This window comes from Spinacia oleracea, chromosome 2 (assembly GCF_020520425.1).
Source record: "Spinacia oleracea cultivar Varoflay chromosome 2, BTI_SOV_V1, whole genome shotgun sequence".
NCBI classification, from domain to species: domain Eukaryota; kingdom Viridiplantae; phylum Streptophyta; class Magnoliopsida; order Caryophyllales; family Amaranthaceae; genus Spinacia; species Spinacia oleracea.
This window is the reverse complement of record NC_079488.1, coordinates 110,875,324-111,009,388: the sequence shown is the minus strand read 5'-3', so window position 1 is coordinate 111,009,388 and position 134,065 is coordinate 110,875,324. Positions and strand designations below refer to the sequence as shown.

Genomic DNA, 134,065 nt, shown 5'->3' with positions numbered 1-134,065 from the left:
CCTATTTTGACTTTTGATACTATTCCGTATTAACATACTGTTAATTGAGATCCCTAGTTCATGAAACATCATGTATGAGTGGCACGCGAACATTGATAAAGAATGAGAGAATTGTTTAGCGGACTTCGTCTGATCTGAATTGTAAAGTGAACTCTTTCTAGGCATGTTTTATACTTTCTATGTTCTTTAGTTGACCTGTTTTGACTTTTAATGCTATTCTGTATTAACACACTGTTAATTAAGATCTATGGTCCATGAAACATCACGTATGAGTGACCCCCCGAACATTGATAAATGATGAGAGAATTGTTTAGCGGACTTCATCTGATCTGAATTGTAAAGTGAACTATTTCTCCTCTTAATGGGCATGACCTAGGCCCGTATTTAACACATACTCTAGTTTAACTATCGTTGGAGATTTAATTAATCTTAGGAGAAAAGTACAGTTATGAAAAATCTTAATAGATGCGATTATTTGTATATTTTCAAAATATTAACTTTTTATAAGTTTGTTTATTGATATTTAAAGTTGTTAATGGTTGAAGTGATGCGTTGACAAACATGATAAACGAAACGGGTAAACTGGAAAAAAAAAATTGAGAAATGAATGGTTATGGATTAATCTCATTTTAATTTGCTAGTAACATGCATGTGGATTTGAAGTTTGCTTTTCTTAATTTAATTATAGTAATAGCTAGTATAGGTAATAGGTATGTAGACTCGTCAAAATTAAATGGATCCGAATCCGATCAATTCGATTCGATTCATGGGATATCGATCAATTATTTGTTTAATTTAGGCAAAATTAATTACACATTTATACTCATTAAAATGAAGTAAGACCCAATACATATTATACATGAACTTGGTTATTTAAAGACACTTGATTACTTGCATAGTTGGTAACAATGTCATTAACATAGGTCTTTAGTGAACTATTTCATGTTATTGGATGTGAAAGTGTATGTTACTAAAAGTCTTTAATGACCAAGTTCATGTAAATAGTTGCAGTTAGGCCATAGCTCGTATCAATAAATGAAATTTTGTCTCTTTTTCCTACACAAACATGAAATAGTTAAACACAAAAGCTTACAATAATAAATTAAAATAAAGTACTTCCTTCAAAAAATAAAATAAAATAATAATGTACCTAAAAAGTTGGCCTAATGTTCTTGAATTCAACTTTACTTGAATATAAATCTAAATACACCGATCTATTTTACATGTTAATTAGCGGTTTGCTAGTTTAGGCTATTCCATGCTTATATTCAACTATACATTATCAATATAATTCTCTCTCGATTTTTTTTGGATTAGATAAACCTTCATTCTGTTCGACTTATTTTATTTAAATTTTTATTATCTGAAGTTAATTGAACTTATCTGAGCTAAAAAACTTATTTTGTCTGAAATAAATTTATATGTGTGTAAAAATGTATGAAAAAACATATTTTTCCTGAACTTATCTCACTGAGTTATCTGAACTAGCTTATTTGAATTTTACTGAATTTATCTGAACTTAATTATACTTATTTGAACTTATTTTGTCTGAAATAAGTCAAAATAAATCGAACAAACATAGCCTAGGAGCATGTATACTATATGTCACGGGTTCTTATTTCCTCTCCTAATTTATAATTTTATATTGCAATTATGGTTTATTGACGCCAAAAAAATCTCAAATTTAGATCCTTCACACAAAATGCAACAAAGTGAAAATTTGAAACCGTGAGATATATTAGTAAGCCCAAATTCTTATATGAGACTGTTAGTTGATGGTGAGACCAGTCACACTTGCGAATTTAGGTATGTTACTTCTATAGTTTAGACATGTTACTTAATTTTTATAATTTTAGAGGAGGTACTTTTTTTAGTTTAGGTATGTTACTTCTATAGTTTATACATGTTACTTTTTTTTATACGGAGTAGTTTTAGGAGAGATACCTTTTTAGTTTAGGTATGTTACTTCTATAGTTTAGACATGTTACTTTTTTATATATATAATTTTTGACGAAGTACTTTTTTAAGTTTAGTTTGTTATTTCTATAGTTTAGACATGTTACTTTTTTTTTTTTACGGAATAGTTTTAGGGGAGGTACATTTTTAGTTTAGGTATGTTACTTCTATAGTTTAGACATGTTACTTTTTTTTTTTTTTTTTTTTATAATTTTAGAGGAGGTACTTTTTTAGTTTAGGTATGTTACTTCTATAGTTTAGATCTGTTACTTTTTTTTAAAAGTTTTAGGAGAGGTACGCTATTGGTTTCGCGCCGTCACACCATCAAGTTGATGGTGTGACTGGTCTCACAGGAGACGCGCTAATTAGTAAGAACGAACGGAGTAGGAAGAGACTCGTTATTAAGTGTCAAATTAATAATGAAAACAAAAATTTATCCCGAAAAATAGGGAAAACCTAATACGGAGTATGTTCTACTCCGTAGTATTTTTTTTTTTTTTTTTTGAGGAAATTCTACTCCGTAGTATTTTAAGTATACTTACTCCGTGTATTTTAAGTTTAACTGAAAAAATACACGTTGAACAAAATGTAAATTTGCATACTTCGTATTTTAGTATGTACTTTGTACAATATACTTCGTATTTAATATGTACAAAACGCCATGGATGTAGGCAGAGGCGGAATTAAGGGGGGCTGGCGGGGGCCATGGCCCCCCATGATATGTTCAAGTATTAAATATGCACTATAAAAACACATGTCTAGTATAGCTCAAGTGGTTATTTTCCTTATAAACTGGAGGTGCAAGGAGGTATAAGGCTCCTTCAATTTTATATTTAGTTTTCTTATTTTATTTTTATTTTTCAATGTTATAAAAATTATATGTCAAAATTTGGCCCCCCGATGTATAGTTTCTGGTTCTGCCACTGGATGTAGGGTTATACTTTGTACGTGTATTTAATTTTAGCTGAACCGACTTCCACCGAGCAATGACTTGACCTAGTGGAAATTGAAAAAGAATTCACATTCCAACCAAAAGATTTGGAGTTTAATCCCAATAGACACGCTTTGAGGGAGGTTGCCCTTACCATTCCCATTATTTTCAGAACTCGTAGCATAGGTTAACTCGTGTGATATCCGGACAGGTAAGACACTTCATTTTACATTTTTTTTTTTTTAAAAAAAAAATGAACCAACCTCCAACATTGGCCACTTGTCACAAAAGAAGATGATTCTCTCGTGACATTAGGAGTACTAATGTACTATACCATACCTGAACCACAAGTGAGATGAAAGATATAGCTACAATACAAACCCATCACTTCATAACTTCAAATCCATAGGCAAGTGGGATACGCGATCGTAACTGAGCTGGCTAACCTGTATTAGGTTTTTAAGATCCCTTTTATCCTATTAAAAAAAATTCCACACAATTTGAAGAAATCATCTTATGACTTGAAGTTCACATGATCGAGCCCTATCAGCTGCAAAATATTTAAAAATGGCTCAAATGTATATATGTGTACCTGAGCTGGCTAATATGTGATCTGGTCGGTCAGTTCCCGCGAAAATACACTCGGAAGACTATCTCCTTCGTCGAATAAATCACCGTACGTACACCCACTCAAAAATGCTCGATCATATTCTCTCCCTTTAAATGCCAAGTTTCATCAATGCCATCTACCTATATTTGAAAAACTTTTAGTTCTATCAAGCTAGGCCCAAAACTAGAAAATATAAACGTACAAAATTCCATCTAAAAATGTCTTCTTGAATACAATGAAGAATTACCGATTATTATTATTATTATTATTATTATTATTATTATTATTATTATTATTATTATTATTATTATTATTATTATTATTATTATGGGGTAAACACCAATACGTTACAAGCTAAGCTATAAAGATCAAGTAAACTACAAGAAGTTGGAGGGGAGCCGTTATTATTATTATTATTATTATTATTATTACTATTATTATTATTATTATGCATTAAGAAACCTCGGTTTTACAATGATCTTTATTAATTTTTTATGTTTTAATTTTATACGGAGTACATTAGTAAGAAAATATGGTTAAAGTTATCGTATATATAAATATTTAAATATAACAAAAGTCAAACCGCTGTAAATATGTTAAAACGGATATAGAATATTTTTCCTTATTACGTAGTGTAGTAGTACAATCTTTGGTTTTACACTATATAAAGTTGCAAGTATGTAGTACGGAGTATATTGTAAAATCTTTAGTTTAGTTCAATATGGTAAACTTGAGACACTTGCAAAAACCTAGCTTGACATATATGAAAACACAATAACAAATTAACAATTAGGTATTTCTCTTTTAGTATTTTTCTCAAAGAAGTGGAGATATACCATATGTACATAAAAATTTAATAAATAATTGCTTAAGTTATGTAAAACTCGTTCAATAGTACCGCTAGTTTTTCGTTTTATTTATTTGTTTGGATCGAAAGTCATATGACTTAGATTGAATCATGAACTAAAAAATAGTCTAACAACTTATACTAACGACAATCACGTTAGACAACAAACAACTAAAAACCATTCTTTATGATTTCTAGATTTTGTTTTTTATTTTCAAAAAAACAAAAAACTAGAAAATGATATTGATACGGCTGATACCAAACAAACCTATGAAAGTTGAGCATGGTACAAGTAAATCTTTTAAAAATTGAGATTATATTCTACAAATATTCAGATATACGAAGTACTATAAGTGAGAATATTTTTATTCAACTTTTCACAAAAAGAAAAAATGTCAATTTTTAAAGATTTTTATTTTATTTTGACGGGTAAGGTAAAATTTCATTAAAATAAAACCATACAACGTCTACAATTAAATATTTCTCTAATTAAACAAGAACAAGAACAAATCTAAAATAAAATAACCAAATTCTTGTTTCCAAATAACTAAATGAGCAAATACCGAAGAACGGATCCGAAATCATGGTATATGTGTAGTCATGAAATAACTTCGATGTCAAAAATCTTTTCGTTGTATGTAGGACCTTGTTACAAACTTTATAGTAATCTTGAAAACTGAATCTGCTTCATATCTCAGATTGATCTATAAAGTAGTCGTACAATCTATAAATCAATGAAGATATAATTAACTAATTAAGAGTATAAAAAAGATTCTTAATTTGAACAAAAAAAGAGCAAATCTTAAAGTTTGGTTCATGTTCATGCATCCTTGTTCCTCAATCTAGATTAATGCTTCCTAGATTTTCTACCGTACGTGTCATTCATTTCCATTTAATAAAAATGGGACATAATTTGATAATGGTTCTTTCTAGTAACCGAACACCCAAAATTAAAATACGGAGTATCTAAGTATGGAACCTTAAAATACGTTTAATGTATGGCTACATTTGATTTAGGCATGATGTACCTACAAGTGTAACAACACAATAGCCACGCAGTTTCTGTTCAGGGTCATTCCCTACTCATCATGTCACAAGACATTTGCGGGGAGTGTCCCAAACCGACAAAGAACACATGTGTATAATATAGATCTGATCAACAATATCCCGATCTGTCGGTCAGACTCGAAAAAGTACGGGTTTAGGCAACCTCAAATACACATTTTTAGACCAAGCTCGATTTTGACCTGAAAGCCCAAAAAAACCCATGTCTGTCCGAAAAATTGCACCAAATTTATTGGTTTGGGCATGAATTTTTGTGTTGAAGCCCAGTCTATCCGGTCCGAATTTTGATCACCTCTAGAATGTCCCACAATGACAAATGAAAAATTAATGAGGTTTTTTTGATCTACAATTTGTCTCATGTTTGAATCCACCCGCCTCATTTGTAATTTGTATTGACCTTGTGTGTCGATCATTTTATAAGGTTAATGAATTTTTAAGCTAGAACTCTCCTTGTAGACGTTGTGATCATTTGCATAGTTGTAAACTTGTGAAGTGTAATATCTCTCTTGATGATGAGTATTACCCAAACTCGTATTTAACAAGTGATGGTGTCTGCCTGTCTGGAGATGTGCATCGATCGATTCCCTTACTTATCTCTATTCCTAAGTATTTATCTTTTACATTATATACTAAAACAAACACCTGGAGTGACGACACATATCACTTCCTTTTTTTATCCTTTTTTATTTACCGTTTATGTATGAAAAAATATTTGTTTATATATTTATGGAAACAATATATGCCACTTAATAGTAGTTTTCTAAAAATGATTTTTTGGTAATATTTTATTCAAATTGTTGAATTAATAATGGAAAATATACATTTACTCAATATTTTAGTTAAATATTATTAAAAAAATTAGTTAAACAATTTTAAAATATTCGTGCATGTACGTGATCTAATCTAGTTTGGCCAATAAATATTGGACCAAGGAATCATGAGGGTTGAGGCCAGGGTCATCACTATTCTTTTACAACAGACAAAAATTAAATATTACCACGTAATTGTTAATTTATCATAAAATAAAGGTGATATAAATTTAATTGAACTTATATGATCAAATTATTTATTTTGATTTTTTTTTTTTTTTTTTTGACAAGATTTATTTTGATTTAAATGGAAGTAAAATGAGAAAAACAAAACCTAATTGAATATTCTAGATCAATTTTTTTGCCCCCCTAAATATTTGCCTCTCAAAAACAAAATAAGAGTTTAGTATTGAGTAACGAAATGTTAATAATACTAATCTATATAAATAGAAATATACTACTACTTGAATAAGTAAGTTCTATCATTCATGAACCTAATTGTGAAATTGATTGGGTTGCCAATATTGGTAAGATTGTAGATTTTTTTATGAACTATTTTTATACCATAGCATTTCTTTTACATTATATAGTACATTTTTTTTTTTTGGATGAGACAAATTAGATAGTGGGACAAATTAGATTTTGTTAAAAGTAAATTAGATCTTATATATTGTGTGCAAGAAAGATATGTAGAATTTTTCTAGGCAGCAAGGTACACTGGTACAAATTGTACATATATTTTGTTCAATTTTTTTTCCTATTAAAGGTAAATGATTAACTGATAAAAATAAAAATGAATGTGTAGGATAAAAATTTCCTCTTATGGTTTGGGTTTTTAAAAAGAAAATTAAAGTCTAGGGAAAATATTGAACAATGTCAAATTAATGGGTGGGAAATTGAGAATTAGTTCCATTCTAAAGTGACAAATAAAGAACGTGGTCCTCAAAATATGATTCTATTCATCAAACATTAACAGGCATGGATTAATTATTAGGAGGAATCTAGACCGCCCTCATTTTTTTGAATTTTTAGCTACCCATCCAATTATCACAACCTATCAATTTTTAAATAATTTAATTATAATTTTTTGCTTTAGAAAAAGGCAAGTAAAAATAAAACCAGGAAAATATACTTAGGGAAGTTTACTGGTGTATATCCGAATCGGATTGAAGATCAAAATTTTGATAATTCAAGATTCGGAAACAGGACCGATTATGCTTGCACTAGATCAATAAAACCGATCCATAACCTGGACTGGTTCTGTTTGGACCGATTGTAGACTTATTTCAATATTTTTTGATTCTTTTTCTACAAAATACTGTATAAACGATTTTTTTTTTTTTTTTTTTTATAGAAAACTACATTGTAATTGTTTAACTTTTTTTTTTTTGAAAGATACAATAAAATATCTCACAATATAGTAATATTTTCAACATAACAAAGGAGAAAATCAACTTTTTAAATAGCTTATGATCTTTATTTTTATTTTTTAAAGGAAAAATTGGTTCGATTCAAAACACGATTTGATCGGAGATCGGGCCGGTTGTTTCTGGTCTGGTTCAGCCCCGACCAATTTTTGATCATCCCTAAATATATGTATAAGTATATAATAAAAAAAAATCGTAACAACATATGTTACCGAAAAAGATACTCATCGATTAACTGTACATATTTAGACAATACTTGGTTATTGAGAGGTTTGGTCAGGGTTGGTGCGGGTCAAAAGCAAGTCGGGTCATGAAAAAGTCACTTTGAAGTGGGTCTATATATATTGGACGGATTGATGAGGGTTCCGTGTCAGTAGTGGGTGGATAATGAACGTCAATAAACGTACATTAAATAAAAAGAAAAGCTACAAAGAAGAGTACGAACAAGTGAATATGAAGCAATACATGTACTTTCATATCATAAGGAGTAATTGTTTTAATTTCTAATTTATTGGGTTATCGGTTAATTTTACCATATGTTGACTATCTCTAACAAAATCCCTTTTAACTTGACTATACGTCTATAACAACACAAAAAAAAACATTTCTCTATATATAGTTTCAATCCTATAAGTCATGTGAAACACTTTTTTTTTGTTGGGTTGATCTTAATGTGAAACACTACAAAATAAGTTAATGAAGAAAAGTATGAAAAGATACACGAGTACAATTTTGAACATTAACAACACATTTAATTATTATTGTAAATGTTTGTATAAGTTTCCATACATAATATAATCATACAAAAAATCTAGGGTTTGGAGTAATTTTTAAAAGACAAATTAATTTTAAAATTACTATATTTCTCTCATAATTCATTCGTACCAAAAAAATAAAAATAAAATAAAAATTACTCGTGGCTCAAACATGAATCCGAAAGCCTAATGTGTAGAGAGGTGATATTATTATGCACATGCCCAAAAACAAACAAATTAGTACTATGAAAGATGAATGAATGTTCTTACAATCTCACCAACCCAAAATATAAATTAAAATAATTATAACGCTTACGGTTTTAAGTTTTCCTAATATACGATCCTAGTATGAGCTACTAGTTTTTATTTTACAAGGGGCGCCCATTTCCTTTTTCTACTTAATTATTGTCTCATTATTTTCTTTTTCCAAATTCTATAATTTAATCCAAGTTATGTATAAATTATTAAATTTGTTTAATGTTCGTATAGGTACTGCTTGCCCAAAGTAGATGTGGGACGTGACTGTGTTAGACTTGTCAAAATAAGTTAATTTCGGGCCATTTCAGATCTGATTACGAGTTGAGAACATCATATGGTAGTAGGGTCAATATTACGTAATTATATATAATACTCCGCACTTCAAATTTATGAAAACTTTTGATGTCCAATACCGAGTAGCTTTAACTACTTCAAATTTAGTGTGAACGAGGTGACGCACGATTCACTATTCCTTTAGATTCAGAGTCTTGATAGTCGCTTTGTAAAAGAGAATGTTAAAAATAAGTTTTTTACATGTATTTTAGAAATCGGCATAGAATTATGTGTTAGAACTTTATTATATATGCGGTCATATTTTTTAAAAAGCTTTTACCGCCTTATATAGGTAATTTTATTAACAATAATAAAAATCGTGTGGCATGATAGATTCATTTTAAATTTTAATATAGAACTAAAAATTAAGTCTTGAGTAACCCATCAATTTTCATTGTTCGTACTTCATATTCAACACCACTATGTAAATTTGATTTCCCTCTCAAAAAAAATGTAAATTTTATTTAAACAAATTTAACTTGTAAATTAATCGAAGTACTGAAATTAAAGCGATGGTACTAATGTTTATATAAATTGAAAGAAGCACTCACCTTAAACTTTTAATAAAAACTTTTTCCAAAAAGAACTTGTAGTTTAAGGTAAATATTTCATTAGATTTTTTTATCAATGTGACATCTTGTAATTGATTTTCCAATTTTGATGTTAATTATTTGTTAATGTAATGATTTTATGATTAAATTCACTCTATTTTTAGTGTATTATTAAGTACTAGCTTATGAGCTTATGTACGGTTTGAGAACTTCCATTATTATTATTTTCTATTTTATTTGTGGAGGAAAAATATTCTTTCTGTTACTATTGCTTAACTCCTAAGTATCATCATATATCAAGAATTCAATTTGACTGCATTTTCCCTTCAATGTAATTGTATATTTTACTGTGGATCTACTCATAGGAGAAATAGTCTAATTTAGAACACACATCAAAGGCGCAATCTCATCTTAACACCATATATATTTCGTATATGATCGAGAGTAAGAAGATCAGTAACCTTTATCCATTGCATTAATTATCCTTATAAAATAAACACATATCTTTTCTTATATAAAGTATGAATTTAAGACACTTCCCCGTCAAAAATTAAAATTAATTATAAAAAATACTAAAATAGGAAACTCCTATACGAATGCTTCAATATTTATTTCAATAAATAGACTGAAACTTGGTATCAATGCATCAATAATGTCCCATACACATAAATAATGGTTCAAATTCAAGACTCTACAAAAAAAGGTCTTTGGCTTTCTCCCCTTTGGCCCCACAAGTATATAATTCTTATAACGAGACATTCATTTTAACAGTCGCTAAAATGTGCTTATTTTTTTCATTCGGGATTTCGAAAATTATTATTTTTTCAAAAGATTTACCGGGTACTCGTCAACAATTTCCTTTTGACAAAAAAACTTGCTCATCAACAATTAACCCCGGGTAGGGATGAAAGTTTGGTAGAAAAAAATCGAAAATCGAATCGAATCAAATCGTAAAGTCCGAAATCGAATAAATCAAATTTGGCTAAAAAGTATAAAAAGAGCCCGAAAATGGCTAAAGGTAGATATAATATAGGCCAGAAAATAGGCCCAAGTGAAAGGCCCATGAAAATTCGGTTTTATGGTTTGGATTGAATTGAAAATTAAAAATCCGGTTTGGTTTGGATTAAAATGTTATTTGGTTTGGATTCGGTTTCAAAAAATGAGAACCGAATTAGTTCGGTTTGGATTCGGTTTGGGCCTTAATCCAAACCGAAAACCGAACTTTCACCCCTAACCCCGGGTACTCTTGAAATTTGATATAGTACTGACATAGTTTTTATTATCGGCGGTGGACACTTTAGTTATACACCAAAAAAAAAAACATATTGTGTCCGTTTCAAAAAACATACTATATCGGCAGTGGACACTTTAGTTATGCATCAGTAGTATGTTTCATAATGTTCTTTAAATTGTGTTTTATTTTACTTTTGGACACAAAAAATTACTATCTTAGCCCTCTTGTTCTATGCCGTATAAATTTTCACTTACATTCTCTTACTTTATTCATTTTTTCTTACACCCATGGCCCCAAACCATATTTTTACACGTTTATCTTACAATATCCATATTTTATTATATTTATCTACCTTTTAACTCACTGTTACTTTTTTGTCCTAAAAATTATGCATATAGTAACGGTAAAGATCATTAAGAAACCAATGTAGTATTTCATATGTAGTACTGAGTAACTTTTACACATAGGTTGATCAAAGCATATTATAATACAAGATTCCACAAATGCTTTGTATGATCCCCTAGTAACCTACTCCTCAACAATGTCTATAAATACTTACTCTTACTAACACATTGAAACCATTCATAGTGTACACCAAAAAACTTTCAAATATACTTGAGAGCAATAATTCTTGAGATTTTTTTGGGCATTTGTTAGTTGAATTGAAGTTGCTAACTTTGTCCATAAAGTACAATCCATGAACATGGTACTACACTTCTCTATCTTGTAGTTTTCTTTCCTTTATAAGTAGCTAGCATCCTTAAAAATATACATGCTTTTAGATTTGGAATATGTAGTTTGTTATTTTATTTATTAACCCCATGATTACATATGTTAATCTATGAGAATCAATTCTAATTTCCCATATCCTAAATACTTAAGTACGTCATTAATAAAACATGCATTCACTCAAAAACTGAAGTTTAAAGTGCATTTCTCTTCTTTAATTTCTTTATCCAGACTGTTTCAACTTCGTTACAAACCGCCTTTTAATCCGTTTAAATGTTACTTTCAGTTTCTCAGGGTGTTCAAATACCGAACTCAGAACAATACCAACGTAAGTAAATTGTTTCCATTCATGTTTCTATATACTCCCAACAAGTACATCATTCATTCATTCATTCATTATTGTCACTCATTAGTGTTTCTTTTTTGTTCTCTTTGAATCTTGAAATTGCTCCCCTCTATTATTATACACTATCACTCTAATACTCCATTAATTAATTAGTAATTTTTTTCATTTATTAATTAAGGTTTTAAATTTTATGTTAAATGGTGGGGCCCCAATAAGAGAACATAGATTGTAGGGTCCATTAAAATGCACATTAAAAGAAAGACTTATGCCCTTGAAAGTTACTCTTATACAAAGAGAGAGCTGGAAAGGAAGTGGTAGTTTCGTCCGTTTCTGCTTCCAACAAGTTATAAATTGACTCCACTTCTCCTTCATTTTTATTTACTTGTGTTCTATCATCTCTTACAATTTCCCCTGTTTTCTCTCTCTTAACTCTCTGTTTTTTCTCTCTCTAAAAACAAAAAAAAACTCATTAATTTCTCCCCCTTACAATTTTTCTTGGTTGATTATTGTTGTTGTTAATATTCAACAGAAGAAGAAGCAAGAATCAGAAAAAATGACAAACCAAAATGTGGTAGTTTCCGATGCGAAATCCACCATGAAAGTGGCGGCGGTTGCCATGGCAGCCATGTCAAACACTTCAATCTTCTCCCCGGCGGTACCTAAACCACCGTCTTCTTCCGCCGGAAGATTTGTCCGGCGAAAAGCTCTAAAAAAGCTTGAAACTCAAGGTGGCCCACCAAAGATCAGTGCTTGGGTTGATTCCATGAGAGCTTCTTCTCCTGCTAAATCACCACCTTCTTCCCCTGATCACGACTCTTGGATGGTACATACAACACATATTATTCACTCAAAAAAAAAAAAAAAAAAAATATTCACTCCGTCTCATATTATTTGCTCAATTTGACCAATTTTTACCAGAACTTTTCGGTCAAAATGGGGCAAGTAAAATGAGACGAAAGGAATATATATAAACTTTTACAAAATTCAGTTGGTTAATTTAATTTTCTAAAATCATGTTTAATTAATAAACAGGTGACACACCCTTCTGCATTGGAAATGTTTGAAGAGATTGCCAAATCATCAAAAGGAAAGAAAATCGTTATGTTTCTTGATTACGATGGTACTCTTTCACCCATTGTTCAAGACCCTGATCGTGCTTTCATGTCCGATGAGGTTTGTACTTATCATTCTATCAATATCATACTTATTTCGTCTCATTGTACTTAAGAATATCTTTTCATATCACCGCTTTAAAAAAAAAAAAAAAAAATACTAAAAATGAAAAAAACATTTATTTTGTGTTTATCAGATGAGAGCTGCTGTGAAGTCGGTGGCAAGATACTTCCCTACTGCAATCGTTAGCGGGAGAGGCAAAGACAAGGTATAAATACTCTCTTCGTCTCATTTTACTTGTTTCACCGATCAGTTTTATAGTACATTACAAAATACAAACTACTAATTTCTATTTTTAGAAATTTGTCTAAAATTTGGTTATTGTTTGCTCTGTTTTTGTATCAAGGTTCATGATTTTGTAAAATTGAACGAGTTGTATTACGCTGGAAGCCATGGAATGGACATTGAAGGACCTTCAAATGGAAGTGACGATAAATCAATAGTTTGTCAACCTGCAAGTGAGTTTCTTCCAATCATCAATGAAGTTTACAAAAAATTGGTGTCGAAAACTCAGTTCATTGAAGGTGCTTATGTTGAGAGCAACAAATTCTGTTTATCTGTACATTTCCGCAACGTTGATGAAAAGGTACTTGTTTCTAAATTTTAGTTCGTGTTTGTCTCACTGGATTTTTTTATTTATTTGTTTTTTGTTACAGTTTACTAATATTTTTTTTTTTTTTTTTTGCAGAAATGGCCTGAGTTAGCTGAACAAGTGAAAGAGGTGCTTAGTGACTACCCTAAACTAAAAATGACTTATGGTAGAAAAGTATTAGAAATCAAGCCAACAATTAAATGGAACAAAGGCAAAGCACTTGAGTTTTTATTGGAGGCACTTGGTGAGTTTTCATTTAATTTACCTTAAAAACACTCTTTAATTAGTTAATTTTAATTCTTTTTTTAGTTATTTATTGGGAATTAATTGATTATTAACGTAACTTTCCTTATCGTAACACAGGTTTTTCGAACTCGAAAGATGTCTTACCAATTTACATTGGAGATGATAGAACAGATGAAGATGCATTTAAGGTATTAAGGAAGAAAAAACAGGGATTTGGCATCCTTGTTTCCAAGTTTCCTAAGGAAACTTCTGCTGCTTATACCCTACAAGACCCCTCTGAGGTAATAATAATAATAAATAATAATAAAATAATACTTCCTCTGTTTTTTTTTTACCTGGATTATCAAATTATGATTACCGTTTCACTAATTAATCTTTGATATTTCGATTATTTTTAGGTAATGTGCTTTCTACAACGGATGGTGGAATGGAAGCAAGCATCTCAACGGGGCTACTATAGGTCTTAATAGAACAAAGTACAATCAACTTCACACCCCGTAATATTTTTGTTAATGGGGTTGATTGTGTAATTAGTTTAAATTTTGTTCATGGATAACGGAATGGGAAAAAAATGGTAGGGTTATGTAATATTAGTACATAGGGGCAAAAAAAAGGGGTTTTTGAAAATCAAATTCTCCCCTCGGATTTTATGGTGCAGTAGCTTAATTAATATTAGATGGGTGTATCAATCGTGCTACCCAATGTAATTATTAATTTTCCATGGTGAAAATATTAGTGGAAAATGTAATTTTCGAATTTGGAATCTAAATCTACTTTTGTTTTTTAATTTATGAGTTAATGTATTATTCTTGGGGCATAAAGCAATCACAACATTGATTTACCGAATCCTTTGCATTCTATGTATGTTTATTATACAAGTTCAAAAGAAAAATAGAAAAACATTGAAGATTGTTGTTAGATGACAAATTCCAAGGAATATGCATGAGTATCCAAGAAGAAACCATTCTTCTTTGTAGATGGAGTTTACTACTTCGTATAATATTAGGATGTGGAGCACTTGGATTTTATATTCATAATCACTTAGATTTTATATTCATAATTTATTGATCTCATTTTTTTGACCTTATTTCCGAAGTAATAACTTATAGAGAAAAGTTTTACATTCAATACAGAGTATAATTAATCCGAAACGTACTCGTATTTATTGCGTAGTATATTTGTGTACGTATACAATGTGCATATACAATATTTACATAATTCTTGTATATTTTTGAAGCTTTTACTTCGTTACAAGTTACTAGATATCTTCTGTCGAAATAGTTACCAACTATGCTAGCTAGATCATTTATTTAGATCTATTATGCAACTTTATTTTTGTTGTATAAAAGTTTTCTAAATAATAGGGTGACAGTGTGACACACTTCTGAATCCGCACTTGTTTGTAGTATTGATACATAACTTACGTACTTATTTACTAGTACATGTTATTTTCATCCTTAATTGCTAAATTTTAACCCTTTGAACATCTTCATAACTTCATAAGTCCCAAATATACAGACACTATTGAAGAGTATATCTTTTTAATTAATGGTCCACCAAGGAATAAATCTTTCATAGTATATCATTGATTCTTTTGGTGGTTTCTCAAGATTATAAATAATTGAAAAGGTAAGAGGAAGATATTAGAGAGTGTTAATTATGTTCTTCTGTAGAAGAATTCATTAAAGGTTACCACTTGCACTTATTTGGTAGTCAATACCGTAAGGGTACCGTGTGCATTTCTTAGTACGCTTTATCCGCCATATTAGAAAAGTTTGGAATATCAAGTGAATTATTGAATTCCTTTTTTCTTTTATTTTTTTTAGAGCGTGTTTCTATCCGTCGTATATTATTGTCCTTTATGACTATTTTTCAAACTTCAGAAAAAAAAAAAAAAAAGATGATTTTATTTTCTACGGGGTATATTGTTTCTTTTTATGGATACAAAAATGAAAAATCTATTTCACTCTCGGATACACCCAAATAAAAGTAAAAAATTCCTTTAGTACAACTAACTTTAGATAAACTCGATTGTAAAATAGATGTTCTTAATTTATTTTTTTAATAGTAAAATCAATTCATTAGTAATATTCCGAAGTTATATACGTGCAATATTAATTTCCAATCTTCCTTCAACACTATTTATTTCCAAACTTCGATTAGAATATACAACTTTAAAAGCCATTTGTCATAAGTCAAAATCGATCAATATGCTAAAGTCCCTCCTCTGTTTTTTCTTCCATTGATTCTCCTACAACTTGGTTTATGAGGAACGCTGATGTAACTTCTTTTTTTATATTGTTTTCTAACAAGCTATAGGTAGCATCTATTATTCGTCTTATTTTCACTTATCCGAATTGTCTTAACTTATATTTTTCTAAATAAAGTAGATTGTCTTACTTTAATTGAAATTCATTTATCAAAACTTACTAAACTTATCAAAACTAATTTCAGTTGTAAATTGAAGTTAGGTAACTAATCTTTTTTCCTGAACTTAATTATCTTATCCGAACTAAATTTTTTTAAGAACTTTTACTTCTTAAGTTGAATCAAACGATTACTAAGTAGAAATAATTTGAACAAAATCGGGCCTAAAATAATCTCTATTCTATAATTCACTATTGAAGAGTTAGTTGTTCACATAAAATGTCAAAATTGCCCTCATACTTTAAATAATAATACAAGGTTAATCGAGTATGTAATTTAAAAGTAAGTCAATTGATAATGTTCTAAATAAAGCCAAAAGTTCAATAACAAAACTAGATTATATCCCATGCACGCACGAATATTATTAAATTGGTATTTGATCATATTTAACAAAAAAAAATTCTCCCCTTGAAGCTAAGGCATGATTAATAAATCTCGAACATACTCAGTTAATCATCTATTATGCTCATTTGATCAAAATATTGAGTAATTTAAGAGTATGAAATTTCCATCATACTACGTATTACACATTTTATATGGTCAATATGCTAATTTGATCAAAATATTGAGTAAATTTATTTTTCATTTTTGATATATGGATTTGACTAAAATATTCAATAAAAAATTATTACTATTATTATTATTATTATTATTATTGTCATATTTTGTAATCCAATTTTTTTCCATAAATAAACCGTTTTTAAAAAATGATAGAAGATAATTTTTTTTTTCCAACGATGTATTTTTGGAAAAAAGGTTTTTGCCGGAAAACAATTGCACCAGGGAAGATAATAGAGATCTTTGACCAAAAAATAAGATAAACAATTTACGTATACGCCAGTATCAATATACTCATTGCAATATGAAATAGGCTTGGGCAATTCAAAAAAAGGGGATGGTTAATTTCACTTATAATATAAGACTAAAAAAATTCTACAATTAAACTAGTTGACAATAATGGGAGTAACTTCTCAAATTTATTGTTCGCTTTTCTTTATTCAATGTTGGACAACTCACATGTACGTAACAATGAGTCCTGGTGATGTGAAGCAAAGGTACAATATCTAAAAAGGTAAAGTAAGAGTACCAATTACCAGAGACCATTGATCAAGTAAAAAATATGATCTACTTACACATGCAGGGATCAAGAGTTGTGTTGTTTAATTAAGATGAAATGCAAATTGCAGAATAATAGAAAAAAGAGAAAGAGTATCCTCTTTTATGTTTAGTTTAGATTTTATGCCATAATTAATTATTTTAATGCATAAAACATAAAAGATTATCCCCATAAAGCATCAGTATAATTGCATCCCACCTGAAACTCACACCAGGGAACTAAAATTAATCACTTCAATTTTACAAGTGTCACAGTGTCAGTCGGCCAACCATCACCCAAAAAAATAGTTTTTTAACAAAAAACTGTCAGTTTGGCTGCTTTACTTTTTTTTAATTTATAATTATTTCATTAATTACATAATTAGTACTTAAACTTAAGGTAATAAACAATAGTATAATCAGAGATTGGTGTGTTGTAAATCTGTTGTCCTTGCCCTTGAAACATTTTACAAGCAACCTTTATTTTTAAGGCGGGTACCACTAATTGGTAATCCAGATTCCAGGTCGACTACGGTTAAAGATGCGTTCTATTCACCTGATTTTCAGGCCTGATTTTATAGGGTAGGTGAGAGGTGCGACCGCATGGGCCCCAGGCGAAAAGGGGCCCAAAATAATAATATGTCCAGTAAATTAGTACTAGTAATAAACAATGCATTAAATACACATGTTATTTCCTTGGCTCATTGTTAGAAAGTAGATGTTACAGCTTTGATAGTACTAGTGTCCAACTCCCCTCATTAGTACTAGTATTGAACAAAGCAATTTATTTTTTAGCAACTAATTTTCTCATTTGTAATACTTTGTACAAATAGTGTCTCAATTATTTAAACCCTTAAAACAATGCTTATTTGATGGACTTTGGTTATTAAGTTTTAAACTACATATCAAATTTTAATGAAGACAAAATTAGCTGATACTTTTATATGTTCAAAATGAACCTTAATTTTTTTTTTAAATAAAAAAATCTCTTCATGCATATTAATTATCGTGTAATTAAGTAAATATTTATTTTATTAGAATATTTTAAGAGATCGACTAGAGCATGCTTTTGAAATGCTAGGATCCTGGAAAGGAGATATAATATTTTTTTATTGATTTGAATTCAACAATATAATGGATTTAACAAAAAAAATTATGATGTTATTTCAGTTAAAGACGTATCATTTCGGAGGGGGCCCTGCTCCCTTATTTCACCTAGGGCCCTCAAAATGTCAGGACCGGGGCTGCCGATTTTTATTCATTGTTTCTGAGCATGTATTATCTGAACTTATTTTAGTTATAAATTATTCTTGGACAACCTTAATTAATTTTCCTGAACTTATTTTATCTGAACACATTTTTTCTGAAATAAGGTGAATAGAATAGTGACTAAAATCTCTATTAGAGAAATGACAAATAACACATCAACATCATTGTAGTCAAAATTATTCACAAAGCAATGGTGATCTACTTTGGCAAGCCTCCAATTCTTTTACCTTGATGTAGTTTTTTGTTTTTGGCAATTTTTTACCTTGATGTACTTCATCTAACATACTACTCTGTAATCAAGGATATAGAATTATAGGATACACCGAATGTGCACGTAAAAGACGTATACGTGGGTGAAATTTGTACATTTGTACATTTGTACCGTATTTAAGACCCACACACTTACTTGTTGATAAGGTGACCTTTACCCAAAATGTAGGTGACTTTTAGTACTAGAACATAAATATGTAGTACGTTTCATACGATATACTAACTCGTCTTGTTCTACATTTTGTATAGGAGATAAATGATGAATAATTGATACGGAGTAATAAGAAGTAATGTTACCTAGACTGAAAAATTATGACAAAGGAGGAAATATGTCAACTTCAAATTCCAACTTTTGATAAGAAATGAGAAAACAAAGAAAAGAAAAACAAAACTTTTGTGAAACATGACTTAATTTAATGAGAAGCTCGATTTTTTCCTAAAAAAAAAAAAAACTTAAAACGATGATATTAGCTGGCGTCAATGTTTTATTTTTTTTGGTGTTAGTATCCGGGTTCACCCTTAAGGATAATCCGGATTCGGGGCGAGTTATGGGTTGATAGGTTTCAGTCCCCTTTCAATTGTTGTTGCGGGGGATCGAACAAGGGTCCTCCTAGCAAGTTCAGCCTAGACCTGATCAAAAGGAGGGCCGAACTGGTTTTGGGCCGAGCCTAGGGCATAAACACTACAAGAAATTGTACTATTAACGACGGGAAATCCCGTCGCGAAAGGCCAATAATCGTTGATTAACGACGGGATTTCCTGTCGCGAACCCGTCATAAAAGGGGGCCGTCGTAAATAGGAATCCCGTCGTAAATTCGTCGTAAAAGACATTTGCGACGGTTATTCCCGTCCTTGTAGGCTTTTGCGACGGGATTTTTGACCCGTCGTAAATAGGTTGTCGTTAAAGATACATATTCTTGTAGTGAAAATCTGCCCATTATGTCGGGTCGGGCCTAACTCCGGGCCGTTTTTTGTGCCCAAAACCCGCTATTTCGGCAAAAAATAGCGGATTTATTGGACCGGGCCAAATTTATAACTAAAATTGTTGTTTTACATTGCCCAAAGCTCACAAATTTTTAAAAAGTTCGGCTCGGGCCGGTCCCGAAAACCGGCCCCGGAAAATTCTGCCAAAAACCCGGTAATTTCTGGGTCGGGCCAGTGGACTGGACCAATATTGATTAGCTATGATTTAGCCCCAACCACCACCGAACCAACACGCAGCATGCGGACGACTTTGGAACCTTACCGATGAAATACGAAATTCCAAAACCGATGATGGATCGCAAATCCGAAAACAACCTACTCCGTATTATGCCACATGATAATGGACACTTGATAACCTATTATGCATTTATGCCACATGACAATGGACACTTGATAACCTATTATGTCAACAAAAAAACAAAACAAAAAAGACTTATTTTTTTTCCTATTTATCTCACATGATAATGGACAATTGATAACCTATTATGGCAATTATGGACAAAATACAATTGTATGAAAGCAAAAGAAGAAAACACCCTATCCTCGTATATCCATTTCAATTTTCAACTCTTCACACAAATCAATTATTGAAGTCCAACACTAGATAAAAACAAAAGTCCGAAGTATTGTGTAAAAAGTCCTAAAAATTAAAAACCAAAAATCGAAAAAAATCCAAAATTAACGTTAAACCGAAATAAATACATTTGTATTAACCAAACGAAACCGACCCAGAATTTTCCTTTTTAATTTTGTTTTTTGCACATACAATAAACAAGAAAAAAGTTTGCTCTAGGGTACATTAGTTGTTCCTTTAGTTTATTTTTCTAATTTCTAATCTTGGCTATATATTTCATCAGTTCTTTAACCATCATATCACATAATTTATCAGCCTCGAACTTTGCATTTAAACTCTAAACATTATAATAATACGGAGTATTAATCTTGATTTTCTGGTACTTGTTGCATCAGTTTCTTGGTAACAAAAGCATGCAAACTAAATCATTACCCGACTAACCGAATATACAGGTTATTCCGTTGACCGGTTAACCAAGGTTTTGTAGATGTTACGTTTAGGGTCAAAAAAATAAGCGGGAGTCAAAGTCAATGATTAGGGGAAATAAAAGAGTAATGGTCTTTTGCTTCTTTTTCCTATCATGTCTTTTCACCATTCTCCATGACTTGTATTACAAATCTAATAAAAACATCTATGTTATGTGTGGTAGTGTGAAATTTGGTTATTAAAAAACTTTCATTTTCTGGTCTAAAATGAAGCACGTACATGTTAACTGTCCATAAACAAGTCTAATTGTTGAGGTTTCAATGACACATATATCTGAAATGAATAAAATAGTCCAAGTAACATATAGATTAATCGTAGTAGCGGGAAATAAAATAGATTAACTCGAAACACGGGAAAGATTATTCACAAGACCAATTATATTGAGATAAAGGTTAATACTTTATGAAGAAGCAATTGATCCAAGAAATAGATGTTAATATACATTAGGAGCTCAAGGAGCTAGACAAGATTTAATAAGATTTTGAGTTGTTAGAAACAAAATGAACGTTTCGAGGCAATTGCTCCCAATGAAAAATTGCATACTCTTTGATTGGAGGCCTAGATTCAAGCGATCCCACCTCAAAGGTAGTTAATAATTTTACTTATTTTCATAGTTGGTTGTTAATAATTTTAATTGTTGTTTCCAAGTACTATAGTACGTAGTGGACATTACAATTAGTTTAATAATAACAAAAAAATATTAATATTTTTTTAATAGTTGGTTTAAATTTATTTAAATTGTGGTATCCAAGTCTAGATTAGATATTAGTGGATATTACAATTAGTTTAATTAATAAAATATCATTTAATTAACAAAATATTAAGAAAAAAGGTAGGTGGTGAAAGGGAAATCCACTAAGATATGGAGAGATGAATAGAAAAATTTAGAACAAAATTAAATTTTAAAAAAGGTAAAATAAATTAAAAAATGGGTTGAAAGAGGAGTTGGCTTCCACTAGAAAAGAGGAGAGAGTTTGATGTGAAGAAGACATATTAGTAATTAGTAATAGCAAATGGGGACACCAAACATAATGCTTCCAATGTCCAAGCTAGCCATGAAAATCTATGCCCCTTTTTAAATTTTTAGGCGTGTAAAGAAAGACCTCCACTTAGGCTTCTTCTCTCACTATCATTGGTGTCTTAAAACTCATAATTATACAATTTATGCTACTCTTTAGTCTTTACCCCCCCAATTATTGGACAATACACTACCCTTGTCCTACCCTAAACCATATTATTAAGTCTCTTGTTAAACCTAATTAACCAACTACCTTCATTTCGATTCTCGTATTAATCATACTCTCTTTCTTTTGAATCATTAAGTACTTGTGTCAGATTCTCAACTAAATTAAGATACATATGAACTATTCTAATATATAAGAGTAATGGATCTTGAATAGTTTGACTAAGGTGAGCAGTATGAGATTGACAAGTACTTTTTACTCGTATTTCAATTCTATTTCACATTTTAAAAACTTAGGTCAACAATTAGACACGAGTGTGACACCTTGACACTTCAGCTCAAACCTTGCAATTTTTTTTAATAAGATATACATGTCTGGCATCTGAGCATGCAACAACAACACATCCCCTTTTAGCCATGTACTCCGTAAGAATTAACCATACGTAACGAAATTGACCAGATGCTTGGACACATACCGAAGTACGTGTACCATATAGCTTCCCAGACACCCAGCCCCAAATAATTTGCAATGTAAAGTAAAGTCACCCTCAAGTACTTATTACTCCTATTTTAACTCAATTTCACATTGTAAAAACTGAGGTCAACCATCAGATACGGGTGTGACACCTTGACACTTCGGCCAAAACCTTGCAAAAAAGTTACTCCAATAAGATAGCCATGTCTGACATCTGAACATGCAACAACTGCATGCACAATCCCTTTTAGCCAAGTAAGAATTAACCATACATAACAAAATCGATCAGACGCTTGGACACGTACCGAAATACAAGTACCATATGACTTCCCAGGCCCCCCTTTAAATAATTTCCAATGTAAAGTCCCCTCAAAAAAAAAAAAAAAAACAAGACCTCCAATAAAGTGGGCAAGTATTAAATATTTGGACCTCCATTATTCTTCTGTATTCTGCATTCCATTCTGTATCTCTCTCCCTATAGAATGACAACAAACAGTTGAGATTTCAGAAAGAACTTCTGCATGTCCTGCCGACTAAGACTGCAACACAATCAAGATTCAAACACCCATCATCCAACCATCCATCCATAATAATGTGAACCCTTTTTTTTTATTTCAGATCATAAATAATACTCTAAAAAAGCATATTATATAAAATAAAAAAAAGCATAGGTTATACAGTTATATACTAGTACGTGTGTATTCATCCGCTATTGAAGGATGGTCCCCAAACCTGGGGATCTGAATGAATTGAACCAAGCTAAGGAAGAAAAGAAAGAAAGAAAAAAGAATACTTGCCTTTTTATTTTCTTTTTCTTTTTCTTTTTCTTTTTCATTTTTGTTTTTATCTTTTTATAAATCCATTGGCATCTTAATTAGAAGTGGTCCAGGATTAATTAAGATTTAAGATATGGATTTACTTAATCACAAAGGTAAATAAAGGCTAATTAAGCTATGATATATGCTACAGATCCAGCGGCCGAAATGTGTGCTCCACCACCAACCACCAACCACCAGTAGTCATGAATTCCCACATGTTATGCAGATGACCTCGCCGTGGGAAACAAACGGATAAGATGTCTCCTAATCGTACCACTTTCAATGGCTGCGATTAACCCTATCGCTCCTCATTAACTTATTGTCTAGCTACCAGAACCCTAGATATACCATAACTCTAACACTACTCGTTCAACTCACAAATTAGAAGGAGCATCTGGTTGTATGTAGTTCTATATATACACTTCTGGTTGTATGTAGTTATAATCACATTTTTACGGCTTAAAAGCACATTTTACCGATTTATAATTCTTTAAACGATTTAAAAGCACATTAACGATTCAATAGCACATATTTATATATCTTTTTGCTTTTCATCTTTAAAAATGTAGTTTAAAACTGTAAAAAGTGCTATTAATTTGTAAATATGTGCTTTTAAACTATAAAAAATTGTTTTATGACGAGTTAATGAAATAAAACAAAACGGTTACACCCAGGTGTACCTTCTACCAATTGTCTTTAACTAATAATTTCTTCAGCGTGTTCTACTTCCTTCGTTTCATAATGATGTTTTTTTTCCAGGTGCTTTTAATACTTGCTTCATTTGGGTTGAGCACAAAAATTAAGAATAATAAAAGCTAGTACAAAAGAAATGTGAAATGTGAGTAGACTAAAGTGAATATTTTTTGTGTGAATACACCAAAAAAACACAAAAAAAAAAAAAAAACATAAAAGGAAATGGTGCAATTAATATGCAACTTCCATAAGAGCACACACAACCTTGACATGTTGCTTGGGTCAAGTGATAATTGACAGGACAAAATGACTACAATGTTGACAGTGTGCAAGGTTCAAAATATTATTAACTTGACCCGGGTCGTATAAGTGACCCAAGGTCATGTTAATTAAAAAGGAATGTGGGGCCAAATAAAGCACAACTTACATGGAGCCTAGGCAATAGTTGCTACCTGTTTGCATACGGAGTATTATTTTAGGCTAATATTGGCTAAAATCATTTCCTACATACACTGCATATTTATTTATTTTGGCTCATGTTCTGCCACGCATGCATTGCATCTTATTTTTTTTAGAAAATTTTCATGATAAGTTTTTTACAATGCCACGTGTGTACAACTTTCAGGATAAGTTTTTAAAAATACCACGTATGTTAATTTAATTTCATATTTATTTGTTTGTTAAAATTAATAATTGTGTTTGAAGGTGAATTTAAAGTGGAGTATATGTAAAACTAAAAAAAATAGGTAAGAGAAATTAATTACCTTGAGTCAAGATTGTAGAAGATAAAAGATGGATTTAAGTAAGTGGTATGTCAAGTTAGTGGAAAATGAGGTGGAAGAAGGAGAAGGATGAGAGATAAGTTATTTTGCATTTGACCGAAGGTCAAGGATGCACATGATCTAAAGGAGAATGGTGCAAGTAAAAACAAAAGGAGGAGGATCATTTTCATCTCTAATTACACAATATTAAAGGCTCCGTTCTAGTCGACTTATTTTGTATGAACTTATATTATCTGAACTTATCTAAAATTTCTTAACTTAACTGAACTTATCTGAACTTATTTTTTCCTACGAAATACTTTTTAACTGAAATAATTTTTTTTGTGTGTGAAAATGTCTGGAAAAAAAACTTATATTATCTAAACTTATTTGAACTTAATTTATCTGAAATAAGTCAAAATAAGTCGAATAAAACAGAGCCTAAACTTTGAAATATCATTATGTAACGGGGAATATTACTTAAACATTTTACTAGTAGCTAGCAAACTGTAGAACACCAAATCCCGCTTATTTTAGTAGAATGAACAAATCAATGATTATCTTAAAGTTAAAGACATTTTAAGCTCCATTATTAATTATGTGGAGGGAAGCAATGATTCCAACTTTGAATCCGTATAAACAGGATTATAATTAATTTACTTTCATGATCAGTTAATAATTCTAGACCTTTCTTTACAAGTTTATTTAATTTAAGATTATAATGGCGTCTATAGTGATAAATTAGTGTTCCTAAACCAACGGTTTTAGTTTTCTTAATTTCATAATCAAGATTCTCAATAATGGTCACGTTTCGATCATCTACTAATTAAACTTTTCGAGCCATCGCTTTGTTTGTAATCATGTTTGGGGTTCTAGAACAAACACGAGTGACCAATGACCATACCAACAGATATTATGTACAAACTACACATAATAAGGAAAGTAGTTTAGATATTTTTCATATATGTTTTGGATTATATTGTGCTTCGAAAATAATGACATGTCTAGTGGATTTATTAAAGTATGCTTCATCTGTTTCTTAGTAGATATTTCACACATAGTATATATGTAACTTTTAATATATTTTGATTAAATTTTATAATATATGTATAAAAAAGTGATAGATAAATATTTTAAAACGTTAAATGGTTATTTATTATTATTATTATTATTATTATTATTATTATTATTAGTGATATTTGAAAAATAATACGAAGTATAGTTTTTATTCAAATAAAAATTTATCAATAGATAACTTTTACATATTAAAATGTAACGTTTAATCATTTTGAGTTAACTTTACTCCGGTATTCAATATTTATTGTACACCACTTGTAAATAAGAATTTGGGTTTGATTGGTACAAAAGCTTATATAAGATGATCTTATGTATGTCCGTATTAGAACAAATTCTTACCAATAGATATACTGTTTAATAAAATACTTACACAACATGATATGATCAAATAGTTATATTATACTAGTCCATGCATGTTTGTTAAAATCGAGATTTAAATCTTAGAATCTTACAATTCTACGATCCTAAAATAAGTGACCGATTCTAATCTACAATTTTACAATCTTACAATGCAATGATCTAATACAACAACGATAAGTCAATTACTTGATATGCCACAAATGTTCTTTCTTTCTAAATAGTATATTAAAAAGTTCAATATACGTGAAGTATATAATGCTTTAACTTAGACAATTTAATTTCAAGTGTTGTCCGTTGAAAAATGGATATGCAATTTACATTTTATCATAAAATCTTACGATATTACATATATGCATGCCCTTCTGCTTAAAATAAAATCACGAATTTGATAACCTTGTATAACTACATATACTATTATTAACCATTCTCTCCAATAAAATAGTTATAATTTCTAATCAAATGGTTATCTTTTTCGACGCCTATATCAGCAATCTTACGTATATGACGGTATCATGGTATATTACTACACATATACCTACATTATTCTCTCGATCACAAAGGTAGCCAAAAATAATTGAGTTGTCTTTGAGTAGGAATTTCTGTGATTCTTTACAATAAATCCACCATAGAAAAGTTTGCATGCTTGACTAAATCGACTCTCTCTGTCGTTGTGACAAACTGACACTTAGATCAATTCAGTTACTGGGAATAATCTAAAGTTTTGTACTTATAACATAAACTAACCATTGCCAGGAAAAAAGGATACAATCAAAATTCAAAAGCAAATAATTTTTTATATGTAGTATTAATATTAATAATTGGAGTTTAGGTTTATTTGAGTAGAGGGTTGCATATTCCCAAGTACAGTATCGTCTAGTAGCTTCTAGTTTTCCATGCATCATGCATGTTCTTCTTCTATAATTGGCTCCTTCCTAAAATTAGCATATAATTGGTAACCATTATATATATTTGTAGCTGTCACTCATTCTAACCATTGGTTTTCCTAAGTTTTTGGGTTAAAATATGTTATGTATGGTACTAACAATGTCCGCGTTAGCTTATTTTTATAACATGAATAATGAACACGTATAAATATTTAACGGGGTTTACTAATAATGTGTTAATGTGTTAGTTACGTACTTACGTCATAGAGGAGATGAGAGTTAATTGATCTTAAGAGTACAGATTACAAAATACTGTTATGTAATGACTTAAAGAGTTTATATTGTGTTATCTAGACATATGCGGAAAATCCCGCCCAAAACAGATAATCCTAGTATGCAATAACAAATATGTGCTGGGGCGTTGCAGAAAGGGGTTTGACCGATTTAAAACATATTCTAACAAATGATATCAAGAAAAGAACACCATTAACAATGAGTGGTTACGTTACAGATAGAGGAGAAGGAAATTTTAATGATATTGAGGAGTACGGATTGCATAGTACAACTAGCTATGACATAAAGAGTTTATATAGTACTCTAGACAAATTTCCTAGAAAATTGGCCCAAACAGATAACCCTACTCCACAATAACAGATACCGTAAACCACGTTGCGTCCGAAACCCCTAAACCTGAAACCTGACCCGCTGACCAGACAATAAGATCCTCGTGTTGAAGCGTTACAGAAGGGGTTGTGACTGATTCAAGACATATTCTAACGCTTATGAATATCACCTAGATTATAGTATTCATTCATCCATTCATTCATTGGAGTTAATATAATATGATCATCTATAGTAAAAGAAACAAGAAGAATCGATCAGGTGGTTCAGTCACATGGGATACATGAACAAACATATATATTCACTATCGAAAGAGATGGAACATGAAAATAATAAGCTAGATATAGGGATATATACGTGGAGCTAATTAAAAGTTTATACAAGAAAACATTTGCATATGATATAACCTACTTTATGATTGAATCTTTTTCAGATCACTAGATCAGGATAGGGTTTTACCACGATTGAGTCGATTGGGTGATCAAGAATTCACCCCATGTCATCGGAAGAGATGACTAGATGAGGGCATGCATTTGATATCTTATTGTGTTATTTCTTTACACATCTTAACTTTTAATTTTCCATGTTTTTGACATATTCTTATTTAAATCCGGTGTACAATGAATACTAAGGGTGTGTTTTATTCAACTTATCTGAAATTATTGGAAGTTGGAACCGATCAAACCTTAATATTAATAATAATAATAATAATAATAATAATAATAATAATAATAAAAAAAAAAATAATAATAATTATAATTAATAAATAATACTCCATAATAATAACATTATTATTAATAAAAAAAATAATTAGTCCATAATCATAATAATTTAAAAAAATTAAAAAAAGAATAAATAAAAATAATAATTATTATTATTAAAATTTATTGGATCTTATCTGAAATTATTGGACCCAAAGTGGGTACCCGATGTACAATAAATTTAATTTACATCGGGTCCGTGCAACCATGGGCGGACCTACTTGTCGCCGGAGGGGTCCAAAGGAACCTCCATTATTTTCAAAAATTACTATTAAAGTTATATTGAGGTAATTAATTGCACTTAAAATAGTTAAAATATATATTATTAACTTCCAATAATTACAATAAAATATCTCTAATATAATGGTTGCTTGAATAGTATTTTACAAAAGCTATTTAGGATCAAATCCTCTTAAGACTACATTAGTTATTACTTTTTAAATTTTATCTTTTACTTGTCATTTGTTTTGTTGATCCTCTATAATTTCATGTTTTTTTCTTCTCTCTTTGTAAGTCGTTTTTTTTCCATCACTTTTGTTTTTTTGTTGTTTTCTATAATGATTCATTATTGTGCTTTATAAAAATACAAAAAATACTGTAGTAGTGTTATTTTTTCTTCAAAAAGATTTTGTAATTTCCCTAAGATATACTACGTACTTCTAGTAATGTATTTTTCTACTCCACTTTTACAGACTTATAATTGCGTGTTACTTTGAATTTTTTAGAGGTTTATTTAATTACTTCGTATATAGATTTAGAATTCCCCACAAGTGTTTTTGTATGCTATTTGTTCAATGGTAATTATTGTAAGAAAGTAAATCTTCTTCAAAGTATGAAAAACTCGTTTTTACTAGTTTAAAGTGAAATCGCGGCAAGTTGTTGTTGTTGTTGTTGTTGTAATCTATTACTATATACTAAAAGAGACACCAGGAATGACACGTGTCATTTCCTGGTGCGATTTTTTCCCGCCAAAATTTTTTCTTTATTTTTTTACTTTAAAATAAATAAATTACATTACGTTTTTTTTAGGAAACTAAGATAAAAATATATTTTAATTACCATAGATGTGTACTGCATAATATATTATTGGAGGAAAGATAAATCAATATTATTTTTTCCTTTATGATATAATTTTATTTATGTATTATTATAACTTTTAAATCCGATAAGAAATATAAAAAATATTGATAAATGAACTTCTAATGTTAGTCTGCTATTAATAATATAATACATGGTAATTGGTAAGTAAGAATGTTAATTAAAATAATAATACATTGTAAGTAGACTAACATATAAGTTTATTTATCAAGATTTTACTCAATTCAAAATATGTTGTATTTGACTAACTCGGTTATGCTCGGGTCTTTTCGAAAATTAGTCTTGACTCATTCGGGTTTGGTTAACGTTGTTAGATCGTTCTACATACAAGTAAACGACTATAATTTTTAACTTTGTATAGTAATATGCAAATTTAGTTCATTTGAATATTTTTTTAACACAACTTTAAATTTATACTTTTTCATATATCCTTTTTCCTTTCATGTTTTCCTAATATCACAAGTATTTTAGTTACTATTAAAATAATAAATTATTTTAGTAATAGCCGTGCGTTGCACGGGCCCTAAACTAGTTTGGACTAGGATTGAGTTCTATTGTTAGGATCAAAAACCCAAAATTAAAGTTTATAAATTTTTCACATATTTTATTATGATGTTTATAATAATTCGACTCTTTAAGTTTCAACTTTAACCCACTAAAAAAAATAAAAAAATTTAAACCCCATATATGAATTCCTGGATCCGCCCCTGCGTGCAACACCTGTTACTTGTTCCTTAGCCAACAATTTTGGTTATCTAGTATTTTCGCCTTTTTCGTCATTCGGGATTATTCGAGTGTTCTGACTTAATGTGTGATCTTTGTAGTAGAAGTATACCTTTTTATTTGCTTTGATAGAGTGCCTTTCCTTTTCGTTTATGAATCTTAACCTATGGCCATGTCGTCGTGGGACAGATGCTACACAGATAATGAAAGCTCTACTCAAATTGAATGATTTAAAGCTTTATAGCAATTCCATATATTATGACTTTTTGAGCTAAATTACGTCTGATTTTTGCTTTAATTTCAAGGAAATTTGGACCAGAGAATCACTAGTTTCGCCCACATACGAAAACATCACGGCCAAAAGTCGAAAACCATATAGCCTTTCGTTTTGACTTGTAGTTATTAAGGGTATACTCGTAATTGTACTGGTGTATGATATCATTATATATCAGTTTCAGATACCCGTATTAGTGTAAGCCGTATTATAACATTTACATTTGGTATGTTACACTGCATATTGTCAAATTGGTATTAGTATGGTATCCTATTAGGCTTATATATGGTTAGACTCTGCACCTACATTGGGCTCAGTGGAGTTTATTGTGTGTACAACAATTTTCCTAGGGCACATTTATTGAAATGGTAAGGTTCGTGCGAAATTATGTTTGATACGAAGGAAATGAAAAGGAATAGTTAAAAGGAAAAAAAAATGTCTCGCTCAATCTAGGGAATCATATTCTGATGTTTGGTAGGAAGTCAAATGAGTTATAGGAAGAATATTGGTGTTTTCACTCATCATTGTTGAATTTGAGTTTTACAACTTAGAACTATTATGTTAATTCAAGTATTTATTCTCTTGATACTTGATAGTATTGTGTCCTCGTGCATTAACTTTTACCATAGGAATACAAATTTATTACACGCTTTGACTGTGGTCACTAAAAAAAAGGTACTTTACGCAAAAACGTCGTATGACTTATACTCAGGTTGTTTGACTTAAAAAAATTGTATACAATTGATTCAAATAACAACACTTAATCTCCCAAAAGTGAAGGATTGAAAATTAGAGGTCACCTAACCTAATTACTACTATTTTTAGCATAACATACTTAAGTAGGATCATTTAATTTGCATTTTTAGCTCGTAATCATGAAATTAGAGCATTTAGAGAGCATTTTGGCTTCTTTTCCACATCCCATATTTGGTTAAGATATCTTGGTCTTGGACTCTTGGTTACATGGGAGGAGAGAACTAATGCATTCTAAGAAGCCCAATCCCCCATTCATTAAGGCCCACAAAGAAAAGAAGCCCATACCAAGAGGGAGATGAAAAGATAAAATAAGCCCAACTTAGTTGAATGACCCGGCCCAATCACGATTGTTTCTTCCCCCACAACCCATAATATACAACAGTTGTTTCGGTTTTCAACTCGGCTCCGATACTCATGAGTTGTTTCTCATATTTTTTTTCATTATAATTACGAGAATGTCATTTAATAGGCCAAACAAGGAGATTATTTTGAAATTTCTCAATTTTTTTTATTTATGTTTTGCTAAATTTCTCCACTTGATATGTTCCTGTACTTCATATGTTCCCCTTCCAAAGAAAAATTGTACTTCTTTCATAGATATTGCAACATTGAATAGCTCCCTAATACACAACTTTAACCATTTAATATCTTTAATTTTCAATAAGTTGAATGATTAAAGTAAATATCATCTAACAAAATCTAACATGAGTTTATTTTTCCTTTATTACAATAGATAGTCAAAATAAACTGTCTGAGTTCAAATTTAGATAACATTTAACTCTTAATACTTTATCTGCTAGTGTCACAAAATTCACAATATTAATCACCAAAAAATAAAAAATCACAATACATAATACATAAGGGAGCACTTGCACAGTTGCACAACAGACAAGAATCCAAACCTGATATATAAACATAAAAACAACATATAACATCACAAAAAAAAAATTATAAACACCATTTACATCAGTTTAAAACTTTATACACACACAACAAAGATGAAAAAACATCCCCCCCCCCCCCCCCCCAAAAAAAGCACTTCACAGTAGCAGCTTTTCGGGTGGGTGATTTACTGCTCCGCGCTAATCTGAGAAAAAGGCGCTGATTCGGAGAAAAAAGGCTCGGTAATCAGCAGAAACCTAGCTAGACGACTCAAGGCATCGGCATTAACCTCAAAAAAAATGCCTCCAAAGTTCAAATTACACCAAAAAGTTTCAACTATTATGTCCAAATACTTACATACTCACATCTCATTCCCAGAAACACAACAGGTAAATCCTCTTGCAGCAATTTGCAAGAGGTACATTACCTAAAATATGGCATCCAAGTATCCATTACGATGTCTTCGATTAAACTCCAACACACTACCATAAGTCCGATCAGCAACCCCGACAAACAACGCTTCAGTATCAGGGCTGAAAGAAATCCCTGCAATCTCCCCAAACAGGTCAATTTCTTGCGCCTTTTCATACCCAGATTGTGTATCGAAGACATGCACAAAGTCAGCTGGTTCAGCCATGGCTAAAAACCGGCCGTCTGATGAGAATTTCAGTGCTCTTATCGCACCCATTCTTCCCTTAAGTACCTCGAGGGACCGAGACATGTTTCGGATATCCCATAGTCTGCATGTTGTGTCTTGATTTCCGGTGGCTAAGATTCGTCCGTCAGGGTGCCAAGCAGAAGAGAATGAGTAATCGGAGTGTCCTTTGAGGGTACCAATGACTTTTCCTGTGTGGGATTCGGAAACCAAGCACTCGGAACTGTCACCCAGGACGGCAATTAACTTGCCATCGGGACTCGCCAAAGTATTCTACAAACAAAGCAAAGATAAAAAAAAAAATCAGCACACATCCTTCAAATCATCAGAGCTATATTGAAAAGTTGGTCTGTTCCAAGTTGGAAAAAAAAAAAAAAAAATACCACCTAAAAAACTAACTTGTACTTTACCACCCTTAAAACTGTTATTTACCACCTGAAAATGGAAAAATAGATAAAACCGTTTGCAGAGGGGCCACAACAACGGTAATATTTTTGATATTTTCTCTTCTTCCATGATTTCATGTATTGAACCCTCTTCTCTTTCGTTGCTTCCTTATTTTCCATTAATTCACATAATTTTTCCTCCAATTAATTCACAAAATTGACAAAATTCAATGACAGAAAAGAGAGGAGGGTGATAGACTTTAAGAAAATTGTAAAGGGAGTGTAAAAAATTGAAGTAGTGGGCCACATATAACGGTTTACTCTATTATTTAAGGTGGTAAAAAACAATTTATATTTACAAGAAAGAAGCCAGGAGATAGGTCATACTATTACTCACATTCACAGACCAAGGGAAGCAGAAACGATTCAAGCAAACAAAGTTTGCAGCATCAAAAACTCGAACTTCAGCATCATTGTTGCCAACTATCACCCATTTTGAACCACTAGGGCTGTTGCATATATCTACTGCGTTAGTGATAGCGTTCTCTTCTGTCGTTACTTTTGTACTGAATACCACATCCAGCTGATTTAAGTACTGCAACCAGACAGTGAAAATTAACATGTAAGTAAGCCAAAAAAATTATCTGAAGACTGGTGTAAATGAAACAATGGAACATAGAGACCAAGTCAAAATACCTTGCAGATTAGCTCCCCATGGAAACCACCAGCCACCAAGAGATTATCCTTCACACACATCGTGCTAATCTGCACTCTAGACAAGGGCTCGGGAAGCGATTGAGGACACTTCTGTAATGCATTGTAAATTTTATTATAGTTAGATACTCGTAACAATTTAAGGGTGAGTTTATCCCAAGTCTCAAGGTGAGTCTGGATTCTGAGTCTTGAGATAATGTGATAAAAGATTACACCGATTCTGGAAGTAAGTTTGAAAATCTAAGACTCGCTCAAGACTCTACTTTTTTCTTCCACCAAATCAAATCATGACACATAAAAATAATACACATAAAATATTATTTTTGGAGCTAGGTGAGTCTGGAGTGAGTTTGAGGTGAGTTTGGGGATAATGTGTAAAAATAGGGAGAGTCTTACGTGAGCCTGGATAATGAATAAGTAGGAAAACGTTAGTAGAAAGCTGATGGGGCAGAGTCTGAAAATTGGGGGTGACTGGTGAGGGATAAATTCAGACTAAAGATAAAGCTTTGAATTGAAGATAATTTGTACTTGCAAGAGAGAGGACACTTATGACTCACCATGGTAGGCACAATTGGTTTTGACACATTGAGCACTTCTTCACTTCTCTTTCGCAGAGCAGACCAGTGCATAACAGAGGAATTCTGCATAAGATAAACGTCGTGCTTGGATGTCGCCCACAACAGATTCCTTAGCTGTAGTCACAAAACAGATTGCAGGCAAGTTAATAACAACCACCAAATAAAGGTCTTAACAACTAACAAGTATCAGGAATGCGATCACTGCAGAGTCAAATGTTCGAGTTATCACTCTCTCATACTGGCATTGAGAACCTAGTGTATTCTGTTATCTAAGGACCTCTACAATCTTAGCTCAAACGGACTTGAAAAGCCTTTTTCGTAGCACAAATGGTCTGGTCCAATACAAGAAGTTACAGCCCTTGTAACATTTGTCAAAAGTCTACGTAAGAGCAAGACAACTATTCTCCACAGAGCAAGTTATTCTCAAAGTTAACAATCTACTCCACTATTTAAAGGTCATTAACACCAACCAGCTACAAATATTGATATGCAAAGCTAATTAAATAGGCATGGGGGGGAAAATCCACCATGGATTTAGGACATGTGTTAGAACTTAGAACCACAGTAGTCTCGAGTTAGACTAGGCGATAGATAGTCATGATAAGCCTTCAGCAACCCAACATTCAGCAAACATAAAATCTAGAAAACGCAAATACTGAACAGACGGTGTGATCTAACATGAGAATCTACTAGCATATACAAATATTAGACAGAAGGGTATGCATAATGAGAAACTAAACTGCGATTTACCACAAAGTATAAAAGCAATAAGATTAGAAAAAATACTCATCCAATAATAATAGAACAAAAACTATGTTCAGGAAATTACAAAATGAAAAGAGTTAACGTTAAGTCCTCAATGATTGCAAACTTCATACATTTCTCTAACATGTTCAGAGTTATTTTTCTCCTCTCATGCCATATTGAAATGTATCCTTTGAGTGCCAGCTGCTCAGATATAACTCCACCCTGCTACAAACAGGTAAAATTCTAATGCCATAGAGCGGTTAATGAAATTTTATACTGCTAATGAAAACAATAAAGCTCAAATACTTACATGATTCATACTTCAGCACCAGTCAATATCCAAAAGGCAACCAAGCAAATGGAAAATCACAACCGAACTCGACACACATACACATTCAGAACTTATTGCAACAGAAAATCTACTAGTTGGATAAAGGAAAAACAGACACACAAACAATTGTGGCGTGGACTAAAAGTTGAAAACACCAAAATCGAAAGTATTGGAAACACTGGCTCATACACATCAGGACATGTATAAAAGAAATTCTAAAAAGCAGAGTGGCCAAGTTCAAATAGTTGCAAATTTAGTTTGAAGCAGCAGTATAAAAGACTTTAAATGTTCACATATTCTATAACAGCAAAGATTATACGAGGCTTTTCTTAGACAGATCTAAAATTAAGAAAGATATACCTCATAACTGAACATTTTACTTAGAATACTTTGTGACCACATAGCATCAAATCAATAGTAATGATTAAATATTCACTTATCTGCACAAAAAGATAGAGTAAATAAAACCCCGTGGCTTATTGCCACCGGATACAACATTGTAAAATTACATAACCATGTGATGCAAAATGAAGTTGGTTAATTTCTGCACTACCGCATAACAATTCAATTGATAGCTGAATGTATTAACCAGATGTCTCAAAGAGCAAACTAGACGGCAATTTTTCCATTTCTAAGCTTTTACTAGTGTATAAATCCATAAAAAAAAACAGATTGAAACTGGCCCCAAAGACGCTTTAAACAAAAGGAAAGTCCCCTACTTTAACATAAATCATTGAGGCAAAGCGCTGCTACAATTGTACATGTTTTCCCTAACTCTAACTAGGATTACATAATACTTATGTGCTTTGTCCTGCAATCAAGGACGAAAAAAGAAGGCATAAAATTTACCTGAAAATGCACAATTGTGGACTTGATAAGTCTTGTATTGAACTGAAAATCATAGAAGGTTTGGCCTTTCTCAACTTGCTTGCACTCCTGTTACAACACATTACACAATTACAAACATGAACCAGAATACCTCAAAAGCCAAAACCGGGACTATTCGGTACCATTGTCATCTTCAGTTGTAGTTTCGAGATTTTAAAACTTGTACGAAACAAATAGTATAATCAACTTAAAATCAAACATACTCAGGTCTTGTTCTTTTCACTTAATTTTAGCTTAACTTCAAAAACTCTTACTGCTTTTTACTAATTCAAACTAATTGAGCTTAATTTTTACAGATTAACTAATTTATTGATTCAATGTTGTATTGGTCCTGTGACTCCTGTCCATTAGCTGATTTGTTTCTACTGATTAAAACTCAATTTCACTTGTTAAGGCTGCGTTATACGAAGTATTCAATTAATTTTTGCTTATCAGAACTTAAATAAACTAATTTTAGTTGTAAATTGAACATGGGATCACTTATTTTAGTTGAATTCAAGAACATGGCAAAGAAATAACCTAGGTCGTATCATGCTTACACAGAAAATTACCCTAATCAATGACATAATACAAATCTATAATCATAGTAGGAGTAGTATTTACAGTAGTCAATTAAAAAGTCAAAAATCAAAATTGACCTTTCCCAAGTCTAGGCGAGAAGAAGGCAGACTCTGATAATTCTTATACTGCTTCAAACGAGTCTCACGATATCCATCTCTCGAAAAATTAAGCCTCTCCCATGGTATTCCCTGTATATCTTTCCCATTCTTCGCTTCAAACGCCGTCGTTTCACTTTTCGATTTTCCTTCGCACTGATTTCAGAAATGCGCCAAAAACAAAAAAAAATCAATCAATTATTACAAATTCAGACGATAAAATTAAACAAAATTAACAACAAAATTGAATAAAACGTACGATGTCAAAGTAATCCTCGACGTCGGAATCGAAAGGATCATCGTTGCTATGGCTGCTCATCGGCGAAGAGCTCTCGGAAAAAGCTAACAGCTCGTTGTCAAAATCACTAAACTCATTGAAATCATCGACAAATTCGAGCTCATCGTTCTGGAATTGAAACCCCGCCATTTGAATAGAAGTAGTGTTTGACTGTTTGGAAGGGATGTAATTAGAGAGGAGAGAGAAATAGGTTGGGGAAATTAAAGAGGAAATGGTGGACGTAGAAGTATTTATATAATGAATGGTGGGAGAATTGGAGAAGAAGAAAGAAGATGGTCGAATTGGTATATGGCAAGTGTGGGCCACTTTTGTTTTGTTTTTATTTGGATTTTATAAATGGAAGTGGACCTTTGTGCTGTGTCTGCCGTCACCTGCCGTTAAGTATGGGTAACAGACTAACAGGTTAATGGCTGTTTATATCGTTATTATTACTCCATTTATTATGGGGGTTTTTTTTTTTGAGTTTTGTTTTAGGCAAGCACGGTGAGTAAATGGATCTGGAGGTCCCTAAACTTTGCCAAAAGGAGCAGTTAGGTCCCTCAAGTTTCAAAAGGAGCATTTAGGTCCCTCAAAATGGATGGAAACCGCTGCTTTTTTACTTCTGTTACTAACGTCTGTTAAATGAATTAAAAATAAAGGCAAATTAATATAAAAGGCAGAAAAGGACAAAATAACAGTTACTTTTACATATTAATAATAATTAAATAAAGGGAAACCATTTTAAGTTAGCTTTTTACAAAAAACTAGCAGTTCAAAGTATTTAACAAGGCCATTTGTACCAAAATTATTCAACACTTAATAAAATAAATAATAAAAAAAAGGATCAAAGCTTCCTACTAATCAAATCCCCCAAATTAACACACCCAACAAGCATAGGTTAATCAACAACATTTCTTAGAGACAATTTATCAAACACCTTGTTGCACACCCAAGTAACTTACATTTCCAGTAAAATTCATCCGAGCTCAGACCCATAAACTCCATGCATCATCATCATCATCGTCTTCAATCTCATGTTTAATCAGCAAGTCAGCAACTCATACATGAAATCTAACGAGCCTACGACTACTAGTACTCTGCTCAACCATACTCTTTCAAATATATTCTTATCAACAGCCTAGCTAGCTAACATAACTTTGTGGATCAAACAACAATGCGGGGTCTAAGTGTAAAATTCCATTGTAATCCTCATCATGATCACCATCAATCATCTATCAACTATTTACTCAGAGTATTATCTCTCACTACACAGTTATGACTTAGCTTTTAGGGTTTCCCCAAATGAGATCGGAGATCAATTTTTTTCAGAAAGGGAGGAGAGAGAAAATGGGGGAGCAGGGGTGTGGGTCACGATGTGGTAACGAAACCCACCCAGAATTTCTTCAATTGAAACCAACCCAGAATAAATAAGAAAAAAAATCGAAACCAACCCAAAATAAATAAAAAAACAGGGGAACAAAAAAAGGGGAAAATCAGTGAAAATGTGAAATTACAATGGAATTGTTGGAGATATCCAGGAATTAAGAAAGGAAAGCAGATTGAAGAGAATCCATAATAAAAGAGGAGAGAGAAAGAGAGAGAAAAAGGTAGAAGAAGAACTAGTGGTAGTAGCAGACATCTGGGAGAAGAGAATTTGAAACTTTAGAGTTGTGGAAGAACAACAATTAGCTGAAGTTTATTGCGATAATTGCTGAAAATTTAGAGTAAATTTGCTTGGGTTACTCACTAAATTCGATTTGATTAGGAAGAGTTGTGGAAAAACCTAGAAAAGGGGAATATAAAGGGTGAAACGTGTAAATGGAGAAAAAGTCATATGAAAAAGCTAAGTAAGTTGAAAAAGCTAAGTCATAATTAAAATCAGCTGTTTTCATTTATTTATACACGTGTAAATTAATTTTCTTTTTCTTTAAAGCGGTTTTATTATTATTTTATTGAACTTAACAGAAAATGAAACGGTGTTAACAAAAGTAGCTGTTTCCATCCATTTTGAGGGACCTAAATGCTCCTTTTGAAACTTGAGGGACTTAACTGCTCCTTTTGGCAAAGTTTAGGGACCTCCAAATCTATTTACTCCAAGCACGGTACTCCTTTGAAAACTATTAGGGGCAACCGAGTGCATCGTGTAACTAGGCATGGGCATTGATCTAGGATCCAGCCCAGATTCGGTTAAATCCGGTCCATTTTAAAGGGTATATGTCTAATTATTTGAGACCCAATGAATTTGGGGTGTATCTGGATCCATGTGTTTAAAAACGGGTATGGGTTTGGGTCTAATATTCTCAGACCCGGTCCAGATCCGGCCCCTCGGACCTGGACAATTATTAGAAATTTGAAATAGTCTAATTAGTTACATGCCTGCATTAGTATTATGGCACTAATTTGCGAATTGTGATATTTTATGTATCGAATGTGAATATGCGATGGTAAATGACGGTTAAATTAATGGTGCGGGAAAATTTTCTAAGACAAAATGTTTAAAAATAAAAAAATAACACTAGACCAATTTTGACCCGAGATTCATTAGACCCAATGGGTATGGGGCGGGTCTGGGTCCGCCTAGAAAATATGGCTATGGGTCTCACCAGACCCGGACCAGATATGGCCCATGCCCATTCCTACGTGCAACCAAGAGTATTTTTATGCCCATGCGTGGTCACTCTCACATTTTCACATCACCATGTAAGGAGAAATGTGAGAAGGTGCACCTAATATGTTATAGTACTCCGTATATTAAATTAAAAAAGTTAAACGGTGACGAGAGTTCAAGGAGGTATATCCTCTGAAATTACACCCGTAACAAATTTCGGAGGGAAACTCCCTATGTATTTGAATAAAAAATACATTTGGCCGAGCACGAATACTAAGGAAGAATAGTTAAATGAAATAAAAAATAAAGTAAGTGGAGTTGAGGTAAATATTTTAATCAAGTAAAATAAGTAGGGACTATTAAATTTTGCATGGGTATGGGGTGGGGGGTTTATGAAATTAATTGTTTAATGTGGTAGTGGGTCATATGGTAAATTAAATATATTATTTAATTAGATGGTGGGGTTCAAAAGTTACTAAAAATAACAAGTGTATCTCCTATTTAAATACGGCCAAAAATAATGAGTGTATCTCTTATTTAAATACGGAGGGAGTAACTGTTAAATCCGTGCAACATATTGCTCGTTAGTGCACCTTGGAGCATAGTCTAGCTCAGTACCAAACATTTGCTCGTACATGAGAAGAGATTGACTACATATAAGTTTGACAAGGCTTCATCCTAAAACCAATTGGCAATAGGTTGAGTAACCCATCAATCTTATATGTTAGTCAATCTCCCTCTATTTTTTCTATGTGGGACAATTAATTTCAACTCACATGTGGGTTAATCTTCTCAACACTTCCCTAACATGTGAGCCCATCTTATTTCTTGCAATTTGGGTAGGTCACCACTTCTTATTGGGCCTTCTCTGGTCTTCCAACATGAGGTTAAATAGGCCCTACTTGGGCCAATCAATGTTGGGCTTCTTACTCCAAACAGATCTTCAAATCATCTCCATCTTGCATTCTTCGATTCACTACGCTCTCTATTATAGAGTGTTAATAATGGGTAATGTCAGCTTTGGTACTATGCCGAATAATCTCAAGCTCTTATTTCTCATTCATTTTCATATATATATATATATATAATATATATTATATTGATTTTTACAAAGTACAACTGTACAAGGAGTATAATCTATTAAGTTATGAATATTGAAAAAAAACAAAAAAGCAATTAAGCAAAGTGAATGAAGCTACAGATACATGCTCCCCAAATTGAGTATTGTCCTTTCTCTGTTTTGTTTTACACGGATCAAATATTTACCCACCCATTAGCCCACTGAATCCGAAGTCGGCAAGTCCAATTTATACGATCCTCCCACTCACCTTGAGTGGTGGGTCCACGTGTATATCCCTGAATCCAACCTTAACGATTCAGGCGCTCTCATTTCACGCCACGTGTACACAGTACTTGATCTATTTCTCCATTCTCCTGCTTCGTTGGTATTACTCTTTATTTTACGTCGTAAAATAAAAATCATATTGGGACATACGTAACGTCGTGGGACCCTGACGCCGTTAGTTTAACTTAACCATGGTTAATTGAATTAACTGTGATTAGTCAAATAAAACAATGACGTGAATCGGGGATTGGTTGAAAATGAGATCACCAAAAATGGAATTAACTTAACCTCATCCCCATCTATATCCACCGCCCTTTCCTTTAAATGGGGGGTAAAATACTAAAAGTGTCGAAATTAAAATTTTAACATATGTATTAAGTATGATGTTCTTTTTATATTTTCGCTAATTTCAGAATAAATAAGTTTAGTTAAGTTTAGATAAAAAAAATTCAGAAAAATATATTTTTTCATACCTTTTCACATAAAATTAGTTCAAATAAGTTAAGATATATTCAGATAAAATAAATTGAATAAAGCGAAATATGCGTAGGTACTACTCCCTCCGTCCCGGAATACTCGACCCGGTTTGACCGGCACAGAGTTTAAGGAACTTGAATTGACTTATTTAATTTAATAGGTAGTAGTTGATAGTGGGGTATTATTTTAATGTAGTTAGTGGGAGGTGGGTTAAGAGGTGTGGTTGGGGGAGAGTATGGGTTGAATTTTTAATTATTTTTTGGTAGGTGGGTTAATAGGGGTGGATTGAGAAATAATATAATATTGTTAGAATATTTCTATTTTTAGAAACAGGTCAAGTATTAAGGGACGGCCCGATAAGGAAAACAGGTCAAGTATTCCGGGACGGAGGTAGTATATCATACGAAGTATATTTGTTCTCTCAAAGTTCTACGTGTTTTTTGTTTATAATAATTTTAAGTTCAACTACTTATCTATTAAAATCTCATTTCATTTTCTTGCTTACATATGACTAATACTTCGTATATTTTAAAGGGAAGGCCTAATAAATTAAAAAAATGTTGTTGGCGAGGAAATCTTATTATATAGACACGTTGGTCATTTGGTGGCACTTGCAGCATGTACCAAGTGGCACTATCAATAATCAAATTTATAGCATTCACTTTCTTTTCCTTTTTAGTTGCACTTCCCTCCTTTAATACACTTGTCTATAGTATTCCTTTGTATTTTATTAGGAATCACGTGTTAACCGGCACGCGTATTAATGAAGGAGAATTGAATCTAATAAAAAATAACAAAATAAGTCGGGGGAGAGGGGGTAATAAACAAATAGAAAAAAATGATGAGAAAGTATTTTAATCAAAGTAGAGAGCGAGTTTATTGTAGTGGTGATCCTTAGAGGAAAATTAGATATATTTAATAATAAGACCGTAGGTATAAAAGTTGCTAAAAATGAAAGTTTGACTCCTAATAAAATCCGATCGAAAATGATAAATATGACGTCTAAAAAATACCAAGGGAGTATTTCGTATAGTTCAGATAAGAAAATTCCATGGATAACATGTTCAAATAACACAAGTTGGGAGTTACTCCCTAGTGACTTTAGACAACATGAGTTAACGATTTAATAGTCTATAAGTTTAGATAATATATGTTTATCATCCTCTTATTTTATATTTACAAAGAGATAAGTTTAATTTAGCGGTTAAGATAAGTGAAATTTAAGAATATAAACAATTAAACATTATAGGATATTATCTCCATCTCTCAATGAAATATTCCCCCAACAACAATTGCTTTATTTTCTTGTGTTATTTTCTTTAATTTTTGTTTTATTGGGCTTAATAATTTTCTCAGAGGAACGTTTCTCCCTCGAAGATAGAGTTTCTTCTCCTTTCTTTTCGAAAGGTTTTCTGTTTTGATATCAAGTCAATGGATGTTTGTTTATTCCGTGGTGGAAATTGTTTCTATGATGCATGTATGCAATTTGATGATAAAGACCAGTCCGGGATATGAAGCATATTCAGTTTTCAAGATGACTATAACCTTTGTGCCGAGATCCTCCTTACAACGAAGAGATGTTTTGACATTGAAGTTATTTCATGGCTACACATATGCCATGATTTCGAAGCCGTTCTTCAATTTTTGCTCATTTAGTTACTTGGAAAAAAGAATTTGTTACATCTATTATACGAAGCATTTTGATTTGTTCTTGTTCGTGTTTAAATTGATTATAAAGACATATTTTAATGAAATATTCCCCTACATGTCACAAAAAAAAGGGTAACAATAGCTGAAAATTAGGGTATGGGCAAATAGTCAGGAGAGGGGGCACTGTTTTTTGGGTAGAAATTAGGGTTTGTAATTTAACTAGTTTTTGTGATTACGGGCTACAAGTTTTTGGTGTTTCGCCCGTAGCTTTTGTAACGATTAGATTGTGCTTTAACGATTAATATAATATAACATCTTCGTCTTTGCGTAAAAAAAAAACAATAGCTGAAAATTCAGTTTGGTTAAATTGGTAATATTACTAACATAGGATTATAGGTATGGGCGGTATTGATATGCTTTGGGCTACATGTTGCTGGTGAATCTCATTGGGCTAGATTTGGGCATGAACAAAGAGAGTCTTGTGGGCTTAAGTAACATTGCAAGGTTCCAATGTCTATTACACACAAAAAAGTCAAAAGACGCATGTTTTAATGTATCTTTGTCACTCCACAAGGGAGTAAAACTTAAATTTTACCAACAGGTGGGTAAGTTGATAAATGGAAAGGAGGTCCATGGCTCGCATGTAGCCATGATTGCTCGTGAGATTCGTAGTATTGTTGGTTTTTTTTTTTTTATTCCACTAAATTTATTCATGTTTTTAGAAAAGCTGCTCACGTTATGACTGTTGTAACCTATCTTAACCCACTTGAGTTATCTACACCAGGCTAGATAGGGGAATGTCCAAGTATGGTAGAGGATGTAATTGGTTTCGATTTCTGTTTAATTAATAAAGAAAACTACAGTGGTCGAATGGACGCATAACCAAAAACTCGTTTTTCGAAAAAGAATTAAATGGAGCCAAACTGTACCATATCTTCTCGTGATAAAACCGTAAGAGAAAAATCAAATACTGTCTTATTCAAAAAAGAATTGAATGAAACCAAATTGTATCGTCTATTATCGTAATAAAACTGTTGAAAACAAAAGGGACTCGTAATAAAACGTGAGAATATTTTGTAGCTGTAGAGTTCCAAATGCAAACTCCACTTCAGAAACAGCAAAAGCCCGATTTTACGAAGTAATATCTCCATCCACATGATATTTAGCAATCAATCGTGATTTCTGACCAAATTTCTTGCAAGTAATTAGAAGAAAGCAAGAAGGGAAGTGTCTCTCCTTTTTCTCTCTTCTCTCTCATTTTTTAGAGTTTTAATTTTTTTGTCATTTTGATAAGAAATAGTCTAATTTCTGAAACCCTTCTTGTTTTTCTTATTTTCTCTTGTTTTGGTTTCTTTTCTGTTGATTTGTTCCCAATTTATTTTTGGGTTATTCCTAATTTATTTGGGTTATTCCTAGTTTATGCACCTGAGTGCACAATACTCATTGTGCACCCTGTTTTACAAAAAATATATAGTTTAAATATAAAGAACATATATCCAATGAACATATAGTTCAAATCCATAGAACATATAGTTTAAATATTTCACTAGTACATGTACATTGAAATCGTTCTCAATGTTCATTAGATTTTCAATAAATGTTCAACAGGGTGCACAATGAGCACTGTGCACCCGGGTGTATAATCCAAATTGCGGGTTTTCCCTAGAGTTTTCTAAGTTCCTGATTCTCATAATGGATGAGAATTCTTTTTAAGAGATTTGGATTCATACAGGTTTAGGGCATCAACTCGTCGATCAGAACAATTCTTGCGCAGATTGCGAAAAGCTCTGCTTGGAAAGATGCGAAATCATCGAAAATAACTGTTTGCGTCAAGCTATAAGCGGTGGAGTACGAGATTTCTCGTCTTTAGGATGCAGAATAGTAATTGTTTTTATTATAACAATTATGTATTTTATTAAATCTGCCTTATGACTAATTATTAATGATATTGTTCATTCCCCATTATTTAAAAAAAAAAAAAAGCAAGAAGGGCATTACTGTCTATTCACTCCGTGGTCCAAATGAACCAATCGCTACTTTATATGAGTGCTCTAGCGCTCCTTCCTACCTCCCAAACAAAAAGGCACCACCAAACACTACCCAAAATGAATCTCCACTTACAAAAACCCGCCCCTTCAGCGGCCTTCTTTACGACGGCGCTACTACTAATTTTAGCCACCATCGTGGCGGCAGCAGCAGCCACTGCTCCGCCGTTCGCCTGTGATTCGTCGAATCCTAACACGAAAAAACACGCATTTTGTAGAGCGAATTTGCCTATTAGGAAACGAGCTAAGAATTTAGTTGCTCAACTGACTTTAGACGAGAAAGCCTCTCAGCTAGTGAATGGTGCCCCTGCTATCCTCCGCCTCGGGATTCCGGCGTACGAGTGGTGGTCGGAGGCGTTGCACGGGGTGGCGAATGTCGGTCGTGGTATTTTTCTCAATGGCACCATCCGCCGTGCTACTAGCTTCCCACAAGTTATTCTTACTGCTGCTTCTTTTGATCCCCAACTCTGGTACCGCATTGGTCAGGTAATTCTGGTTTGAAAACTTTGACCGTGAATTTTCATTAGTATATAAATTTGTTTTAATATACTTTATTCGTTCATTTTTACTCGCGATGTTTGTCATTAATGCACAACTTTAATCATTAATATTTTTAATTCTCTTTGAGCAAAAATTATAAAAATTAATATTTTGAAAATACACATTAAGACGAATATAACAGATAATATTTTTATCTTACATATAAATCATCAATAATGATCAAAGTATAATATGCGAGTAGTGTAGAAATCACAAACGTTGCGAATATAAAAAATCGAAGTAAGTATGTTTTTGAATACTCCGTACAAAACTTTTACTCCGTGTGATTTTTACGCGTGTAGAAATAAAAGGATTTAAGTTTTAAGGCGTATCTCAATTCTCAAGTAATATAGAAATAGAGAGAATATCTTATTTTTAAATGACTTAATATACGACAACTAGTATTCTCTCTGTCTCTTTTCATTCGAGTAGTAATTTGTTGTTTGCTTGAATTGAATCTATATTTAATTTGAAAATATACAAGAAATTAAGCATGGGATGGGATTAATTATCCATTAATTAATTAAGTTAGGATAGGGTTGTGTCACAGACCACTGCCATGATTCAAGGAATTTGTTTTCTAGTTGGGCTTTGTACCTCTATTTAATGACTCATTCCCATTTATTTATTTTCCAAAATATTTTTACAATTGGTGCACAAATTTCAAAAGGTTGTTGCACAAATTGCTCATTCTGGATGAAATTAATAGTGACATTGATAGTACTAGCATTAGTATGACAATTAAAGGAAGTAATACTTATTTCATTTTAGCTCGTGTTGTCAAACAGGTAGAGTAATTCTGTAATGTTTCTATGGTACTTTAAAGTGATGAGTAATAATGAATTGATGTTTGATTTTGCAAGTACCAAATCAATGAAATAAAAAGGTAGTTTAGTAGATTGATAGTTAGAATTGAGAGTATTAAACTACTAATCCCATCCTAATTCATGGTCTAGACTCTAGAGTGATACTCCCTCTGTATTTATTTAAGAGATACACTTGCCTTTTCCGGCCGTATTTATTTAAGAGATACACTTGCCATTTTTAGTAATTATCAACTCCACCATCTAATTAAATAATATATCTAAACCCCACCTCCACTCCCCACTCCCTAAAATGACATGGTCCCTACTTGTTTTTCTTATTAAAATATCTACTCAACCTCACTTGTTTTATTACTTTATTTCATTAAATTATTTTTCTTAATACTCGTGCCCGGCCAAGTGTATCTCTTAAATAAATACGGAGGGAGTACTTATTACATTTGTTTGTAATGAAATTTCTTACTCCGCCACTGTCACAATTTATCATACAGAATCGTACGTATTAATATATTTGTTGTCAAGATATGATACATATAATGTGTCATAGATATGTAAATTTAATGAAATGTAAATGTCATAATTTGCCAACAAAAGGAGGCCAAACAATTAATGATGACCAAAAAATAATAATGGATTGATAATGATTAATGAAGGTAATAGGAAAAGAAGCAAGAGGGGTATACAATGAAGGACAAGCAAAAGGAATGACATTTTGGGCACCAAATATTAACATTTTCAGAGATCCAAGATGGGGTAGAGGCCAAGAGACCCCAGGAGAAGACCCTTTGATGACTGGTAAATATGCAATGTACTTTGTTAGAGGCTTACAAGGCGACTCCTTTCAAGGTGGCCGACCGCTCGGTCGCATTCAAGCGTCGGCGTGTTGCAAACACTTCACTGCCTATGATTTGGAGCGCTGGAATGGTGTCACTCGCTACGTCTTTGATGCTCATGTAAGTCTCTCTTCTGTTCACGTTATTTTTCTATTTTTAGGAAAAATAAGTTCATATAAGATAAGTGCTCAAGTACAATTTTCAATTAAAATTAAGTTTTAATAAATTCAGATAAAATAAGAGTCTATTCAACCTAATTTGACTTGATTCATACAAAATAAGTTCAGTTAAAATAAGTTTTGGAAAAAATAAGTTTACTTTTTCTTCTAAATTTTGCCCTTATACTCCTATAACAATTAACAAAAGTATTTTTGATTGGAGGTTGTAATTATAAAAAGTTTTAAAAGACAAACAAAAATGAGACCACAAGGCCACGATCTTTATAATTTGTAAGGTTGTGACTTTTGGTACACCACTACACCCCCCATGATTATAGGGAAATGGGAGCATGAGATTTGGGACATAGTTCAAAGATTCTTCTGGTATCCGATTACTAGTACTTACTTTAATGAAGAAGGTATTTTTAATCTTTCATAACTTTAGTTTTTGATTTTGAAGTGAGACTCGTGGCCCTCGTGAGGAAGCTGTCCTATTGTAAGAGTTTTCCGCGTCTTAAATCCTAGAGGTTTTTGGAATCGAATCTTATATCAAGTAAAGATGGCTGTGGGCCGGGCCGGGCTTTGTATCGGGCCCGTGGGCCGTGGGCCTAATCGGACTGGGCCCACGCCAGACCCACACTGTTTCGTGTTGTGCCGGGCCGGGCCGGGCCGAAAAGTTAAAAATAAGGCCCATGCCTGGCCCAATCCCATGTGCTTGCGTGCCGGGCCGGGCCGGCCCGTCGTGCCTAAGGCTAATTTGACTTAATTTAACGTGCTTTGTCGTGCCGGGTCGAGTCGTGCCGTGCCTTGTCGTGCTTTTTCCAAAAAATTAAGGCCCAGGCCCGGCCCACGGCCCACGACTTCGTGCCCGTGCCGGGCCGTGCTTTTTGCGTGCTCGTGCCGGGTCGTGCTTTTTTCGTGTCAGGTCGGGTCGGGCTTCGGGCCGTCCCGGCCCACAGCCATCTTTAATATCAAGTGGGGGTGTTTTGGAGCCGAGAAACACTGATAGGTGTATCTAGGTGCACTGTGTACCTAAGGTTATTTTTATGTCTATGAGTGGCATCTCTCATATTTTCACTGGGAAAATGTAAGAAGGTGTACCGTGCACCTAATATTTTATAGGGAAGCATCCCTTAGAGATTCAATAGTAGGCTCGCTCTCAATGTGCCCATCTTAGTTTATCTCCTTATACACCTCATTACCGCCTCTTAACAAGAGTTAGGCCATGTTCTTCTGAACTTTGTTTGGCTGAACTGAACTAAATGTAGTTGAACTGAACTGAACTGAATTGCAATTAAGTCCAAAAGAACAAGGCCTTAGTTATCAAAATCCCAAAAAATAGACTACCTCTTATACACTACTCTTATGTAATTTTTTAATTTTATTTTTAATACAAAATTGAAAAACAACAAAAAATACCCCATATTTTCCCACATCAAACCCCTCTTATCGTTAAGAGCTACACTTATTTAGAGATGTCTCAATTAACCTCTAAATGAGAGGTAGCTAACAGTTGACTTTTACTACATCTGTTTCGCAATGCATGCATCATTTCTCATTTGGACACTATTTATCAATCAACTTTAACAAAAAAAAATTCACCGTTATGTAAGAAAAAATAGTCAATGAAATCTTGTTAAATTCGTATCAATGCGAGGATTTCAAATATCAACTTTTAATGCTTTTTATTTATACGCACTTAAAGATACTAATGTCTAAAGAAGCGTATTGAAACACGTGCTTAAAGAAATGTTTTACTCCATATGTATTGTGAGAAGGAGTTACTTAGAGGGGCTAAGAGCTCCCTATTATAGATGCTCTCACCTTTCTCCCTATTTCCAAGTACTGGACCAAGAAACTATGAGCGTTGACAACGGATTTGTTGATGGTCACTCTTTCAAAGTCATGACAATTTAATAATTATATTTAGACTTTACCCGTAATAGAGAAATTATTGGCAGAAAACAAACGGAATTTAATCTCTGATAAATATGTAATGCAACTGCAGGTGACTGCACAAGATCTAGCAGATACATACCAGCCTCCATTTGAGAGCTGCATACACCAAGGAAGAGCCAGTGGAATAATGTGTGCCTATAACCGCGTTAATGGAGTTCCTAATTGTGCTGATTACAATCTCTTAACTAAAATAGCTAGAGGAAAATGGGCTTTTGACGGGTAATTTCCATCAATTGGTTGCTTACAATCTAATATGAAGTACTCCATATGTTAACAACTCAACAAATACTAAGAATAAGAAATGTATCAGGTATATTACTTCAGACTGTGATGCAGTATCAATCATACATGATGCTCAAGGGTATGCTAAAACACCTGAAGATGCAGTAGCTGATGTCCTAAAAGCTGGTAACTACTACTTACTTTACTCGAATAAGTGAATTACCACCATTCTTCATTGCTAGGTCTATTAGAGTCGTAACAGAAGCAAGAATGATAATGAGGAAATACAGAGATTTAACCCACATGCAGAGGAGAGGCAAGTTCTATTGATTTTGAGGAGTAAAGATTACAGAATACAACTAGGTTATAACCTAAAGAGTTTATATAGTACTCCTAGAAAGATGCGAAAAAAACTCAGAAAATAGGTCCAAAACAGATAACCATCGTCCAGAATCACACATACAGTACAACAAGAACTAAGTACTGATTCCAAATGTGCAGGAATGGATTTAGATTGCGGAACCTACCTGCAGAACTACACAAAATCAGCAGTACAACAGAAGAAAGTGGCAGAAGCACAGGTAAACAGGGCACTTGAAAACTTGTTTGCAGTGAGAATAAGGTTGGGTTTGTTTGATGGCAACCCCAAAAAGCTGCTGTTTGGGAGTATCGGCGCTGCTCAGGTGTGCACCCGGGAGAGTCGGGCATTAGCTCTGATGGCTGCTCAATCTGGAATTGTTTTGTTGAAGAACAATAACAAGCTGCTCCCATTACCCAAGGGAAAACCCTTGTCCCTTGCTGTTATAGGTCCTAATGCCAACAGATTCGAGGCACTTCTAGGCAATTACCACGGTCCGCCTTGCACTTCTATTACCCCGTTTCAAGCATTACAGAGTTATGTCAAAAACACAAGGTACTTTATAGAAACCTAAACTTCTCTTATAATTACAGAGTTATGTCAAAAACACAAGGTCCGCCTTGTTTTTTTTTTACCTTATTCTTATTGCTTATTAGATCAAACCAGAAAAATCATACCAGATCAGATCAGATCAGACCAGACTAGAAACTAGAAAAATAAGACCAGAAACTAGAAAAATCAGACCTGACCAGGTGAAGAGAACAAGGCTTAAAGATGCTCAATTAACATAGTTCATCTTTTTCCACGTTTGTGCAGATTTTACGAAGGATGTAACAACGTGGGTTGTTCTGCTGCTTCCATCCAAGAAGCCGTGGCAATTGCAAAGGGAGCAGACTATGTTGTGCTGATAATGGGATTGGATCAATCACAAGAAAGAGAAGACCTTGATCGCACGAACTTGGTGCTTCCCGGTAAACAATATAATCTCATCACTCAGGTGGCTAGAGCTGCAAAGAAGCCGGTGGTATTGGTGATCCTCTCTGGCGGTCCAGTTGATATAACCTTCGCCAAAGTAGATGCGCACATCGGCAGCATCATCTGGGCTGGTTACCCTGGTGAAGCAGGTGGTGTTGCACTCGCACAAGTCATTTTTGGAGATCACAACCCAGGTGGGTATAAAAGACTAGAGTTTCCGTTATAATATGCTTTTCTACTGTTAAGAAAACAAAAAAAAGGTGGTGGTGAAGCCACATTCGCTACTTGCCTCGAATTGGTTATGGATTAAGCTACATTATTGGAGCTAGCTGATCAAGTCTGACCACCTGGACCTGGTTTTTTTAGACTTAGGGCAGAAAATTTCCGGCTGATATAGGGATGTAGTTCCCTCCATCCCCATCCCCGCCCATCACCCATAGTGGGTACAAAATTCATCCCCATCCCCGTCCCAACGGGTACAAACAAAAATTCATCCCCACCCACCGCCTGGGTAGCCATCCCTACGCCAATACCCGCCTAGTTTTTCTTTAAAATAAATACACGACAACTAAAAGTAACATATAATTAATGGGAAAAAAAGTATATACCATAACGAAAAGTCACCTAAATTCATATTAGCGCACACAAACACATCTAAACACAAAAAAAAATTGTTCGACTTTAGATTTTTTTAAAATTTTAAATTCATATACTAAAAGATATTGTGTCAGCTTGACGGTATGAAGCGGGGCGGGCAGGGATGGGGCGGGTTCAACACAAAATCCGCACCCGTCCAATCACCCATGGCGGGTACAATGCGGGGCGGGTCTCCCATGAAACCCGCCCCACTGAAATCCCTAGGCTGATAGCCCGAGTCAAAGTGGGTTAATTGTTTTTGCTGGTGTTCTGGGGTTTGATCCTCGGTTATGGGGTGTCATTACTTATCACTTGCTATCATTGCAGGTGGGAAATTACCAGTGACATGGTATCCAAAAGAATTTGTCAAAGTGCCAATGACAGACATGAGGATGAGAGCAGAACCTTCCAGGGGATACCCGGGGCGCACTTACAGGTTCTACAAAGGCAGGAAAGTCTTTGAATTCGGACACGGTCTAAGTTACACAACCTACTCGTACAAGTTCATTTCAGTTCCACAGACAAGTCTGAATCTGAATTCAGTAGGAAATCTCAAGGTGGCTAAAACTGTTGATTCTACAAGGTATGCTGTAGTTTCAGATATGGAGTCAGAATCCTGTAAGACGATGAAGTTTGCAGCTACTGTTGGAGTGAGCAATGAAGGGGACATGGAAGGAAAGCACCCGGTGTTGTTGTACACGAGGCAAGAAAACGCCACCGACGGAAGTCCGGTAAAGACGTTAGTCGGGTTCGAGAGTGTTAACTTGAAAGCAGGGGAAAAAACAGAAGTCCTTTTTAAATTAAACCCTTGTGAACACCTGAGCAGAGCTGATGAAAACGGGCTTATGGTGGTAGAGGAAGGCACTCACCTTTTAGTTGTGGGCGATCAAGAGTTCCCGATTTCCGTTCATGTTGCTTGACCGACTGACACCATGAACATCAACCCTAAATAATAGGGGTAACCTGCCAACATCAGAGGAAATATCAAATATGATTATTCTTGTAGTTGTAATACTACAAAAGGAAATCAGGCAGCCACTGAGAAAGCAAAGTGTTCATCTAATCTCTGTAATTTGGAACAAAAATTATGCAACGATGAAATTATGCTGTAAACATTTTTTTATGATTACACATAAAAGCATCTATAAGTCATAACCTCCTGCAATGGCTTATGTGAATCAGAATCGCTTATAAGTTTATAACATCTACTTCAGGAAGTCATATACTTCCTCGTTTTTTTAATAACTGCACCATTTGAGGGCAAGCAAAGGGCATTACATTACATTACTAGTCTTAGTTTAAACCCATCTTTCTAATACAGTTAATTTGTTCCCCTGATCTTTAAGATACTCGGTAATATTTTCCATGAGATTAAATCCTAGTCATGGATATTGACAGTTTGACACTAGTTGAACCATAGACATAGATATGAACTGTGGTTCTTACCTGAAGCAGCATACAAAAGTAGCCATTTAACAGAACAAACTCCAAAAAGAGGAGGTTGATAGGGCACTCCACAATCTGTTCTCAGTTAGAATGACACTTGGCCAATTTGATGGCAAACCAAACAGAAATCCTTCCAGAACTTATCATCTGAAAACGCATCTGCAGCGACGAGCACCAGAATCTGACACCAGAATCTGCAGTTTGTTCTTCTGAAAAATTCCAACAGGCTTCTCCTTCTGTCAAAAGCCAAATGCAGGCTACTTGTTTAGCATCATAAAGTATAACTCTAGTTGCTAAACTGGTGCATGCTCTTCAGTCTCAATTGATGAAGCAGTGAAAACAGCTAAAGAAGTAGGAGTTCGTAACTTAGATAATGAGACAAGAAAAGGTCAGACTTGCTTCTACCAAAAAGGAACAGTGTTTGGTAACAGCGGTTACTAAGGTGGTAAAAACCCGAGTTGCCCTCATGCTTCTCAGTAGTGATCCAGTGGACATAACTTTTGTCAAACAGGATAGAAAAATTGGAAGAATCTTATGGGTTATCTAGGGGAAGCTAGAGGGACTGCCTATGCCAAGATCACATTCGCCAAACATAACCCAGGCAATCCACGAGTTCACAGAAAATTGATCTTCAGATCTCAGGACAGATATGTTCTAGCAGATCAAGACTGTGAGTTGACTCTTCAGAGTAATCAGGTGTAGATGCCAGTTCAGCATCATGTAATGCTATAAGCAAGACCCAGAGAGTTCAAATGCACAGGTCCTTTGAAACAGCTGATAGGGTTTTAAAACAAACATCTAAATGTAGGAGAGTCAACAGAAGTCGAATTTCATGTCAGTCCCTGTGAGCACTTACAGACAGCTAATGAGGATGGATTGGCGGTAATTGAAGAAGGCAGTTATCTGGTTATGGGAGAGGAAGAATACTTAGTTACCATCACCATCTGATAGTAAGGAGCACCAATATTTAGCTCTGAGCTTACAGTTACTGGATAGGTTATGTTATTGAAGTGAAGTGCTAGCAACAATACCCTTAATTAGCTTCAAGTGTTTCCTAAACACTAGTGCCGATGTCAACTTGTCAAGTATCTTCTGTAAAACACTCTACCTTAGAATAACATTTCAAGAAGAATATATCACATAAGGGAAGATAAGAAGAAAGAAGATTTTGTTTCGGGAAATAAACCAAAATGTGGAAAAATCATCCATCATATATGATATTTAGTCTTTGCAGTAAACTTGTTATAATAGCAGGTAATGCTGATAGAACAAAAATGGCGATACAAGAAACCACAACATGAGATTCTCTAGGGAGGGAACAACGCCTGACTGTTATTGATCCATTCCTACTGAAAGTAGCAGCAATAAAACCTGGATCATCCTTAGCTGTCCAGGACAATGCTGGAACTGTTACCTCACGCGTCCCATCTGGGTGTATTACATCACAAAATTTATGGCTGTGAGCACTGAAAATCATCCTGCCAAGTGACAACATAGAAAAAAGAAAAACCTTTGTCAGTCACTGGAAAGCAGTTTAAAATTATGGTACGTGGACTCTTTTGAACATTTGACAGTTCGATTTAGGAAAAAAATGCATATGGGCAACTTTTAAATCATGAAGACGTACCAGTATCAGGTACTTAGAGGTAAGTCAATGTATCATAGGTTTTGTGAATTCTTAAGAAACTCAAAGACATACAAATCCATATCTATATCATCCAACAAGAGAAAAAATGACGGGGAAGGGAAAAAATATGGTTCTCATCAGTTTTTTTCTGTATCCAACACACCAACACCTAGCAGTAATGAGTAGTTCTACAAAAAACATCTAGACGATGATAGACTACTAAAAGATTGAAGCAATCTGATGATAAAAAAAAAGAAAAAAGGTAGGAAGCAACAAGATACTCTTAGTACAAAACCGTGGCAGTACCTGGGTTTAAGTGCCTGAAAGATGTATTCAGATGCATTTGGTGGAACGGTGTGCAGCAAATTGTATGGTCTTGAATCAGCATCCCTCCTGAAATCAGTTTAATGCCACATTTACTCAAAAACAAAGAAATACAAATTGTTTACAGAATTAATATCAAGAGCGAAACAAAATAACGATAGGTGGATGGTAGCAACAAGGGAAGCAGCAAAAGTTTGATCATAACCCGTATGAGTATGGAGTTATGGAGTTATGGTTTTGTGTTCTGCTTTAACTTTTCTAGTTTAACAGAAGCCTATATACCGTCACGAAAAAAGCATCAAGCAAAAGAGACATAACATTGCAAACTTGGAGGCAGCAGCATTGAACAATCTTAATACAAGTTAACAGTACGTTTTAAATATTGTAACTTTCAGCAAGTTATTTACAAGCAGTGTTTCAATATCCAATCGCATGTGAAGGCTTGGATTCACAACACAGGGGACATAAAAGAAAAATGATGATTTCTGATTTGAGACTCCAAACATAGACAAAGTGACACATGACCATGACTAATGAATCAGCTGATTGCAAACACCAAGAATATTGTTCTTTGAAATGAAAAGGACAGGGGTCCCTCCAATTCTTATAGAACATCTGCAAGAATGAAGCACGATGATAGAAAGGATCCATTAGCTGACTTCACAATTAGTCATTTAGAGGCTTTGAAGTTTTAGGCCTTTAGATGTTTCCTAACTGAAGATCAAAAGCAATGATGACTGCAAATTTATGCATTTCTCACAGAAACACACCTCCATAGTAACTTCAGATTGTCTGGAAGAGAGTCCCAAATGGTACTGAAGCTGCTCTCTTGACTGCAGTAGCTATTTGACATCTGTTGCAACGGAATATGAAGCAAAAGGACAGGGCCTGATTGTGATGATGCAGGATTGTCTCTCCATCTGTGCTGATAAGATTCATAGGAAGTTTCACTGGCTGCGTTCAATTTGACTGTTTGGTCTATTACATCTTCATATATTGTTCGTAGGTACGCACTTTCGTTTTCAATTACTGTCTCAACGCCTGATAGAAGTTCATTGTTGCCACAAAGCAATGCCATGGCATTGAGTGAGATGAAACTAACATTGCTCATCTCAAAGCTACCACAACCTCCGTGATTCAGCTCTGGGAAACTGCTAGCAACCCGGTGAACCACGCTGGTCTTCAACTTACTACATTCACCGATATCCCTGTCACCCAGAGTAACATGAAAAGGAAGGTGAAGATATGGACCTATCATCCTTTGAAATTGCTCTACCACAGAAGACCATTTTTTAGTTGTCAACTCAAATCCTTTTGCGGAAACATCTCCAAGCACTAAAAGCATATCAGGCTTCAAATTTTCAAAAGATTTCTGCTTCAATCATATTAGCTGATGTTAAAGATGAACTAGTTAGAGTTGAAACCAACAGAAAGGGATTACACAAAACATATACAAGCAACTCAAAAAGATACGTAATGTCTAGATTCTAGAAGAAAAAGCTTTCCTGAGATCCTCCATTTAACCCATTTTTATAGAGATTACTATACTTAACTTAAAAATATGAAGATCCTTCATCCTTCACAGCTCTGAAGAAAATGTTATCACATAAAAAGCCAGGAAAGGTAACATAAGTCACCGACTCCATCAGAATCGAGCTATGATCATTTTTTATGTACGATCTAGGGAGGATAGTTGTTTAGCTTTTGTATTTTTCAACTTACCAATGCAAGTGATCCTTTTTCACAAAAAGAAATTTTTTCTATGACCCTAGTCTATTAACATCACTCCTTTGCATAAAGATAGACTAAATTGACAAAGGTCAGACAACTCATAAACTAGAATTTGGGGAACTTCTAAAGATCAAGCAACAGTTCGATGATTATTATTGGAACTGATGACTCGATTAATCGAGAAGAGGTTCAAAGCAAAAGGGTCGACTTCAAATGGCCATATCTCCTATCTACTCATTAGTTTGAGCCTTTGAGGTGAAATCTTGTATCAATAACTTTCCAACGTCTGGTCAAGCTGACCAAGAGCAGGGGTGGTGCGGCAGCATGGGTTTGAGTGGTGCAACCATAAATTTAAGCAAATTAAAGCATGAACTAAGCACGAGTTATGTACCTCTTGGACACTTATGGTAAACTACCATAAATTAGAGAGAGAAAACTAGGGTTTATACAAACGTTATTCATTGTTCACCCTTGTGCTTGTGAGTGAGAATTAGAGTGAAGATTTGATCGATACTCTTGTAAACTCTATTTCTAAATCAATACAATATAGTCTCCTAGTATAGGGTAATTTTATAGTCTTCAACCATATTGCTCAAGGGATTTTTCCACCTCCCAAACCTTGTGTCTTCTTGCATTCAACCTTCTTCATTGTTCCAATTTATTCTTCCCTAATTACTTCAATCATCACCAATTGTTCTAACATTGATAATAGAAAGAAGACAAAGAACCTTGTATGCCCAAAATTATAAGTATCTCATATCGATAATGTCCGCAAATGTGTCAAAGCTAAATTGAAGTTTCCTAGTGACTACACCACCTAGAGTGTCGAGTATCCAACACCAGCAACACAATCACTTATAATACGTTAATTAACTAATTACGTTGCTCTTATTAGTCTTATATCACCTTCAGAAAAAAATAGGAATACGCCCAATTCAAATTTCAGCATAAAAGGTTTAAATTATCACACATAACTACTGATTAGTCATCCTATTCTAAATACAGTAACAGATTGCAAATTCAAAACACAATTAACAAACTAAACAAATAATAGAAAAATTAAGGGCAAAATTCAAAGAATAAGAGTGAAAAATACCTCGAAAAACTGGGACAAAAAGTAGTCTCTGAAGAAAACATCAAAGTAGGAGGAATCGGACCCGCTTAACAGCAAATCGGAGACGAGAATGGCTGTGAAATCTTGTGAATTATGATCTGAATCAGCAGGAACTGGAAGTGCATGAATAGGGTTAGGGAAAGCGATTGTGCAAGAGGGAATGGTAATGCGATGATAGTAAATGTCGAATACTGTGGCAAATAATGTCACTGATATTATGACTTTTGTACTCATTGACATTGTTGCTCACTTGCTGCTCAGCTTTAGCGATCAATGGTGGTTTTCAACGATAATACGATATATAGGGAACTTCTGGGATTTCTTTTCTCCCCCGTTGACAAACTGAACATAAAGTCAATGACTCAATGTTAAGGGTAAGGATGTCAATTCAGTCCAAATTAGGTCCGAATCCGACTAGATCCGACGAAAAAATTCCAATCCGAATTTTGTTGGAGGTGGAGTTTGTGTAAAAAATATGACAAATCCGACCCGAAATCAATTACGACTGCCACCTTGTCAACAAATATATTAAAATTGTATTATAATATGCGGAGTAATGGGTTAAAATTCTTACTTTTGTGATTTTAAGTGATAAAATAACTTGAATTCGACTCAATCGGACGTGATAAGAGGCAAAATAATCGCAAATGAATCCAATAAATGTAATTCGTGTCCAAGTTGAAATAACATGAGTCCGAAAAAGGGTGGGTGCGGATATGAAATTCGTAAGATTTGGCCTAATCCAACTCATTGTCGTCCTTTCTTGAGGCACAACACGGCCTGGCACTGAAGAAGAATGGCACATACAACACATCTCTATTTTACAGTATTTTGGTACCCTTTTGAAATTCACATTATACTCTTAATACAGAGGAGCCTATTAAATTATTTTAAGTAATATTTTTTTTTTATATTATACTCTTACAATATTCGTATAAAATGTCACATACGCATCACGTGCATAAATACTAGTATTAAGTAGTATAATAATATGATAAGGTGGTACATTGGTACTCACAAGTTTATTGTGCATGCTGAGCCATAGGTTGGGAATGTGACACGATTTTTTCAAAAGAGCACGAAACACTACACTACAACACATTACAAAGGGCATGTGAGCTCAAGTTGGGGCATGACATGACACGTAGCGTAAAATACGCGAACTTGATACAAGTTCTATCTTGACTGGATTTCATAAGTGGTCCTTGTGCATTTCAAAAATTTGATGCACAAGTTTCATACCGATGTGTGGTTGCTAAATTCAACCACCCTGGGATGGCCAGAATGAGGGTCGGTATGACTCTTGTTGAGCACACCACTAGCATGAGTCACTTAAAACTTCGTATTTTACTTATAAAAACTAAGTTTGCATCATCCTTATTTGAATCGAAGAACCCATATCCAATCTCATTAAACAGAAAATAAATAAGTACAAATAAGATGAACAAAATAAAATCTAACTAACTGCGACCCGACGTCCCTTTTTTTATTTCTCACACGAAGATGAGCATATATTCACATTTAATAAAAGTACAAAATGGACGTGTACGGTTGACCAAGGAAAAGGGACACAGACGAAGAGAGGAGACAAATAAGAAAAAGGTGTACAAATTCAGTCCAACAACAAAATCTCCAAAAACTCCAATACAAATTACATACAAACACCATTTCATCATCTGTCCTTGATTCGCTAATTACTACTACCACTACTCTTCATCATCTCTCAATTATCCCACAATCCTGCACTTTTACAGTCTCATCAACAACAACTGCAGCAAATTCTTTCACAAGGTCTGTTTCTTTTTCATATTATTTATTTATTTTTTTCAATCTTGCTAGTTTTGAAACGTTCATTCAATGTTTAGCCTAATTATGTTGATTGTACTGATTTTTCACTCACTTTGAATTATTGAATTCTGGGTATGTTAATTACATTTCTTGTTGGTCAAACCTTTGGATTGTGTTTTTTTTTTAAACACGAAGTAGTTGTATTATTGACCCATTTGGATTAAGAAATGGAATTTCGATTTTGATTAAAGGGTATTCTGATTATTCTGGAATATTTTGGTTGCGTTTTTGGCTGCCATTGTAACTTAAGAATCAGTCAACCTTCAAAACGATGGAAGAAAGTAATAATTAAATAAATAAGTGTAAAATTTGAGCATATAAATTTTGATCGAAAGGGGTGTATTACTGTATTAGACTGCAATTTGGCTTATTTTGAATGTAATCGAACAAAATCTTCAAAACAGTACCAATATTTTGAAGGGTTCTATATCTTGTTTTCTTAGGGTTGAATAGTTTTGATTTGATTACTATCATGGTGTCAATTAATTATTAGTTTAATAGTTTTCGCCCTTGTATCGACAAAGGGGAGTTTTAGTGCGGATGTCGACTAGCTTAGTTGGTAAAGTCTTTCCTGAGAGTTGTTGGCAAGACTTGAGATCGAATTTCCTATACGCCATTTGTTTACACCAAAATAACATTTCTTTGTATGTTCATTTAGTGGAATGATGATACTAACAATACATTCATTTTATCTTTGTTGTTGTTATTATAGAGTGAACAGTGATGAGTAGTAATTTGAAGAAATCTGGTTCTAATGCCCATGAACTATCTCTGCCACATGAAGAACAGCTAAAGAAGGTACTTACTTCCCAACATCATTAGCTAATAGCTTGTAGTCTCGTGTTTTTTCGTTTATTGAAATGGAGATTTAATCGCGTTGAGTATTTGCAGATTGGTGAGGTAAGGACCGCAGTAAGTCCTATCCCGGAAAAGTTGTCTAAATTTTGTTCTGATGCACAAATTGCAAGATACTTGCGAGCACGAAACTGGAATGTTAAAAAGGCCACAAAGATGTTGAAAGATTCTTTGAAATGGAGATTAGAATTCAAGCCCGAACAGATTCGTTGGGTAAGTATGGTGTTCTTCTGTTATGTAGTTAGGCTCTGTTGTGTTCTGTTCGACTTATTTTGACTTATTTCACATAAAATAAATTCCGATTAATTGAGTTAAGTTCAGATAAGTTCAGTTAAGTTCAGATAATATAAGTTTAGATAAAATAAGTTTTTTTCGATGTTTTCACATACAAATAAGTTTATTTCAGACAAAATAAGTTTATAAGTTCAGATAAGTTTAGACAGAATAAGTTGAATAGCACGAAGTCTTATTATGTCTAAAGATGTTAAAAACTGATTGTAACCGGGGTTGTATGTTGTTTCCATTAATTCAGGAAGATGTTGCTAGTGAAGCTGAATCGGGAAAAGTATACAGATCAACTTCTGTTGATAAGGAAGGGAGACCTGTCCTGGTCATGCGGCCTAGTCTTGAGGTACTATTTTTAGTTTTATGTTTTCTCACAGTTAATGAGAAAGAGGTTATGATATTATTCATGTTAATGTGGGATCCTGTAGGGTATGTTGGAGTTGTGCAATATGTGGTAGGTACCGTAGGTTACTTGGTGCCTTTTGTGGTCCATTTAAGGTCATAATTAAATGAGGCTTGGTTTCATGTTGGGACAGTATTTTGTTCTGCTTTTTTGTTCTGTTTTCTTTCTCTAAAGGCTTGTTTGGTGTAAAACTGTAAAATCATGACTGAAATGAACCATATTGAGCTTGTACATGGAATATCCCATGTGGATATGCAACTCCGCTTCAAGTACTTCATATGTTTAGCTTTCACTTATTTTCATGCCCGACTTATCTAGGCGGTAATAACTAATACTTCCCCTGTTCTGTTTTAGTTGCAACCTTTACTGTTCAGTGTTCACCACATAGGTAGTAAATTACATAAATTTCCCCATTTTAGATGTAATTAGGGGGAAAGGGTGTGTTGTTGAATATGGATGGGGTAGACTGGTAGTTTTGGTAAGTCAAGTAGGTAAATATGCCAAAAATAGAATGGTTGCAACTAAAAGGAACGATCCAAAATAGAAACATTGCAACTAAAAGAGAACAGAATAAGTAAGTGGTAATGAAAATAAACGGAAAAAAGTGGAGATGTATTACTATGGCCTATGGGCATTCACAGAGAATGACCAACAAACTCGTTATATCATTGATGTCGATAATGAAGAAGAATAAGGGTTACCAATGTCCAATAATACCTTTTTTAATTACCAATTCAAATGTGCACATCTTGAATTATTGATCTTTTATCACACGAGCCTTGTTAATGATTGATTGAGTTCTTTATGCATTTCCATTTCAGAGGTTGATTTTGTTAATGACTTTGCCGGTTTTGTTGTTACAGAACTCCAAGTCCGTAGCAGGACAAATTAAATACTTGGTGTATTGCATGGAAAATGCGATCCTTCACTTACCATCTAATCAAGAGCAGATGGTCTGGCTGGTCGACTATTGGAATTTCAGTTTATCAAATATTTCACTCAAATCAGCCAAGGAAGCTGCCCATGTATTACAAAACCATTATCCAGAAAGATTGGGTGTTGCTATTTTGTATAACCCTCCTAGGTTATTCGAACAATTTTACAAGGTATTCCTTTTCTTTCTTATCTGATAGCACTATCTTCTACACCCGATCAACTTGATCCCGGCCCGTTGGCGTGGCCCGGAAATTAGCGGGGTTTGGACATAATTTTAGGCCCCTTTTCCGGGCCCAGCACTGCCCGATTTTTAAGTTTTTGCCGGCTTTTGGGCAACGTAAAACTACACTTATAGAGTTATAGTTATAAGTTTGGCCCGGCACAAAAAGCTCGCTACTCTTGGGCACACAAAATTGGCCCGAAGCTTGGCCCGGCCCGATAATGGGCTGACTTTTAAGCCCCTTTTCCAGGCCCGGCACTGCCTGATTTTAAATTTTTTGCCGGGTTTTTGGGCATCGTAAAACTACATTTATAGTTATAAGTTTGACCTGGACAGAAAATCCCGCTACTTTTGGCCCAAAACAGCGGGTTTTGGACACACAAAATTGGCCCGGCCTGACATAATGGGCTGTTAGTAGGCCCTACCCGGCCCGGCCTGACATAATATGCTGTTTATAGACCCTGTCCGACCCGGCCTGTCTTTTGATCAGGTTTACTCTCTTCCTTCCTGGATGCCAGACAACTTGTTGCTTAAGTTTCTGCATGTCTAGATTTCTGGAATGACATAAACAAACATAAATGAAGCTGACAATTTGTGTAAATTGTGCAAGAATATGCCAAAAAGTACTCGTTACAAAACTTCAAGACGAGTGTAAAATGTGTTTATGATCTCGTTTCAGGTGGTTAAACCTTTTCTGGAGGCAAAGACTCGGAAGAAAGTGAAGTTTGTTTACACTGATGACGAAAGCACGAAGAAGATCATGGAAGAAGTTTTCGAAATGGACCAGCTCGAATCTGCATTTGGTGGGGAAAATCCGGAAACTTTTGATATTCAAAAGTATGCGCAAAGAATGAAAGAAGATGATGAAAAAATGCGGTCTTTCTGGGAAGAAGCATCTGTAGTTGACTCGAGTTGCAACAATGGTCTTATTATGCATGAGAGGTCACTGTCTGATCCATCCGAGGGTGAGGCAGAGAGTGACGGTACGCCATCTTCTTCAACCGCTGAGGATTCCCGAGCCTCTACGCCAGATGTCGGGTTGTCAGTGGCTACCGTGAGCCTTGAGGAACCTGGACATGTTAAAGTTTGATATAACAGCTAACCCGAATCTGACGAAATCTCTTGGTTATGAATTATGATGTACAAACAATGTAGACCAAATTCTTGCAAATAATCCTTTCTTCTGAATTATATGTGTAGTAGTATATAGTTCTGTTTTTGCTGGCTTATCAGTTTATAGAGAAGTGGCATAATGGAAGTTGTATTGATCCCTGACATTTATCTTGTTTACAAAGCTATGGAATGTGCACCTAGGAAGAAGGCTCTCTTTTCGAGACCGGGAGAAAATACGACTGGGGGAGGGAGCGGATGATCATGGAATCCGGCAACCGGGTGTGGCACTAACCAGTGGTGGGGCCAAGATTTTTGAATCAGGGTGTCTGGGGGGTTGACATTTGAATTGGGGTGTCGACATATTAGTAAAACAGCCGTATTAATTTATTGTTTCTTATAAGGTAAAAATGTTGTATTGTTTTACAAAATTGGGTGGTCGGCCGCCTATCCTTGACACCCCTGTCTCCGCCACTGGGCATTTGGCACAATCAACTTCCTATCCCAAATCCCCAATGTGCATTGACAACAAACATAAAGAATGCAACTATTCGAGTTTGCCGTCTATTCACTTAAAATCAATAAACATCAAAAAGAATTTGGAGAATGGGAAGAGAATGCACTCTAGTAAGCCTGAACTCCATTCAAATGACAACTTTTACGGAGTACCTATTTGGTTGACAAAGAGGCGTAAAGCGACCATTCAGACTAAAGTTCTATTCTCTTCACCTTATTCTTATTCTATTCTCAGACTAGAAAAATCAGACCGCATCAGATTAGGAAAGGCAAAAAACACACTCAAAAGAAAAAACATTAAGCCCATACCACATCAGATCAGACCAAAAACTAGAAAAATCGGATCATACCAGATACAAAAAACAAAGCCACATACATGTACAAATTGGTTACAAATTCAATGGTCAAATACGACCTTTTAAACATTTCACCACCTAACATAGTCAACACAAGCAGCATAGTGCATAGAAACATATGAAAGCAAGCTGAGAATGGAGGCTATAATGGTTGTCAAAGCATCTCCCACAAATTTTACAATTACCAACAAAAAAAAATACATGTTTTGATCCCTTACAAACCATCATAAGCGCCATATTGGCATATAACTTTGAAACTGAACCCTAAACAAACTACTGAAACGTAGCTTAAAAAATCAGCTATATGAGCCTTCAACCTAAGTTCCTGTCACTATATATCCACTTTCTGTTTCTGCATTTTCAATTTTCTTCACCTCCAGCCATTCGTGTCAAATGTGATTACCGGATGCAAAGACCTACAAGAAACATATGATACCAGAGTTAATCAGGACTGAGGCCACACAAAAAAAAAACAAGAACTGACATGCATTTACGGAGTTGCAGACTTGCCTAATATTGAGATCGTTTATTTCAGCATTTCATCCAATTTCTGCCTGTAATTTGCTAACCTCTGCAGCAAAAACCATTTAGATCAGTAAGTTGTAATCAGTGCAATGACATTTAATTGACAAACACATTTAAGTGCAATGATATTTAACTGAAAAACACATTTTCATGTCAAAAAAGAATTTACTAACTGAAACGACAAACAAAATCAGAATAGCATACCTTTGTGTATGCATAGACGCCTGCCTCTGTGGGTCCTACGGGGCTTCCTCTTCTCATGAACTTTCCTTCTTTGAAAATGTAAAGCAGGGGAATCCCAGTAGATAGTTCAAGGCTGATAACCTGGAACAAAGTGGCTCGTTGATTAAAGGAGAAATATACCATAAAAACCATTAAAACCCTTTTAAAGTAGAGAACATTATACACACCTCTTGAGATGTTAGCGCATCAAGGTACATGATAATAGATCTTAGTGAGTTTCCATGGGCAGCAATCATTATATTTTTACCAGATTGTAGTTGAGGTTCTATCTGCAAGTTACATTTCAAGGTCAGTTACTAACATGATCTCCAACATAATTAATACTAAGGGAGAAATTAGTAATAGTGCCTACATTTTCTTTGAAATAAGCGACTGCTCTTTCAGCACACATTTCCAAACTCTCCCCATTTGGTGGAGGTATGTCATAACTACGACGCCATTCATGAACTTGCTCTTTTCCATATTTATCGGCGGTTTCTTGCTTATTGAGTCCTTGAAGTTCCCCGTACCTGGAAAAGCATGTACATTACAAAAAAAGACATAGAAACAATAAAAAAACATGGGAAATAAGAGCAAGAGAGAAGCAAAGCCTTTACATTCTTTCATTCAATTGCCATGCTGTTGTAACTGGAATTGACTGCTTTTTGGTCTCCTCGCTATAAACCTCACTCCACAATTTAGCTTGTTCACTCTCATTATGCATGATGATGGGCACCTAAAAGAGAGAAGTACATTCACATGATAACTTTGCAAGCATGAAACTAAATTTAGCAAGTAGATAACAAAGGAAGAGTGGAAGTTCTAGCAAGACACGGACTCATGGTATTCACTACTACAACCAAAATCAATCCAGAGTTCCAGACTACATTTTTGCAGCTCTGAATCAAATAATAAAAGCATAGAATTCTTTTCTGGTTAGGAATATTCCTCAGCATTCATTACTTAAGTTTCAAAAGCGACAACGATTTTCTAAAATCACGAATCCCAGTTGCCTTCGTAAGTGAAGCTTCAAAACCTCCAAAACTGGATCATTAAAGAATTTAGGGCTCAGTGGTCACCTCAAGCATTTGAATGATAATGAGATGAATAATCAGGGATGTTTCATGCTAGTTGAGATGAACTGAATATTTTGAGCAGAAAATTAATGGCAGAAATTATATTAATTTGCTTGATGGATGAAGAACTCAAAAGGGGATACAAAAGTAGCGACTTGAGGCCACCAGTCTCCAAGTTTAGTGACTTGAGGTCACCACTCTCCTAAGCGTAAGCTTTACCATATTCTCAACATGCCCCTCATAACCAAATGCCCCCTTATTTGTAACCATTCAACTACACCTACTTAATTAGTCTTTTACCTAATATCACTCAATACCTGTTATGCGCTTCTACTATTTAGTTCATTACACTAGTGTTTCCACAGTAGCAACAGCATTAAAACAAGTCATATTGGACATTACCTTCCTGCGTCGATGCTGTGTCATGGCAAGCATGGCGGTCATCTGAGCACGAATCAGTGTAGATGTATAAATCTTGTCAACGGGTATATTGCTGATCCTCTTGCCAGCCTCAACTGCCTCCTCAACACCCTTCTTTGTTAATGGCACATCAACACAGCCAGTGAAAAGATTTTTCTCATTCCACATAGATTCACCGTGTCTAATCAAGATAAGAGCTGCTTCATCTGTCAGTGAAAATCAACAAAAAATGTAGAAGTTATTACAGATACAACACAATCTTAGATTCACCATGTCTAATCAAGATAAGAGCTGCTTCATCTGACAGTGAAAATCAACAAAAATATACAAGTTATTACAGATACAACACAATTTTTGAATGCAAACTAAATGGTTATTGCTTCTCCTAGAATAAAGCAGACAAGAAATGAAATAGCTCACTTGGTTTCTTGGGTTTGTCAGTGGTGAAGTTATCAGATGGTGATGAAACTGCATCCACAACAAAGGTTTGAGATGTTGAAGCCTGAATTACACCAGAACGCTTCTGTAGGGAACTGAAACTGTTGGTTGTCGAATATCCAAGACTTAACTTGTTAACCTTTGGTAGTAACTTCAATGATGCATTGCGGGAATCATGATGGCAGCCAGAACTACAGCTAGGACCAACAGATTGGAAGCTGCCAACAGTTTGTCGAAACACCAAAGAAGCCATTCTGGAAATTTTCAACATACAACACAATTATAAATGCCCATTTAGAGTGAAATTGTGGTAGTAATCAGTAAATTGATCCACAAGATTTATCGAGGAAGGAGCACATTGCACAATCATTGGCATTCAGCCACAAGAGCAGATGGTAAACTAATAATAAACTTATGGTATAAATGCCCATTTAGAGTGAAATTGTGGTAGTACTGAAAATAAACATATGCTACTTAAGTCCCGATTTGGTTGTCGCATTACTAGTCCAAATTACGCAATGAATGTGAATTGATGTGTGTGGGACGTATTTAGCCCACTTGTTTTCTTGAGGGTTTCTGTTCTGAAATGTGAAAAGCATTGCAATATGTTTGTTGTAGCTTGATTGTTTTTTGGAGAATTCATACTGTTGTACATTTATTTGACCAGAAACCTCGCCGTACTAATAATAAACTTATGGAGTTATGGTATACAGTAAATGCCCATTTAGAGTGAAATTGTGGTAGTACACCGTAAATTGCTCCACAAGATTTATCGAGGAACACATCGCACAATCATTAGCATTCAGACACAAGGGCATATGATTAAAGGCACAAACAATTCATTCAGCAAACATCTATATTGTTCATAACAAAAATCAAAAGGTGAATAGTTTTACCATAAAAACAATGCCATTCTTAACATCTCAACTGATCCCATCAATTCATTACTCAAGAACGTCAAAATTGGTTCGTCACAAATGAAAATGAAACCGCAACAGCATAATTAACACTTATGACTTGTACCAAAAGTTTAATATTAGTACGGCAAGGTTTCTGGCCAAAAAAATGTACAACACTATGAATTCTCCAAGAAACAATCAAACTACAACAAACATATTGCAATTCTTTTCACATTTCAGAACAGAAAACCCCAAGAAAATAAATGGGCTACGTCCCCACACACACATCAGTTGTCATTTGAACCAGTAATGCGACAACCAAATCGGAAATTAAGTAGCTATGTTTACTATGTTCTAAACCAAGTAATGGTGCAACTCGTAAAGACTCTACCCACTAAAGTAATTCAACCAAACTAGTTCAACATTTGCAATTCAACCAACAAAAAAGCACAAATTGCAACAAAAAGAAAATCATAAAAATACAACGAAGAACTGATCAACTCAACCACCTACTTAATCAAAGCTTGCCAATTCAATTCTACAGATCGAAATTTATGTTACCAAATAATAGAATTGACCAAACGGGTATTCAAGAAACTCAATAAATAGAAATGGGTATTCAAGAAACTCAATAAATAGAAATGGGTACTCAAGAAATTCAAAAAAACACACGAAAGAAAGACGATTGAGCAGTTGAACAAAATGATGAAAAAATCAGTAGAAAAAAAGAGTGAGATCTTACGAAAACTATTGGAAGCAGCTTCAATATTCGATGATTCCGAGAGAAAAATGAAGGGGTTTAATCTTTGGGCGTTTGGAAAGGTGGGTAGGAGAGAGATCGTTGACGAAGAGAAATCGCGGGGTTTCGAATTTGGCAGACTGGAAATTGTTTATATAAGCAGTCGCAGTCTAACGGATTTGCAAGTAAAACAAAAATGCAAAATTATTGACAGTTTTTTTTGTCTGAGTCTTAAAAGTTGTTCTTCTGAAACCCAGAGACGATTGTAGTGATTAGTGAAGAAGGTGAGAGAAATTGGGCTGAATTGGAATATGCTATTTAACTCTTTTACATGTTCCCACGACGGCCGACTAGCGTAGCTGGTAAAGTTTTGAAGGTATTGTCGTACTATAGTATGGATCAAATTTGTGTTTTTTAAGAGTATAAGTCCATTTTATCCGACTTATATTGACTAAACTAATTCAATTATCTGAACTTATTTTATGTGAAATAAAGTTATTGTGAAAATGTATGAACAAATCTTATTTCTGAACTTATCTTAACTGAACTTATTTTACCTGAATTTATTTGATCACATTTTGTCTTGAGTAAATCGAACTGAACAGAGTCTTATGTGATACGGAGTATTGTTGAAACAATCAATTTTTGGCTCACCAACCAAGTTTTTATTCTCATGTCACTTGATATGGCTTCCGCTTATAGGCAGGGACGGAATTAGGAGGAATGTTAAATCTCAAGTGGCTTGTGTCCATATTTTTAGTACCAACACATCATATGTTACCAAAAACACAAATAATTTGCATTGGTACTTCTTAGCAATATATTGGTATACCAATACCATAGTAGTCTTAGTATCAGTGCCAAATTAACGGGTACCAATACGAGCTACAAGTCCATATGGACACAAGCCACTTGAGGCTAAGCCTTTCTCACGGAATTAGGGGGGCCGGCGGGGGCCATGGCCCCCCATGATATGTTTAAGTATTAAATATGTACAATAATGGCACATGTCTCTTATAGCTCAAGTGGTTATTTAACCTAAAAATCAGAGGTTGTTGGAGGTACAAGATTCAAATCTTGGCTCCCTCACTTTTATACTTGTTTTATTTTATTTTTGTTTTTCATGGTTATAAAATTATAAGTTAAGTTTTGACCCCTATATATAATTTCTGGTTCCGCCCCTGCTTATAGAGACTACTTTGTAATTCATTAATTTCTCTTTAGTGCAGATTTCTACCCCATTTTAGATTAAGGTGGATATGATTTTAAATATACAATCAACCATCAATATTTGGCATCTTAGTCGAATATCAACACTTATAAAGTCACTCATACTACTTAGGCCTTCTCCCGTATTAATACATTAATATTTTTCTCATTTACTATATAGTATTCTTTGCCTTTTGCTATGATAATATGAAAGACGACATATCATAGTGGTAAATATTGTGCCACATGTGACGAACATTTACAGAAACACCTTTTGTCGAGAGAGGAGAGTTGCTTGTTAGGTGGTACTTGGTATCAAATTAAAGAAAATGATATTTGAACCAAAAAATTTAGTAATTAAATATAGCCTTTGAAAATGGGAAATAGACCAAAAGTGATGCATATTCAAATGGGATTAAATAAATGAATTAGTGATTACCAAACATAGCACCTCTTCCTATTTTCCAAACAACACCTACCCCTTTTGGTAGAACTTTTAGATGGCTTTTGGTAGAATTTTACGTACAAGTAGTAGAATTTTAGGAGGTTCTGAAATTATGATAAAAACAGTAGCAGTATTCAAAAGCGTGTTTCTTAAGCGCACGTTTTAGAGTTGGCATAACAAATTATTGTTCCCATTACTATTACACCAATTATTGTGATTTGTGAATGAATGTCCTTAAGAATATGCTACCAACCTACCATACTTGTAAATCATATTCTTCCTGCTAAATAGGGTTGTCACTCCAATTATCTTTTCCCCCTATTTAACTAGTCAACAATATCTCTCTTCTCCAACAAAATGAGGATAGTTGATAAAGATGGTTGTTGACCGGGCCGAGTCTACTGGTCGTGGTTCTGAAATGGTCGTTCCATGTCAAGCCCGTTTATAACAGAACAAGTTGGGCCAAAAATATTCAAAAAATTTGGGCAAGCCCATGTGCCATGGGGGGGGGGGGGGGGTTGAGGCGAGTTGTCGTGCTTGAGCTAATTTTACTAAATTTAGTGTGCTTTGTCGTGTCGGTCTCGCCATGTTGTTCTTTTTTCAAAAAAATTGTGGCACAAGCCCCACCCGACCCACGAATTTGTGCCCATGTCGGGTCGGGGGGTCTCCACGACCCACAACCATCTTTAATACTCCGTAGTTGGTGACTATGTACTTCATTCGTCTCTATTTGTTTTCCTTATTTGTCATTTCAGTTCGTCCCAATGACCACAACCTTATTGCTACATAAAACATTTTGTACCCATCATTCTTGTCTCTTCTCAATTATAATACGCGTTTCAAAAACACACAACCTCTTGGGTTGACCAGAATCCAAAGCCTTTGATCATGAACAAACATTCGAAACCCGAACCCAGACCCACCCGAATTAACTTGAACCCCGAAAGTAATTTATTTGTTTGACAGGTTTGATAAAGTACCATTGTACGAGATGATGAAAACATTAGCGGGGGTATTTCACGAATAGGAAGATTCGGGTATTTGAGGATCCTCCTAACTCCCAAGTACTCCATTATGGCATTATCTCCATAGTAAAAAAATAGACTATCCCTTCACCTTATTCTTATTACTTATTTCATATTACTAATTATTTTGAAAATAAATCATACTCCGTATCAAACTACACTGAGCAAACTAGAAAAACTAAAAAACACTCATAAAATATTCAAACTAAAAAACACTCATTAACCAACCAAACCAGAAATAAAATAAATCATACCACATCAGGCTATATGACTAGATGAAGAGAACTCGACTTTAGTAACTTGAAGTGTCCATCTAGGTGGGCTTGATTTGTCGAGCCAACAACCTTGGAATCATTTAGTTCTGCACCATTATCCATTGGATCAAGATGGGCCTCCATTTAAGACTTGGTTTATACCAGTCTTCTTGCTCTGCCATAAAGGCATAAAGTAGGAAGCTTGAACCCATAATGGCATTATCTCTAACTACTGTATTCATTAAGACCATTATGGGCTGTGTGGCTAATTTTTTTTGGTGTTAACATCCGGTTCACCCTTAGGCCTTAGGATTAATCCGGATTCAGAGCGAGTTCTGGGTGGATAAGTTTCAATCCCCTTCTAATTGTTGTTGTGGAAGACTAGTAATGAAATCAGCACTCAGCAGCAACTAAACCCAAATAGTCAAGAAAATACTACACTGATCGATTAAGAAATCATCCTTCAACTGTGTGGTTGAAGGTTCAAATCTTATTTAAGCTTCAACTTCTAGACCTTCTCTTCCAAACCAAAGAAAAAGAAATAATAAATATTACCGGTATCCTACTTATCAATACAATGTAGTTCAACATCATTGAAGTCATGTAAACTCATACTCATACAACTAATAACACAAATTATAACGAATACAAATGTGGCTCATATTAGCAACAACCAATAACACATCGATCATCATCAATACTGTCAAAGGTATATAACTAAGCGAGGTGCATAATAAGCATTACATATATGTAGATGAATCTAAAATCTATACTTCATCTTCAGTGAGCTGATATTGCTGCATAAGCTGAGCACAGAAACTCATTGGCTCCTCAACGGTGAACCCTAAGTTGTTGGCATATCGTTCGTTGGAAACCACACCGTTGTTGCTGGTGAGGACAACACGGGAACGGTCACGTCCTGGGTCAGCCAATTTGCACCTTGGGTGAGGGCTGCTCACTAACATGGTGTCGCAAATGTTGTCCTTTTGGTCGTTTGCAACAAAAATCTCGTAGGATCCGGTTGCATCGGTTTTGGCGTCGGCTGAGTAGAGGATACCCTGTGTGCGTCTGTGGCGGCATTCCAACTTCACCTTCACATCTAGATTCACAAGTCATACCTCAATGTTAGAACTTATGTGTCTCTACTAGTGGGCTGGCTGGAAGTATACAATAAAATCGAGTACACACCATAAATCATAATACGGGAGTATAAATCTATGGACTTAGTTAACTTGTAGCCTTGTACAGTTGATCATTCTTAGTTATTCAACACCAAATTGGCAAAATGGCCCAAAGCCAAGACTAGTTAGGAAAAAGAATTGTATTTCATTCATACATTGTTTTTCCTACATACTATCGAACAAATTTCAAAATCGCTTAACTCGTACAAGTTACACAATCAACGTGACAAATATTGAACACAAAGACAATTTCTGTATGATCACGAACTAAAAAAAATAGTCATGAAAAGAACGAAGCAATACTAACGGTTTGTTAGAATATGCCTTGAATCGTTCAAATTCTCCTTCTGCAACGCCCCATGACTTTACGGTATACTAGGTTATTATTGACCGGGGTTATATCTTTTGGGCCTATTTTCTAGGGTTTTCCACATCAGTCTGGAGAACACTATATAAAACTCTTTAGGTAATAGCTTAGTTGTTTCTGTCTTACGTTCTTAATTATCTTTCTTGCTTCCTTTATAACATGGTTTGTGTTCATCTCTCTCACAGCACCCTTCCTAAATTGAGTAATTGGATGTCAAAATCACCCTAACTAATTAAATGTTAATTTAACAGAAATCACGTAACATCCTTAATTAAGAGAGGATCCGCAGATCAGGATTCAGGACAATGTGGATATTTGTTTCGGGTAGGTCCGCAATCCAATCCAAGTATTAATAATTTTACTCGATTCACCATCTGATCCAAGTAAATTTTATAAGTGATTAGTCAAACCCAAGTCAATTCTAGATGAATAATTAAATAAATAAATACTTAATTATTCATCACATCAATCTAGCAAGCACTAACCACACTTAAACCATGATATCACTAGATTTTTGTTCTTAACATTATTTTTAAATAATTAACAAACTCAGAGCAAATCCAGCCAGAACAGTCAATAATGAACTATTCATCACATCAATCTAGCAAGTAGTAATCACACTTAACTCATGATATCACTAGATTTTTGCTCCAATTTTTTTAAAAATAATTAACAAATTCAGAGCACATTCAACCAGAACAATAAAAAATGAACTATCCATCACATCAATCTAGCAAATAGTAATCACTCGTAAGTCATGATATCACTAGATTTTTGCTCTAAACATTATTTTTAAAAAAAATTAACAAATTCAGAGCAAATTCAACCAGAACATTCAATATACAACTAGAACACACCAAATCTAAGCAAAGGAGCAAATAAAAACCACAAAACAACCAGATCTGATTCTCATTAAAAACAGCAGATCTAAAACCAGAAAGAGAAGAGAGGAATGGAAGAAGAAGAAGAAGAAGAAGAAGAAGAAGAAGAAGAAGAAGAAGAAGAAGAAGAAGAAGAAGAAGAAGAACCTTCTAGATAAGTAGAAGCGGCGGTCTCAAAACCAGCACGGCAAGGGTCACAGTACACGCGACCACGAACACAGTAAGGCTTCTTCTCTGGCCTACCAGCGGCCATTGCTAAGGCTGGAAGTACACATAGTAGCACCAATACTCCAATTATCTTCGCCATTGTTTGAATTGAAATATTGAAAGTTGGAGTGAGAATGGTGGTTATAATGGAAAGAGGAGTGAGAAAGTAATAAATTTAGTGAGAGAAGTTGAGAAGGTTGTCCCACACTCTCACACTGTCAACTGTCAAGCAAAAGAAAAAGGGGAGAGAATCGGGAAAACGAGTGGAGTGGAGTTATATTCTGTGTGAGGGTGTATGGTGGTATTGTGATCAGTAGTTGTGTTTTGTGTTGATCTTTTGCGTATGTTTGATGGACGGTTGAGATGAGAGTGGGGTTCGGGTGTAGGGTTGTTGAGGTAGGGATGAGTGGTAGGGGAATGTTAAGCGGAGTGTATCAGTGTATCACACGGAGTTAGATTGGATGGTTTGGCAAGTGGGTCATTGTCGGTGACGGTGGATCACATGGGTAGTGTGATCTAGTGTGCTACAGATCACATTATTCAATTTTATTCAATCCCTTTTTTTTTCACAAATTCTTATTTATAATGGGTGTACAATAAATATTGTATACCAGAGTAAAAATTGACTAAAAATGCTTAAAAGTTACATTTATATATGTAAAAGTTATCTATTTTTTAATGATAAATTTTTTCATTTGAATAAAAATTATTTCTTCAAAATCACTAATAATGTATAAATTAATCATTTAACCCTTTAAAATGTTTATCTATAAACCTTTTAATTTTATAATATAAAAGTTACAGAAAAATAGGTTAAAGTTACAAAAAACTACATAAAAGTTATCTTGGTGTACAATAAATTTATTGTACACCTTTTGTTTTTTTTAACTTTTTTTCAATGCTTTCTAAATAAGGTTATTTTGAATAGAGGTGTGCAAAAATTGGTCCGGATAGAAAAAATGGATCGGATCCGGCCGATTCAGATCGGACCAGACCTAAGGTAATTGGTCCGGTCTTCTGGTAGAGAAATATCAATTTTCGGTTTTCGGTCCGGTGAAAACCCCGATTTTTCCTTAATAAAATATAATATAACCTATTTAAAAATATAATTATCTCCTTTAAGAAGTTGTAAATATTATTATATAGTGCGTCTCCTGTGAGACCAGTCACACCATCAACTTGATGGTGTGACGAGCGCGAAACCAATAGCGTACCTCCCCTAAAACTATAAAAAAAAGTAACAGATCTAAACTATAGAAGTAACATACCTAAACTAAAAAAGTACCTCCTCTAAAATTATATATATAAAAAAAAGTAACATGTCTAAACTATAGAAGTAACATACCTAAACTAAAAATGTACCTCCCCAAAACTATTCCGTATAAAAAAGTAACATGTCTAAATTATAGAAGTAACATACCTAAACTAAAAATGTACCTCCCCAAAACTATTCCGTATAAAAAAAGTAACATGTCTAAACTATAGAAGTAACATACCTAAACTAAAAAAGTACCTCATCTAAAATTATAAAAAAAAGTAACATGTCTAAACTATAGAAGTAACATACGGACCTAAACTAAAAATGTAACTCCCCTAAAATTATTCCGTATAAAAAAAAGTAACATGTCTAAACTATAGAAGTAACATACCTAAACTAAAAAAGTACCTCATCTAAAATTATATATAAAAAAATTAACATGTCTAAACTATAGAAATAACATACCTAAACTAAAAAAAATACCTCATCTAAAATTATTAAAAAAAAGTAACATGTGTAAACTATAGAAGTAACATACCTAAACTAAGAAGGTATCTCCCCTAAAACTACTCCGTATAAAAAAAGTAACATGTATAAACTATAGAAGTAACATACCTAAATTCGCAAAGTGTGAACTGGTCTCACCATCAGTTGATGGTGAGGACAGTCTCATATAAGAATTTGGGATTATTATATTGTGATATATTTTATATTAGCTTCTAAGAAGGCCTCAAACAAGTAGTTTTGTATATATATTTTTTCTTTTTTATCATAATTTTTATAAAAAATAAATAATAGAAATAGGTCTACAACCAGTACAAATCGGTCCGGTCTGGATTTTGGACCGATTTTTTCTGTCCGATTTTCGGGTCTTGAATTATCATAATTTCGATCTTCGGTCCGATTTTCGGGTCGGTCCGATACGGTCCGGGGTTGGACCGAAGAACAACCATAATATTGAACCAAATATATTATTGTGGGAGGATATTTACCCTATATAATAATTTGTTTGGGACTCCTACTTACATGGATTCATTGGATGTGGAGGATTATTTTGAAAGAAAATTCATGACAAAAATTACATGATTTAACAAAACAATACGAAACTACAATAAACGGTCAGAAAAAGGTGTTATAAGTAAATAATAAACAACTAATTTTCAAACAAAAAACTAGCCATTGAGTATTATAATGGATAATTTTAAGTTATGGGTATTTGGTGAATTAAGATTCATAAAGGGTTTGGTGAAATAATTACTCTGTATTAATAAAATACGGATATTTGGTGAATTTGAAAATTAGGTTAACGGAGCGCGTCTTAATAAGAGCATTTTACGTATTAAGTCATTTGGGAGGAGAATTTGGTAAACTTCTGAAAGCAAAGGGATACTTGATAAATTACGTCACAACTAAGAGACATTTCATGAAAAAAACTGTTCAAAATAAGATTTTGTGAACTTTTTTTGCGGGCTTTTGCTTTGGGCCGGTTGGCCCGGTTTGTTCCGTGATTAGTGGGGGCTAAAACTCTAAAGTACATACAAGACGTAAAAGGCCCGTCTCACCTTCCATACTGCCATGATTACGTGTTTAATATTTCAAAATGTTGGAGGAAATGATCAATTTTTGGTTATTAATTGTTCTTTACAAAATATTTCTTCCGTTTCTTTTTCTTTGCAAAACTTTGATTTTCATCCTTGCTAAAACGCATAACGTGAACAATTAACATTTTTAATTATTAATAAGTCAAAATTATAAAAAGTGTATGTTCAAAAAAGATATATTAAGATGAATCTAACAAGATTTCACATGAATATATTTTCTTTAAGTACGGAGTATAAATCATCAAAGACAAACAAAATAAAGCATGTGAATAGTGTTAGGAAAAAGTATGGCGAATAAAGAAACAGAGAAAGTATGAATCTATCTGACTGAATTTCGTGTTATGATCCCCTCTATTTCTTTTCGTTCATTTTCAAGCTTAAAATGATGGTATATAAGCTATGGAGTAGTAAAGAAAACAAATCCCGGATTTCACTTATTTTTTCAATCCTCTATTTCTGAATAGATGCATCAGTTTGACTAACATATTTGTCAATGCACCACTTTAATTACTAATATATCTTATTTTCTAATAATAAAAGTTATAAAAGTTGATATTATGAAAAAAAATAATACATTGTAAATAACCCAACAACATATTACACAATAATATTTTATTTTTAAAAAAGATTTGTAAAAAAACCAAGTTGTGCATTTGACAAATTGAGTTCGGCTGAATTCTGCTACATTGACAACTTGATTCAGAATCAAGTTGTGATTGGGCCTAGTGAAATGTTTCACATGTAGCAGAATTCAGCAGAACTCACTCCCCTTGATATTGAGCAGTAGCGTTGAGGACGAATGGTCCAAAACTACATGTCCAACTTTTGGGTCCAGAAGGAAAACTGAGGTGGTACATGTAAATATGGCTCTCATAATGGCGCCTAGATCTGGTTATTGGACAGGGTAGTCCAATGGATATAGGGTTAGGATCAAGTTAATAGGGTTTTTATTGGGCAGGGCTCTTATTGGACATGGTCTTTATTGGACAGGGTCATTATAGGGTCAAACTTATACTACAATTATTTTGAAAATTAAAATAGTAATGATACAAAAAATTACGTGTATAGCTTCGTATTTACTTGTACTTGCACATGGCTCTTTTGTTTTTCATTTTTCATTGCTCGTTTATTGACCCGCCCACTAATGACCCGCTATTGACCCGCGACCCGCTTTGACCCGCCCATTATCGACCCGCTAAAAATGACCCTTTCAATACCCGACCCTCTTTTGACCCGCACCGACACTGACCCGCCCCGCCCGATAACCAGGTCTAATGGCGCCCCAAGAAAGGCCCAATTGAAAGCCCACGTGCTACAATATCTTTGTTGTGCTGGGTTGTGTCTTGTGCCTACGAACATACGACTTTGTGCTTGTGTCGAGTCGTGATATAATGCTCATATGTTGTGCTTTTTTGGCGTTGGGATATGTCGATCAGGCCCATAGTCATCTTTATATGTATGACAAGATTTATGTTCAAACTTGGGCTAAAGAAATTGATGAAAGTTGTGTCGATCAGGTCCATAGTCATCTTTTTTTTTTTTAATAATATCGTTTGATTAAAATCTAATATGATATCTCATGATAATATTTATCCAATTACATACGAATCATATATGACCATATGTATCTCTATCACATAAAATTACTCTTGAGGACTTTAGTTTTCACGTAAAATATCAATAATTTTACTACTTTGCACATAGTTTTAGGTGATAAGTGGTTGTTTGGTTAACAATTGTTATTTTATTGAAAAAGTAGATGTGATAAGAGTTAGTGGGTTATTTTTTTAATTGAATGGGAGAGGGTGTGGGGACAAAAAAGAATGTAGTGGGAAAAGAGAGACAATATAATAATTGTGAGGTCATTTCTAATTTAGAAGTATAACAACTAATCTGGAACGGACGAAAAAAGAAAAGTATAACAACTAATCTGGGACAGAGAGAGTAAGATTTAATTTTTTAAAGAACACTTTAAAGTGTGGAAACCTATAAGAAATCTATAACTCTTACCCTCGTAATTAAGAATTATCTAATTATAATAATTATAAAGTATAACTATAGAATTTATTATGAAGTGTAATTGCAATTTTATACTCATAAGACGGTTTTAGTTAAAAGTTTGTTCATAGTCAAAATCGACGCCTTCGCATTACCTAAGTTGAATAGACTTTTTTTTGGTGCTTTGAATAGACTTAAAATTAAACCTTTATCCAATTTACTGATTTGTCAACTCTATTCATATTGAGACCCCCTCTTTTTTCCTATTACGAGGAGTTCCCACCGCCTTCAGCGAGTAGACTAATCTCTCGCGGGAGGTTATATGTGTACCTCGATGGGCAGCATCCTTCCCAGTTGAGATTTTTTCCATCCAAACTCGAACCTCAAACCTTAATTAAGGATCAAGAGACCCTTAACCACTCATACCAACTTAATCCGCCCACTTATTATCATTCATCAATATATTTGGTCTGAAATCACCGAGTTAATGCAATTGGAGTACTGGTCATGTACATATCTCAATCTCTTTAGTTATACGTCAAGTAAACAATAAACAACAAGATAGCCATTAATCCATTCGGCTACTTGGCCAAGTGGACCAACTTGTGTCCTTCATTCGTCCCTTAAAGATTGTCTAATTTTTTAGTTTATTATGTCCCGTTTATCACATACTAATGGACATATGAGATTCCATCATTGCTCTCTTATACTCTTATTTTGTGACCGTACTTCATCAACTCAATCTATACGAAAACTTAGATTAGACGGTCTTATGTGTATGACCAATTTCTTCTCTATTAGTTATACTTTTTAATCAAATAGTGATAATCTTCATTCAAATAGTTGTCTTTTCTTTTAATATTGATATCATCAGTTTTACGTAGGGCTGGCAATCCCTGACCCGACCTGATAACTCGATTCGAACCCGACCTGAAATTACTGAGAGAAATCCGAACCCGACCTGAACCGAACCCGAATGACCTGAAATCAACCTGATTTGACCCATTTATCATATTTTGTAGTAATATTAAGTTTTACAATATTTCTGATATTTCTTTACACAACTCAAAACCATACCCGAACCTGACCCATTGACCCGAATTACCACCCCTAGTTTTACGCATATGATAATGTCATAGATCCGTATAAGACCCACTCTTCAATCCAACATAAGAAAAGAATATTTCTCTTGTATCCCAATCATTCCATAATAATGTTCCAGTTTAATTTTGAGGGTTGTATTTCAGATGGTCAATTCAATATCTGCGCAAAGTGTGAAAAGCTTCATGAATTATATTGTGCCGGTCAAATACGGTGTGACCAATTCCAAATTTTTTAACAAAAGTTATTGATCTCTTAGTCATCAAGCAATTTAACTACGGAGTATTAAAAAAGAACTTCTAGACGTACGAGTTCAATGTTAATGGTTATAATTAGCATAATAATTCAATCTCAAAACTCAACCTAAAATATTTAATCCAGGCTAACATAAGTCTAAAAAGTTGATACTATGTATTATAAATCTATACAATGAGACGATCCTAACAAAACTCCACATAACTATAATATTTTTTGAATATAAATCATAATTGTAGTCAAAATAGATTATATGAAAAGTGTCAAAAGTCAAATTGTGTCATCTGAAAAAGAACGAAAAAATATTATAAAAAACACTTCTAGACAAGTGCAATGTTAATGGTTATAAACTTACAATTGGCATAATTCAATCTCAACAACTCAACCTATTCAATCGCAAAACTCAACCTAAAATACTTAGTGCACAGTTGCACACTAACATAAGTCTAAAAAGTTGATATTCTATATTATAGCTCTATACAATGAGACGATCATAACAAAATTCACTATCTTTTTATTAATTATAAATAATAATTGATAGTCAAAGTAGATTATATGAACAGTGTTAAAAGTCAAATTGTGTCCACTACAAAAGAATGAAAAAAATATTAAAAAAAACACTTCTAGACAAGTGCAATGTTAATGATTATAATTACTTAATTAGCATAATTTTATCTCAAAACTCAACCCTAAAACACTTAAAAATGCAAGCTAACATAACTCTAAATGATTAGAATAAGTCAACTATACGACGTGGTTCAAACGAGTGCGCGGCTGCGCATTCTCAATTATCCACAAATAATTGCACAGTCCTCTACATATTTATAACCCCCTTCCCCCCACTTCCATTATAATCAAACACAAAATTCGTCACTTAGTTTATTTTAAGACAAAAATAAAAATAAAAATAAAAATTAGGGGAATGATAATGAAGGTTAATTCTAATTCAAAATTCACCTTCTTATGTTCGTCAATATTGGTAATTTGTTGCATACAAAGTATGATAATTGGAAGTCAAGCTGCTGGGAGGGTTGACTTAAAACTTAGCATTAACCCGAGTTTAAAAGTAAAGGCTGTTAATCTTGGAGGATGGCTTGTTACTGAAGGATGGATGAAACCTTCTCTTTTTGATGGCATTCCTAACAACGACTTGCTGGTTTGTGTTTTTCCACTTTCTATTTTTAGTTTTCACATGATTGTCCTCGTTCAGTAGAAGTGTTAACGAGCCGAGCCTTGGCTCGAGCAGACTCGACTGGACTCGAGCTCAAGTTCACCTCGAGATCTTAACGAGCCAAGTCTGAGCTATCAATGGCTAGCTTGGCTCGAAAGATCGTGTACAAGCTCGAGTTTTTTTAATACATTCTTTATAAAATATTTTTGCATAAATTAATTTTTAATATATATTTATTTTTAAAGTATAAAACATTGGAAATTTGATAAAAAAAGTGATGACGAATCTCAAACGAGCCTATCAAGCTCAAGCTCGAGCCTAATTTTCCATGCTCAACGAGCTTCGAGTTCGAGTCGAGCCTGAGCTCATGAGCTTCGAGCTCGAGCTGAACCTGTAAAGGCTATCCGTCCCTTCTTTGACTTTCACTTGTTTGTGCTTTCTTTTGTTAGTAGTCACAGATATTATTTTAAGATGTATTGAATTATAAACACTCAAAGTATGAAACCTTAATACACATTGCATTTTTCTGTATTATTATGTATGTTTGGTCTGTTAATACACATTGCATTTAAGTTCAGGTTTTGTTATTTCTGTTAAAACACATTAAAATCGTTTATTACTTAAAAATAAACAGGATGGAACACAAATTCAGCTGAGATCAGTGACTATAGGAAAGTATGTGTGTGCTGAGAATGGTGGAGGGACCATCTTAGTTGCTAACAGAGATTCTGCTTCAGGTTGGGAAACATTCAGGGTAAGCTACACATTCTTTTGCCTAAATTCCATTTTCCAAGCTTAAGGCTCAATTCTATTCGACTTATATTGTCTGAACCTATCTAAACTTAATTTATCTGAAAAAACTTGTTGTTTTGTCTGAAATAAACTTAGGCCATGTTCTTTAGAGCTGAACTGAACTGAACGGTGAAATAAGTGCTGAAGCTGCAGTTAAGCTAAAAAGAACAGTGCCATACTTTTGTGTGAAAATGTATAAAAAATACATTGAACTTATTTTAATTAAAGTTATCTGAACTTATTTTGTCTGAAATAAGTCGAACAGAACAAAGCCTAAGTTGTTGCAAACTTTTGATTCGTTCAGCAGTAATTTGGTTAGCTACTCCATGTTGTAAGTTGTAACAGATTTTTGGTATGTAGTTATGGAGAATCGACGAAAACACGTTCAATTTCCGGGTGTTCAGCAATCAGTTCGCAGGAGTTCAGGGAAATGGAGGAAGTCCTCCAGTAGTTGCAGAAGCCACCACACCACGAGCTTCTGAAATATTCCGCATTGTCAGAAAATCTGATGATAAAAACCGTGTTCGAATTCAAGCTCCTAGTGGTCTCTTCCTACAGGTTAAATTAACATGTTATTATAGCCTAATTGTTATGGAATTATAAGTAAACTTTCATGGATATTGATCAATTGTTGTATGTATGAACTCTTGCAGGCAAAAACACAGGATCTGGTAACTGCAGATTATGCAGGGGATGGTGGTTGGGGGGATGATAACCCATCTGTTTTTGTTATGACTGTATTTGGAACTCCAAGAGGGGAATTCCAGATTACTAATGGTTATGGCCCTGAAAAAGCCCCACAAGTTATGAGGGTAAGCATTCTAAGCAGCATGCACTTATGAGTTACGCCTGGACCCGTCAAACGGGTCTGTCGGATTAGTAAAATTTATTTATAGGTTTGGGTTCATTCGGATAGCTCACTTTCGGGTTCAGGTTTACAAATGCATATTCAAGACTCATAACTTTCGGGTTTACAAATGCTTGTTTAAGACTCATAACTTTCGGGTTTACAAATGCTTGTTTAAGACTCATAACTTTCGGGTTCGCAAGATTTTAAAACGCGTATTATTTTTTCATTAATTTAGTTAATAAATATACCGAGTACAAAATATGGTCACAAATTAACAAATTTTCCTACACAAGTTTGTATTTAGTCAAATTCAACAATAACATAACTTATGATTCAACTTAAAATCATATTACACCCAACAATAGTAACCAACAACGTATTTACTATGATTTTCAATCAGTCGGGTCAAAACGGGTTCGCTCGGGTTTTGACCCATTACTTTTCGAATTGCTCGGATACAGGTGAAAACGGGTTACGGGTCACAAAATTTTGTTCAAGACACAGTATTTTCAGTTCTAGTCGGTATTCAAGTTGGATTGATTTTTGACGGGTCTAGTGTCACTTTCTGGTGCAATTTGTAATATATAGCTAAAACACCAACTTCAGTAGAAATTTGAGATTTCCTGACAAAATATGAACATTTTGTGTGTGTCTTATCAGGAACACTGGAACACGTTCATTGTTGAAGATGATTTCAGGTTCATGTCTCAGAATGGACTCAATGCTGTCAGAATTCCTGTTGGATGGTGGATAGCCAGTGACCCGTCACCCCCTAAGCCTTTCGTGGGAGGATCATTGCAAGCCTTAGACAATGCCTTCACTTGGGCACAGTAAGTCTAATTTTGTACTCCCTCCATTTCTTTTTGTTGTATCCGTTTTCATTTTAAGCGTTTCTTTTTGTTGTATCCGTTTCTATTTTTGGACTTACATTTTATCCTAAAATACCCTTACATTTCTATCTAATTATCAAAATACCTAAAGATTCTACTCATATTCCCACCTAAATTTCCCCACCCCTATTATTTAATTCTTTTATCTTCCCCATATACCCACTCTCTCACCTCCTTTATCACCCATTATTATCACTCTTCTCTCTTACCTTTATTTCTTTATTATTTTCTCTCTCGTTTTTTTATTATAATCTCTTACATACAATCATTTTTCTTACACCCAATTATTACATTTATACCAAACCAAGATTCCAATTTTCTTAAAAACTCTCCACTTTCTGAAATGGATACATCAAAACGAAATGGAGGGAGTACATTTAAAAAAAAAAAATCACTATTGTTGAATACACCGACTTGTTAGACCTGATCAAAAGGCAGGTTGGGCCGGGTTCAGGTGGGACTGTGACCTTAAAATGCTGCCCATTGTGTCGGGCTGGGGCACACATCAGGTCGATTTTGTGTGCTCAAAACCCGCTATTCGGGCCAAAAGTAGCGGACTTTCAGCTATTTTTGGGTCGGGGCCCAAAACTGGACCTAAATATTTTGCCCGAAACCCGCTAATTTTTGGGTTGAGCCAGTGGGTCGGGCTCTCATTGATCAGTTCTAGGGTTGTTAATATGTGAATAAAGGGAGCTTAAAATTGTTAATTGCATATTTTGATCCTGCAGGAAATACGGTATCAAGGTTATAATAGACCTGCACGCTGCACCGGGGTCACAAAATGGGAATGAACACAGTGCAACTAGAGATGGATCTCTTGAATGGGGAAAAACTGATGCTACTGTGCAACAAAGTGTTGCTGTTATTGACTTCTTAGCTTCACGGTACATTCTCATAACTAAATGCATTGCTGTAGGACTGAGGAAAGTTTGACTTCAGAAAATCAGAGTGGAAATTTCAGAAAGAAACAAATGGTTTTGAACTTTTGATACATGTTTCCCACTTTTGACTTTCTTGAACTCAACCTTTTCTCAGTGTTACAAAAAATTCTGAATACATCAATTTAGTAGAAGCTAAATTGATGTATTCAGAATTTTTAATCCTTCTAAAAGCACATTTTTATTGTTTAAAAGCATGTATTTACTTATTTAAAAGCACATTTTTACAAACAAAAAAAACACAATGTTTTAAAAGCACGTATAGTTAAGTTGTAACAATCACACACAAAAAAAAAAAAACTTTTCTGAAAAGATGAATGTGCCTTTAAATTGTAAGAATGTACTTTCAAATTGTAAAAAATGTGATTTTAAATTGTAAAACTGCGCTTTTAACCGCAAAAATGTATTTTTAAATTTAAAAAATTTAATTGGTAGAAGGTACACCAGTTTGCACGTAGTTCCAGTTCTTTTTATACTTTTAACCCCTCAAAAACATATTTACAAATTAAAAGCACTTTTTGTAGTTTGAAACACATTGTTACCTATAAAAAACAAAGTTTTGCAAGTAAAAAGGAATGCAAAATATATAAATATGTGTTTTTAAATCGTTAATGTGCTTTTAAATATGTAAAATGTGCTTTTAAGCCGTAAAAATGTGTGTCCGGTTGCATGTAGAACACATACAACCAGTCAACAGGGTTTACCTTCTAATTTTAAACTGGTAAGCTATATACAACCGGATGCACCTTCTAATTTGTGTTGAACACATGATCTACATCTAATGCAGATACGCAAAACGCCCTAACCTGTTAGCAGTAGAGCTGATAAACGAGCCTGTAGCACCTGCTGTAACATTGGAGACACTGTCAAACTACTATCAGTTAGGATACAATGCAGTTCGTAAATACTCTTCAACTGCATATGTTATAATGTCAAATCGATTAGGGCCAATTGATACAAGGGAGCTGTTTCCTCTTGCTAGTGGATTACAATTGACTGTAATTGATGTACATTACTACAACCTCTTCTCCAGCATATTTGACAACATGAGTGTTCAACAGAATATCGATTTTGTCAACAATAATAGGTCCTCGGATTTGGGCTATGTCACCACCTCTAATGGGCCCCTTACTTTTGTTGGTAAGTAACTAGCCATTCTAGTTTGCATTTACATACATACTCCGTATATATTAAGGCTCTGTTTGTTTCGCGGAAAAAACCATTTTGAAGGGAAATGGTTTTCCTTACTTTGTTTTGTTTGTTTGGGCCAGCCCAACCGAAGGAAAAGTGGGTAAGAAAAGAATTTTGCACAGAGAAACATACATTTTCCTTTGTACTAGTTGGGTACGAAAAAAGCACGGTCCGACACGAGCATGAAGACGTGGGCCGTGGGCTGGGGCTGTACCTCATTTTTTGGAAAAAGCACGACAAAACACATTAAATTTAGTAAAATTAGCCCTAGGTACGACGGCCCGGCCCGACACGACAACCTGTGGGCCTGGGCCCTATTTGAACTTCTTGGCCTGTCCAACACGATGCATAGTGGGCTTGGTGTGGGTCCAGCCCGATCCGACCCACGACCATCTTTAAATTTATTGAAGAAGCCATTGTCTGACTTTACATTATCGTCTAATTTTGTGTTAATATTTTTTAAGAGATTCCAGCAAAATTATTTTGACAAAAACAACCAAGGGAAAAGTATTTCCATTTGGATTTTCCTTCCGGAAAATATTTTCCACAAAAAACCATTTTTCTTTGTAAATGTTTCCGTCATAACAAACGAAGCCTAAATCTCTGAACATTGTTCACATCTCATTTATTTATTTTGTTTATTTTGATATATTGCAGGGGAATGGGTAGCTGAGTGGCAGGTGAGTGGAGCAACAAAACAAGACTTTCAAAACTTTGCAAATGCACAACTGCAAGTGTACGGTCGTGCATCCTTTGGTTGGGCTTACTGGAGTTATAAGAACGTCAACAATCACTGGAGTCTTCAATGGATGATTCAGAATGGTTACATTTCACTAACCAGTAGATAATATATCAGCAAACCCCCATCCTTTTCGGATTAAGGCTTAATTTATTGGTAATTGTACAAGTGTATAACTTGATTTCCAAACACGGTATTAAAGGTTTGTTTTCATAATAAAAATAATGCAAAATGTAGCCAAGCTATTTTCTAATTTATACTCCGTATGTACGAAATATGTAACATCATGATAATTCCTAAACAAAGTTGCTTATTAACTGTACTAATTAAAAAAAAGAGGAGCACAGTTAGTTGTATTTTCTAAATCTAATGTATAAGATTACAAGTATAATTGTGTACCTAGGTTTACCTGAAAAAACCAAACAACAAAAATAACCGGAAAACATACAAATCCCAACTAGCTTTGTTTGTTAAAATCACGGTGGTACATAAAACCTGAGATTATTTTCCACTCGACCTCTATCCCAAAATAACACAAGGAGATCCCAAAACTAACTTAGTCTGTTAAAGTCGACCACGGTGGTACCTGAGACCTGGGATCATTTTCCACTCGATCTCTACCCCAAAAGAACACACAGATCCCAAAACTAGTTTTGTTATCATTTTTTATTTTCTGTTTTTTTACCAAATACAAACAAAATATGAAAATTATAAAGTAATTTTCAGTTTTTTTGTCAACTTTCAAAATCGATATGATTGCTATGATTCACGACCAAAAAGGGAAAACGGTACTCAGTCTTCATATTTCTTAAAATAAAAATAATGTTCCTGCCCGGGATCGAACCGGGGACCTGCAGCGTGTAAAGCTGACGTGATAACCACTACACCACAGAAACTTGAGATGCTTCTTCTCTCATAAAGCAAAATTTATGTGCCCATTTAGGTATCATAGTGACCATATACAAAGCACATGGTACTAGTCATACTAAGCATCACGCATATAATACAAAATTAAGATTATTATCATAATAAAATTAATGCAAAATTTAGCCAAGCTATTTTCAAACACAGTGTTAACTGTAAAGATCTGTTTTCAACTTTTCATAATAGAAATAATGCAAAATTTAGCCAAACTATTTTCTTATATACTACTCCGTATATGTAACATCATGGAAGTTTCATAATTCATAAACAAAGTTGCTTATTAACTGTACTAATTTAAAAAAAGGGAGCACATTTAGTTGTATTATGTAAATCTAATGTACAAGAAATATTACAAGTATGGTGTACATAGGTTTACCTGAAAAACCAAGCAACACAAATAAACGGAAACATACGAATCCCAATTCTAGCTTAGTGCATTAAAGTCATGGTGGTACCCGAAATCTGGGATTATTTTCCACTCGATCTCTATCCTAACAGATCACACGGACCCAAAACTAGCTTAGTTCGTTAAAGTCGATCCTGGTGGTACCTGAGACATGGGATCATTTCCCCCTCGATCACTATAGATATGCCTAGTTCATGATTCACAACAAAAAACTGACAGTAATACCGAATGAAAAATAAGTAAAATTAAAACTACGGTTCTCAGTCTCTTCATACTCCGTATTTCCTAACTTAAAAATAAAATAAAAATAATGTTCCTGCCCGGGATCGAACCGGGGACCTGCAGCGTGTAAAGCTGACGTGATAACCACTACACCACAGAAACTTGGGATGCTTCTTTTCTCATAAAACACAATCTATATAAAAATTGAGGGTAGCATAATGACCATATACAAAGCACATGGTACTAGTCTACTAGATATACTAAAGCATCACGCAAGTAAATGAAGTAATCTACAATTAAGATATTATTATAATAAAAATAATGCAACATTTAGCCAGTAGCGGATCCAGAAATTTGAGATAGTGGGGTCACTATTTAAAAATTGACGAAACTTTCACTAAAATTATTTATTTTTTAAAAAAAAATTGAAATTTTAACTATAAAAAAAAATAAAAATAAAATTCAAGTGGGGTCAAGGACCCCACTGAGGGCACCGTGGCTCCGCCACTGCATTTAGCCAAGCCATTTTCAAACAGAATGGTAAAGGTCTGTTTTCAACTTTTCATAAGAAAAGTAAGGAAAAAATAATGCAAAACTTAGGCAAGCTATTTTCTCATATAATATGTAAACATCATGGAAATTTCATAATTTCTAAACAAAGTTGCTTAATTATTAACTGTACTAATTAAAAAGGAGCACAGTTAGTTGTATTTTCCTAATCTAATGTACAATATTACAAATATTATGTACCTAACTTTACTTTAAAGAAACATAAATAAAAGAAAAACATACAGATTCCAACTAGCTTGGCTCATTAAAGTCAATGTGGTATTCGCAATCTGAGATCATTCTCCACTCGATCTCTATTAATACATAGATTCCAAAACTAGCTTAATTTGTTAAAGTTGATCCTGGTGGCGGGACCTAAGACCTGGACCATCTTCCACCAGATCTTAACCCACGGAAAATAACATACAAATCCCAAAACTAGCTTAGTTCGTTAAAATCGATCCTGGTAGTATGGTAGTGCCTGAGACCTGGGATCATCATCCACTCGATCTGTACCCAAAAGAACACACGGATCCCAAAAACTAACTTAGTTCGTTAAAGTCGATCATCAGTCATCAAAAGTAACAAAGAATCTCCTATGCTTCCTCTTAATCTTCTGACACTTGGATTTAATCTTAATAATCAGTTGAAACCCAGCTGAAGAACCACCTAAAGGCAAAGTTCTAACAGAAGATTCAATCCCTCCTTTTTTACCCTTCAAAATCTGATCAACAAGAGCAACACCTTGTTCTCTATGTAACACATTATTAGCAACAATTATAGCTCCTTTTGGATTCAGATGAAGCTTCTCTGACAATACTCTCAGACGACACGTGTCGAAATCTCTGCAATCAATGACAGCAAAATCGACGTTTCGAATATCGTTCATCAACTGCTCACACGGATCACCTACCCGTAACTCCGTTACATCATTCGCTACCTCATAGTTAACGCCGTTATTGATAACGCCGTTAAGAGATGGTCGAATGCAGATGAGTTTGCCACCGGTTTGTTTAGCAGCAACAGATAGGGCTAGTGTTAAAGGTGTAATGCCTTGTTTTTTAGAAGTTGTGATGTCTATTATTGTTTTTGCTTTGTTTCCTGCTGCTAAAGCTGATAGTAACTCAGTTCCTTGAGGTTCAATAACTTTGCTTCCATTTATTCCATATTTTTGTTCTTCATCATGCATGTTGTTGACTTTGCACTGCAATATAAGAAAAATAATCCATGAGAAAAAAGATTTATTTGTAATACAATAGGGTGTAATTATTGTGTCAGGTCGTCTTATATGATATTGTTATATACTTATATGATATTGTCATACATATAATGACCGCTAATATTAGCATTAAAAAGTATATAAAGATTTATTTGTAATAATAGGGTGTAATTATTGCGTCAGATCGTCTTATATGATACTGTTATATACTTATATAATATTGTCATATATATAATGACCGCTAAGATTAACATTAAAAAATATATACGACGATAAAATGTAACTATTTGATTAAAAAGAAATTAATTTTTACTTTTTACTTGCAAAACTTTTCTAAAACAGAAACAATCACAATACTTGTAATATACTGTAAATGGAAAACTATTTTATATGTAATGGTATTCATACAATTATACACTTCATTCAATTTTCTTTATTAACTTATAACCTCATACCCACCAAATAAATTAGTAGAATTTTGCAAAACTTCTCCAAAACAGAAACAATAACAATAGTTGTAATATACTATAAATGGAAAACTATTTTGTATATATTGGCATTTATACACTTACTTCATTCAATTCTCTTTATTAACTTCTAACCTCACACCCACCAAATAAATCAATAGAATTTTCCATTTATGCCTTTATATTATAAAAAAATTTGTTTTTTCTTTTTTGTGTGTTAATGCAAATTGTATATTGCGACTATATAGAAATGGAAGAATTATACCTATTTGATTGATTATAGGTAATTGAACATAATTATTTACTAATAAACTGTCATAAGTACTTGATCTACCGTCGTATATAAGTTTTTGAAAACTATGATACTCAGATTTATTCATATTCCTAAGATAATCATGTTAGATACACAACACCTAAATTAAAAATGACACTTAAACACTTCATTTTGAACAAAATTATAGGTACAAAATTTTCATAAAATGCGCATTTTTTTATTTATATTATTAAACACATAATTAAGTACTTACCAAATGAAGAGTTTGCAAGAAAGCTTTCATTGCATCTTGAGATGACCATTCCATCTCCATTATGAGTTACTACCAACTTGTTCCTTATTTTTGTACAATGTTTAATTTAAGAAAGCTTTCTTGGTTGATGTGATGATGCTTTTAAAATTGAACTCCCTCCCACCTTTCCTTTTATAGTATACTCTTTCCAAATCTTTTTAGAAAACAATAAAATAAATGAAAATCCAATGACTAAGCAACAAATGGCAAACCAGATGAGGGCTAATATGCATGGCACACAAAATCGTGGCAAGAAGTGAGCAATTTCATGTGAGAGTTTACAGTCTGTATAGCATACTCCTCCCCTCTCCTTCTCATTTATTAAGAAAAAGATAAAAAGAATCTTTAAAAAATGTGTGTACGTATCAAGTATGTGAAGGACACTTGGCATCGTATAATAGCAAGTTATAGGACATGTGGAGGGTTTTTAGATGTTATTTTTGTTTTATTTTCGTCACTTTATTCTTATTACGCGCTTATTATACCATCAGAAAAATCATATTATACCAGAAAAATTAATTAAACCAGACCAATAAAAAACATTCAGAAAAATATTTTGATTTGATCAGAGCAGATTAAATAAGATCAGACTAAATCAGATCAGACCTGTCACAGGCTAGAAAATTAGGTCAGGTTAGATGAAGAGAATAACGCCTAAGTAACCAAGTCATTGCTATTATGGGCTCAAAATAGAGTATTGTTAAACTAATTAAGTGTAGTTTAACGTGTGTACCAACTATTTACATTGACACGGGAAACAAGGGTGGATGTTTGTTTGACGTCAGCAAATGACCTTAGTTATTTGATTAATTATGATAATAAATCTTACTTGTATATTAGATGCGTGATGCTTATGATGACTAACAAAAGGTCTTGCGCGCATAAGGTGTACAATAAATTTATTGTACACCAAGATAGCTTTTATGCAGTTTTTTGTAACTTTAACCTATTTTTCTGTAACTTTTATATTATAAAATTAAAAAGTTGATAGATAAACATTTTAAAGGGTTAAATGATGAATTTACTCATAATTAGTGATTTTGAAGAATAATTTTTATTCAAATGAAAAAATTTATCATTAAAAAATAGATAACTTTTACATATATAAATATAACTTTTAAGCATTTTGAGTCAACTTTTACTCCGGTGTACAATATTTATTGTACACCCATTATAAATAAGAATTTGTGGATGACTAATATCATGTGCTTTGTATATGGTCATTATGTTACCTAAATGTCCAAATACCAGACTCATTATTTTATGTGTGAAAAGTAGCATCCCAGTTGCTGTGGTGTAGTGGTTATCACGTCAGCTTTACACGCTGCAGGTCCCCGGTTCGATCCCGGGCAGCAACATTTTTTTAATTTGTTAACCAGGCAAATACAACAATACTCCTCTGTTTGTAATAAGGGTATGTTGTACTAAAAAACTGAAACACAGGTTTTATAATGAACTGTAAATTGTTGTTTTGTTTAGGGTAATCGTTGTACATTTAAACCAAGACATTGTGCTATTTGCAAGGTCGGAGCTAAGATAACATCACGATTATGGGACCTAGTGTAATTTTTCAAAATGTAATCCTTATTTAAATTTTGTTAAAAAGAACTTGTTAAGAATTAAACCAATGACCTTTTGTATTACGCAACAAACCTTAACCACTATTTCAATTTTCTTTTTTAATAATACCTAGGAAACTGATTATAAGAAATTTAAAGGCCCATTGTACGATCGCTCACCCCACACCCCAAAAACCGCCCCTAGCCACTTATTTGATACAATCAATTGTGTAGTGAATTTTCCGATCTCCCTAGAGTGCCAAACCGTAAACTTTGAGATACAGTTAATCAAGACACAACTTTTATTCAAAGATGCGGTGATTGAAAATAACTAACGAAGACTCGAAGGTGATATATGGTCATAATTTAAGTAATATTGTATGAGGAAAGAAGCATCCTCCGTTGCTGTGGTGTAGTGGTTATCACGTCAGCTTTACACGCTGCAGGTCCCCGGTTCGATCCCGGGCAGCAACATTGTTTTAGTTTTTTAATTAAAATGTTAATTTTTTGATCCTTCCTAGTGAAAGTAGACACTTTGAGGGAGAGCTCCCTGTATCATTTCCCCACTTTTAAAGTGAGTGATCTAATAGAGCATAACCTTCTAAAAAAATATCATGTGCATGACTTGTTCCTTATAAGTTATAATGAGGAAAACGATTAACAATTAATGTTGTTGTACTTTACTGGAATTACGTAGTTTATTATTGCACAACTTTTATAGGTACAAGTAGGATGAATTGAGTCTTAAATTGTTTGATAAAGGTATATTAGACAAAAATTAGATGGTTAAATAAAAAAATCTCAAACTAGGCACAATATTTCCGGACACCTTAAATGAAAACCAAACACCATAGTATGGGATGGAGGAATTATATCTTTGATATGATAAAAGCATAAGAACATAATTATTAAAATCATGATTACATGAAATTTATGGTGTAGAACCGTCTCTAAGGTCCTACATCAACATGTTGTGGGGAACTCCTTTATTTAATAGGGTATGTTATTATACAAAATTGAAATAAGAGATTTAGACTTCATTTTATTCGACTTATTTTGTCTGAAAGTGTGTGTTATTCAGTTATTGTATAAAAAACGTTATTTTTATTGAAATTATATTATCTAAACTGAACATAACTAAACTTATTGTGTCTGAAATAAGTTAAAATAAATCGAACAAAACAGAGCATTGGAATGAAGTGGAGATTGTTGTTTTGTTCCCACATGGGATCTTTTAAGTATATACCTTCTCAACCGACCATTACATCATTTATATGGTACAATCGTTTGCACAACGAAATTTCCGACCTTACTAGTATGCAACTATATAGGAAAAGATTATATGTACACCTAGTGTACAAGATTCTCTTGTACACCATCATTAATTTGTTGACACACCATCGAATCCACTAAAAAATGAGAATGAAAAACCATAAATATGTCATTTCAATCAATAAAAAAGCATGGTACTTTGTACACTAGATGTATGCCAAACTGTTTTGAGATACAGTTAATGAAGACGAACTTTTATTCAAAGATGCGGTGATTGAAATAACTGTCGAAGACTAGAAGGTAACAGTCTTGAACAAAATCACATGTTGGCACATTTTTCAAGACAGATTGAGTAATAAAGTTTGACTAGCTATAAATATCCCCAGAATGGGGGAAGATGGAAGACTGTAGAACCTTCGTTTGGAAGAGATGAAGGTTTCACATGACTGTCATGAATATGAACTGGAGCAGAACATTTACATTTACATATCTCAAAGTCAATACAATTTTGAGACTATCTTTGTTCATTCTCTTCATTTGTGGAGAATAATGCCATTCTTTTCGTCATTTCTCGCAAATCGGAAGAAGAAATCAACTCGAACTAAGATTTCTGTTAAATAATTCTACTCCGTATTTTTAATTTACATGATAAAAATGTAACCTATGAATTTTACAACCTACATACATCCTTCCTTCTCTTTCACTCAATGTCCTTCATCGAGTCCTGTAAACACGAATTAGATATAGTTATATTCGAGTTTTGTGATCAAACATGAATTAGATATAGTCCTGTAAACATGTTTGATTGACCACAAGATTCAAATAATATACTTCCTTTTCCTTAAATATTGCACCATTTTATGTTTCACGCTATTCACACTAACTTTTGTTCATCTATTGTGATTCATACGTAAGAAAAATTATAGGTCATGTTAGATCTCATTAGATTCGTACCGATATATATTTTCTAAAATATCAACTTTTTATAATTACTTATACATAATTCGATAATATTAAGAGTCAAAGTATGTATCGGAGAGTGTAAAGTCAACCATGAAGTAATATCTAGGGAACGGAGGAAGTAATAAAGTTTGTCTGAGAATATGTAATCCAACTGACAACGTATGATAGAGTATGAGGAACTTTAACTGATGAAAATTTATCAGTAATTATAACTATGAAAAGTACTCTACGAATTAAACGGAGTTCTATGATTACACTAATAATGTTCCTTTCCTATTTGTATGTTGGGTGGACAGTCGTAAGTTTGATAGTAATATCATACGGAATACTTCAGACAGTTCAGAGGCATTACCTTGGCCAGTTTGGTGACATATGAAGCAGCCACAGCTGTTGCTAATAATCCCAGCCCAAGTGTAAGGAGTTGATTATTTCCTCCAGACACACCAAGCCCGGATTCTTCTTGCTGCACAAACAAAAATCAAAAAATGGTACAATCAGTCAATTAGACTCGCCTGGTTATGGCAGACAGTAGCAGAAGTTAAGATTGAGTACATTTGGCATCTTCATACTTATATAAACAACCAATTAGCAGGACAAGCAAAACCTACCCGTTGGTTTAAAAAAGAAACAGGACCTTAGTTATAAAATTATTAATGACTGAAAATTCATATTCCGCAATAGATGACGTTAATTGGTAGTTTGTCGATCAATTTTACAATATAACACCAATATGGCAATATGTACAGTAACTTCTGCAAATCAGTCTCAACTTTGGAAAGGGAAGAATGTATCTACTTGACTTGGAACCAGACCAGAAGTAGAAAGATTCTTGGTAGCATCTCAGCTCCTTTTGCTTTTGCTGTTGCTCGGGAAAAAAAAGAAAAAGAAAAAGAAAATAGTGTTTTAAAGGCTTCATGGTAACACTCTAAGGGCAATTCAAATATTAGGCTCTATGCTCGGTGATTCCTTATTGTCCTAGTTTTTATTGAAGGTGAACTATAAACAGACATTCTTTTTTTGAGTTTTCTCTTCTTGAATCTAAAAATCGAAAATAATAATCACCTATTTTCCTTCTCAACTCGACGTCTTAATTTCCCTTGACAGCCTCACAACTAGTAATTTATTGACTATATAAGATTTTTGAACATCATACCGCGCTGTTAGGTTGACTACAGGGAAATATAAAGGGAAAAGGAATGAAGAAAAGGAAATTGTTTACTGAGTATTTTGTTTTGAGGATCTCACCAGAGCGCCTTCTACTTCTAATAGGCCATGAACTAAATTGACAGAGGAATGAGATCCAACTCCCCTTTACAATGTTTTACTGAAAATGGAAGGCTAATCTCAACTTATTTTCTCTCAACCTTAATCCACACATGCAGCCTTTTCCTCTGTCTCCTCAACCCCCCCCCCCCCCCACACACACACACACAAAGAAAAAATCATCAGAAAAAACGCAGTCGAACACCTCACTCTCTATTTGTACTTTTCCTTCATTCTTTACCTTCTCTCTCCACCACTGCCTTAATCTGTTGTCCTTTCCTCCTCTTCTTCGCATAAGTCATACGAACTCACCATTACAGTTCAATTCTTGCTTAAATCCTCGCACATTGATCCATAATTTAGGTTTCCAGCACCTTGTTTTTTTAGCGAGAGCTCTGGCTCCATAAGGGTCAACAATGGCCTATTCAGGACTTTCGGACAACCTCAATTTGCGGTGCAAGTATTGTTCAAATTAATATATATTACCAGAAGATTAAATCATTAATCTGAGAGAAGAGGTACCAGAGTTACAATAAGGGGGAACGCGGGGTGTTGGTCTGGGGTGGACGTAGAAGGTCGGACTAATGGTCGTTGCGATGGGAGGGGTGGAGGAGGTAGTAGGTGCAGTGCATGGAAGTGCTGCAAACGTAGAGGTGATCCGTATTCGTGTCCGACACGGCGACACCCGAACCGAGTACGAGTAACATACGTTTCAATTCGAGTCTGAGTAAACTGGTCATGACATGTCTGTCAACCACTCAGTACTCAATTCTTATTAATGAAGTTCCTGAATCCAAATTTCTATCATGATAGCATGCCTATTCATTCGGTCAAAGTCTAGAAGAGGGTTGAGACAGGGTGACCCTCTTTATCCTCTCCTCTTTACCTTGTGCATGGAGTACTTTTCAAGATCAATGAAACTGGTAGCCTCTCATCAACAGTTGAGTTCCATACTAGATGCAGATCTGTGGCTCTCAACCACCTCTGCTTTGCAGATGATCTGCTAATGTTGTGCAATGAGACACTCACCCTGTACAGCTTATGCTAGAAGGTTTCAGACTCTTCTCTGAAACAACTGGTTTACAGGTGAATGCTTCAAAGTCTTACATTTTCTGTTGTGGGGATAGATGCTCACACTACGGGTCTGGGGCTGAATTAGTGGTTGTTTCTGGTTTTAACATTGATACCCTCCACTTTAAGTACCTTGGAGTGCCTATCAGTTCTAGGAAGCTTCAAGCTGGTGACTGGTATTCTGGTGGAAAAAATGGTGTCAAGAATCAAGTCTGGAGCTCCCGACATCTCTCTTTTGCATCTCTCTTTTGCAGGCAGAATGCAGTTTATCAAATATGAACTTAGTCTTGATGAGCATATGTGTTTACTGGGGGGCAGATCATCCTCATTCCTGCTTCTGTTATAAGGAAAATCACTGCAATCTATAGATCTTATCTATGGTTTGGGGTGTATGATGGCAGTAGACTGTAGACCTGACAATGCGAGTTGGGATAAGTTGTGTCATGATAAAGATCATGATGGCCTTGGGTTTAGAAATCTGGCAATCTGGAACCAAGCAGCTATTGGAAAACTAGAATGGGTAGTGGAACAGAAACAAGATAACCTATGGGTGAAGTGGGTTCATGCTTTATATATTAAGTCTAAGAACTGGCAGCCAGTTGGGCTGTCAAATACATGTGCAAGGTCAAGCAACAGTGTTATGATAATTTGCATTCTACATCTTGGCTATCAGCAGGCAAATACTCTATTATCAAAGAGATGTACCATTCTCTTAAGGGTCAAGCTTTTAAAAATCCCTGGGCCAGATATGTTTGGAATAGGTTCTCTATTCCTAAACACAGATTCACTCTATGGTTGGCTTTACTGGATAGGCTCAAAACAAAAGCTAGACTGTTTCAGTATGGAATTGGGGACAATAATTTATGTGCAATCTGTGGTAGAGCTCCTGAAACTAGCTCACACCTGTTCTTTGAATGCTCTTACAGCAAGGATTGTCTTGCTGATATCCTTGCTTGGCTGGGCATTAGGATGAAAAGAACCTCAATTCTTCACATTCTTCACTGGTTCAGAACAAAATCCAGACAAGCTTTCATGAAAAAAGTCTACTATGCAACTGTGGCAGGTGTTCTTTATCAAGTATGGAAGGCTAGGAACTCTGCAGTTTGAGAGCATGTTGTTCCCACAATGTCATCTCTTATGCAAGCCCTCAAGTTTGATGTTAAGAATAGAATCTTAAAGATGAGCAGCAAGAAAATTAGTGAAACTGATAGAGATTGGTTACTTTGGTATTAGTCTTGTTGTGTTTTAGACTCTGGTAGTCTGGTGTGAGTCTAAGTTGTTTGGTCAGTTTGGCCTTGGTCCTTCCTTGGTCAGTCTGCCTAGGTTGTAATAGTTGCTTGGTGATCTATATAATATCTCTCTTACTTGTCAAAAAAAAAACATATGTTTCAAGACTTCCAAATAAAAGTTCCTAACGAGTATTTCATATCCAATCTTATCATATCAGAAACCTTTCTTTTTTATAAACTTAAGCGTAAAAAAATAGTAACCAATACTTTGGAACAGGATGAAAGCAAATTGTGTAAGATAGCTTAAATATTATAGGAGGAACTCATAATAGATATAAAGTAGTGGAATGCTACTCACGATAATCGCCCGCCCAAAAGCACCCGCATTCACATAGGCCCAAGTCCCTGGAAGCATCCCCAACCAACTGCATGAATTGAATGCTGAGTTAGTATGTTATAAAAAGAATCTGGACAGACAATTCAGGCAACTTTATCATCAGTTTATAGAACCACACAGATGTTTGAATGGAGTTTCATCTTAAAAATGAGCTTCATATGCAAAACATAAATGTACGCTGGTGCAAGTGAAACTGCATTCGTATCAATGGAGGTTACAAGACGACAGTCATATGCCCAACTATAAAAATATCCAAATTTTTTTATTGACAATACAGTTTATAGATCATTAAAACTACTATATCTTCATATACTTGTAGTAATTTGATATCAAACATCACCAGGAAAACCAAATAAATGAACTGTGCAGTTTACACTGAAGAATATGTGCAGGGTCCAATGTCTCTGTACACTTAGTTACTCAACTTACTCTTAAATTACCTTTTTACCTCTTCTCACTTTTTATTTTCCCATGGCTTCTAACGCTTTCAAGAAAATATCATCAGAAACACGCCCTACGATCTTGTTGGGTCAACAAAAAATTATAGGCACATTTGTGAACAACTACCTATTATAACACACTTTTTGAAAAGAACTACCTAATATGTGTATTTTTTTATATATTTACCTAATAAAAAATACACATATAGGCAGTTAGGCACTACCAAAACAAGTTTTCCATCCAAGCTGCCGTCATCCAACGCCTCCCCACCCTTTTCCTTCACTTTGAAACTATTATAGTAACCATTAGTACTTTGTTCAAGAAACTAATTCCATTCCTTAGATTTACTATTCACTTCACATTAACCTCATTCCTCTGTCAAACAAGACGACTGCTATCTGAATCTTCTACCGCTTGCCTCGTACTTGCCATTGTTCTCTCTCCTACACATCATCTTCTTTCACTCTCTTCCCGTTAATAATCTCTATGTTACGTTCTGTAATCATCAACATTTACCGTTGCAGACAAGACAAGGAGACGGATCTTACAAGCTGACAGTTGCAACATCATAAACTTGCAATGTCTCCCACGGGTTATCATAATGCTTAAAGCTTAAAGTTTCTAAATTAAACCATAAACTGGAAAACCTAATGTTTTAACTTCATAACTTTCCCCCAAATTGAAATCCTAATTCACAGATTTAATATTAAGTGCAGAATTGAGGATGATTACTTGTGAATTCGGCCTGTATCCACAAAATTTGAAGCCTGAACTAGTTGCCTGTTTTCTGGATTTCTGTTAAAATTGATTTTTGCTCTACCATTTCCGTTTTGGTAGTGGCGATTTCGAAATCAACAAGGAAGAAATAAATTGGAATGGAAGGGAAAAGAGAAAGGACGAGAAGACATTAGATGCATCCCCACAAACGGAAACTTGGACGGGAATCGTGTTTTGGTAGTGTGTTGCCAAAGTAAAGATATGGTATCTAAATAAATAAATAATTAAAACACACATAGGTAATTATTTCCAAAAAGTGTGTCATAACAGGTAGGTTTTCACAGATTTCCCAAAATTATAACAAGAGTGAACCACAAACCTCTTAACCACCAGTTGCAGCCCAACAAGGGAATCAGATAAATGCAGCAATCAACAAACACCATTTACCATCACAACTAAACAAAAGAGAATAATAGTAGAATAGTAAGAAGCAGTACCTTGCCAAAACATAGGGAAGAAATTTGACGGACGTAAGTCCATACAAGTAATTCCCTAGGGAAAAGGGAAGCAAGGGACTCAAACGAAGGAGGGCAACAATTCTGAAACCATTCGCTCCAATGGCTTTATCGATTGCACGAAACTTTTTGTTTCCTTCAACGAGTTTCAATATTCGCTCACGTGCAAAGTATCTTGCAATTAGAAAAGCAATGCTCGCTGCTAACTGTATTTGAAACGAGAAAGACCTAACCAAAATTAGCAAAAATGTTTGCATTTGGTCATATAAAAAAGAGAAAAGGGACGAAAACTCACTGTTCCACTGATGGAAACAAGTATTGTTCCGGTGACTGAACCAAATAAAAGTCCTGCAGACATTGTCAATGGAATAGCCGGAATTGCAAGTACCTAGAATGAATGCATCATATTAGTTTAACATAACAGAATCCAATCCTTCAAGTTCATCAACTGCCTAAATCATTCATGCATTTGATCAAGATTAAGACACCACTACCATAACAAGCTTTACACTAGATGCTGGAAATTTCCAAGTAAATTGTAGGTGTTAAGCAAGACATAGGAGGATGGTAACATACCTCAAGTCCTGCATAAACAAGCACAAATATCGCATATCCAGCTGGCCCGTAACCTGTTCGTTGAACAGACTCCATGAGAATCGAGAACACATACAAATAATTCAATGCTTTATTCAATCATGTTCATTGCTCAATAGTCAATATACTACAACATTTTTACAATATAATGCTCATTGATCAACTCTCCGGAATTTAGTTGTCACATTACTAGTTCAAATTATCAATTCCTTCCCTAGAATATCAATGATCAATTAATTGAACACAAGTAACAGGAGCAAAAACTTAAGAATTGGAGATTAACTTCAACAATGGAAGAAAACAGGATCAAGAAGGAATTGATGATGCTCAATATACCTCAAACATTTTAACAACATAGTGATCAACTCCCTCCACCCAATACCAAGAGTCACATATACTCCCTCTGTCCGAATTTAGTGGCCACAAATCAATTCCGAACTGATTGAGTAGTCACATTACTAGCTCAAATTACACCATCAAAGTGACTATCAATTCCGAACTGATTGAGTGGTCACATTACTAGCTCAAATTACACCATCAAAGTGACTATCAATTCCGAACGGATTGAGTACTATTTTAGAATGTCTGGAAATAGTTCTCACCTTCCCTAAAGAGCAATGAACATTTAATTGAAACACCAAATAACAGGATCAAAAACTAATTAGGGGTTACCTTCAATAATGGTAGAAAACTGGGTCAAGAAGGAATAAAGTTGATCCTTATAAAAATACCCAGCAGCGCCAAACCCACCAACAACACCAACTAACAAAAACCCAGCAATAAGAGTTCCTTTAATGGCGGTTTCCCCTTCCATATCCATCTCTTCATCTTCATCTTTCAAACCCGAATCACTGCCTTTCGAGTCTTCGTCATCGTCTTCAGGTTTAGGGTTCCAATTCAAGATACGCCGGAGGCTCTGAGGAGCAGGAGACTTCTGAAGGGTAGTCTGTGAAGTTTGCTGCTTATGCTTCTTTGAAGAAGAACATGAAGGGCTAAGGAACTGAAACCGCCGCGGTAACCTGCTACTCCTGGTGGTTGTGGGTGGATTAGGCGGCGGAGATAGGGAGGAGGAAGAAGGTGAATGGGAGGAGGAGGAGAGAGAAGAAGAGAAGTATGGTGATGGTGGTCTTAGGATTAAGAGACTCCGCATTTTTTTTCTGGGGTTTTGCCAATTTTGTATGTTGAATTTCTGTAACTTGTTTATTATCAAGTTGATGAATTCAACATTTATGAGCAGGAATTTGCAGGATGAAGAGTGAGTGCCATGTAAAAATAAATTAGTGGAGCTCTGGCTTACAAGATGAAGTTCAAAGTTAGGAGGAATGATGTTGATCTTCTGGAGGGTGCTTTGGTGAAATGGAATATCCCTGCTTATTTTAGCCACAAATCTGCAAATGGATAGTTCGGTTCGGTTTCGTTCGGTTCGGGTATGATCCGTGCTTATTTGGATCGGGTCATATACGAATATAAGAATGAGCGGTGAGTTTGAGATTTTAGGCAGGCCGATTCAGGTGTCGTTAGGGATGTCAGTGGGGCGGGTTTCGAGGGAGACCCGCCCCGCATCCGCCCCAAGTAGGCGGGGATGGAGGTAGGTTTGGCGGGTGATGGGGCGGGGATGGGTATAAAAATCGTACCCGCCATGGATGATGGGGCGGGTGTGGATTTTGTGTTGAACCCGCCCCATCCCCACCCGCCCCGCCTCATCCCCACTCGCCCCGCTCCATCCCCACTCGCCCCGCTTCATACCCGCCATGGGTCATGGGGTGAGTTTGGATTTATTTGCATCTTTAGGTGATAATATAAATTTAGGTGAGATTTTTATGTTTTTTGTTTGGATTTTTTTGTTATGACGAGTATTTTTTACGATTATATAGGTTACTTTAGTCATAAGGTATTTTTTTCTATAGTTAACTTTGATTACTCCGTATATATAGCAAATGTTTGCTAAATAATAAAAATTAGGCGGGTATGAAGCGGTGATAAGACGGGGATGGATACCCAGTTGGGTGGTGGGGCGGGGATGGATTTTAGCTTACACCCGTTTGGGCGGGGATGGGGATGAATTTTGTACCCGCCATGGGTGATGGGGCGGGGATGGGGATGAAAATTTTAGGTGGGGATGGGGATGGAGGGACCTACATCCGCATCCGCCCCGCCCCATTGACATCCCTAGGTGTCGTTCTCTTCACACTTTACAAAAAAAAAAAACAGATTTTATAAGTTTAGACGAGTTATAATCAGGTTCAATGATTTTGAAATCATATTAAATAAGTTACAACGACGTCTTATTCGGTGAAGATAATGCACCCTTTGTTATCAATTGACTTAATTTCAAATTCGGTCAATTTTTTCAGGTTAGGTCAATTTAGAGTATGAGGTTGGTCAATCGGATACATTAGCTTATTTTGTAATAAAATGAAAGTGAATCTAGAGTATGGGTCAATTTAGAGTGTGAATTAAGTCATCGAGCATTTCATGGAAGTATATATTATCCTTTTTGTAATATAATATAGTATCATACTATGATCAGCTATTTCTTTTGTGAGAGAGATTAAACATTGTAAGCTAGCTTAGTAGGCAAAGTATTGTCATCATCCAACCAAAAAAATAAAAGTCATGGACGTGATTTCGAGACCTAGATTGAATCTAATTTACATTTTTGTCAATTTTTTTTTTTTTTTAAATTGCATATCTATAGAGTAAAAAGTCTAATTTTTTAATCCGGAATATATTTATCTCATTCCATTGAATTAAAAGAATAACCATTTTTCAAAGTGGTGTCGGAATAAAAGAAATCACAACCAACTTTGTTTTTCAACTCTTTGTTCTTGAATTTCGAGTTCACAATTTGAAGTATATAGCGAATGCAAAATCTATGGTACGCTTATGGCTCGGTCCAACCACTTTATTACCTTAATTCATACCTTTCGTGATGCCCATATGACGATTTGAACGTACATAGAAATCGGTTTATTTTGTTAGAAATCTCCTAATACAGGTCATAAACCATGACCAACTTTCACCTTGCAATTTCACGGATTCTTTATGTCACTTCATGTAATCCTTGACACTCGAACATGAGTATGACACTTGAACACTTCACTTCGGGCTAAAAGTTTCACAAAATAGTTGTTGGACATAGGTACTTGAATCCAATTAGAAATCGAGTATGAAGTGTCCAATGACCTAACCAGTAACCATTGACCCTAACTCGATACCATATTTCTGAAAATTGCAACTGAAATAAGACCTGAATTAAGCATAAACTCAAATATTCTATCAACAAATCGATTTAATTAAAAAAAATCGAATTTGAAGGTCAATTGTATACCTGTAAGGGCTGTAACGGTATTGTTTATTTGTTTACATGCACCAACATCCTAAATTCCTATTATCGAAAATTTGAAACCACACAATAACACATTAAGCTACAGGGGTTTTAATTTCCCTGGTTTAATCCAGTTTTAGACAGTTTCCAGTTGATGTTGGTTGCCACTTTCTGCAGGTTTCCCCTTAAGCTTCAACAAGCTCAAGTTTGGTTTCTGCATAGAAGCTGCAAGCTGCTGAAGCTGATTGCCAACTGTGGCCTGCAACTGCTGAGGACTGAAATGGTCACGTCTTTCGAGAATTTCAATGGCAGAGTTCACCGCCATGTTTACCTGAGAAGACACCAATTAAGCTTATTCTTGATCAAGAAACTAACTTTAATAGTATGTTTGTTTATGTAATTCAACAAACAGTATATGATATTTCATCCGATACAAAGATACATGCAATTATGCTAATCATCTTCTTTATTCTTTCCTCGCCACTTTTAAAAGACTACGAAAGTCCAATACTACTACTGGACACGCCTAATAACAAAGAGAAATAGAAACAGATGCTAAGTGAACAGAACTGAGCCGCTTGTGAGCACTAAGCAGTTAATTACAGTTGCCACAAGAAACAGCAGGGTTAGGTTGCAGAATTATTCTCTACTTTTCATCAGTATGTTCACCATTACATATGCTGATTCAGAGTACATAGTAGATAGCAGGAATGGTAATCAATTTGGCCGAAGCATCAAGGACAAAACCATGAGTTACGTTCAAGGGAAGGAATCAAGGACGAGAAGGAAAGGAAATATATGGAAATCCTTCAACCCTTCTCTCTCTCTATGCAGCCCACAAACCTACCTTTTTTCCTACTTTTCTCTCTCTAACCACTCTTGACACTGCACCAACCCCTCCTCGCTCGGTTATGTTTCCATCTCAAAGGTACTTTTACCAAGACATTTGGGGTCAGATTGAACCACCTAAGAATACTCAGACTAACAAAAGCAAAAATCAAGGACAAGGTTCACCAAAATCACGTACAGGGTGCTGAAAAGCACCAGTGGGTTGATTTTATGTAGATCTACTTTTCAGAAGAAGAAAAAAAAAGCACAGGTGTAGCAATCTGGTGTTGATCTTAGCTGAGAAAGACCTGAATATAGAGGTTTTTGGCTCTAGGTAGGTAGTAGTAGTAGTAGTAGTAGTAGTAGTAGTAGTAGTAGTAGTAGTAGTAGTACTCCGTAATAGTAACCTTCCTTTGTAGGCAACCTAAGCTGAAAAGCCACCCAGGCTGCAAATGTTTTGGAATAGCTATTCTTTTCCACACCACAGGAGCCCAGCAGCAATTATTCTTCTTCTGAGAGAGTAAATCATAACAACTTTTAAAGAAATACCTGCTACCAACCCCCATAAGATCAGGTTTAATACTTCCTTAATCTGTTCTCTCACACTACAAAACTTCTTCAAGTACCAGCTAGTCAGCTACTGTCCCTCTGGAAGCTTATAAGCCTAGCAATCCTTCCCTTCGATGTACACAGAGTGAACCCTCATAACCCACAAGTTATCTTGTTTTGAACTGATAGCCCACAGATGCTTCCCCAAAGCTGAAATATTCCACACAATAGTGTCTCTCACTCACAAACCTCCTGCCTTCTTTGGCTTACAAACATCCTGTCAATTCACTTTAACAGGAGCTGAACTAAGAGTGTTACCATGCCAAAGATATGCTCTACAAAGCGCATTAATTTTGTTAGCACACTTTTAGGGAAAAACACAGATTGTGTCAAATATGCATGCAAACATCGAAACCCAATTAATGAGTTAAAGCCTTCCAGGAAATGAAATATTCTTAGAACTCCAAGTTTCCGGCCTTGCAGTCATTTTATCTATGACCATTATACAGTCCCCCTGCAGAAATCTTCTAAGAACATATGGGGAGACCCAAATGCCAAATATCTAAAAGGAAAACGACCTAAGGAAAGCTAGTCATTACCAGAGCCCCTTGAACATCCTCTTCCCTCATGCCACTACAATAGATTTCAGACTTCAGTAGTTCGGTCAGCTTGAAGCCCAGATCTGTTAGTGAACAGCTTGAAACCACTAATTAGCATTTTAATTGATTTAACATCACCCTTGTGACATAAAATGATGTCATCGGCAAAACACGTGTGAGTCAGTGTAATAGCTTTGCATCTATAGGATGAAACCCAAAACCTGGTTGCTTCCCAAACACGTTAAAGATCCTAGACATATATTCCATGCAGAGTACGAAGAGAATAGAGGGTCCCCCTACTTCAAGCCTCTCTTGACCTCAATAAACCCCATGCATAGAAGTATATAACCATTGACTAGCAAAGAGTGTTTGGGAGAAGTCAGATGAATGAACTCTGAAGGAAATTTTAGCCCAATCAACATTTCCCCTAAAAAACTCTCAATCACAGTATCATATGCCTTCCTAAGATCTATTTCCACAAGACAACTAGGGAATTGTTTTTCCTTCCATACTCTCTAACTAGATCTTGGCATACCATGATGCCAAGAAAAATGAATATACTATGCACAAACTGTAATGAACCAAGTGTAAGGGAAGGGCATAATAGGTAGTGAATAATATTAGGTAGAAGACAAATTAGGTAGTTGTAGTAGAATGGTTATAAATAAGGGCACATTAGGTTATGAGAGGCATATTGAGAATTTGCGAAAGTTTAGGCTTTGGAGAGTGGTGACCTCAAGTCACTAAACCTAGAGATTGGTGGCCTCAAGTCACTACTTTTATCCCCTCTTGTGTTCTTCATCCATCAAGCTAATTAAATATATTTCTATTATTATTTTTCTGCTCCAAATTATCAGTTCATCTCACTATGTAATGAACCCAACTAATGAGGCCCAAGAAGAGCAGCCCAACAACAATAGCAACACAACAGCAAACAACAAGGACATTAGAGCAGTCAGTAGAGAATGTTAGTATAAAGAGAAAGAGAGGAAGAGAGAGAAGGGCAGGAAATAGGTAGTGAATTGTGACCTAAAGTCACTCTTTTGGAGATTGGTAGCCTAAAGCTACTGCCTTTTGTAACCTTTTGGCTGGCCTTAATCAATTTATCTTCTTCTTCATTATTGTGTTTTTGGGTGTTTTTAGTTGAGTCGAGTCAGTTCTTTACACAAACGCACCTTGATATTCAGCAATCAGGTAAGGCAACACTTGTCTAAGTCTATCAAAAATTGTTACGGAGTAGTATGGAGAAATAAGTCCAATGCATTGTAATACAGCTCATAAAACCCCAGTATTTCCAAAGCAGTTGTGACATTATAACAGACCTTGAATCCAAATACATAACTAACTTACTAAGTCCCTTCGTTGCTCAAACTCGGGTACGGGTGTTGGATATGGGTGCATTGTTTAAGACACACAGACACTGTTTTAAAATTGAACAAATGTGCAGTAACTTGACATTCATGAAAATATTCCCAATTTTAAAATTTTAAATGCTTTCTTTTTTATTTTAAAAATACATATATAAACAAATTTCAGCTTATTTGTTTGCAAATTCTATTTAAACTTGTGATGTCAAGCCTATTCGCAGGCTATTATCAGGAAAGGCCGAAAGGATTCTCTCTCTTTAAATAATTATTTACAATTTGTATTAAAACGTAAGTGGTGTGGCGGGGTGAACCGGTGAAGAAACAAATGTTGGTAAAGGATTTCATAACCTTGTAAAAGTGTCAAGTGTGTGACATGGGTATACAAGAGAGAAGTAGAGACAAGGTGAAGAGGTCAGGTACCTAATCCCTTTTTTTCTTTATTTTATACGTCTATCCTAAAACCATAGCCTCACATAGTCGCATCTAAACCAAATCCTAACTGCTTCCCACTGAAAAAATCAGCAATTAACAGGATGCCTTACAGCTATACGAGTCCTAAGGAATAAGGATATCTTTAAAACATTGGCAAGCATATGACCTAGTGACTAGCCATCAGAAACTGAATAAATGTTTAATCCCTGCTCCAGAAGCGGCTGAGACCAGTGTATAAAAAGGTGCTCATCACGCTAAGGCAATGCCTCTTTTCCAAGGCGAAGCGACTTCAAAGAGGCGCACATCAGTCAATTTTTTTTATAGTACGCCTCACTTCAATAGGGCACACCAAAGGCGCGCCTTGGCACAGAAGAAACTCTATTGCCTCGGTGTACCTTGATCCTTTTTATACATTAGCTGAAATACCATACCAACCATAGTTTACAGAAAGGATAACATGAATGGTGGAAAATGCAACTTCATATTAAAAAACTAAAAAAGTTTCAAATGGACTCTTTTAGGCTCAATTTGATCAGGACGAAACCCATTTTCTACAACATGGAAAAAAATCATCAAATGAAAGGTACCAAGATATTTTATCCAGTCAAAATGATTCCGAAAAAATGGGGAATTCTCTTTCTGACTCTGCATTTTGGTTCTATTTCAAAAAGCAGGGGCTATGGTAGCAAGCTGCATGATTATTCAAATAGCTTGGGTAAAAAAGGAACCGATACATTCACGAATAACTTGGGACTAGGCTCGAATAACTCGGGACTAGGCTCGACCAAACCTAGGTCAAGGCTCGAGTGTTAAAGAAACGAAAATGAACACTCTTCTAAATAAACGTGACTGAACTCGTCAGCACTCTCAGCAGCCCATACACAGCATTAAATTTAACTGTAGAGGTGCAGACTGTAGTAATGTTTTGCTGGAAAGGGAAGATAACTTGGCTAAGCCACCTACATAATTAGACAGCTAAATGCATTTCGTGATGGCCTGAATTAATTCATGCTATTGATTTATCAGCACAACAGCAAAGAGTTCCAAACACCAAGAAAACCACCTCAACCTCATTTTCTCTCCCTTATTTGCATCACTCATGCATAGCAGTCTAGCACTACAAAAAGTGTATGTCAACAAGCATATTTTCATTATTCTATTCTCGGGTTTTTTCATGTCAACAAGACTAATGTGGGAATGGAACAATAAAAAGAGAAATTGAAGTAGTAGATTGGACAAAAGCAGTGAAGTTAGCTATTGCCAGCATACTACCTTTTTCACAATGAAAGTTTTGTGTCGCTAGTATCCATTTTCTTATAGTGATTCGATCACAACTAAGTTCTAATTGGTCTCTTTATTATGCTTCAATGAAGATAGATGCATTGAGGTGAAAATGCAAATCGGTTGAGCGATATAACGAGGATCCCACTATCCAGGATATATGTAATTAGGTTTGAGTATAACAAATCCTATTCCATATCATACACTGAAGGCAAGCTTAGAATGGAACACGAAAAACCGAACTTATATGAAATTATAACCGCAAAATCTTGGAATCACGAAATCGAACTGGGGTCAGAATTCCTCATTCCAAAATTCTACACTAAACACAAATGCTAAAATTTCATTCTGATATATGAAACTTTCTGCAGTGGAAATGTAATACAGAGAATTCAAAAACCCTAGCTTAAACCAATCAACTTTCAACTAAACAGAGCTTGTTTAATTAAGTACATCTACTTAAGCATGAAATTCCCAGGTTAAATTATCCACAACCCCCTATTTATAAAGAATCAACAGTAACTCACCGAATTAGAGGCCATTTCTACCAATCCTTTTGCAATAGGGACGACGCAAAACCTAATTACAGATTTCAAAAAATCAAAAGAAATTGAACAGATTAAGCAATTGATAAAAAAAAATAAAACTAACAAAATTGAGACAATAAATTGGGTAGTAGAGGAATTACATTCCACGGCCACCAGCTAGGGCTTCTTCTGATGGGCTTTTCCATTCATCAATTCTGACCCAAAAAAATAAAAATAAAAAGCATGATTTCGCCATTACTTATTAGAGTACTAATTTCAGTAAGGATTGAAGGGTAAGTGCGAGAGAGAAAGAGGAGAGAGACTGACACCCAACCGTAACGGCGGTCGAAGAGGAGGCGCTTGGTGGTGGAGGTGGTTGGCATGGTGGTGCTAGGAGTGGTTTTTAATTCCATGCCCTTTTCTTCCTTCATCTGCGGATAGTCGCTCTAAGGCTTTGTTTGTCAAACACTTTCAGTCACCTTAAATTATTAGGTGCTATTAGTATAAGTCATTTTAAATGATTGTGGGATAAGGGACTGAAATTCAGACGTTATTCGAAATAACGTCTGTAGATCAGGAGCTGAAATTTTTCTTTTCCTTCAAACCAAAACCCAGGAAAATTGATTAATCAAATTTTAAAAAAAAAATCCCAGAATCAATATTAAGAGCTTATATTACAGCAAAACTTGCAAATTTGATATATGCCAAAATCCTATAATTTAATCCAAACATAACTTTATATAAACCAATCGATTTCGAACATACAAGTTGTTATTTTTTTTTTTCCAGAAATAAACTAGAAGAAGATAAGAACAAAGTAGAAGGATAGGGAAGATAGGCCGCAAGTACAGGGTAGAGGTCTAGAGGATTTCATTTGGTTGAGGAGTAGATGAGAAATAGGGAAGATAAAGTTCTTAGGGTCGGGCTATTGATTTTTATGTGTTTTACAGGAAAAGGTTAGGATATTGGTTTTTATACGAGTATTGTTTTTTTTTTTACGAGAAATTGTTTTTTTAATTCAAGTTATGGAATACTCGTATAAATTGTTTTAGTTACAAATAAATAAATAAAACTAGGAGTTAATTGAGATTGGTATTTTATTTGTAACTATTCATGACAAATAAATATTTAGATTTGGTAATGCCGGTATTATATAGAAAATCAATTAAACAATTACTTAAAATTTCAGGTACTTATAAAACAGAGCTGATCAAGACGAGCCCGGCCCGGCCGACTTTTTTGCGAGTTTGGACAGAATTTTCCGGCCCGGTTTTCGGGCCCGGCCGGGCCCTGAAATTTAATTTTTTTTGGACGAGTTTGGGAAACACGAAAATACACTTTTTTTGTTATAAATTTGGCCCGGCACGAAATGGCCCGAAAAGCCCGGTATTTTAGGCTCGAAAATAGCGGATTTGGGCACAAATTTTGGCCCGAAACTTGGCCCGGCCCGACATACCGGGCTGATTTTTTATGCCCAGTCCCGGCCCGAACCTGGCCTAGCCCGCCGTTTGATCAGGTCTATTATAAAACTAGTTTTACCAAACAGTTGATGCAAATCAGTATCTTATTATTTTCAGGACCTTATTAATTTCTAGTGCTAACTTATCGATTTCAGTTACCTTATCAGTTTCAGCTCAATTTCAGCTAATGTTACCAAACAGAGCCTAACAGTCGTACGGTACGACTAGGCGTGTAGACAAGGATGTGGACACGAGCCAAATGGAGCCAGACTCTAACATTGCTCGACTGAATTTGGTAAAATTTTATGAGTTTTAAATTGGAGAGCCCACTTCGAGCTTAATAATTTTTATTGAGTTTAGCAAATCAAATTAATACTACAGAGTACGGGAGCGGAATTTCGGCATGCTGTGATGTACATCACAGGGCATTTTGTGTACCATTCATTAAAAAAAAAGTATCATTTCGTTAAACAGAGTACCATTACGATAAAAACATGTATCATTACGATTAAAACATGTACCATTGAAATTCAATTTATTTACAGAAATGCCCTTGTGATGTGTTTTGAAACACATCACAGCATGCCGAAATAACTTCCTCACAGAGTACTCCGTATTATTTTTGAAGTCTTTTTATATTATTTTAAAATCATATTTTGCCGTAAATGAGACTTACTTGGATCAACGGTATGTTATAGGTTGCCTATAATGACTAAATTGGTGCTAAACTCATTATAGAGACAAGTTGATGTCAATGGTTGTACTTACCTGTAAGTTTGTGTCACCAAGCATAATTTTACAAACTTTTAGACCTTAAATGAAATGAATTGAAACAATTAAAACAATAGTTGATCATCTACGGCTGGTGACTTGACTTGTGCACAATAAGTTACAAGTCATTTCCCATTTGTAATTTGTATTTTTATTGTCACTCCTAGAAAGAAAAAAAAAATTAGTTCAGATATTCAAATAGATGGACTTTAAAAGAAACCTTTTACTATATCACCTTATCAAGGTATTTTCAGAACATATAACGACCCCCCTTTCAAATTAAACTACGTGGGATTCATTATTTACCTATGAAAAATGACTCGATAATACTTATCTTAACTCGATCGAACTAAGTAGAGAACACTCCCACCGTTTTTTTAAATGCATCACTTGTTTTTTATGGGTGTTTTTTTTTAATGCATCACTTGTTTTTTATAGGTGCTTTTATAATGCATCACTATTATATTTGATATCTTTCTACAAAATTTTATTATTTTATTATTTCCCTCCCTCTCATTAATCCCAACTTATAATACTTTACTAGTTTTTGATCCCGGGCGATGCCCCGGGTTATTACATTAATAACATTCACATTTACTTCTATATATTTTTTTGCAATGATAACATGAAACGTGTAATAGCTTAGTGGTAAAAGCTTTATTATTTAAACTCAAGGTTAGGGGTTTAAACCTTACACAAATCATGTTTGAAATTTTTTAATGTATATGAACATTACATGGAGCGAACCACCCATATGCAGAGTACCACGTGTCACGTATACTTTATTTTAGACGCCTTTTAATATATAGTATAGATTGTTTATTCCCTCTCATGGTGTCACTTAAATAATTAAACAAAACCATCATCTCTCACACGCGCCGAGGGAGCATAGGGAGGAACCCGGACGGTGGATGTTATCACTATTTGGTTCTCGTTGTTTTTCTTTAATAAATAAATTATCTACTTGTCCACTTGCACCATTAATATTAATTTTGCATGAGCCTCCTAAAACTATGTGTCCAAATAAGTAATGCATTTTAAAAAAAACCCGAAGGGAGTATAAAAAGACTATAAATTATTGTTTAAGAAACACATTTCAAATGCGAAAATAAGGTTGGCAATAGGCCGAAGAGATTATCAAGTTAAGCAAGCTTCACCTCACAACTCTCCCTCACTTAAACCTTAAGTGCATGAGCTTACAATAAGGACTATCAACTAGACCTGGTTATCGGGCGGGGCGGGTCAGGGTCGGTGCGGGTCAAAAGAGGGTCGGGTATTGAAAGGGTCATTTTTAGCGGGTCGATAATGGGCGGGTCAAAAGCGGGTCGCGGGTCATTAGCGGGTCATTAGTGGGTGGGTCAATAAACGAGCAATGAAAAATGAAAAACAAAAGAGCCATGTGCAAGTACAAGTAAATACGAAGTTATACACGTAATTTTTTGTATCATTACTATTTTAATTTTCAAAATAATTATAGTATAAGTTTGACCCTATAATGACCATATCCAATAAAGGCCCTGTCTAATAAGAGCCCTGTCCAATAAAAGCCCTATTAACTTGACCCTAACCCTATATCCATTGGACTACCCTGTCCAATAACCAGGTCTACTATCAACCACTTCTCTCTAAAACTGGCATACTATGAGTAACAGAGTATATACAATGCTACGGTATACATGACAATCCAAGGGTAAAAAAGAAAGTCACATCTCTCGATCAAAATATGAAGAGAGGAAGCTAGCAAGAGCCGACGGGAAAACAAGCAGGCCCGCTCGCCACCCGCTTGATCACACAAAAAGGAAAAACTTCGCGTCTGTCTTGGCCGTTGGAAACCAAGCGGGCCCTATTGAATACACAAACCTCCTTTCACCTTTTCAACTCTTCTTATGCCGAGTGCGTCGAGGCGGATATCGGGCATGCAACAACAAACACATATCAACTAAAAGACAAATAGCTAAAAGACAAAAAAGGAAGTACCATTCATGTAAAAAAAGTACCATTCTGTAAAAAAAAAATACCATTCTGTAAAAAAAAGTACCATTTGTGTTTAGAAAAGTACCATTTAATTTTTTTTTTGTCTTTTTTCCTATTTTGTCTTATGTTCTGATATGTATTTGGACACACATATCAGATATGTGTTTTTACTTCCTCTCTTATGCCTCCATAGTTAATTGCTCATCAAAACCATCTCCGCCTTAGAGTTGTGTATTCTCTATCGCCTCCGGGTCGGGTTATCAAGTTCGAGTCGGGTTATCAGGTCGGGTCAGGGATATATTGCCAGCGACTCAGAAACTCGAACCCGACCTGAATCGAACCCAAATGACCTGAAATTTACCCGATTTGACCCATTTAACATATTTTTTTAGCGATATTAAGTTTTATGTTATTTCTGATATTTTTGACACAAACCGAAATCGACCGGAAACCAATCCCGAACCTGACCCATTGACCAGAATTGCATCCCTACGTATGTCAAACACTCAAACCCCATCAGGAAAAAAGATGATGTCGTAATTAATTTCGGAGGAAATATTCATGAAAAAACGAAATATGTACCACGATGATGTCAGCGGTTTTTATTCTAGTCATGGTCTATATATAGTACAGTTGATTATTTTCGAATTCAATCCATTTTCTCTATACAGAAAATTTGATTAAAGTGAAGCTCGCGCGCTCTCTCTCCCCTGCAGCAATTGCTCAGCATCAATGGCCGATTCCGGAAGAAGTTACGGAGCTCAAGCGCCTCGAACTTCATCTGAGCATTCACATCAGACTGGTAGATTCTTCTTCCTTTCATCTGTAATTCAAAATTTCAGTTCAATTTCAATAACACATCTAACATCCGCATTCCAGTATATTTCCGCCACTGTAGTCTTTGAATGATCGATTTGAGTTATTTCCCGCCATATTCACTGGATAATCTTGCATTTTCCCGTGCTAATTTGCTGTTTTTATCAACAAAATTTGTACAATTGTTGCTGTCGTGTAGTAAGTTTCGCAAATTTAGGTCGTCATACTCTTAGATGTGATTGAGCGTATAATCGTGATTTTCTTATGTTTTTTCGACGTTCATTGCAAATTATTCTCTAATTACAGTTTAGTTTTTGAGAATGTTTATCGCAAATTTAGGTCGTCATACTCTTAGATTTGATTGAGCGTATAATCGTGATTTTCTTATGTTTTTTAGATTTTCATTGCAAATTATTCTAATTACAGTTTATTTTTTGAGAATGTTTATCGCAAATTATGCTCAAATTATTTGATTTCTCTAGTTTAGTACAGTTGTAGAGGGCATGTTTGGTGTGATGAACAGAACGATTGACTATACTCTTAGATTTGATTGAGCATATAATCGTGAATTTCTTATGTTTTTCAACGTTCATTGCACATTATCCTCTAATTACAGTTTATTTTTGAAATATTTATGGTAATTTATGCTCAACAAATTATTTGATTTCTCTAGCTTAGTAGACCTGTAGAAGGCATGTTTGGTGTGATGAACAAAACGATTGATTAATCCTAATATTCAATATTTGGTGTTATTTGCTAGTTTCCTGAATTTTATGAAAGAATAATGGTAATCGTTCGAGCACACGATATTAGCAATATTATCCGTGAACATAATGAACTATATGACCGAGAACTCGAGAAGTAAAGGTGGTAAATACCGCGATATTGGTACCATACTCAGGACTGTGTAATGTCATTGGCTAGAATGTGGAGAAAAACCTCGAAATTAGTTATTTAGCTGTACTTTGTTGGGAAAATATTGTTGAACTTGGGAAGAAACCAAGTATTAGAGAAGAACAAATTAAGGGCTCTTTATGATTCTTGTGTTAATGGAGGAATTCTTTCTTCTTGTATAGTCTCTTACTCTCTTACCTTTAAAGAAATGATGAACTTAAGCTGTCAAGTTCTCTCATCGATCACTCAGGTAGTAGTGGGGTGTGTCTGATGAACATCAAGTGGAAAGAAGAGCAACATCCATCCTTCATCAACTTTATCTCGACATTCCTTAGTGCAAACTCTTTCAAGCTTAATATTGTCCCGATTGATCCTGTAATTCACTTGAACTTTTCTTATTTGTCCATAATTCTGTCACTTAATTTTAATACTTACTATTCTTAAAGAATTTTATGTTGGCATATCATTTTTGTGAGTAGGATTTTATTTTCAACTGTGGAGGAGTGTCAGTGGCTATTGTCTTTGTGACTTCCTGGGATCCCAACCGCGCCTCACAGATGTATAGCAGGTAAATAGTTTGATCATGGGGTTACTTAAAACTTTCTTGCATGACTTTGATGTCCATGAACTCCATTCATAGGGTACATAAGCTGAAGGAGCAATTTGCATACCTCTATGTTGTTGTCACCATTCCAACTGAGGAGCTAAATGAATCTTTTATTGACTCTTACTTCGCGTGAGTCCCTTGATTAGTATACTCATTAATTAAGCTCTTCTGGACTCAACTGGACATGGAAGAGTTTGTAATCATTAATTTATACGAAGTATGTTTTTTGAAATTGTGAAGGAGTGGGATTGATATTGGAAGGCCTACATTTATATCAGTTCTTGACATGGAGATGGGATTTGAGAAAATTGTGAAGATTGTTCATGTCCGTGGTGGTAAGGATTTTTTTTTTTGAAGTGCTTGTGATGTCAATTTGGTAATTGAATGCTCATTCGTTCTTATCTCATGGACTGATGAAAATCCTGTTCAGTGTGTAAGAAACAAGATGTCGTAGCAAGAATGAAGGCTGAGGTTGGTTCTTTTCTCTCAGTGGCATTATACTTCATTATATCTATATGACTACTTGACTTGATGGATTCCCTTTTTCTCAAAGAGGATAAAAGCTGTGCAAGGGATGGACGCTTTTCTCAGGGTGGTCACATCCATACCCGGCATAGACAACCACGATGCAAACTCGGTAATTCAAATAACATTGAATTGTTTGCTAGCCTTATTCCCTTAGAAAAAATCTCCTTTTCTTAGCAAACACAGATATATTTCGTGTTCGAAACTTGAATAAGGTTCAAAACTGATCAAACGATTTTAATGATTGTCATTTGTCAAGTGCAGAAATCCCCCAGAAATATTTGTTGGGCAATCTAGACTTTATCCTTTGCAATGCGCTATTTACTCAATGTAATTTGTCCTTTGGGAATATGTTAAACTGCCAATTTGCATACTATATACAGAGTAATATATATACAAATCATGTCCATTAAAGTATATTTAGATTTTGGAGGAAGGTGGATATTGTTGGGCGGCTTAGACCTGATGGAGTTGACAGGAAAAAGAGAAGGAAACTTTGATACCTGATTTTTTTATATTTTATCATGGACCATTAGAGCCCCATACCTCTCCTCTCTCCACACACCTCCTCCCCCTCTAAAAAAGAGAATGAAATGGACTGCACAATTCTTCCTAGAAAGGAGAATACCGGTTACTATGCAAAAGAAGACATCTTAGATGAGGGAAGATGGACAGATAATGCTAGATTAAGACGGGAACTTCTAGTGGCCATCTTCACATTTCAGCCAAATTTTGGCATGCTTCATTTTTTCACCAGCTTGTGCCTTTGTGAATTGTGATGGTGAAAACTTATGCATTGACAAACTCTGTTTGTTTACTGGGAACGCTAGGAGTTGTTTCTGCTCATTTTGGTGTACAAGAGTGCTAGGAATATGTTGTAAAAGGTAATTTGAAGGGGGGAAAATCACCATAAGTTTGGGATCATGTTAACTGAGCAGCCTGTTACTAAATTCTCCTGTTTCCATGGTTTAGTATGTGGAAGTTTAAGGGTGATGAACGATAAATATGGTTGTTTATGGGGGATGGATTACATTGGACACTTAACAATTATCTTTCTATATGTATTGCTAATTTGCTAGCCATTCTATAGGGAAAATACACTACATGTTCATCAATTTTCCGTTAGTTTATTGTTTTAAATCAAACTAGCCACTAAGTTCGGATGAATAAAACAATTTTCTACCCATTTTCTGAGGCTATTGAATGCAAGCACATTGATGATCACTATATTGATTTTATGGATGTCAGAGCTGTATTTCAGACAGTGAAAATTAGGGCCAAATGGCCATTGATGTTCTGTATGGCTGCACACATACTTTCAATTGTTAAGAATGTGGACCTAAATATCTTCTTTGTCCAGCTCAATCAAGCTATTGGATCAATTGAAGCAATAGCAAATGCATCGAAGGAATATATTCTGGAAAACACTGACCTTTCAGCTGAGAAGGCAGAAACTATTTGGAGGTTTTTCAGGGATCCAAAGTACTACCTCAGTCCCAGAATTAATTGAGCGAATATCAAAGGTATGAAATATTATCCACTTGCTATAGGTAAGGTATCTACTAGACCTGATCATCATGAGCCTGGCCCGCTGGCCTCACCCGAAAAATTGCAGGTTTTGGGCCGATTATTTAGGCATGTTTATCAGGTCTGGTCCGACCCAAATTTTGATTTTTGGGGTGGGTTTTTGGTAACTCAAAATTGCAATTTTAATTAGAAACTTGGCCAGGCCCTAAAATGGCCCAAAAGCCCGTTATTTTGACCCAGCCCGTCCCGCCTGACTTAGCGTGCAGAATTTTTAAGTCATGGCCCGACCTGAACCCGACCCAGCCCGACCCGCAATTTGATCAGGTCTAGTATCTACCCTATTTCAAGTTATCAACCACTGATGTTCCAAATCTTCGTCTAGAGTTTCTTCAGGTTTTGAGCAACTAGAAGTTTAGCAATGAAATTACCAACTTATTTTGTTTGTCAATACTTTGTTGAAATATGCATTGGCTTTATTAGTCAATCTTATTCTATTCAACCATTCAAACAGTGACAAAACAACTGTTGTGCTGTCTGATTGTTATGTGCATGTTTTTATCAGTCTGAAAAATGAACATCTAGAAAACTGGCGTGGGTTGGCACTATGTTTGGCTCTGTCAATGCCCACTCTAAAACTCTGTCCTTTATTTTAATTTTAGTTGTGACTCGTTCATTCTCAGGCAAAAGAATGAGTGGAAGATGGGAGTTCCCGAAACGCTAATCTACTAGCTTTGGCCTTGTGGACATTAACAAAAGAGTTAGAGAGATGAATAATACATTATACACGACACTTGAGGAGGAAACTGCGGCCGCAAATTGACCAAAATGTGTGCTGATACATGTGTGTTTGACTTTGGTACTTCCTCTTACGTCTTAATTTTGCTTTAATTACTGTACCTAAGAACTTAAGAAGAAAGGGTTGAATCAGACAATGCACTAATGAAGCTACGACCTAACCCTGCGGACTGGGTTTAGTAAGCTGGAGTATTATTGTTTAAAGGTAGACGGAGTAGCAGCTTGCATCTTAATGGATCAAAATGATTAAAAAATGACATGTTGGACTAAAATTATATCATGATTCCTCGGAGCATATATCATCCTGTATTTCTGTGTAGGGTAGTGTGCATGGAGCATAATTTCTTACCTACCATTCGGGGCCTAAAGATGGCTGTGGGCCGGCCCGACCCAAGATCTGAAATTAAAAAAGCACGGCCAGGCATGAGCATGAAGTCGGGCCGTTAGTCAGGCCTTGCCTGCATTTTTTTGAAAAAAGCACGACAAGACACGCTAAATTTAGTAAAATTAGGCTTAGATACAATGGCCCGACATGACAACATATGGGTTTAGGCTTTGTTTTGAACTTCTTGGCCCGGCCCGATATAAAGTGTGATTGGTGTGGACCGGGCCCTTATGGCCCACAGCTTGTGAGCTTGGCTTGAAGCCTGACCCATAACCATCTTTATTTAGGCCTGGGTGTTACTAGCTAGGACATATTCGGATTTCTTACTCATTCACTCGGCCACTCGGGTGTACGATGGAAAATATAACAAGCATGTCTACTCCTATTAGTAGAATAAAGATATGACACATCTTTATTCTACGGATTTTTCATGAAATACCCCCGAATTATGGCGTAATTCACCAAATGCCCCTCGACTTTCAGAAATTCACCAAATGCCCCTCACAAATGACTTAATACCCAAAATACCCTTACTAATGACGCGCCGTTAGTCCTCCGTTAGCCTAATTTTTAAATTCACCAAATACCCCTATTTTATTACTTATTTCATATAATACCCCTATTTTGAAACTTAATTCACCAAATACACATAACTTAAAATTACCCATTTTGATGCTCAGCGGCTAGTTTTTATGTTTGAAAATTAGCCGTTGCTTATTGTTTGCTTATAAAAACCCCTTTTCTGACTATTTATTGTAGTTTTTCTATTGTTTTGTTAATTTCATATCATTTTTGTCATGAGTTTTCTTTCAAAATCATCATCCACACCCATGAATCCACATATGTAAGAGTCCCAAACAATTTCTAATATTATGGGAGGAAATTTCCATCTGAGGCTCCGATACAACACTCAGTAAGTTTCAATTATGATCCAATAAGTTCAGGCCTCATCCAGTAAAGACAATGCACTTTAGCTGAGCAAAAGGCCAAAAAACCCCATTTTCAAAGGGATCTTATGTAAGTGAAGCTGAAGTAATTCAATCTAAAGCTAACACCTTAATTTTCTTATTGTCCGAATGGTAAAGAAACTAAGAAATCAAGTTCAATAACACATACATTTTTATCACAACCTCGATTTCAACTTGGATTCATGATGTGAAAATCTTGAGTTTGGAGGCAAATCTTTGTGCCAAGATTCATGTTTTTTCACTGGTTCATGAGCTTTGGAACATACCTTAGTTTCATTTTTTTTCTTGTTCCCTCAAATCCAAAAATAGACATTTGTCCATAAATCTGACCATGTCAATAGGACCTAGCTCAAAAGAAAAGTGAGAAAACCTTTATGCCTCGACTGTAAGGTTGAGAGAAAGTTAGGAGATTGAAGAAAGATGTTTGGAGGCAGTAGAGACAGGAGACAAAAGGGAGTTAACGTTAAATATGTGGCATGGAAGCAATAGAAGCCGAGGTAGCTGGAACATATGCGTTAGAATAAAATTAATAAGAGCTTTATTTTTAATATGTTTGCATATGTTAAAGATATTTCCCATATTGAAAAAGGAATACCTTCCGATTGCGTGGTAAATATAATTAATTGGTCACATAAAGAATAAGGTACAAAAGAAGTAGCTATTTTCTTGAAGAGTTGCGACGTTTTGAGGTGTTTTAGGAGTGTTTTCTGTTTTAGTGTTGTACCGGAGCTTCAGATTGAGTGTTGTATCAGATATTCGGATGTCAAATTTTCTCCCATGATAACAAAATTTATTTGGGACTCTTACATATGTGGACTCATTGGGTGTGGATGATGATTTTGAAAGAAAACTCATGACAAAAATGATATGAAATTAACAAAATAATAGGAAAACTACAATAAACCGTCAGAAAAAGAGTATTTATAAGCAAACAATAAGCAACGGCTAATTTTCAAACACAAAAACTAGCCGTTGAGCATCAAAATGAGTAATTTTAAGTTATTGGTATTTGGTGAATTAAGTTTCTGAATAAGGGTATTTGGTGAAATAAGTATTAAAATAGGGGTATTTGGTGAATTTGAAAATTAGGTTAACGGAGGACTAACGGCGCATCATTAGTAAGGGTATTTTGGGTATTAAGTCATTTGTGAGGGGCATTTGGTGAATTTCTGAAAGTCGAGGGGCATTTGGTGAATTACGCCAAAATTCGGGGGTATTTCATGAAAAATCCGTTTATTCTAATGTACGTTGTACATTATTACTTCGAGTTTACGACCAAATATTACTAAGTACTCCTTTGATTAATACCTAAAAAAATTGTACGTAGTATATAACAATGTGCATTGTTTTATTAGTACACAATAGGTTTTAATTATACCTCATAATTAAACTCAATTTCGTAAATGGATGACTTTTATGTGATTTGTGGTGATTAATCGTGTCTGTATACAATAGTCGAGGGAGCATACAACTATTGTATACAAGTTATACAAGTACAATCCATAATTGACCACCGGCTCCCTTATTTTCATGCACCAAGATTGCAAATATTAAACTCAATTTCTTAAATTGGATGACTTTTTTATGTGATTTGTGGTGATTAATTGTGTTGTATATGATAGCCGATAGAAGATACAACCATTGTATACAACCTACACTATTAACTCTATACGGTTGACGAGTATTGACGTAATGAGGTCTTAGCCTAGTGGATAAAATTTAGGGTTTATCTACGACCCTACAATAAGTATCATGTTCGAATCCCTGATCAGTGTAAATGTAAAATCCATGCTTGACCACCGGCCTCCTTAATTTCATGCACCAAGATCGCAAATTAAAGCCATAATTTCCCCTCAAACCGTCCAATAAAATTCCATTTTATGGATAAGGACGTGTTTTATTTTTGTTGCTGGCCATGTTGGCTTTCTTAAGAGTTTACCCTGTCGTTTTCAATTGTATGACTTTGGCAGATAGTTTTTCTTTTATTCCACAATTAAATAAAAAAATGCAAAAAAGTCAACCCTTTCATGAATCAGCCAATCAGGTAATCGAATTGGAATGCGTCAGCATGCAAGACCATTTCCAATTGTTCACTTAACGAAAACTTCCAACTTCCCACCTTTTTCCTTCTCTCTCTCTCTCTCTCCTATCATAAACGTGCCTTTGTCACATTAATAAGACCATGACAACCTTTGACTTGTTTTAGGGTTTCCTTCCACAAAAGGCAACTAAGTAAAAAATGACCATTTCTATTTATAACCCTTTCTTGTAAGCCATTTTCATATTTAATTTGTCAATCAATCTTAAAGATAGTAACATGGGTTATATATATAGCTTAACAAGTTATGATAAACATTGAGGATTTCCATTGGTTTTTCTCCATTATATTGTTTTCCATACTCCCAGATCATTCTCCCAGTTCCATACCCGGAATAATGGAAACCGTTGTTTCTATGCCTCTTCCTTCGTTTCCATGGGTTGCCAATGTTATGGTTCATCAACTTGGCACACACATACATTCTAAGGAAATTGAATGTTTAGATAATAATAATTCTAATGTCAATGTGTTGCCTATTAAGTCGTCGCGAAAGAGGCCTGCAATGCTAGTTTTGCCTGAATTTAGCCCTGAGAAGGTGTTTTATTCGGAGAAAAGGAAGATCGAAAACGTTGAAGTCGCGTTCCAAGGGAGAGAATATTGTGTGTTGAGTAAGAAAGGAAGGCGAGAGAATATGGAAGATCGGTACAAGGTTATTACTGACATTGCTGGAGACTCTAACCAGGTACATTGCCCTTTCAACATTCCTTTTTTTTCTTGCAAACTTTTGTTTTTCCCTTTTTCCCACTAAGAACTTCATGGTTGACTTTGACATGAATTTGTAAAATACTAGCTCCGTTTCAAAATGATCTTTACAGACTTGCCGTTATATTTACACAAATATTAATACAGAAGAGGAAGAGTGTGTAAAAAAAGTGGATACATATAATATAATATGGATTAAGTAAGAGATATGTGTACAATAGTAGATAAGTGTAAGAAAAAAATGAATGAAGTAAGAGAAATTGAGTGAAAAATTGTACTGAGTAAATGTTGTGGGGTATGAAGGGTAAGATAGTAATTTTTTCATGTTCGTAAATAAAATAAAACACAATGTAAAAAACATCATAAAATGGACTAAGACGCAAGAGTAAACATCATTTTGAAACATAGTTATGTAGTTATTAGATGTGAACAAGATTCTCGAATGTGGATGGAATTATGGAAGTCATGAAATAGAACAAAAAGTAAGAGAAAGAACTATGAAAAAGCAAAAATATTGATGTGATGATGCTGAGAAAAGATAAGCCACATTTGACATTTCTAGATGAGTAGATGTTAAAATTTAGTTGGTGAAGGTTGAAGGAAAGCGAAGTATTATCTTTAAAAATGATCTCAAGTCAAATCAAACAGTGACGGTTCTTGATTAATTTTACGAGGGGCCTAGTAGAAAAATTAAGCAATATAAATAAAGTTTGCACAACTATATTCAAATTTTAAGTGGCTGAAACTAAATATACACTACAGTATATTTCGCCTGGTGGGGCTTGACCCACCTACGCCATAACTAAGAACTGCCACTAAAATCAAATGCAGTCTATTATTTGAAATGGAGGGAGTAACATTCAGACCATTGTCACCAAAATATTGACATGGAAATTTACATTTTTGTATGGAAGGAGTAATTTTTTTTATTATTTTGAATTGATGTTTTTATTGAAAAATTGGTAACGCAGGCGTTTTTCGCTGTTGTTGATGGACACGGAGGCCAAGCTGCAGCTGATTATGTCGCAGATAACTTAGGGAAAAACATTCTGAGTGCACTTGAAAACCTCGTAGAAGCAGATCAGCATACAGTTGATCAGGCCATACGCGGAGGCTACTTGGAGACTGATAAGGGGTTCCTTAGTCAGGTACAGACTGCATAATACTTCTCTTCACCTTATTGCTTATTAGATCAGATCAGAAAAAACAGATCAGATCAGATCAGGGTCAGACCATACTAGTTCATAAAAGGCTTAAAAAAAAAAAAAAAAAAACCAACAAGACCAGACTAGAAACCAGATAAATCAGCTGAATCTCGTATATACATATATGTTATTCCGTTTCTTAATAATATTTGCAGATACTATTTACATAAATATTAATAAAAAAGTGGAAGAGTATGTAAAGACGTGGATAAAATAAAAGTAAGGGTGTAGAAATGGGGAAGTGATAAATCCAAGGAAAATTTTACTTCTTCCAAGGAAATCCATATTTTTTTAAAGGTGATTTCCTTGGAAGAAGTGAAATTCTTCCTTGGATTTATCATTTCCCGTAGAAGAAAAATGAACAAAGTACTCCGAGAAAAAGTAAGTAGAAAGTTATACTTCTATGTTATGTATGTGGTAAGAGGAGTAATATAGTAAATTTTTATGTCCAAAAGTAGTATAAAAACAATGTGAAAAGCATCATGAAACAGATAAAACGGAAAGTGTGAAGATCATTTAAAACGAAAGTTTTTTTTATGTGCAAATGAACCACAAAGACAATACAATTATAAATACATACGGAGAATTCGAACCTGGGACACTAGGACATACTCTCAGTGTGTGAATAGCATTTTATTGACTAAAAAAGTTAAAGAAAAGACCGTGTCAAAGGGTCTATGTGACCACACAAAAAAAAAAACGGCTGTATATCTGGAAGATTGACCTCGTCTAAACCTTGTATTAAAAAGGTCCTAATCTGCATTTTCCTTGTGAATTGCTGTCTTTTGGGATTGACTTTTTCATGTATTCTCTTCTTGACAACTCAATCCAATTCAATTGTTTATAGCACTTAGATTCAGGGTGTTATGTCATGGATGATTTGTTTTGCATTCCTCAATCATCATGTCATTGTTGACCAACTCATTAGTATATTTAGGTACATTTAGAACAACATTATTTAACAAAATATGTGAGAAAATTGGATGTTTCTACTTCGTATTAGGAAACATGAAGGATACAGTTTTGTACCGTTTTCTTTGACTTTTGGATTATAATGGGGCAAACTAAAATGGATGTTACAAAGTTCGCACTTTTTACTAGTTGAGTAGAAAATAATTGTTGTGGTATTAGACTAAAGGTCGAAAAACAACATCTCTGTTAGTATAAGTACTACGTATATTACAAGGGTAAGATTGCGTACATCTAACTACAAAATAATCACTTTATAGAAATGAGAAATCCGTATCTAATTAGTCCAAATCCATCTCAGAATGATGATTAGAGACAAATTTGAGACGAAAATAGGGTGTTCCAAGTAGAGGGTCGTCGCATAATCTTTGAGATGCAATATTGACAAATCCATTACAAATTTGATACGGATTTGTTTGAACTGCATATATAATTCTATCTCAATTTTTATTTAGAGACAAAATGTTATTAATCCGTCTCAAATTTGAGATGTTTATAATATCTGTCACACAATCCATTTCTAATGATGCATAACTTTGTAGTGTCTAAACTTGTAGCATAACTGCATAAGTATGGAATTATAGATGGATATAAGATCAGTGCCTTCCCAAACATGGATAATCTCCGCAAGTATTAATTGGTACGCTATTTTGTACTTGCAGCGTGTGAACAGTGGAGCTTGTGCAGCAAGTGTGCTCGTAAAAAACGGCGAATTACACGTTGCTAACGTTGGTGATTGTAGAGTAGTTTTGAGTAGAAAAGGATTAGCAACTAAATTGACAAATGATCACCATTTAAGCAGAGAAGATGAACGTTCTCGTATAGAAAATGCAGTGAGTAAATTAAGCTCAATATCTATCTCTATCATTCTACACCATTACAATTTGAAGTACTCCATATATATATATATATATATATATATATATATATATATATATATATATATATATATATATATATATATATATATATATATATAGCCTTCTAATTAAGTAGTTGTGTACAATAAATATTGTAGGGCGGATTCGTACATAGATGCAACGGAGTGTGGAGACTTCAAGGTACTCTTGCAGTGTCAAGAGCAATAGGAGACCTGCATTTGAAAGAGTGGATAATTTCCGAGCCTGAGATTCAGAAAGTCCCCTTAACTTCAGAATGTGACTTTCTTATTATGGCCTCAGATGGGCTGTGGGACAAGGTACAATAATAAATTTTGCTCACCCTGTTTAATACTGTATTTATGGCGAGTTTATCCCTGGTCTAAAGGTCTAAAGGAGAGTTTGGTGCTAGACTCTTGGATAATGTGGTTAAGGACTACAACAAGTCTGGAGGTGGGTTTGAAAAACTAAGACTTACTCAAGACTCGCTTAAGATTTCACTTTTGTCCACCCAAATCAAATATGTCACGTCATCAGACTTTATCCTATTTAATTATCTTATTTAAGGAGCTTAGGTGAGTCCGGGGATAATGTGTTAAAACATGGAGAATTTATGTAACTATGAATAATGGAAAAGTAGGTTAAATGATTAAGGGATAATTGATGTGGCAGAATCTGAAGTTTGTAGTTGGTCTTGAACGAGAATAGTCTCATCCAATACATGGTTGAGGTACTCAACTACTCATGCAATTCACGGTGAGAGTGTGAGACGCGGAGCAAGTCCCCCTTAACAATAAACAAGTCATCTTAAGAGCAGTTGGTCGCAGAGTTCTTTGTGTTTTACAGTAGTGTAATGCGTGTGTTGTCCTGGAGAATTTACTTTGATTCATCTTTCAAACTACATCTATAACGTTATTTATCTTTAATTATGTACCCGTAGATCAATTATTCGTACGTGTCAGACTAGAGTAAGTTACGGGTCAAAAGTCAAAACTAAACCTAAAAAACCACAGGTGCTTTACAAGCCCGGCCCAAGTAATTAAGCGGCCTTGTGCTAAATTTGTCAATATAATAAAAATGGGCCCCTATAATTTTTATATTTTGTCTATTTTACTTAAAGAGTTGCAGACTTCTTATTGTAGCTAGGTTGTTACAAGGCCCATAACTTTGTTGTGCTGCTATTCATATATAGAAAATGATTCTTTTTCTTTTTAAGGAATGTTTTCACCCAATTTGGGGCCTTTTGAATTGGAGGGCCCTGTTATGTGTCTCACTTTGGATATGTACAAGTCCGGCCTTGGTGCTTTACTGCATATAAAGGCAGAGGATTTTTTTTTTCTAGTTCTACTACGAGGAGTTCCCACCGCCTTTGGCGAGTGGACTAAAGGCACAGGAAATTTACTAATCAACAGTTGCATTTTTGGTGAATGTTGTTATAGGTGAGTGAACAAGAAGCTGTTGATGTTGTTTCAAGGGAAGAAGTTAATACAATGGAGTCTTGCAAGAAGCTCGTAGATATATCTTCAAGCAGAGGCAACAAAGATGACATTACTGTCCTAGTTATCAACCTTCAAACATTTGTGGCAGCTCCTGTATCAAGTGCATGCTGAAATACTCACATAAGTTTATTGCACTCAAGAAAATCATAAATTTTTTCATATGCTTCGTTATTGAACTGTAAATATAAATAAATTCAGCTGCAGACGGGGTATTCGGGATTGGAGAGGATCAATGGAAGGGATCGGAGGGGTAAAAATGTAAAATCGAATGCATCAATTTTGTATAGTTGGGAAGTAGAACTTAGAAATAAACTACTAGTCCTAGATTTAGATTCATCAAGTAGAAATTAGTTGGGGTGGGGGGAATTTAGTAAAGAAGCAATTTCATTTGTTAATCTATTCATGTGTTATTTGTTCATACTTATTCATTTTGGTTAGTATTTGTAACAATTGTTGTTTTCAAAGTAACCCAATAGCTCTTTATTCAATACCGTTATATTAGCCGTTTGTCTACTACTCCCTCCGTTTCTAAATAAGTGTCACTTATGGAGAGTGTTGCGATAATTAATAAAAATGAGAAGTGTGTAAGAGGTAATGATTGATAATGTTTTTTTTGGGAAAGGAAAAAGTAGATAATTGTTTATTGATAAAATACAAATAAATGTGGATGTGGAGATTGAAAAGTGGAAAAAGTGTATAATGTATAAGAAAAAGTAATCATGATTTATGAAAAAGTGCGACAAGTGTATGTTCAAAAATGAAAAGTGAACACTTATAAGGGAATGCCATTTATAAAAAAGTGACACTTATTTAGAAACAGAGGGAGTATTATATTAGGAGTTTGTTTAGAAGCGCTCGGTAAATAGATGATAGATATTTATTGTGTGAAATAAGTCCAGATGACCACTATGTGAAAGAGGTTGTTTTTTCGCATATCTGATATGTGTGACAACACACATATCAACTAAAGACAAATAGCTAAAAGACAAAAAAGAAAGTACCATTCATTTTTTAAAAAGTACCATTCAGTTAAAAAAAGTATTCCCTCCGTCCCGGAATACTTGTCCTGTTTTCCTTATCGGGTCGTCCCTTAATACTTGACCTGTTTCTAAAAATGGAAATATTCTAACAATATTATATTATTTCTCACTCCACCCCTATTAACCCACCTACCCCCTACTCCATACAAAAAATAATTAAAAATTCAACCCCTACTCTCCCCCAACCCCACCTCTTAATCCACCTCCCACTAACTACATTAAAATAATACCCCACTATCAACTACTACCTATTAAATTAAATAAGTCAATTCAAGTCCCTTAAACTCTGTGTCGGTCAAACCGGGTCGAGTATTCCGGGACGGAGGGAGTACCATTCTGTAAAAAAAAGTACCATTTTTATTTTAAAAAGTACCATTTAATTTCTTTTTTGTCATTTTTCCTATTTTGTCTTTTGTTCTGATATGTATTTGTCCATACATATCTGATATGCGCAAATACTTCCTCCTATGTGAAATGAGTCCAAATGACCAATAAGGAGTTGAATATAAATTCTTATTAGGAACATCGGTTCAAATCTTGGATTTTGAATTGAGAGACATCAAGCTCGAGTTCTTTCGATTTTTTCAAAAATTGGAATTTGAATTAAGAGATATCAAGCTCGGGTTCTTTAGATTTTTGGGTAAGTTGAGGATACTCGAAGACCTAGACTTCAATGAAGATCGATGATAAGACAGAATCCTGGATCACAAGCCGTGATTCGGTAGTGTATGCTGAAACTTGAAATTCCAGTATATTTTGGGCCGATGAAGACAATGATTGGGTCAAAATTGGGCTTTGAGGCACGACCCTCGAATACAAAGCCTAACGGTCCTTGTCCGCGTTAGTTAATGCGTGGCAGAAGGTCCAAAGTAGGTGGCGGTGGTAAATTGTTAGGGTAGAAGATTAGTAGTAAATCTCACTCATCCAGGTCGGATCCGGATGTAGTCGGAGCTAAGCTCCGGTGAACCGGGTGTGCTATGCGTAAAAAAAAAAAAAAACCAAAACGACAAGCAAACGTACATTTTTTAAAAATGTCACTCTTGGCTGGTTGAAAATGTTGTTTGCCAAAGTATTTCAGTTAACTGTTTATGGAACCCATGAAAGGGAAATTATATAGATTTGCAACTACATTCAAAAGACTACTCAGAAGTTCGTCTACCCACAATCTCCGCCCAAACTTTCCAGGTTAAAATGAGCTAAGTAATGAGCAAACGAATTACCACTATGTTTAACAAAATTAAAACACCATCACCGAAATAAGAACAAAAATTATTGGAGTATATGATCAAGCCACTGCTACTGATCGAGTTGCTGCTGATCATGCAGATTGATCACAACAAACACAACAACAAACAACAAACAACAAATGATCACTATTTTGATGGCTATGTTGTTTGACTTGGAGGATCAAGATGAATGGATTAGTGACATGGCAGCTCACCACACAGATTGATGACATGTACTAGTTTGTTATAGGTTGTAACTTGTAAGAGTTGGTTACAATTGAATTCTTGATCTACATCAGTTTTGTGTTACAAACAAACACATCCATATAAATAGATTGTTGTACTCTTGCTTCTATTTTTGTAATAAGATTGATTCTTCTCGATCAATGAAAATGCTCTCTCTCTTTTCTCTTCCTCTAAAACTATAATTTTGAACTTTAGAACTTCTTCATGGTATCAGAGCAGACATAGTTCCTGCCATTTTTCCGCAAATTCTTTTACTGCTAAAATTTAGCAGACAACTTGTTTTGTAATCAAGTTCAAAGTAACTTGGATTTTTTGATTAGTTGTGTTTGAAATATAGAGATTGATTCAAATTGGATCATCTGAATTTCTGGTTTCTTGAATCAAAATGGCAACTGCAGTAGTTCCTCCTATGCAAGACCCTAATAGTGTTTACTTCATACATTCTTCTGAAAACCCCTATGTAGCAGTGATTTCTGATAAGTTTGATGGAGAAGGTTATACGTAATGGAAGAGAGGCATTTTGCTTGTCTTTGCAATAAAGAATAAGGTTCGTTTTATTGATGGTACTTTACCTAGACCAGCTATTGATCATCCAGATTATCAGGCTTGAGACAAATGCAATAGCATGGTAATGTCTTACTTGTTGAGATCTTTGAGTCCTACAATTTACAAGAGTATAGTATTCTTAACTACTGCAAGGGAAATTTGGAAAGATTTGGAAGAACGTTTCTCTGTAACTTCTGGGCCACAGTTCTATGGTCTGCAACAAAGTTTAAATGAAGTTTCACAAGGAGATACTAACATTACAGATTTCTGTATAAAAATCAAGATGATTTGGGATGAGTTAAGTAGTGAAAAGCCTGTGTCAATATGTGTTTGCACTGGATGTACATGTAATGTCAGTCAGAAATTTCTGCAAGAAAATGAGGAACAAAGGCTTGTTCAACTATTAATGAAGCTACACAAGAAGCATTCACAAGTAAGAACAAACATCTTGATGACGAATCCTCTGCCTAGTATTACTACTGCATACAAACTTCTTGTCCAAGATGAACAAAACAAAAAATGTCTGAAATTCAAGAAACCGCACCACTGGTCTTTGACTCTTTGCTGCTGCTGAGGATAAGAGAAACACTTATAAGGGTTTCCAACCAAAAGTTTTACAAGGACCTGGTAACTAGAAGTTTACAGTGTCTCACAAGAAGGGTGCTTACTACTGTAATCACTGCAATGTCCCAGGGCATACCATGGATAAATGCTGAAAACTTCATAGTTATCCTGCTAATTACAAGGACAGAAGGTTTGCAGGGGTAATAAAAGGGGATGATGATGTGGAAAATGATAAAAATATCACTCATATTTCACAAGGGCAGTACCAACACTTCTTGAGCTTAATCAATGATGCAGAGAAGCAAGATGACCACAACGTCAATGTGGTAGGTACTTGTTTATTGACCTCTTTTAATTCAAGGTGGATTATTGACAGCGGGGCAACAATACTCCGTAACATCAATGCCTTTAAAATTGAAAGAACAAGTATTCTCCCTATTTATTTATTTTGTGCGAACAAGTATTCTAACTATGACTATTTGTAATAATAATTTCTTTAAAAGGAAAGGAACAAGTAGGCTAACAACGACTATTACTATGAAGGATTCAAACTACCACTAGGCCAAGAGGATAGCAGGCGGAGAAATGGCATTATTTAATTAATTAATTATAGGTGATCGACCATCTATAAAAAGCAAAATTCCCATCTAACTAAAATCAAACACACAAATTAAACACATACCACAAAGATATATCGTATCTCATTCTAATTACTTTTACACATTAGCAAATACTAGTCCATATATAAAAATGGCGAAGATGGTAATGGTTGTTTTGGTTGTTATGGTTGTGATAACCACCACCACATCAGCATGTAAGCAAATCGGCGAAGGTTGCTCCGCCGTGGATGAGTGTTGCCCCGGAAACTCCCAATGCGAAACGATCACTTCACCATTCGGAGATAGAACATTATGTAAACAGTGCGGTGGAGCCGGGGATACTTGCGGCGCCTTGCACTCGTGTTGCCAAGGCCTCGTTTGCGACGGCATTTTAAGTTTTTTCAACGGTAAATGCATATGAAATTTATGTAAGAATTCAAAATTATGTGTTCATTTTGTCAATTTTAATTAATTTAAAGTACTTATTATGCGTGTATTATTGAAAGTTTTTTATGTGTCGTTTTTATATTTTTGTATAATATAATACTACTATCAAGTATGTTGCGTTGTAATTAATTTTATTGTATCAAAAAAAAAAATGTTCGGGTGTAATTTATTCCCCCTGACGGCCTAACAGTTTCATTTATGTACCCTTTCTCTATTGTATGCATGGTTGTTAAACTCCCGATTCGGATCTTACGATTCTACGACTCTACGATCCAAAACCACGCCAACCCAGGGGCGGATCTTTGTTGTGGGCCCCCCCGGCCGAAAAATTTTGTAGTGCATTTTAGTTACGGCCCCCCTAAAATTTGTGTATAATTGTATAATAACATAGTATATTGCTT

General features: G+C 34.5%; 13 protein-coding genes and 4 non-coding genes across 21 annotated transcripts; 8 read left to right on the top strand and 9 right to left on the bottom strand.

Moving 5' to 3' along the window:
* The first annotated feature begins 11,355 nt into the window (after window positions 1–11,355).
* LOC110796162 (probable trehalose-phosphate phosphatase D) lies at window positions 11,356–14,647 on the top strand. The gene is made up of 9 exons (XM_022001200.2): window positions 11,356–11,482; window positions 11,792–11,833; window positions 12,381–12,674; window positions 12,884–13,024; window positions 13,161–13,232; window positions 13,371–13,610; window positions 13,713–13,860; window positions 13,980–14,143; window positions 14,261–14,647. The coding sequence occupies exons 1-9, from the start codon at window positions 11,474–11,476 to the stop codon at window positions 14,327–14,329; spliced, it is 1,179 nt and encodes a 392-aa protein (XP_021856892.1). The 5' UTR covers window positions 11,356–11,473; the 3' UTR covers window positions 14,330–14,647.
* A 17,494-nt stretch (window positions 14,648–32,141) lies between these two features.
* On the bottom strand, window positions 32,142–37,837 carry LOC110796161 (uncharacterized WD repeat-containing protein C2A9.03-like). Of its 4 annotated transcripts, none has more exons than XM_022001195.2 (7): window positions 37,548–37,837; window positions 37,271–37,444; window positions 36,594–36,680; window positions 34,646–34,780; window positions 34,071–34,181; window positions 33,772–33,969; window positions 32,142–33,261 (listed from the first exon to the last, which is right to left on the bottom strand). In XM_022001195.2, the coding sequence occupies exons 1-7, from the start codon at window positions 37,713–37,715 to the stop codon at window positions 32,761–32,763; spliced, it is 1,374 nt and encodes a 457-aa protein (XP_021856887.1). In that variant the 5' UTR covers window positions 37,716–37,837; the 3' UTR covers window positions 32,142–32,760. The 4 variants fall into 4 exon arrangements, with proteins under 4 accessions (XP_021856887.1, XP_056693816.1, XP_021856891.1 ...); XM_056837838.1 differs by lacking the exon at window positions 37,548–37,837 and adding an exon at window positions 35,496–35,656 and having other exon boundaries at window positions 37,271–37,286; XM_022001199.2 differs by lacking the exon at window positions 37,548–37,837 and adding an exon at window positions 35,545–35,656 and having other exon boundaries at window positions 37,271–37,286.
* Window positions 37,838–45,701: 7,864 nt separating this feature from the next.
* Window positions 45,702–53,373, top strand: LOC110796159 (probable beta-D-xylosidase 7). Its single transcript, XM_022001193.2, has 7 exons — window positions 45,702–46,176; window positions 47,708–48,007; window positions 50,054–50,223; window positions 50,315–50,412; window positions 50,728–51,139; window positions 51,401–51,753; window positions 52,523–53,373. Exons 1-7 carry the CDS (start codon window positions 45,751–45,753, stop codon window positions 53,113–53,115), a joined length of 2,352 nt encoding a protein of 783 aa, XP_021856885.2. The 5' UTR covers window positions 45,702–45,750; the 3' UTR covers window positions 53,116–53,373.
* Window positions 52,609–58,773, bottom strand: LOC110796160 (uncharacterized). Of its 2 annotated transcripts, XM_056837837.1 has the most exons (5): window positions 58,420–58,773; window positions 56,363–56,964; window positions 55,575–55,661; window positions 55,056–55,119; window positions 52,609–53,877 (listed from the first exon to the last, which is right to left on the bottom strand). In XM_056837837.1, the coding sequence occupies exons 1-5, from the start codon at window positions 58,675–58,677 to the stop codon at window positions 53,785–53,787; spliced, it is 1,104 nt and encodes a 367-aa protein (XP_056693815.1). In that variant the 5' UTR covers window positions 58,678–58,773; the 3' UTR covers window positions 52,609–53,784. The 2 variants fall into 2 exon arrangements, with proteins under 2 accessions (XP_056693815.1, XP_021856886.2); XM_022001194.2 differs by lacking the exon at window positions 52,609–53,877 and having other exon boundaries at window positions 54,823–55,119; window positions 58,420–58,772.
* A 1,216-nt stretch (window positions 58,774–59,989) lies between these two features.
* Window positions 59,990–64,259, top strand: LOC110796157 (uncharacterized). The gene is made up of 6 exons (XM_022001192.2): window positions 59,990–60,228; window positions 60,998–61,083; window positions 61,177–61,353; window positions 61,673–61,771; window positions 62,692–62,934; window positions 63,664–64,259. The coding sequence occupies exons 2-6, from the start codon at window positions 61,009–61,011 to the stop codon at window positions 64,072–64,074; spliced, it is 1,005 nt and encodes a 334-aa protein (XP_021856884.1). The 5' UTR covers window positions 59,990–60,228; window positions 60,998–61,008; the 3' UTR covers window positions 64,075–64,259.
* Window positions 64,260–64,999: 740 nt separating this feature from the next.
* LOC110796156 (2,3-bisphosphoglycerate-dependent phosphoglycerate mutase 1) lies at window positions 65,000–69,580 on the bottom strand. Its single transcript, XM_022001191.2, has 9 exons — window positions 69,289–69,580; window positions 67,630–67,901; window positions 67,192–67,415; window positions 66,331–66,449; window positions 66,087–66,243; window positions 65,902–66,003; window positions 65,696–65,815; window positions 65,477–65,537; window positions 65,000–65,382 (listed from the first exon to the last, which is right to left on the bottom strand). Exons 2-8 carry the CDS (start codon window positions 67,898–67,900, stop codon window positions 65,493–65,495), a joined length of 1,038 nt encoding a protein of 345 aa, XP_021856883.2. The 5' UTR covers window position 67,901; window positions 69,289–69,580; the 3' UTR covers window positions 65,000–65,382; window positions 65,477–65,492.
* A 3,180-nt stretch (window positions 69,581–72,760) lies between these two features.
* Window positions 72,761–75,069, bottom strand: LOC110796155 (major pollen allergen Lol p 11). The gene is made up of 2 exons (XM_022001190.2): window positions 74,795–75,069; window positions 72,761–73,317 (listed from the first exon to the last, which is right to left on the bottom strand). The coding sequence occupies exons 1-2, from the start codon at window positions 74,952–74,954 to the stop codon at window positions 72,986–72,988; spliced, it is 492 nt and encodes a 163-aa protein (XP_021856882.1). The 5' UTR covers window positions 74,955–75,069; the 3' UTR covers window positions 72,761–72,985.
* A 6,843-nt stretch (window positions 75,070–81,912) lies between these two features.
* On the top strand, window positions 81,913–88,046 carry LOC110796154 (probable glucan 1,3-beta-glucosidase A). Its single transcript, XM_022001189.2, has 8 exons — window positions 81,913–82,223; window positions 82,873–82,992; window positions 83,391–83,588; window positions 83,684–83,842; window positions 84,541–84,710; window positions 85,499–85,654; window positions 86,496–86,848; window positions 87,557–88,046. The coding sequence occupies exons 1-8, from the start codon at window positions 81,990–81,992 to the stop codon at window positions 87,745–87,747; spliced, it is 1,581 nt and encodes a 526-aa protein (XP_021856881.2). The 5' UTR covers window positions 81,913–81,989; the 3' UTR covers window positions 87,748–88,046.
* Window positions 88,047–88,461: 415 nt separating this feature from the next.
* TRNAV-UAC (transfer RNA valine (anticodon UAC)) lies at window positions 88,462–88,534 on the bottom strand. Its single transcript has one exon. It is a non-coding gene; the product is annotated as a tRNA-Val (tRNA).
* Window positions 88,535–89,279: 745 nt separating this feature from the next.
* On the bottom strand, window positions 89,280–89,352 carry TRNAV-UAC (transfer RNA valine (anticodon UAC)). Its single transcript has one exon. It is a non-coding gene; the product is annotated as a tRNA-Val (tRNA).
* A 443-nt stretch (window positions 89,353–89,795) lies between these two features.
* On the bottom strand, window positions 89,796–92,223 carry LOC110796184 (uncharacterized). Its single transcript, XM_022001217.2, has 2 exons — window positions 91,953–92,223; window positions 89,796–90,943 (listed from the first exon to the last, which is right to left on the bottom strand). The coding sequence occupies exons 1-2, from the start codon at window positions 92,010–92,012 to the stop codon at window positions 90,308–90,310; spliced, it is 696 nt and encodes a 231-aa protein (XP_021856909.2). The 5' UTR covers window positions 92,013–92,223; the 3' UTR covers window positions 89,796–90,307.
* Window positions 92,224–93,276: 1,053 nt separating this feature from the next.
* TRNAV-UAC (transfer RNA valine (anticodon UAC)) lies at window positions 93,277–93,349 on the top strand. Its single transcript has one exon. It is a non-coding gene; the product is annotated as a tRNA-Val (tRNA).
* Window positions 93,350–93,951: 602 nt separating this feature from the next.
* TRNAV-UAC (transfer RNA valine (anticodon UAC)) lies at window positions 93,952–94,024 on the top strand. Its single transcript has one exon. It is a non-coding gene; the product is annotated as a tRNA-Val (tRNA).
* Window positions 94,025–95,274: 1,250 nt separating this feature from the next.
* LOC110796153 (uncharacterized) lies at window positions 95,275–103,369 on the bottom strand. Its single transcript, XM_022001188.2, has 7 exons — window positions 102,685–103,369; window positions 101,995–102,047; window positions 101,714–101,806; window positions 101,401–101,624; window positions 99,707–99,773; window positions 96,138–96,248; window positions 95,275–95,546 (listed from the first exon to the last, which is right to left on the bottom strand). Exons 1-7 carry the CDS (start codon window positions 103,160–103,162, stop codon window positions 95,523–95,525), a joined length of 1,050 nt encoding a protein of 349 aa, XP_021856880.2. The 5' UTR covers window positions 103,163–103,369; the 3' UTR covers window positions 95,275–95,522.
* A 1,917-nt stretch (window positions 103,370–105,286) lies between these two features.
* Window positions 105,287–111,869, bottom strand: LOC110796152 (uncharacterized). The gene is made up of 4 exons (XM_022001187.2): window positions 111,251–111,869; window positions 111,085–111,138; window positions 110,924–110,975; window positions 105,287–105,671 (listed from the first exon to the last, which is right to left on the bottom strand). Exons 1-4 carry the CDS (start codon window positions 111,352–111,354, stop codon window positions 105,477–105,479), a joined length of 405 nt encoding a protein of 134 aa, XP_021856879.1. The 5' UTR covers window positions 111,355–111,869; the 3' UTR covers window positions 105,287–105,476.
* A 3,828-nt stretch (window positions 111,870–115,697) lies between these two features.
* Window positions 115,698–120,575, top strand: LOC110796183 (protein PARTING DANCERS). Its single transcript, XM_022001215.2, has 9 exons — window positions 115,698–115,930; window positions 117,089–117,213; window positions 117,318–117,406; window positions 117,479–117,574; window positions 117,686–117,780; window positions 117,876–117,916; window positions 117,999–118,082; window positions 119,331–119,493; window positions 120,178–120,575. The coding sequence occupies exons 1-8, from the start codon at window positions 115,861–115,863 to the stop codon at window positions 119,478–119,480; spliced, it is 750 nt and encodes a 249-aa protein (XP_021856907.1). The 5' UTR covers window positions 115,698–115,860; the 3' UTR covers window positions 119,481–119,493; window positions 120,178–120,575.
* A 2,871-nt stretch (window positions 120,576–123,446) lies between these two features.
* LOC110796151 (probable protein phosphatase 2C 2) lies at window positions 123,447–129,464 on the top strand. The gene is made up of 5 exons (XM_022001186.2): window positions 123,447–124,425; window positions 125,417–125,593; window positions 127,282–127,452; window positions 127,638–127,817; window positions 128,937–129,464. The coding sequence occupies exons 1-5, from the start codon at window positions 123,991–123,993 to the stop codon at window positions 129,105–129,107; spliced, it is 1,134 nt and encodes a 377-aa protein (XP_021856878.1). The 5' UTR covers window positions 123,447–123,990; the 3' UTR covers window positions 129,108–129,464.
* Window positions 129,465–134,065: the final 4,601 nt, after the last annotated feature.

What these genes read in the sequence shown, in the direction of transcription:
- LOC110796183 (XM_022001215.2), top strand. Translation starts at nt 115,861, where the DNA reads ATGGCCGATTCCGGAAGAAGTTACGGAGCTCAAGCGCCTCGAACTTCA. An exon ending in ATATTGTCCCGATTGATCCT is followed by an intron (nt 117,214 to 117,317) that starts GTAATTCACTTG and finishes TTTTGTGAGTAG; the next exon opens with GATTTTATTTTCAACTGTGG. An exon ending in GCCTCACAGATGTATAGCAG is followed by an intron (nt 117,407 to 117,478) that starts GTAAATAGTTTG and finishes CTCCATTCATAG; the next exon opens with GGTACATAAGCTGAAGGAGC.
- LOC110796161 (XM_022001195.2), bottom strand. Translation starts at nt 37,715, where the DNA reads ATGGCGGGGTTTCAATTCCAGAACGATGAGCTCGAATTTGTCGATGAT. An exon ending in AACCAATTGTGCCTACCATG is followed by an intron (nt 34,182 to 34,645) that starts GTGAGTCATAAG and finishes AATGCATTACAG; the next exon opens with AAGTGTCCTCAATCGCTTCC. An exon ending in GCTTCCCTTGGTCTGTGAAT is followed by an intron (nt 33,262 to 33,771) that starts GTGAGTAATAGT and finishes CTTTGTTTGTAG; the next exon opens with AATACTTTGGCGAGTCCCGA.
- LOC110796155 (XM_022001190.2), bottom strand. Translation starts at nt 74,954, where the DNA reads ATGGCGAAGATAATTGGAGTATTGGTGCTACTATGTGTACTTCCAGCC. An exon ending in CGCTTCTACTTATCTAGAAG is followed by an intron (nt 73,318 to 74,794) that starts GTTCTTCTTCTT and finishes TTGTGAATCTAG; the next exon opens with ATGTGAAGGTGAAGTTGGAA.
- LOC110796159 (XM_022001193.2), top strand. Translation starts at nt 45,751, where the DNA reads ATGAATCTCCACTTACAAAAACCCGCCCCTTCAGCGGCCTTCTTTACG. An exon ending in GGAAAATGGGCTTTTGACGG is followed by an intron (nt 50,224 to 50,314) that starts GTAATTTCCATC and finishes GAAATGTATCAG; the next exon opens with GTATATTACTTCAGACTGTG. An exon ending in AGCTGATGTCCTAAAAGCTG is followed by an intron (nt 50,413 to 50,727) that starts GTAACTACTACT and finishes CCAAATGTGCAG; the next exon opens with GAATGGATTTAGATTGCGGA.
- LOC110796152 (XM_022001187.2), bottom strand. Translation starts at nt 111,354, where the DNA reads ATGAAGGAAGAAAAGGGCATGGAATTAAAAACCACTCCTAGCACCACC. An exon ending in GACCGCCGTTACGGTTGGGT is followed by an intron (nt 111,139 to 111,250) that starts GTCAGTCTCTCT and finishes TTTTTGGGTCAG; the next exon opens with AATTGATGAATGGAAAAGCC. An exon ending in CTAGCTGGTGGCCGTGGAAT is followed by an intron (nt 110,976 to 111,084) that starts GTAATTCCTCTA and finishes ATCTGTAATTAG; the next exon opens with GTTTTGCGTCGTCCCTATTG.
- LOC110796153 (XM_022001188.2), bottom strand. Translation starts at nt 103,162, where the DNA reads ATGCGGAGTCTCTTAATCCTAAGACCACCATCACCATACTTCTCTTCT. An exon ending in TTGTTTATGCAGGACTTGAG is followed by an intron (nt 101,807 to 101,994) that starts GTATGTTACCAT and finishes CATTCATTCTAG; the next exon opens with GTACTTGCAATTCCGGCTAT. An exon ending in CTTTTGGGCGGGCGATTATC is followed by an intron (nt 96,249 to 99,706) that starts GTGAGTAGCATT and finishes TTGTTTGTGCAG; the next exon opens with CAAGAAGAATCCGGGCTTGG.
- LOC110796184 (XM_022001217.2), bottom strand. Translation starts at nt 92,012, where the DNA reads ATGGAGATGGAATGGTCATCTCAAGATGCAATGAAAGCTTTCTTGCAA. An exon ending in TCTTGCAAACTCTTCATTTG is followed by an intron (nt 90,944 to 91,952) that starts GTAAGTACTTAA and finishes CTTATATTGCAG; the next exon opens with TGCAAAGTCAACAACATGCA.
- LOC110796162 (XM_022001200.2), top strand. An exon ending in CTGATCACGACTCTTGGATG is followed by an intron (nt 12,675 to 12,883) that starts GTACATACAACA and finishes ATTAATAAACAG; the next exon opens with GTGACACACCCTTCTGCATT. An exon ending in CCCTACAAGACCCCTCTGAG is followed by an intron (nt 14,144 to 14,260) that starts GTAATAATAATA and finishes GATTATTTTTAG; the next exon opens with GTAATGTGCTTTCTACAACG.
- LOC110796160 (XM_022001194.2), bottom strand. Translation starts at nt 58,677, where the DNA reads ATGTCAATGAGTACAAAAGTCATAATATCAGTGACATTATTTGCCACA. An exon ending in AATCTGAAGTTACTATGGAG is followed by an intron (nt 55,662 to 56,362) that starts GTGTGTTTCTGT and finishes AACTGATTTCAG; the next exon opens with GAGGGATGCTGATTCAAGAC. An exon ending in TTTCAGGCACTTAAACCCAG is followed by an intron (nt 55,120 to 55,574) that starts GTACTGCCACGG and finishes GTCACTTGGCAG; the next exon opens with GATGATTTTCAGTGCTCACA.
- LOC110796157 (XM_022001192.2), top strand. Translation starts at nt 61,009, where the DNA reads ATGAGTAGTAATTTGAAGAAATCTGGTTCTAATGCCCATGAACTATCT. An exon ending in TCATGCGGCCTAGTCTTGAG is followed by an intron (nt 61,772 to 62,691) that starts GTACTATTTTTA and finishes TTGTTGTTACAG; the next exon opens with AACTCCAAGTCCGTAGCAGG. An exon ending in TATTCGAACAATTTTACAAG is followed by an intron (nt 62,935 to 63,663) that starts GTATTCCTTTTC and finishes ATCTCGTTTCAG; the next exon opens with GTGGTTAAACCTTTTCTGGA.
- LOC110796154 (XM_022001189.2), top strand. Translation starts at nt 81,990, where the DNA reads ATGATAATGAAGGTTAATTCTAATTCAAAATTCACCTTCTTATGTTCG. An exon ending in CTAGTGGTCTCTTCCTACAG is followed by an intron (nt 83,589 to 83,683) that starts GTTAAATTAACA and finishes GAACTCTTGCAG; the next exon opens with GCAAAAACACAGGATCTGGT. An exon ending in AAGCCCCACAAGTTATGAGG is followed by an intron (nt 83,843 to 84,540) that starts GTAAGCATTCTA and finishes GTGTCTTATCAG; the next exon opens with GAACACTGGAACACGTTCAT.
- LOC110796151 (XM_022001186.2), top strand. Translation starts at nt 123,991, where the DNA reads ATGATAAACATTGAGGATTTCCATTGGTTTTTCTCCATTATATTGTTT. An exon ending in TTGCTGGAGACTCTAACCAG is followed by an intron (nt 124,426 to 125,416) that starts GTACATTGCCCT and finishes TTGGTAACGCAG; the next exon opens with GCGTTTTTCGCTGTTGTTGA. An exon ending in GTTCTCGTATAGAAAATGCA is followed by an intron (nt 127,453 to 127,637) that starts GTGAGTAAATTA and finishes TAAATATTGTAG; the next exon opens with GGCGGATTCGTACATAGATG.
- LOC110796156 (XM_022001191.2), bottom strand. Translation starts at nt 67,900, where the DNA reads ATGGCTTCTTTGGTGTTTCGACAAACTGTTGGCAGCTTCCAATCTGTT. An exon ending in TGACAAACCCAAGAAACCAA is followed by an intron (nt 67,416 to 67,629) that starts GTGAGCTATTTC and finishes TTTCACTGACAG; the next exon opens with ATGAAGCAGCTCTTATCTTG. An exon ending in TGGCAATTGAATGAAAGAAT is followed by an intron (nt 66,244 to 66,330) that starts GTAAAGGCTTTG and finishes ATGCTTTTCCAG; the next exon opens with GTACGGGGAACTTCAAGGAC.